Source organism: Pseudophryne corroboree, chromosome 6, assembly GCF_028390025.1.
Source record: "Pseudophryne corroboree isolate aPseCor3 chromosome 6, aPseCor3.hap2, whole genome shotgun sequence".
NCBI classification, from domain to species: Eukaryota; Metazoa; Chordata; class Amphibia; order Anura; family Myobatrachidae; genus Pseudophryne; species Pseudophryne corroboree.
Window position 1 is genome coordinate 202,244,563 of NC_086449.1, and position 144,179 is coordinate 202,388,741.

General features: G+C 46.5%; 1 protein-coding gene across 3 annotated transcripts; it reads right to left on the reverse strand.

Annotated features, from left to right (window-relative positions):
* Positions 1 to 3,663: 3,663 nt before the first annotated feature.
* Positions 3,664 to 90,019, reverse strand: ANKDD1A (ankyrin repeat and death domain containing 1A). 3 transcript variants are annotated; one of them, XM_063925647.1, is made up of 15 exons: positions 89,711 to 90,019; positions 54,134 to 54,241; positions 52,907 to 53,001; positions 50,198 to 50,296; positions 47,737 to 47,841; positions 39,709 to 39,807; positions 37,246 to 37,344; positions 34,514 to 34,612; positions 25,024 to 25,122; positions 17,215 to 17,313; positions 10,036 to 10,134; positions 9,552 to 9,647; positions 9,201 to 9,402; positions 8,069 to 8,200; positions 3,664 to 6,920 (listed from the first exon to the last, which is right to left on the reverse strand). In XM_063925647.1, the coding sequence occupies exons 1-15, from the start codon at positions 89,742 to 89,744 to the stop codon at positions 6,859 to 6,861; spliced, it is 1,527 nt and encodes a 508-aa protein (XP_063781717.1). In that variant the 5' UTR covers positions 89,745 to 90,019; the 3' UTR covers positions 3,664 to 6,858. The 3 variants fall into 3 exon arrangements, with proteins under 3 accessions (XP_063781717.1, XP_063781718.1, XP_063781719.1); XM_063925648.1 differs by lacking the exon at positions 89,711 to 90,019 and having other exon boundaries at positions 54,138 to 54,226; XM_063925649.1 differs by lacking the exon at positions 89,711 to 90,019 and having other exon boundaries at positions 52,907 to 53,005; positions 54,134 to 54,216.
* Between the last annotated feature and the right edge of the window lie 54,160 nt (positions 90,020 to 144,179).

The window sequence follows — 144,179 nt, forward strand, 5'->3', positions numbered from 1 at the left end:
CGCAAGAAGATTGACAGCGGAGAGGCGTTCCAGGGCAGTTACCGTTGGATGCCGTTTTCGAGGAGTGTTCGTCCAAACGCAGGCGTGCCCAGGCAAACGGAGGGCGGATGTCTGACGTCAAAGCCGGGAGGAACGTCGCTGGATCCGTCGCACAGGGTAAGTAGATCCAGCCTTACTCTTTAACAGCACAAAACTTTTTTAGCTAAGCAGGGCTGCACAAGCGAATGCAGCCCTGCTAAGCTAAAATACACTCCCCCATAGGCGTGGATTAGTTGATCGCACTAGCAGCAAAAAGTTGCTGGCTGCGATCAACTCTGAATGACCACCAATGTTGTAATGATCACAAAACTAATGTTGCTATCTTACTATTATTGGCTATTTAAGGTTGATGGAGTTCTTACCCCGTTAGCTGCCCAAATATGGGCACTCTAATAAACACCATGTTATCCTGTAGTGGTTTATTATATTTAATGGCTCTCTTCTATATTACTCAGCTGTTTATTCTGACAATTTTATTTTTTAAATGATTACCTATATTCAGGGCCGGTGCTAGGGTGTTCGGCGCCCCTCTGCAAACTATAAATTTGCGCCCTCCCATACTTTACAAAGGGACAGCGCACATAATGCCCCCTGTAGCAGTGACACATATACACATAATGCTCCCTGTAGTAGTGCCGCTTACACACGTAACGCCCCCTGTACCAGTGACGCATACACACGTAACGCCCCCTGTACCAGTGACGCATACACACGTAACGCCCCTGTACCAGTGATGCTTACACACGTAACGCTCCCCTGTACCAGTGACGCTTACAACGTAACTCCCGCTGTACCAATGACGTAATGCCCCCTGTGCCAGTGAGTTACACACATAACGCCACCCTGTACCAGTGATGCTTACACACATAACGCCCCCCTGTACCAGGGATGCTACACACGTAACGCCCCCTATAGTAGTGATGCTCACACACGTAACGTCCCATTACCAGTAACGCTTACACACGCAACGCCCCCTGTAGTAGTGATGCTTACATATGCAACACCCCCTGTATTACTGACGCATACATACGTAACGCAGCGTACACACGTACCGCCCCCTGTAGTGGTGACGCTTACACACGCAACGCCCCCTTTACCAGTGACACTTACACACACATCACCCCCCTGTAGCAGTGACGCTTACACACGTAACGTCCCCTGTACCAGTGACGCTTACACACGTAATTCCCCCTGTAGCAGTGATGCTTACACAAGTAACGCCCCCTGTAGCAGTGACGCTTACACACAACGCCCCCTTTACCAGTGACGCTTACACACGCAACAACCCCTGTACCAGTGACGCTTACACACATCATTCCGCACAGTCACACATACATACTGTACATACAGTACATTACACACATACACAGTCACACATATATTACTCATACACACACATATATACACACATACTTTCACTCTCTTTCCATCCTCTTACCTAAGGAAGTCTGGCAGGCTGGAGCAGATCATCCTGCTGTTTTTTATTTATTTATTACCAGTTATTTATATAGCGCACACATATTCTGCAGCGCTTTACAGAGAATATTTGGCCATTCACATGAGCCCCTGCCCCAGTGGAGTTTACAATCTATATTCCCTAGCACATTTATACGCACACACAGTCACACTAGGGTTAATTTTGTCAGAAGCCAATTAACCTACCAGTATATTTTTGGCTTGTGGGAGGAAACCGGAGTACCCAGAGGAAACCCACGCAAATACGGGGAGAATATACAAACTCCACACAGTTAGGGCCATGGTGGGAATTGAACCCATGACCTTAGTGCTGTGAGGCAGTAATGCTAACCATTACACCATCCGTACTGTTCAGCCTGCCCGTGTAGCTCCGCCCCCAGTTCCGTGTAGCTCCGCCCCTTTTATGTCCGCACACTGCACTGACAGGGGAGGGGAGGCTTCATGCTGCCGGCACCGCTGCCTGTCATAGAGTGTGACAGGCGCAGCAGCAGCAGGGGGGCATCAGTTCAGTACAGGGATGCAGCGCAGGGAGAGCGACTCTCCATCCTGGCTCCTCCCTGCACTGCATCACTTTGCTGAGCGGCTTGCGCCGGCTCTGCCTATATTAGATGTAGTGTATTTGGCAGGATGATGGGATAGTTCAGCTTTTAAAATGTAAGATAGTTACTCAGTTCTTACTGCCGCTGGGGTCTCTTTATGTCCATGCCCCTATACTCATCCTTTTCCCCTTAGGATCTTATCTCGTGTGCAGATGTTGATTTTAGGTTTATAGGGTGATTCAGAGATGGATGCTAACCTCATACCCCTTTCACACCGCACAAATAACCCAGTATCGACCCGGTATACGCCAGATCGACACGGGTCGTTGTGCAGTGTGAAAGGATCATGTCAGAAATCCCGGGTTGCCTGACCCGGTAATTCAACCCGGGTTATAAGAAGGGTTAATCCTGGGTTTTTACCGGGTCTTGTGCAGTGTGAATGGGTTGACCGGGTCGAACGGGTTACCCGGTACCCGTTCACTGCATAGGGAGAGGCAGCGCGGAGATGATGTCATCTCGCAGCGCTGCATCTGCACCCGCCCCCGATGCCGGCTCCGTCCCCACCCCCGGATGGCAACTCGACCATATTGCCAGTGTGTAGGGTCCAATGCCGGGTCCCACCCGGGAAGGACCCATTTCCAATTCCCGGCCTTACGATCTGAAAGTGGTATAAGCTACATCTTTGGACCCAGCATCGATTCTGACATATTGCAGGAGGCAACTGAGGGCTAGACGCCTACTTCTGGCATCAGAAATCTGAATGCTACGTCTGAAGGTGCAGCATCGGATCACCATCGCAACCTAAGACTACTCAGATTGGCCTCCCTATCTGCCCTGCCAAGGCAAGTAAATTGCAGGCGCTGGCCGCGGCACACCCATACAGAAAAAGAGAAACATGCCTGTTTTCAGAAACACAGCCCACCGCCCCTCACCCTCAAACAGCCACAGCCTGCCAATCAGACTGCAGCTTAGGGGGCAGTGTGTGCGACGACACAGAACAGGCCCTGCACATGCGCAGTCACTCATCATCGGATTCTACGCAAACCATTAGCTTATAGATTCTCAACAGTCATGTCCATTGAGTTTAGAGATTAGTCTTGCACCCAATGGCGATGGTATTTCCCTGTGATTGTGGGGACCTGATGGTTCTATTTCAAGTTTCCTTTTCTTTGCCCGAAATACCAGAAATTCTAGGAACCTGTAAATGGGTTAATACGGCCCTGACCATGCCCACACATACGCTACCTGAAATCTGTGCCACTATGACATAGCAGCTTTCCCTCCTGTGGCTACACCCCACTTAGTACTAGGGTTGCCCAATGTCTCAGTAGCCTTGCCTACCTAGACCCCATTTGGTTTATCCTCTCATTTTGACATGACTAATTTGTGTGTCACCCACTTCAAGGTGAACTCTCCCAAAAGGTTTGCTGTTATTTCAACTATTCCACATAGTGATTGAGAAACTTGTTACTGTCATGTGCTTTAATAACTCAGTTCAATAAAATTTACACTAAAATAATTTCATAAAACAGGCTGTATTTTTCAGATGTACATATTCACTATAGTTATCTGCTCACTATTAAGAGAGGAAAGAGCAACACAAAACAGCTGTTTTATAGGGCACAATTTATTTAACAGAATAGCACATGACACAGACAATCCCTTCCCTCTCTACTCCTTAGCAGCATGGTCTGACCACGTCCAGTCTATCTTATCAAATGAGCCAGTTCTCGCAATGCCAAGCATTTTATTTTTGTCTCACCGTGTCCATTGCCCATAGTGTAAAGTCACTAGATGCAACATTAACATAATGTAATTGTTCAATAAACTTTACCTGGGTCGTTGGTGCCAGATGTGCAGGATTCCCACTGCTTGTGCTGCTTCTGTGCAGATATGAGGAGCAGCCAGTTCCAGTCAAGATGAGCAATGGGGGTGATTCAGACCTGATCGCTGGGCTGCTAACTTTGCTGTCCCGCGTTCAGATAGTTGCCGTGCAAGTGTGCGATCGCATGTGTACGCTGAGCTGCAAAAACCCAGTGTCTGCAGTCTGTGTGCAGCCCAGGACTTACTCCTACAGTGCGATGAGAATGGACTGTTCGAGGCCTAAGCTGACGTCAGACACCCTCCCTGAAAACGCTTGGGAACGCCTGCGTTTTTCTGGACACTCCCAGTAAATGGTCAGTTACCACCCACAAACAGCCTCTTCCTGTCAACATCCTTGCGAATGCCCGTGCAAATGAAATTTTCACACCATCCTGTCGCTGACCGGCAATGCCGTTGTTGTTGGCCGACGCGCGTGCGCATTGCGGTGCATACGCAGTCTATTGCTAAAACGCACAGCAGTGATCAGGTCTGAATCACCCCCAATATTTGTCTACTATTGTGCTGTTTTCTCCTTTTAACAAACAGTCCAGACAGTATTACAATTTTACAGTATTTAAGAAAATGTTAACTATTGATGAGTTGCAGGTACAAGCATAGATCTGTCGCCTCGTCACAGAGGAAGGAGCTATTTTATAAGTTGTTCAGTTTACCACTATAAAATAGCTGCCTTATCCGGGTGTAGGCGACAGATGGACTTTATGGTCTGTTCTCCTCTCTCTCTGCACGTACTACTGTGTATACAGCAACACTCATAATCTAAACAGAAATTTAATAGAATAATTTTACCCCAAGTTTGCATCTAGAATTTAAAAAATCTTTTGTTGAGCTGTTAACAAGTTTATAAATAAAAGTGCCCAATATTCTGGAGCTAAAAATCTGCCATAGATTCCACGTGGCTCTGCTGAAGAAGTATTTGCATAGTATCAGCACAGAGTCAGGAGGCTCTGTTAAAGCACCATGTGATATAGTAACATCTGGCACCTAAGGCTGAATGTTGGTCGAGGCAGTTATAACCCCTGCTCTTCTGCAGTAACAAAAGATAACATTACACTATGTGTGGCTTATTTTACAAAATAATGGCGTTTTTGGCATCCGTAGCACAACTAGGAACAGGCAGTCAAAGCTTCATAAGCTGCTGTTAGAGGTACATGGCTTGTTGAGGAACATGTTGTACTTTCTAATGGTTTTCAATTAAATTGCTTTCTAAGCTCTAAAATCAGACAATAAAAAAGATTCTGGTGCACGATTGTATAGTTCGTTAAAATGTAGCTACCTATAACTGAGCAAATATTTGGAAAAGACAGTAAACCTAAAACTTGAAAATTGCTGCCGTTTTGTGGAAACTAAATAAATAGTATAGTCATAAGTGACCAATCTGCTTGTGATTAATCTACTGTATTTGAATCCGCACTCTCATAATCTTCTCCCTTCCTTCACAACAACAAGTACTATAGTTAGGTTATATCTATTGAGAGGTTTTTCTTGGGTGCATTGGAATGTGAGAAACTATAGAAAATTACACAAGCACTATTTTTCTTGATGCTTCCATTATTATTACTATTACAGCGCGGCTGATTGAGTAGCTTTGGGCACTCACCCCGGTGCTATTCAACATCATCGTGCTGAACTGAATGGCTCCCAAAGAGTGCAACATCGTTAACCCAAAGAATGTAATGTAATCCTCTCTTTGGTGGACATGTACTAAGCAGTGATAAAAGTGGAGAAGTGAGCCAGTGGAGAAGTTGCCCATGGTAACCAATCAGCATTGACGTAACATTCAGAATTTGCATACTATAAATGTATATAGAGCAGCTGATTGGCTGGTATGGGAAACGTATCCACTGGCTAACTTCTCCACTTTTATCACTGCTTAGTACATGTCTCCATAAGAGTTCTTTCAACTCCCCAGATTATACTTTATTTTTGTTCTGGAATAGAACTTTTTAGTTCAGGCTTAGGGGGAGATGTATCAAGCATTGGAGAATGATAAAGTGGAGAGAGACAAAGTACCAGCCAATCAGCTCCTAACTGCCATGTTACAGGCTGTGTTTGAAAAATGACAGTCAGAAGCTGATTTGTTGGTAGTTTCTCTCTTTACTTTATCACTCTCCAAGCATTGATGCATATGCTACCAAGTCTTGGAACATCTCCCCCTTTGTCTAGGAACAAGTAGCATGCAAAATCTGGTGATGACTGCTTGCCACAATTTGAAATAAAATTAAACATTACAACGTATAGCATATTACTTAAGCTAAGTACCTTCAACATAGACAGCCTTGCCTATTTTCTGGTGGCTTTGGATAAGATAGTGTGAAATGCTTCAAATATACAAAACATTTTTCTTTCTCTAGTTTAACAAAAGGGTAAAAAGAGAGATTCTTACAAAAAAATCCCTAAAATGCTTTATAAACGTACACAAATACTGGCGGCACGCATTTTCTCCAATGCTTTATGCTCTCTAGATTCAAGCACCTGGAAATATTCTGCATGAGGAATCACAATCATCTTTTGGTCTCTTTCACAAAAGTGTAAAAACGTCTACCCCTACCCCCACCCCCACCCCTTTGCATACAAAATGTCTTTAGAAAATGTAGCTTGTTAAAGCCCTGCTCTTTTTAACCCCCAAAATACATCATTAGCGTGCGTTAGAATCCACAGACGATGTACATTTCCAGTAATAAATTACCTGTTCTTACTGTAATATTTTGACAAATCAGACATCTAAATTGTGCCTTAAACAAGTGTGTCAGATCTCCAAAGTACTTTGAGGTTTGTATGCAAATGGCACAACAGGAATGGTATTTGGATTTAGTAGCAGCCCTTGCTGTAATAGTGCTGTTGACTGAACATCAGTCTCTGAGGCGTGTAGCCCAGGTAGTGGTGTCATCTCCACATAGGGAAGATCTCGCCATGGCAGCCATTACATGGCTGCACACTTCTTCGGGGAGGAATCATCCGCATTTGCCTTTTTTCTGATGCTTTCTGTGGGAGAAGTTATGCAATGAAAGTATATTTAATAATTAGGCATTTGTGTATCCATACACTGAGCTATAATAAAGGTTTCTATAATGGTGGAGGGAATTTGGTGGAGATGTATCAAGTCTCCTAAAGAGTGGAGAAGTTGCCCATAGAAACCAACCCGCTTCTACCTAGCATTTAGAACAGTACACTCTATAAAATGACTGGTACAAGCTGATAGGTTCTTATTGGCATCCACTCTTTAGAAGGTTTGATACATCTTCCCCTTTGTTTTTTCAGTACTGTATGTTATTTTGCATTACTACAATATTATAGTCTCTCTCACTCGCTATGTGCCTCCACCTACTGTCTATAGCACACTGTCTCATGTTTGTCCCCTTTTACTATTCATCCTGTCTCAAGCTGACCAACCTGTCTCCTCCCTCATGTCCTGTTTATGCTCTGTCTACTATGTACCCCATATTATGTTTGTAGCCCTCATCACCTGTTAAACACTGCATGTAAGTTCTCAGCTCATGTCTACCCCCTCGTCTGTCGCACCCATCACACCAGACAGTTCTGTTACCCCCTTGTCAGTACACCCTTCTCTCCTTGCCCCTCTGTCTGTCCTAACTCTCATTTTTATGTTGTGTTTGCACAGCTACTTTTCTATTACAGCACCAAAGTGGAGTGCCCAGAGCAATCAGCGGCATTGCAGAGTGTGAGTGAGCTGTGCTGCTGGAACCAATAGCAGTTTGTTCTTTATCTGCTAAGGTAGCCGATTGTGTGGTGTCCTGTGCGGTCACAGGGCCTGATTCAGAGTTGCGACAGCAGCAAATTTGTTAGCAGTTGGGCAAAACCATGTGCACTGCAGGAGGCAGATGTAACATGTGCAGAGAGAGTTAGATTTGGGTGGGAATGAAATCTAAATTGCAGTGTAAAAATAAAGCAGACAGTATTTACCCTGCACAGAAACAATATAAACAAGCCAAATCTAACTCTCTCTACAAATGTTATATCTGCCCCAACTGCAGTGCACATGTTTTTTGCCCAACTGCTAACAAATTTGCTGCTGCGATCATCTCTGAATGACCCCCACAGATGCTTAGGCCTGAGTGTACCTGTCACCCAGCATCACCCAATACAGCAAAGTATTCATCAGCAGCACTCACCTGCCAGATCTCTCCTCCCGATGCCAACCAGCCCCTCATATAATCCTTTTACTGGGTTATCTCCAGCCATCACCACCCCATGCAGCCAGATCAGCAGCATCCTGTGCCCGTGGTCTCGGTAGCTTTTGTTTCCTAGTGTAAAAAAATCAAAGAGAAAAACACCATATGATACAGTAAGTCGCTGCTGTGAAGGGGAAAAGATTTCAGTGTCATATTAATGTCTTGAGACTGTGTGTGTGGCTCTGAATACCATTAGAAAACACAGGGCCTGATTCAGAGTTGTACGCTAATGCACACAGTGGATGTGCGACAACATGCTAATGCTGTAGCTGCCTGGAAATGGACGCCCAAGTGCTTGGAGTAAATACAGTATGCAGTGCAGAAGAGGCTTACATCCACATCCTTAATGATTAATAGGAAACCAGAGAATCTAATCTTATCTATAAATAAGGTATATTTTCCACTCCGTGGTTTCAACTGAACATTTCTGCATATACAGTATACAGGTTGAGTATCCCATATCCAAATATTCCGAAATACGGAATATTCCAAAATACGGACTTTTTTGAGTGAGACTGAGATAGTGAAACCTTTGTTTTTTGATGACTCAATGTACACAAAGTTATTAAAAATATTTTATTAAATGACCTTCAGGCTGTGTGTATAAGGTGTATATGTAACATAAATGCATTCTGTGCTTAGACTTAGGTCCCATCACCATGATATCTCATTATGGTATGCAATTATTCCAAAATACAGAAAAAATCCCATATCCAAAATACCTCTGGTCCCAAGCATTTTGGATAAGGGAGACTCAACCTGTATGTGTGTGCAGTCCTATATCTATACACATTGTCAGATGCTGGGCCTGATAGTGCCAACTATGCCAGGTGCTCTCTGTATTGCCTACCACAGTGGTTCTCAAACTCGGTCCCCAGGACCCCACACAGTGCATGTTTTGCAGGTAACCCAGCGGGTGCACAGGTGTATTAATTACTCACAGACACATTTTAAAAGGTCCACAGGTGGAGATAATTATTTCACTTGTGATTCTGTGAGGAGACCTGCAAAACATGCGCTGTGTGGGGTCCTGAGGACCGAGTTTGAGAACCTGTGGCCTACCACAATGTACCTGTCCATTGCTGCTCTATTGCACGAATGTGGGCATCAGTGAACTTCCAGTATTGTGCCAGCTTTTTCCACTCATTGGGTTTCAGGTACTTAGTCGCGAGTCTCCAGATGACGGAGCGGATGTGCTGTGTTTCCAGGCGGTGATCCTGTCTGAAGGTCAAATGTCTGGCCAGCCAGGAGTCCGAATCACTGTTCAGATTGTCCTGTGACAACACAGAAACATCCTGAATGGTCAGGTAATCAACAAGTCTGCTCTGAAACGCACTATAATCTGTTTCAGTAGTTTCAACTTCTTCCCATGATCGGGTATAAGACTTATATACAAAATGTACTGGTAAAAGCCAAACCGTACCTTCTCCCACTTGTAGAACCGATCTGCTTTGATAATCATGTCGGCCAAGTTGATGTGATTCCCACGAGCAGCCACGTCAAGCGAAGTCTTTCCTTGCTGGAATGTGAAGCACAGTGGTTAGAGGGCCACAGCTGTTTATACCAGACCTCTTCATCTGCTAGGTACTTCTCATGGAATACACTATTTACCGGCAGCCGGGCTGCCAGCTGTCAAGATACCAAAAGTGGCATCCCGGGCCGCCAGTATGTTGGCAACGGGGCGAGCGCTAAAAAGCCCCTTGCGGGTTCACCACGCAGCATGTGGCTAGTTGCGCTTGCCACAGGTTATATTCTTCCTCTATGGGTGTTGTGGTATTCCGGCGGCAGCATTTCACCGCCAGTCTGGATTCCGGCGTCAGCATTGTGACCACCAGGACCACGACAGGCGGTCTCATGATTGCCTCCCCTTCTCATAGGTGCATAATGTAATAGAACTCAGTTTGTACCTTATCTTGTAGCTTCAGGTTTACTCCTGCAATGAGGATCATTTCAGCCATGTCTTGCCGCCCATTTTCTGCTGCAATATGGAGAGGGGTCTGCAGTCTCTGCAAAGATACAGATGTCTATTAAGCATTTACTATATTTTTGTATGTCAACCTGTAGCTCTTTAATCATGTAACTTCAGCCCTCAGAACCAGTAAGTCTTTCTGTATGATATATATAATAAGAATTTACTTACCGATAATTCTATTTCTCGGAGTCCGTAGTGGATGCTGGGGTTCCTGAAAGGACCATGGGGAATAGCGGCTCCGCAGGAGACAGGGCACAAAAGTAAAGCTTTCCGATCAGGTGGTGTGCACTGGCTCCTCCCCCTATGACCCTCCTCCAAGCCAGTTAGGTACTGTGCCCGGACGAGCGTACACAATAAGGGAGGAATTTTGAATCCCGGGTAAGACTCATACCAGCCACACCAATCACACCGTACAACTTGTGATCTAAACCCAGTTAACAGTATGATAACAGCGGAGCCTCTGAAAAGATGGCTCACAACAATAATAACCCGATTTTTGTAACTATGTACAAGTATTGCAGATAATCCGCACTTGGGATGGGCGCCCAGCATCCACTACGGACTCCGAGAAATAGAATTATCGGTAAGTAAATTCTTATTTTCTCTATCGTCCTAGTGGATGCTGGGGTTCCTGAAAGGACCATGGGGATTATACCAAAGCTCCCAAACGGGCGGGAGAGTGCGGATGACTCTGCAGCACCGAATGAGAGAACTCCAGGTCCTCCTTAGCCAGGGTATCAAATTTGTAGAATTTAGCAAACGTGTTTGCCCCTGACCAAGTAGCTGCTCGGCAAAGTTGTAAAGCCGAGACCCCTCGGGCAGCCGCCCAAGATGAGCCCACCTTCCTTGTGGAATGGGCATTTACATATTTTGGCTGTGGCAGGCCTGCCACAGAATGTGCAAGCTGAATTGTATTACACATCCAACTAGCAATAGTCTGCTTAGAAGCAAGAGCACCCAGTTTGTTGGGTGCATACAGGATAACAGCAAGTCAGTTTTCCTGACTCCAGCCGTCCTGGAACATATTTTCAGGGCCCTGACAACATCTAGCAACTTGGAGTCCTCCAAGTCCCTAGTAGGTGCAAGGCACCACAATAAGCTGGTTCAGGTGAAACACTGACACCACCTTAGGGAGAGAACTGGGGACGAGTCCGCAGCACTGCCCTGTCCGAATGGACAAACAGATATGGGCTTTTTTGAGAAAAAAACACCAATTTGACACTCGCCTGGTCCAGGCCAGGGCCAAGAGCATGGTCACTTTTCATGTGAGATGCTTCAAATCCACAGATTTGACTGGTTTTAAACCAATGTGATTTGAGGAATCCCAGAACTACGTTGAGATCCCACAGTGCCACTGGAGGCACAAAAGGGGGTTGTATATGCAATACTCCCTTGACAAACTTCTGGACTTCAGGAACTGAAGCCAATTCTTTCTGGAAGAAAATCGACAGGGCCGAAATTTGAACCTTAATGGACCCCAATTTGAGGCCCATAGACACTCCTGTTTGCAGGAAATGCAGGAAACGACCGAGTTGAAATTTTTTTGTGGGGCCTTCCTGGCCTCACACCACGCAACATATTTTCGCCACATGTGGTGATAATGTTGTGCGGTCACCTCCTTTCTGGCTTTGACCAGGGTAGGAATGACCTCTTCCGGAATGCCTTTTTCCCTTAGGATCCGGCTTTCCACCGCCATGCCGACAAACGCAGCTGCGGTAAGTCTTGGAACAGACATGGTACTTGCTGAAGCAAGTCCCTTCTTAGCGGCAGAGGCCATAAGACCTCTGTAAGCATCTCTTGAAGTTCCGGGTACCAAGTCCTTCTTGGCCAATCCGGAGCCATGAGTATAGTTCTTACTCCTCTTATAATTCTCAGCACCTTAGGTATGAGAAGCAGAGGAGGGAACACATACACCGACTGGTACACCCACGGTGTTACCAGAACGTCCACAGCTATTGCCTGAGGGTCTCTTGACCTGGCGCAATACCTGTCCCGTTTTTTGTTCAGACGGGACGCCATCATGTCCACCTTTGGTATTTCCCAACGGTTTACAATCATGTGGAAAAAACTTCCACTCTCCCGGGTGGAGGTCGTGCCTGCTGAGGAAGTCTGCTTCCCAGTTTCCATTCCCGGGATGAAACACTGCTGACAGTGCTATCACATGATTTTCCGCCCAGCGAAAAGTCCTTGCAGTTTTTGCCATTGCCCTCCTGCTTCTTGTGTCGCCCTGTCTGTTTACGTGGGCGACTGCCGTGATGTTTTTCCCACTGGATCAATACCGGCTGACCTTGAAGCAGAGGTCTTGCTAAGCTTAGAGCATTATAAATTTACCCTTAGCTCCAGTATATTTATGTGGAGAAAAGTCTCCAGACTTGATCACACTCCCTGGAAATTTTTTCCTTGTGTGACTGCTCCCCAGCCTCTCGGGCTGGGCTCCGTGGTCACCAGCATCCAATCCTGAATGCCGAATCTGCGGCCCTCTAGAAGATGAGCACTCTATAACCACCACAGGAGAGACACCCTTGTCCTTGGATATAGGGTTATCCGCTGATGCATCTGAAGATGCGATCCGGACCATTTGTCCAGCAGATCCCACTGAAAAGTTCTTGCGTGAAATCTGCCGAATGGAATTGCTTCGTAGGAAGCCACCATTTTTACCAGGACCCTTGTGCAATGATGCACTGTTTTTAGGAGGTTCCTGACTAGCTCGGATAACTCCCTGGCTTTCTCTTCCGGGAGAAACACCTTTTTCTGGACTGTGTCCAGAATCATCCCTAGGCACAGCAGACGTGTCGTCGGGATCAGCTGCGATTTTGGAATATTTAGAATCCACCCGTGCTGTTGTAGCAGTATCCGAGATAGTGCTACTCCGACCTCCAACTGTTCCCTGGACTATGCCCTTATCAGGAGATCGTCCAAGTAAGGGATAATTAAGACGCCTTTTCTTCGAAGAAGAATCATCATTTCGGCCATTACCTTGGTAAAGACCCGGGGTGCCGTGGACAATCCAAACGGCAGCGTCTGAAACTGATAGTGACAGTTCTGCACCACGAACCTGAGGTACCCTTAGTGAGAAGGGCAAATTTGGGACATAGAGGTAAGCATCCCTGATGTCCCGGGACACTATATAGTCCCCTTCTTCCTGGTTCGTTATCACTGCTCTGAGTGACTCCATCTTGATTTGAACCTTTGTAAGTGTTCAAAAATTTTTTTAGAATAAGTCTCACCTAGCCTTCTGGCTTCAGTACCACAATATAGTGTGGAATAATACCCCTTTTCTTGTAGTAGGAGGGGTAATTTAATTATCACCTGCTGGAATACAGCTTGTGAATTTTTTCCCATACTGCCTCCTTGTCGGAGGGAGACCTTGGTAAAGCAGACTTCAGGAGCCTGCAAAGGGGAAACGTCTCGACATTCCAATCTGTACCCCTGGGATACTACTTGTAGGATCCAGGGGTCCTGTACGGTCTCAGCGCCATGCTGAGAACTTGTCAGAAGCGGTGGAACGCTTCTGACAAGGGAATGGGCTGCCTGCTGCAGTCTTCTTCCCTTTCCTCTATCCCTGGGCAGATATGATCTTATAGGGACGAAAGGACTGAGGCTGAAAAGACGGTGTCTTTTTCTGCAGAGATGTGACTTAGGGTAAAAACGGCGGATTTTCCAGCAGTTGCCGTGGCCACCAGGTCCGATGGACCGACCCCAAATAACTCCTCTTCCTTTATACGGCAATACACCTTTGTGCCGTTTGGAATCTGCATCACCTGACCACTGTCGTGTCCATAACATCTTCTGGCAGATATGGACATCGCATTTACTCTTGATGCCAGAGTGCAAATATCCCTCTGTGCATCTCGCATATATAGAAATGCATCCTTTAAATGCTCTATAGTCAATAAAATACTGTCCCTGTCAAGGGTATCAATATTTTTAGTCAGGGAATCCGACCAAGCCACCCCAGCTCTGCACATCCAGGCTGAGGCGATCGCTGGTCGCAGTATAACACCAGTATGTGTGTATATACTTTTTATGATATTTTCCAGCCTCCTGTCAGCTGGTCCTTGAGGACGGCCCTATCTATAGACGGTACCGCCACTTGTTTTGATAAGCGTGTGAGCGCCTTATCCACCCTAAGGGGTGTTTCCCAACGCGCCCTAACTTCTGGCGGGAAAGGGTATACCGCCCATAATTTTCTATCGGGGGGATTCAGGAAAAACTACGGTAGTTTTTTCACATCCCACATAATACCCTCTTTTGTGGTACTTGTAGTATCAGAAATATGTAACACCTCCTTCATTGCCTTTAACGTGTGGCCCTAATAAGGAATACGTTTGTTTATTCACCGTCGACACTGGATTCAGTGTCCCTGTCTGTGTCTGTGTCGACCGACTAAAGTAAACGGGCGTTTTAAAAACCCCTGACGGTGTTTTTGAGACGTCTGGACCGGTACTAATTGTTTGTCGGCCGTCTCATGTCGTCAACCGACCTTGCAGCGTGTTGACATTATCACGTAATTTCCTAAATAAGCCATCCATTCCGGTGTCGACTCCCTAGAGAGTGACATCACCATTACAGGCAATTGCTCCGCCTCCACACCAATATCGTCCTCATACATGTCGACACACACGTACCGACACACAGCAGACACACAGGGAATGCTCTTAACGAAGACAGGACCCCACTAGCCCTTTGGGGAGACAGAGGGAGAGTTTGCCAGCACACACCAAAAGCGCTATATATGACAGGGATAGCCTTATAATAAGTGCTCCCTGTATAGCTGCTTTTATAATATAATTTTTGCCACTATTTTGCCCCCCCTCTCTTGTTTTACCCTGTTTCTGTAGTGCAGTGCAGGGGAGAGATCTGGGAGCCGTCCTGACCAGCGGAGCTGTGTAAGGAAAATGGCGCTGTGTGCTGAGGAGATAGGCCCCGCCCCTTTTCCGGCGGGCTCGTCTCCCGCTCTTTAGTGTATTCAGGCAGGGGTTAAATATCTCCATATAGCCCCGGAGGCTATATGTGAGGTATTTTTTAGCCAAATAGGTTTTCATTTGCCTCCCAGGGCGCTCCCCTCCCAGCGCCCTGCACCCTCAGTGACTGCCGTGTGAAGTGTGCTGAGAGGAAAATGGCGCACAGCTGCAGTGCTGTGCGCTACCTTTAGAAGACTGAGGAGTCTTCTGCCGCCGATTCTGGACCTCTTCATGTTTCAGCATCTGCAAGGGGGCCGGCGGCGAGGCTCCGGTGACCATCCAGGCTGTACCTGTGATCGTCCCTCTGGAGCTGATGTCCAGTAGCCAAGAAGCCAATCCATCCTGCACGCAGGTGAGTTCACTTCTTCTCCCCTAAGTCCCTCGTTGCAGTGATCCTGTTGCCAGCAGGACTCACTGTAAAATAAAAAACCTAAGCTAAACTTTCTCTAAGCAGCTCTTTAGGAGAGCCACCTAGATTGCACCCTTCTCGGCCGGGCACAAAAATCTAACTGGCTTGGAGGAGGGTCATAGGGGGAGGAGCCAGTGCACACCACCTGATCGGAAAGCTTTACTTTTGTGCCCTGTCTCCTGCGGAGCCGCTATTCCCCATGGTCCTTTCAGGAACCCCAGCATCCACTAGGACGATAGAGAAATATATATATATATATATATATATATATATATATATATATATATATACGTATATATATATATATATATATATATATATATATTTATACACACACACACACACGTGTGCATGTAATTAAAGAGTATATCAATATATGCATAGTCAGGGCCACTATATTATATACAACTCTCTAGTACTGGACAGGACCCCCTTCCTTGCCCCCAAAAACAGCCTAAATTCTTTGTGACATGGAATCCATGAGGTGCTGGAAATATTCCTTTAAGGGTGATGCACGTGGTCAGCAACAAAGCATACATTGCCCAGCTCGTATTAAAGGGCCTATTGCACCGCCAGACCACTGCAGAGCTGACAACGGCAGGATGGATTCATGTTGCTCACATATATGGGGCAGATGTATTAAGCCTGGAGAAGTGATAAAGAAGTGATAAGTGGAAGGTAATAATGCACCAGCCAATAAGCTCCTGTCATTTTTCAAACCGTAATGATTGGCTGGTGTGTTATCGGGTATGGGTCGTTGGGTCGAACCAAACTTAATGACCTAATGACCATGTCGACCTATTGTCCCTGTCGACCTAATGCATGTCAACCTTTAGTGGTCGACCTAATGACTGTTGACCTAAGTTGTGTTGACCTAACGACCGTATCACGCGTTATCACCTTCTACTTATCACTTCTCCAGGCTTAATACATCTGCCCCCTAATTCTGTCTTTACCTTCCGCAAGTCACAACAGAAATCCTATCCATCCTTCTTCAACCTCTATGATTTATAAACAGGTTTCACCCACAGAGTGGATGCGTTTTGCGCACCATCCTGTGTAAAGTTTACAGACTGTTGTGTCTGAAAATCCCAGATCAGCAGTTCCAGAGATACTGAAACCGCTGGCGATGTAATCATTCCAAGACCAAAGTCACTTAGATCACATTCAGTAGGCACAGTGGGACGGGATGAAGGTATTCTAGGGATTGTAAAAGGAGTGGGGAGGGTGCAAATGCGGTACAACTAATGCCCCTCTACAAGGACTTCAATATTGCATTACCTCAGATCTGGGGGAAATTGGGTCTCAACCTGTACAATTAATGTACTTTAAAGGAAAACCACCTTTCAGGCTCTACAAAATCTATAAAAAAAAAAAAAATAAAGAATCCAAGTCCTGATGTCCCCTCGCTTTAATTATTAAATGAAGCCATAAGGGAGGCTAGACCAAGCATTATTTTAGGATAAACAAACTTTTAATTAATGTTCAATGGAAGGAGGTTGGACATTGTTATGACAGTTATACATTTGCACAGTATGTCTCTAGATTTTTACGCCCATAACCATACTACGGCATGCTAGAAGCACATACAGAGTAATCACAAGCCTTAACGTAAACTTGGCAGATGGTTTAGGTGCACCGGTGTTAAACCACAGTGTTTTCCAGTGCACTTTGTATATGAGAACCATTGTTTCTGCAACTCCATAAAAATTAGGAGACAAGGTATGTGTCCAGTTCTTACATAATCCGTAATGTCCAGGTTGCACTCGCAGTCAATGAAAAGCTTCACCATGGATGGGAAGTTCTGCAGGACAGAGATGTGCAGAGCAGACGACTTTTGCTGGAAGAGGATAAATGTTTTCATGTGACTCATACATTTATTACTGATACAAGCTCAACCAATGTAAATATTCTGATAGGCCCATAACAGGAGCACATATTTACACAATGTATACATTCTGATAGGTCCAGAACAGGAGTACAGGCTCACACACTGTATACATTCTGATACTGTAGGTCCAGAACAGGAGCACAGGCTCACACATTGTATACATTCTGATACGTCCAGTACAGGAGCACAGGCTTACACATTGTATACATTCTGATACTGTAGGTCCAGAACAGGAGCACAGGCTCACACATTGTAAACATTCTGATACGTCCAGTACAGGAGCACAGGCTCACACATTGTATACATTCTGATACGTCCAGTACAGGAGCACAGGCTCACACATTGTATACATTCTGATAGGTCCAGTACAGGAGCACAGGCTCACACATTGTAAACATTCTGATACGTCCAGTACAGGAGCACAGGCTCACACATTGTATACATTCTGATAGGTCCAGTACAGGAGCACAGGCTCACACATTGTATACATTCTGATAGGTCCAGTACAGGAGCACAGGCTCACACAATGGGGGAGATTCAAATGTTTGAAAAGTCGGTTGGGTGTCTGTTTTTTCCTCTCTATTAGATAGGAAAAAACAGACTCCCAACTGACTTTTCAAACATTTGAATCTCCCCCAATGTATACATTCTTATAAGTCCAGTACAGGAGCACAGGCTCACACACTACATACACTCTGATAGGTCCAGTATAGGAGCACAGGCCCACAAAATGTATACATTCTAATGGGTCCAGAACAGGAGCACAGGCTCACACAATGTATGCATTCTGGTAGGACCAGAACAGGAGCACAGGCTCACACAAATGTATACATTCTGATATGTCCAGTACAGGAGCACAGGCTCACACATTGTATACATTCTGATAGGTCCAGTACAGGAGCACAGGCTCACACATTGTATACATTCTGATAGGTCCAGTACAGGAGCACAGGCTCACACAATGGGGGAGATTCAAATGTTTGAAAAGTCGGTTGGGTGTCTGTTTTTTCCTCTCTATTAGATAGGAAAAAACAGACTCCCAACTGACTTTTCAAACATTTGAATCTCCCCCAATGTATACATTCTTATAAGTCCAGTACAGGAGCACAGGCTCACACACTACATACACTCTGATAGGTCCAGTATAGGAGCACAGGCCCACAAAATGTATACATTCTAATGGGTCCAGAACAGGAGCACAGGCTCACACAATGTATGCATTCTGGTAGGACCAGAACAGGAGCACAGGCTCACACAAATGTATACATTCTGATATGTCCAGTACAGGAGCACAGGCTCACACATTATATACATTCTGATACGTCCAGTACAGTAGCACATGCTCACACAATGTACACATTCTGATACGTCCAGTACAGGAGCACAGGCTCACACATTATATACATTCTGATACGTCCAGTACAGTAGCACATGCTCACACAATGTATACATTCTGATATGTCCAGTACAGGAGCACAGGCTCACAATGTATACATTCTAATAGGTCCAGAACAGGAGCCCAGGTTCACACACACTGGGGTAAATTTACTAAGATTCGTGTTTTCCCGTTTGAGGTCAAAGTTCAATCACGAATGACATCGAAAGTGTAAATATGCAACTTTTTGAATTGATTACGACTAATTTACTAAGCTGTCGTATTCTGCATTTTCATTTGTTCCGATGTCGATGTCATTCGTGTTTTTTTCCCGTTTTTTTACGGCAGTGATTAGCAAAACACTGCTGACTTTATCACAATGAATCGCGGCCGGATCTGTGTGATCCGTGCTGGGGTTAATTTTTTTTTTTTTTTAAATAAACACTGTAAAATCACACAAAAAAAATGCGTGGGGTCCCCCCTCCTAAGCATAACCAGCCTCGCGATCCTGGTTGCAGAAATATGGGGAAAAAATTGACAGGGGTTCCCCCATATTTAAGCAACCAGCATCGGGCTCTGCGCCTGGTCCTGGTTCCAAAAATACGGGGGACAAAAAGAGTAGGGGTCCCCCGTATTTTTAAAACCAGCACCGGGCTCCACTAGCTGGACAGATAATGCCACAGCCGGGGGTCACTTTTATATAGTGCCCTGCGGCCGTGGCATCAAATATCCAACTAGTCACCCCTGGCCGGGGCACCCTGGGGGAGTGGGGACCCCTTCAATCAAGGGGTCCCCCCCCCCAGCCACCCAAGGGCCAGGGGTGAAGCCCGAGGCTGTCCCCCCATCCAATGGGCTGCGGATGGGGGGCTGATAGCCTTTGTTGAAAATGTAAAGATATTGTTTTTAGTAGCAGTACTACAAGTCCCAGCAAGCCTCCCCCGCATGCTGGTACTTGGAGAACCACAAGTACCAGCATGCGGCGGAAAAACGGGCCCGCTGGTACCTGTAGTACTAATACTAAAAAAATACCTAAAAAAAGACAAGACACACACACCTTGAAAGTAAAGATTTATTACATACATCCACACAAACATACATACATACTTACCTATGTCCCCACGCAGGTCGGTCCTCTTCTCCAGTAGAATCCATGGGGTACCTGTTGAAGAAATTATACTCACCAGCTCCAGGGTCCCAGGCTCCTCGGCGAATCCATTTGTAATCCACGTACTTGATTAAAATAAAAAAAACGGACACCCGAGCCACGCACTGAAAGGGGACCCATGTTTTCACATGGGTCCCCTTTCCCCGAATGCCAGAAACCCACTCTGACTTCTGTCTAAGTGGGTTTCTTCAGCCAATCAGGGAGCGCCACGTTGTGGCACCCTCCTGATCGGCTGTGTGCTCCTGTCCTGACTGACAGGCAGCACGCGGCAGTGTTACAATGTAGCGCCTATGCGCTCCATTGTAATCAATGGTGGGAACTTTCTGCTCAGCGGTGAGGTCACTTTCGGTCAACCGCTGAGCAGAAAGTTCCCACCATTGGTTACAATGGAGCGCATAGGCGCTACATTGTAACACTGCCGCGTGCTGCCTGTCAGTCAGGACAGGAGCACACAGCCGATCAGGAGGGTGCCACAACGTGGCGCTCCCTGATTGGCTGAAGAAACCCACTTAGACAGAAGTCAGAGTGGGTTTCTGGCATTCGGGGAAAGGGGACCCATGTGAAAACATGGGTCCCCTTTCAGTGCGTGGCTCGGGTGTCCGTTTTTTTATTTTAATCAAGTACGTGGATTACAAATGGATTCGCCGAGGAGCCTGGGACCCTGGAGCTGGTGAGTATAATTTCTTCAACAGGTACCCCATGGATTCTACTGGAGAAGAGGACCGACCTGCGTGGGGACATAGGTAAGTATGTATGTATGTTTGTGTGGATGTATGTAATAAATCTTTACTTTCAAGGTGTGTGTGTCTTGTCTTTTTTTAGGTATTTTTTTAGTATTAGTACTACAGGTACCAGCGGGCCCGTTTTTCCGCCGCATGCTGGTACTTGTGGTTCTCCAAGTACCAGCATGCGGGGGAGGCTTGCTGGGACTTGTAGTACTGCTACTAAAAACAATATATTTACATTTTCAACAAAGGCTATCAGCCCCCCATCCGCAGCCCATTGGATGGGGGGGACAGCCTCGGGCTTCACCCCTGGCCCTTGGGTGGCTGGGGGGGGGGGGGGACCCCTTGATTGAAGGGGTCCCCACTCCCCCAGGGTACCCCGGCCAGGGGTGACTAGTTGGATATTTGATGCCACGGCCACAGGGCACTATATAAAAGTGACCCCCGGCTGTGGCATTATCTGTCCAGCTAGTGGAGCCCGGTGCTGGTTTTAAAAATACGGGGGACCCCTACTCTTTTTGTGCCCCGTATTTTTGGAACCAGGACCAGAGCCCGATGCTGGTTGCTTAAATATGGGGGAACCCCTGTCAATTTTTTCCCCATATTTCTGCAACCAGGATTGGCTCAAAGAGCCCGAGGCTGGTTATGCTTAGGAGGGGGGACCCCACGCAATTTTTTTTTAGAAAATAACCACTTTCCCACCCCTTCCCACTGATATACATGCACGGATCTCATGGATCCGTGCATGCCTGTCCAATCACGGCTCAAAAAAGCAGGTCTGGTTTTTTTTAGCACTTTTTTACGAGTTGTCATTTTTCACGGCAGTGTTTTATTTTTTTTTTGCTTTGCACTTCTTAGTAAATGACCGAGATTCATACTTAAACAGCCGCGTTTTGACCGATGGTGTATTCATTCGTAATTTTTTTCTTGGACTTCCAAAAAAATACGAATGCCCTCATCACTGCCGTGATTTGAGTTTAGTAAATTACCGAGATGACACTTTGAAGAAAAAACGGCATCTCGGTCAAAATCGGGACCTTAGTAAATATACCCCACTGTATGTATCCTGGTATGTCCAGAACAGGAGCACAGGCTCACACAATGTATACATTCTGATACGTCCAGTACAGGAGCACAGGCTCACATTGTATACATTCTGATAGGTCCAGTAAAGGAGTACAGGCTCACACAATGTATACATTCTGGGGTGGTATTCAGTATGCCGACTGACGGGATCCCGGCGCACAGTATACCGGCGCCGGGATCCCGACAGCCGGCATACCGACACTTATTCTCCCTCGTGGGGGTCCACGACCCCCCTGGAGGGAGAATGCGCCACCGTGCCCGTAGAGTGGCGAGCGCAGCGAGCCCGCAAGGGGCTCATTTGCGCTCGCCACACTGTCGGTAAGCCGGCGGTCGGGCTCCCGGCGCCGGTATGCTGGTCGCCGGGAGCCCGACCGCCGGCTGATCGTAGTGAACCCTACATTCTGATAGGTCCAGTACAGGAGCACAGGCACACACAATGTATACATTCTAATAGGTCCAGAACAGGAGCACAGGCTCAAACAATGTATGCATTCTGATAGGTCCAGTACAGGAGCACAGGCTCACAATGTATACATTCTAATAGGTCCTGAACAAGAGCACAGGCTCACACATTGTATGCATTCTGGTAGGTTCAGAACAGGAGCACAGACTCACACATTGTATACATTCTGATACGTCCAGTACAGGAGCACAGGCTCACACACTGCATACATTCTGATAGGTCCAGTACACAGGGCCATCTTAACAGCAGTGTGGGACCCTGGGCACAGCAATGCACTGGGGCCCCTACCCATCCTCCAGCAGTAGGGGTGGTGGGTGCTATCAGCTTTAATGTCCTGCGGGCGGTAGTGGGTATTCTATCTTCCACTCAGCATCTAGGACCTGGAGCAGTAATTTCTGCTAATTACTCCTTTACTGCACAAATGGCGCGGGAGAGAGAACACTAAACTGTAGAAGGGGGCATTGGGGTGAATGAAGGGGCCCCGGTACATGACTTCCAGGGTGGTATGGGGTGTGTAATTCGTAGGGGAGCAGTTAACAGTGGAGTGGGCTTAATATTCATCATTTTCTGGTGAGAGGGCAGCTTTTTTGACTGCAGATATATCAAGTTCCTGGAAAAAGATTTCTTTGCTTTGAGTTGGATAAATAATTAGAGAGTCTTTCCTTCCAGGAGGGACTTGGGGATCAGAGTTTAGGAGCCAGAGCAATCCACCAACGAATATATAAAACTGCATATTAGGCGTGTGGAGCTGGAGCAGGGACCAGCTGCTTGAAGGCTGATATCTCTGGTTCTGGGCATAGTAGAGACAAGATGGCAGTGTCCACCGAAAGTGGAGAGAGACAGCTTTTGGAGTATACCCTGAGAAAAAAACTCTCAAGTCAGACAGAGCCCGAGAGATCTGGCTGGGAAGAGCAATTAACAGGCTCGGATGGGGACCACTGCTTTGTAGTTGGATATCTTTGGTTCCCTAAAGCCGATTTTCAAAAATCTGGTACCCCTGGAAAGAGGGGACCCTCAGCTATCCGCTTAGGGGCCTTATACTCCTGGGGCCCTTGTGCAAGTGCCCACTGAGCCCATACGAAAAGACGGCCCTGCCAGTACAGGAGCACAGGCTCGCACAATGTATACATTTTAATAGGTCCAGAACAGGAGCACAGGCTCACACAATGTATGCATTCTGATAGGTCCAGTACAGGAGCACAGGCTCACAATGTATATATTCTAATAGGTCAAGAACAGGAGCACAGGCTCACACACTGTATACATTTTGATAGGTCCAGAATAGGAGCACAGGCTCACACTGTCACGCTCGGCGTTAGTTGGGGTTCCGACAACCGAGTTTCGGCTGAAGGGACGGCTGCCTGTGAGGTGAATAAACGAGGTGGCTGAATGTAATTCCTCCTCATGGGGTGGAGGCCCAATTAAGTGGTAGCGTTGGCAGGAAGGCGTAAGGAACTAGGAGGAACTGTAGTTTTAATGAATAACAGGTTGTACACAAATACTTGGGGAATTGATAGAAACTGAATTAAAGAACTTTAGTCTATGGTTATATGACTTGAAGAATGAAGCTGAAACACTCCGGTAATGAAGAACTGAAGGACTGTGGTTTATGATAGAAAGACAAGGCTGAAGAACTTTGACTTTGAAAAAGTGGATGTTGTGGCTGGTGATTGAAAAGACGAGGCTGAAGAACTCTGACTTTGAAGAAGTGGATACTGTGGCTGGTGATAGATAGACGAGGCTGAAGAGCTTTGACTTTGAAGAATTGGATACTGTAGCTTGAGGTGAGGAGACGTCTGCGGGAACCACCGTTAGCACCCGAAGCACCTCTACGACCTGGGGACCCGTGAGTGCTTCCACAAGTGGCGACGGGCTTAGACAACAGGACTGCAGCAGCGTTAGAGTACAGACGGATGAGAGCAACCAGGACCAGGACACCAGAAGCAACCTGGGAGCACAGAGCTAGAGAACCTTTCACAGGAAAGTAACTTGAAGCACTGGCACTCTCCCTCTGGGCCAGCCCCCTTTTGTAAGAGGAAATCACACAGGATTGGTTGGACACCGAGTGGGAACTTAATTGGCAATTCTCTGGTCTCCAACATGGCTGCCCCCAGCACAGGAGACATACTCAGCAGTAGTACACAGCTTTAGCCCAGCTCTGACCCACTGAGCCTGTGTCACACTAGAGGACCCTGCTGCAGCAACTCCTGCTACAGCGCCCGGCTCTCCAGACCCCCGGCCCTCGGAAGTCGCACATCCGTTCAGGAGGAATCGCCGCCAGCAGTTCCCTGTCGCCACAGCCGCACCAACCACCGGCATGGCAAACCCCCGGGAGCCCCCACCGGAGGTAAGGCTCCGGATACTGACACACACATTGTATGCATTCTGATACGTCCAGTACAGGAGCACAGGCTCACATATTGTATACAATGACAGCACTGGAGAACACTCACACACTGTATACAATCTTATAGGTCCAGTACAGGAGAAGCACAGAATCTAAGCATTCTGATATATTCAGTACAAATCACTGTCACTTAATCTTCACATTCTTTACATTCCTGTACAAATGTGAATATTACAACCTATACGTTCATTTTGGACAATCTAGCACTTAGTGTTCCTCTACAGCAGGCCTGGCAAACCTGTGGATTTCTAGCTGTTGTAAAACTACAAGTTCCATCATGCTTTACCAGTTGATTGGTGAGTGTATACTGGGACTTGTAGTTTTACAACAGCTAGAGAGCCACAGGTTGTAAGGCCTGCTCTACAATTCATGTTTGCATCTCTGCATAGTGATCACTTGCTACATGTAATGGACAAAGATAAGATCAGCCGGACTCACATTGGTCACCGCGTTGATGTTAATTCCTGCGTCAATAAGAATCCTGGCTATGTCTTCATAACCATGGAAAGCAGCATAATGGAGGCAATTCATCCCCTTCTGTGGAATAAAGACAACTCTTAGGTGTTGCTGTCTAAATATATATATATATATATATATATATATATATATATATATATATATATATATATATATATAAAATAGCATTTTGCATGATTGTATTAATTTCTGAATTAGATGACCTTCATCATGGGGGAATGGAAAAATAAATGTTGTAACCAAGCGCGTGTGCTCCAGAAAAGGGGTGTGGACACGCACGCGCCCCATTCACTAGAATGAGAGCGTCTGTGTGCACTCCCGGCAGGGCTAATCGGCGACCAATCAGACAGAGAGTGTCCCATAGAGGTACTGTGTGCGCGCGCCAAAAAAATGGGTGTGGCCAATTAAAATGGGACGTGATACACAGACATATGCCCCCAATAGTGCAGTGCCAGATCCACAATTGCCCCCACAGCGCCAGGTATACAAAAATGCCCCCACATTGCCAGATCCACAAATGCCCCCACAGTGTCAGGTAATACCTGACACTGTGGGGGCAATTGTGGATCTGGCACTGTGGGGGCAATTGTATACCTGATAGGTATACAAATGCCCCCACAGTGCCAGGTAAACAATTGCCCCCACAGTGCCAGGTATACAAATGCCCCCACAGTGCCAGGTAAACAATTGCCCCCACAGTGCCAGCCAATTGCCCCCACAGTGCCAGGTATACAAATGCCCCCACAGTGCCAGCCAATTGCCCCCACAGCAGTGCTGCAGCTGCTTACCGCTGCTGCTGCTCCTCCGGCTGTGATGTGAGGGTGTCAGGAGCTCAGAGCGTGCCAGCGCGGCTATGTCTGGCGGCGTGTAGCGGACTTCAAACCAGCCGCCGGTTCGTGAGCCAATCAGAGCTTGCGGACCGGCAGCGGCGGCTCCTGATTGGCTGCCGGTCCGCGAGCTCTGATTGCTCACGAACCGGCGGCTGGTTTGAAGTCCGCTACACGCCGCCAGACATAGCCACGCTGGCGCGCTCTGAGCTCCTGACAACTGAGAAACGCTGCCGCCGGACTGAGCGGAAGCGTGTCTCAGTGACACAAGAGGGGGTCGGCTGGACCGGCCCACGTGGCCATCGGCCCTTCTGGCATTTGCCAGTAGTGCCAGATGGCCAGTCCGGCCCTGCCCAGGTGCCAAAAATCCTAGTTTCGGCCCTGATATAATATACTGTCCGGCGCCTAATAAATAAATGACTCTTTGACCTATAGCAATATTGTCAACCGATTAATAATAATACAGGTACTACTAATTTAATTAATTGCGCAGTGCCTTAAAAACGTTATCCCTTTGAGAATTCTAATACTATTTATGCACATTAGACGGTTACAACACCAATTAGACTAAAGTGAGTGTCTGTATATGTCAGGAGTAGGGTTAGAATTTGTGATATTATTGAGTAAGTGGCACTAACCTTCAGCAAATGCAGCTGAAATATAAATTATTTTATCCAGTCTTTGGTTAAACAAAGGTCTCTACCTTAAATAAACAAAGAGTATACAAATCAGTGACACTGGGTGGGACAGTAAAGGGCCCCATACACTACAACGATATGTCTGAGGCTGAAGTCGGATGCAGTTTCCCTTGAACTCCCCTGGGACCTTCCCGGGAGTGATTCCATACGATTTTGTACTTTTGTGCTATTTTTGCATAAGATACATCACATGCAATATATCGTACGGCATACAATTGTACCATGAGATATATCTGATGGGCTGGATAGAGGGCTACGGGGGCTGGGAGTGTCCTGAGAATGCCAGTCAAACTTCCCTGTGATACATTGCATGCGATATATCACATGCACAAAAAACACACTTTTTCCATCCAATTCCGATATATCATTAGTGCAGCACCAACGACCTAGGGGAAACTATCTGACAGCCACGGGGACGCGCATCAGATTGAATACAATCTAAAACACATACGATTGTACACAATTTCATACAATATATCAGACGGATATATCGGAATTGTATGAAATCGTGTAAAATCGTACTAGTGTATGGGGCCCTTTAGTCCTTATCGGTCTTTATCCGTCCACAGTCCTTATTTGTAGACTGTATAATGGTACATATACAGTAGCTACTAGTCATTACCCATCTTCAGAAACTGAAAAAGCAGAGACATTGTGGATATGTCATGACATCCCCTAATAGATCTATGATAGGAAACAGCAGCAACAAGCTCAGTAACAACCAAAATATATCACAATTTGCTGACTGAAGTCTGCAACTTGTGAAGTTCACATCAGTCCCCTGAAAAATAATCCTCTTTCTGACCACAAGGTGGCAGTCACAAGGCTTTTATATCTGCTCTTCAGGTTAAATGGAGAGGAGGAAGGTCGCACAAGTCGTCTATTCTTTTGAATTGACCCCCTTAAATGTTTTTTATTTTGTTCGTATAAATAATCTTTACTGTGGGGTGCTACCACAGGCAAGGTAGGATAATATGTATACAAAGAGAGAGAAAGATTGCCTTATAGTGGTGCACATTACTATTAATAATAAAATGTAACTTTTAATTCATATTTATTAAAAAGAACATTGCGAAATATAAAATAAAATGTAGAAGTGAAAAGATAGAAAAAGTGTTTAAAATATATGACTTCCCGCACACAGGATGTCCGCAAACTGTAAACTCTATATGCCTTTATAATGTGTATACAGGTTGAGTATCCCTTATCCAAAATGCTTGGGACCAGACGTATTTTGGATATCGGATTTTTCCGTATTTTGGAATAATTGCATACCATAATAAGATATAACGGTGATGGGTCCTAAATCTAAGCACAGAATGCATTTATGTTTCATATACACCTTAAACACACAGCCTGAAGGTCATTTTAGCCAATATTTTTTTATAACTTTGTGCATTAAACAAAGTGTGTATACATTCACACAATTCATTTATGTTTCATATACACCTTATACACACAGCCTAAAGGTCATTTAATACAATATTTTTAATAACTTTGTGTATTAAACAAAGTTTGTGTACATTGAGTCATCAAAAAACAAAGGTTTCACTATCTCACTCTCATTCAAAAAAGTCCGTATTTCGGAATATTCCGTATTTCGGAATATTTGGATATGGGATACTCAACCTGTATATCCTTATATTTTCTTGTGCTTGTTAATAATAAGATTTTACTCACCGGTAAATCTATTTCTCGTAGTCCGTAGTGGATGCTGGGACTCCGTAAGGACCATGGGGATTAGCGGCTCCGCAGGAGACTGGGCACAACTAAAGAAAGCTTTAGGACTACCTGGTGTGCACTGGCTCCTCCCACTAAGACCCTCCTCCAGACCTCAGTTAGGATACTGTGCCCGGAAGAGCTGACACAATAAGGAAGGATTTTTGAATCCCGGGTAAGACTCATACCAGCCACACCAATCACACCGTATAACTCGTGGTACTATACCCAGTTAACAGTATGAAATATAACTGAGCCTCTCAACAGATGCTCAACAATAACCCTTTAGTTAAGCAATAACTATAAACAAGTATTGCAGACAATCCGCACTTGGGATGGGCGCCCAGCATCCACTACGGACTACGAGAAATAGATTTACCGGTGAGTAAAATCTTATTTTCTCTGACGTCCTAAGTGGATGCTGGGACTCCGTAAGGACCATGGGGATTATACCAAAGCTCCCAAACGGGCGGGAGAGTGCGGATGACTCTGCAGCACCGAATGAGCAACCTCTAGGTCCTCCTCAGCCAGGGTATCAAACTTGTAGACTCTTGCAAAAGTGTTTGAACCCGACCAAGTAACAGCTCGGCAAAAGTTGTAAAGCCGAGACCCCTCAAGCAGCCGCCCAAGAAGAGCCCCTTTCCTCGTGGAATGGGCTTTTACAGATTTAGGGTGCGGCAGTCCAGCCGCAGCATGTGCAAGTTGAATCGTGCTACAGATCCAGCGAGCAATAGTCTGCTTAGAAGCAGGAGCACCCAGCTTGTTGGGTGCATACAGGATAAATAGCGAGTCAGTTTTCCTGACTCCAGCCGTCCTGGAAACATATACTTTTCAGGGCCCTGACTATGTCCAGTAACTTGGAATCCTCCAAGTCCCAAGTAGCCGCAGGCACCACAACAGGTTGGTTCACATGAAAAACTGATACCACCTTAGGAAGGAATTGGGAACGAGTCCTCAATTCCGCCTTAGCCATATAAAATACAGATAAGGGCTTTTGTATGACAAAGCCGCCAATTCTGATACACGCCTGGCCGACGCCAAGGCCCACAGCATGACCACTTTCCACGTGAGGTATTGTAGCTCCACGGATTTAAGTGGCTCAACCCAATGCGACTTCAGGAAATCCAACACCACGTTGAGATCCCACGGTGCCACTCGAGGCACAAACGGGGGCTGACTATGCAGCACTCCCTTAACAAAGTCTGAACTTCAGGCAGTGAAGCCAGTTCTATTTTGGAAGAAAATCGATAGAGCCGAAATCTGGACCTTAATGGAACCCAATTATAGGCCCATAGTCACCTCTGACTGTAGGAAGTGCAGAAATCGACCTAGCTGAAATTTCTCCTTTGGGGCCTTCCTGGCCTCACAGCACGCAACATATTTCCGCCATATGCGGTGATAATGGTTTGCGTTCACTTCTGTCCTAGCTTTAAATAGCGTAGGGATAATTCCTCCGGAATGCCCTTTTCCTTCAGGATCCGGCGTTCAACCGCCAGGCCGTCAAACGCAGCCGCGGTACGTCTTGGAACAGACAGGCCCCCTGCTGCAGCAGGTCCTGTCTGAGCGGCAGAGGCCATGGGTCCTCTGAGATCATTTCTTGGAGTTCTGGGTACCAAGCTCTTTTTGGCCAACCCGGAACAATGAGTATAGTTCTTACTCCTCTCCTTCTTATTATTCTCATTACCCTGGGTAAGAGAGGCAGAGAAGGGAACACATACACCGACTGGTACACCCACGGTGTTACCAGAGCGTCCACAGCTATCGCCTGAGGGTTCCTTGACCTGGCGCAATATCTTTGTAGCTGTTTGTTGAGGCGGAACACCATTATGTCCACCTGTGGCCTTTCCCAACGGTGTACAATCATTTGGAAGACTTCTGGATGAAGTCCCCACTCTCCCGGGTGGAGGTCGTGTCTTCTGAGAAAGTCTGCTTCTCAGTTGTCCACTCCGGGAATGAACACTGCTGACAGTGCTAACACATGATTTTCCGCCCATCGGAGAATCCTTGTGGCTTCTGCCATCGCCATCCTGCTTCTTGTGCCGCCCTGTCGGTTTACATGAGCGACCGCCGTGATATTGTCTGACTGGATCAGCACCGGCCGGTGTTGAAGCAGGGGTCTAGCCTGACTTAGGGCATTGTAAATGGCCCTTAGTTCCAGAATATTTATGTGTAGGGAAGTCTCCTGACTTTTCCATAGCCTTGGAAGTTTCTTCCCTGTGTGACTGCCCCCCAGCCTCGAAGGCTGGCATCCGTGGTCACCAGGACCCAGTCCTGTATGCCGAATCTGCGGCCCCCTAAAAGATGAGCACTCTGCAGCCACCACAACAGCGACACCATGGCCCTTGGAGACAGGGTTATCCGCCGATGCATCTGAAGATGCGACCCGGACCACTTGTCCCACAGATCCCACTGGAAGATCCTTGCATGGAACCTGCCGAATGGAATTTCTTCGTAAGAAGCTACCATCTTTCCCAGGGCTCGCGTGCATTGATGCACCGACACCTGTATCTGTATTAGGAGGTCTCTGTCTAGAGACGACAACTCCTTGGACTTCTCCTCCAGGAGAAACCCTTTTTATCCTGTTCTGTGTCCAGAACCATACCCAGGAACAGTAGACGCATCGTAGGAAGCAGCTGCGACTTCGGAATATTCAGAAACCAGCCGTGCTGTTGTAGCACTTCCCGAGATAGTGCTACTCCGACGAACAACTGCTCCCTGGACCTCGCCTTTATAAGGAGATCGTCCAAGTACGGGATAATTATTTCGGCCATTACCTTGGTAAATACCCTCGGTGCCGGGGACAGACCAACGGCAACGTCTGGAATTGGTAATGACAATCCTGTACCACAATTTTGAGGTACTCCTGGTGAAGAGGGTAAATAGGGACATGCAGGTAAGCATCCTTGATGTCCAGTGATACCCTTAAATTCTCCAGGCTTGCAATAATCGCGCTGAGCGATTCCATTTTGAACTTGAACCTTCGTATATAAGTGTTCAAGGCTTTCAATTTTAGAATGGGTCTCACTGAACCGTCTGGTTTCGGTACCACAACATTTTGGAATAGTAACCCCCGCCTTGATGAAGGAGGGGTACCTTGATTTCACCTGCTGGAAGTACAGCTTGTGAATTGCCGCCAGTACTACCTTTCTCCGAGGCAGCAGGCAAGGCTGATGTGAGGTAACGGCGAGGGGGAGTCGCCTCGAACTCCAGCCTGTATCCCTGTGATACTATTTGCAGAACCTAGGGATCCACCACTGGTCCCTGAAGTTCCCGAGACGCGCCCCTACCGCACCTCTCCACCTGTGGAGCCCCAGCGTCATGCGGTGGACTCAGAGGAAGCGGGGGAAGATTTTTGATCCTGGGAACTGGCTGCTGGTGCAGCTTTTTCCTTCTTCCCTTGTCTCTGTGCAGAAAGGAAGCGCATTTGACCCGCTTGCTTTTCTGAAGCTGAAAGGACTGTACCTGAAAATACGGTGCTTTCTTAGGCTGTGAGGAAACCTGAGGTAAAAAAAATTTCTTCCCAGCTGTTGCTGTGGATACGAGGTCCCAGAGACCATCCCCAAACAATTCCTCACCCTTATAAGGCAGAATCTCCATGTGCCTTTTACAGGCAGCATCACCTGTCCACTGCCGGGTTTCTAATACCCTCCTGGCAGAATGGACATTACATTAATTCTGGATGCCAGCCGGCAAATATCCCTCTGTGCATCCTTTATATATAAGACGACGTCTTTTAATATGCTCTATGTTAGCAAATATTATCCCTGTCTTAGAGTATTAATATTATCTGACAGGGTATCAGACCACGCTGCAGCAGCACTATTTATGCTGAGGCAATTGCAGGTCTCAGTATATAATCTGAGTGTGTATATACAGACTTCAGGATAGCCTCCTGCGTTTCATCAGCAGGCTCCTTCAAGGTGGCCGTATCCTAAGACGGCAGTGCCACCTTTTTTGACAAACGTGTGAGCGCCTTATCCACCCTAAGGGATATCTCCCAACGTGACCTATCCTCTGGCGAGAAAAGGTACGCCATCAGTAACTTTTTAGAAATTACCAGTTTCTTATCGGGGGAACCCACGCTTCTTTACACACTTCATTCATTCATCTGATGGGGGAACAAAACACTGGCTGCTTTTCTCCCCAAAAATAAAACCCCTTTTATGTGGTATTTGGGTTCATGTCAGAAATGCGTAACACATTTTTTATTGCCGAGATCATGTAACGGATGTTCCTAGTGGATTGCGTATATGTCTCAACCTCGTCGACACTGGAGTCAGACTCCGTGTCGACATCTGTGTCTGCCATCTGAGGTAACGGGCATTTTTCTGAGCCCCTGATGGCCTTTGAGACGCCTGGCGCGGGCTGAGAAGCCGTCTGTCCCACAGCTGTTACGTCATCCAGCCTTTTATGTAAGGAGTTGACATTGTCGGTTAATACCTTCCACCTATCCATCCACTCAGGTGTCGGCCCCACAGGGGGCGACATCCCCTTTATCGGCCTCTGCTCCGCCTCCACGTAACCTTCCTCATCCAACATGTCGACACAGCCGTACCGACACACCACAGACACACAGGGAATGCTCTGACTGAGGACAGGACCCCACAAAGTCCTTTGGGGAGACAGAGAGAGAGTATGCCAGCACACACCAGAGCGCTATATAATGCAGGGATTAACACTATAACTGAGTGATTTTTCCCCCAATAGCTGCTTGTATACATATATTGCCCCTAAATTTAGTGCCCCCCCTCTCTTTTTAACCCTTTGAGCCTGAAAACTACAGGGGAAAGCCTGGGGAGCTTTCTTCCAGCTGCACTGTGAAGAGAAAATGGCGCCAGTGTGCTGAGGGAGATAGCTCCGCCCCTTTTTCACGGACTTTTCTCCCGCTTTTTCATGGAATCTGGCAGGGGTATTTATCACATATATAGCCTCTGGGGCTATATATTGTGATTATTTGCCAGCCAAGGTGTCGTATATTGCCCTCAGGGCGCCCCCCCCCCCCCCAGCGCCCTGCACCCATCAGTGACCGGAGTGTGAGGTGTACATGAGGAGCAATGGCGCACAGCTGCAGTGCTGTGCGCTACCTTGGTGAAGACCGAAGTCTTCTGCCGCCGATTTTCCGGACTCTTCATGCTTCTGGCTCTGTAAGGGGGACGGCGGCGCGGCTCCGGGAACGAACACCAAGGTCGGTTCCATGCGGTCGATCCCTCTGGAGCTAATGGTGTCCAGTAGCCTAAGAAGCCCAAACTACCACCTGTTAGGTAGGTTCGCTTCTTCTCCCCTTAGTCCTTCGCTGCAGTGAGTCTGTTGCCAGCAGATCTCACTGTAAAATAAAAAACCTAAATATACTTTCTTTCTAGGAGCTCAGGAGAGCCCCTAGTGTTCATCCAGCTCAGCCGGGCACAGAAATCTAACTGAGGTCTGGAGGAGGGTCTTAGTGGGAGGAGCCAGTGCACACCAGGTAGTCCTAAAGCTTTCTTTAGTTGTGCCCAGTCTCCTGCGGAGCCGCTAATCCCCATGGTCCTTACGGAGTCCCAGCATCCACTTATGACGTCAGAGAAAAATATTGTACAATTCTCAGCAATTACTTGTGTCTTGTTCTTTAATGTCTTATTAGTGTATATCCTATAGTTCCACAAAGATTTGTGTATTGATTCTTGTTTCTAATATGGCCACTGTAGGGTATATATTGCAAGGTGTATCTATATTTAATCCCTATATAGAAAAATCATCACAAGGGTCCCTGAGAGATCAATCTCATCATAAAACCCCTAAAGGATCAGTCTCAATAATTGTATAGCAGCAGATCTAGGTGACCACATTCACCTCGTGTTATATATAATGTGGTCACCTAGATCTGCTGCTATACAATTATTGAGACTGATCCTTTAGGGATTTTATGATGAGATTGATCTCTCAGGGACCCTTGTGATGATTTTTCTATCTTTTCACTCCTACATTTTATTTTATATTTCGCAGTGTTCTTTTTAATAAATATGAATTAAAAGTTACATTTTATTATTAATAGTAATGTGCACCACTATAAGGCAATCTTGCTCTCTCTTTGTATACATATCTGCTCTTCCCCAACCTATTTCTGGCAGTGTGCAACATGCCACTGATGTGTTAATTGTTATTGTGTATAGCTTATGTAGCATATGGAAAACGTGGCCTCATTTCATCACATCAGGTATAGAATTAGATTACCTCTGTTTGCAAGTTCACATCACAGCCAGCTCCTATAAGTATTCTGGCACAGTCAACGTGTCCTCCTTCGGTAGCAAGATGCAAAGCCGTCAGTCCTTCCTGTGGATGCACAAATTAAGGAATATTTATAAATCACAACCTCAATCAGGAACAGGTGTATAGCTGTTAAGTGCTGCTAACATTCCTGTGACATCCCCTGTTATATATAGGCCTCTTATCATTCTTCCTACCATTCCACTACAGCAAATCTTCCCCCCATACCAATATTAAAGTCATCCAGCCACCTACACACAGTCTAAGCAGACATTTTGGTTTACATTTACTAAGAATTGTTTTTGGCTGAGATGAAACATGCTGGTCATCGCTGGGATATGTGATAGTAAATTTGAATTTTTGATCTTGAAAACCTAAGTGATGGATAGAATTGCGTTTTTCCATGGTCTACTATGCAATCATGTTTAGTCGTGTGTAAGTTTAGTTGTATGGTGCCCGAATTTAATAGACCTGCCTGTTCTGCTGAACCCTGCAGAGATTAGTGTGATCTGTGCAGTGCTTCTGTGTGATACAGTGTAAATAAATAGAGTGGCGTCCTGGTCCTAGAAATACATGGGGGGAAAAATGAGTGCGGTCTTCCCCTCCCCACCCACCCAAAATAATAAAATAAAATAAAAAGTATAACCAGCACAAGGCCAAAGAGCCAGTCCTGGTCCTGGATATACATGGAAAAAATATGTGGGGGTCCCCCGTATTTAAAGAACCAGCACCAGGCTCAACTAGCAGGGGGATAATGCCATAGCATGGGGACAAGCTTCAATAGGTCTTCAAGGAAAAACATTATTTTTCCCCAAATAGTCAGCCCAGGCTGGGGATTTCTCGGGATTGGGGACCCCCAAATAAAGGGAACCCCCTCTCCAGTGTATCCCAGGCCTGTGCTTAATCCTGAGTCTATCCTATATATCCCTGGGTGGTGGGTGCAAGGTTGACAGCAGTCAAATTTAGAAGCAAATTATTGTCTGTTACAGTGGTACTACAGGTCCCAGTAAGCCTGCTTTGCATGTCGGCACTTGGAGAACCAACAGTTCATAGCTTGCCCGGGCAATAAGGGCCCACTGGCACCAATAGTCCCACTGTAAAGGAAACATATCTAAAAAAAAAAATCACACACCCCCCGAATGATTTATCCCTTTATTACACCTTCAAATGCCAACATGCGGGGCAGGCTTGCTGGGACAAGGGGTGTGGGGATAGACCCGGCCTTCAGCCCAGGCCTGGCGTATACTCGGGAAGGGGGCGGTAGATTTCCCCAGTTTCCGAGGAATCCCTGGCCTGTACTGACTAGTCCAAGAGAAAGCACACAATAAGCTTGCTATAAAACACAGTGGGATAAATTTACTAAGATGGGAGTTCTATTTAAGATGGGATGTTGCCCATAGCAACCTATCAGATGTTACTTCTCATTTATCTAGCACCTTCTAGAAGATAATACCTGGAATCTGATTGGTTGCTATGAAGCACTAATGGGCCCTACACACTCGGTGACTGGCCGCCGAGCTGCCTGATGGCATATACGGTTTCTTCACTCCCCTCGTCACCCGGCTAATATGGACGAGATTGTCCAGAGATTGTCCATATTGGTCTGCAGGTATGAACAAACCAGCACCAACGATGAACGAGCACGGGGCCGCGAATCGTTCATCATTGGTGCCTACACACTGAAAGATATGAACGATCTCGTTCATTAATGAACAAGATCGTTCATATCTTTCAGTGAAATCTGTAAGTGTGTAGGGCCCTTAACATTAATAAACTGATGGGTCATTATTGTTCCATATCAGAAAATTGCTGCACATCTTTCCTAGCGATAACACTAGTGACCACAGCATATGTAATGAAGGAAGGAGCAATAGAGCAATAAAGACTTTCATTAACTTGCTCAGTGTGTAGACAGGTAACGATATGTCGGCCCTCCGACCCAGCATATCGCCTGGGTACACATTGCGTCAGTGTGCACCCAGCTTTTTCATGTTACTTTTAGTGTCGATCCTGCTGCTCGGTAATTTCATCCCTTAATGGGCCCCGAGTCTTATTCTCAAAAGTGAAAGAAAAAAACAAAACATTTTTAATACTCCAAAACAAAAAGGACTTAACATTTTAATAATACTCTTCACTCTGTAAACCAGCATGTAAAATGGATCAGTACGAGATTACCTTAAATCCTTAAGAACTCTTTTTATGTCTTTAGAATCTCTTCCCCGTGTTATAAAGGGCAACAAAAAATAACATTAGTGTTGCAAGTGAAAGTGTATTTGGCCCATACATTAACGGCCCCGATTCCCAAATGCTGATTTGATGAATGGCGAATCAGGAAAAAAATGCATGTTAAAAATCCAAGACTCGCTGATCCCAATCATTTTTTTTCAGCGAATAGAGGATTTCCATAAATGTTCGATTTCCCCAATCCCCTGATCTAGCTGTTGAGAGAACGGGAATTGCCCCAATTCTCCCCTAACATATGGGCCCCAAAAGGCAGCAAAAGTTCCTTTTATTCCATAGATTGCTTGGAATGTCACCTTACATCAATGAGCTACAGTAATTCTGATTACTTTTTGACCTTATTTTTCACTCCAACTAACTTCATGTAATGGATAGGATTGGTGAATGAGGTGCTTCATTAGAGATGAATATATTTGCAATTTCCCAAGGTCCAGATTCCAGTAGTTGCTGCCACCTACCAGGTTTTTCTCATTCAGCTCCACTCCAATTTCCACTATTTTCTGTAAGACTTCGGTGTGCCCATTCTTAGCTGCCAGGTGCAGGGCTGTGTTGTTCTCCTGAAATACAAATGGTAGCGTTGGGACAATTCACTATGCATGAGAGCCAAACATTAAATAATCCATGAACAGATATGAATATAGGTAATGAAAATCTTTGACTTCAGAGTAGCAGGTTTAGTAGGAATAGGTTTTAATTCTGGTATCATTCACGGATTATGCAGTTTGGTGGGCTACGCTGACTGGAAGCAGAATTCGCTGATAGCATATATTCATTAAAAAAAACATAGCTTGCGAAATTTACGTGGCTTGTCATAAGAACAAGGAAACATGGGAGGTACAGTGCAAAGGCTGCTCCGTTCAACAGCTTTTTCCTGTGGTTAGTCTCATAGCCCCTGACGGAGAACCGTGTCTCTGTGACAATTTGGGGAGGAGTGTAAGTGGAGAAGAACCAATCAGAAGCTGCAATTAGAGACGGGGAGACCACTGATTGGTCCACACATTCCTGTTCTGCAGTTATATTATACATTATAATTTCATGAGCCATTTAAGATAAAAAGGAGGGTTAAATACAGATATGTCCTCACACTACTTTTCTGCAGTCCTGCCAAACAGCCCCACTTGGCACGCCAGGTCCCGTAAGACTCTGCTAGTGCCGAAAATGCGCAACACGATGCAACTAGGACACACCAGACTGCTTTGTGTGAATGAGTCTCTGAATCTGCATACAAAATTCTTTATATACAGACGCAGCCACACACAGATATAGAAGTATTGCATATCAAATTAATCAGCACAGTCTCCTATTCGATTGCGTTGTGACTAAGATTTGTTTTCGGCAAAAAAGACGCCCAATGCTAATGGAGTTGCATGGGACCGGTCAGCTCACTCCCGCCAGGAATCTCCCGCTGCATGTCGAACTGAGGCTAGATGTATGAGGACACATCTGTAAGTATTTGAGATCCAAATTTAATAAAGTTAATGCTAAACAGGACAACTATCTCTCCCAAAATCCAATTCAGATACATTATCCAGCACATTTTGGGCCGGATGTTGACACGGACTCCAAATGTAGCCGCATCTTGTGATTTTTAGCAAACTGTGCAAGGACTGCAACCTATACACACACAGTTGTAAGAATCTCAGCTGTTTTTCACAGATGGCAGAATAGAATGGGCATTACTGAGTTGGTAGCTGAGTGTTCGCACCTAAGAGAAGTGTTCTGTGGTCGTGGAGCCAGAGTTGCAGCCTATACTAAGCTTTTCAGTCTTCTCCACAAAACATGGGGTAGGTACAAGTGTCATTACAAGTGATGTCAGATCCTGTCTGGGGGTTGGGTGTGGTGCCATTTGCATAGATGTGTACAACAGAGTACGGGCGACTAGTCGCGTCGAATTTACTATTGCTGTAGGTGTCTGGAATTGCGACCACATTACGTATTACCCAGAATCCCATAATACGTATTACCCAGAATCCCATCCTTTATGTTTAGAAGCCATTACTAAAACAAAAGTATGTCTGGGCCTTTCACTATAGCCACAAAAATATTGCTTCAGCCAGCAGACAAGATGTAATAATGATTGCCTACTTACCAGGGGAACGGTCACCAGTATTCCTGATCATCTTCTTGCTGGGACAGTTTTGTGATACCCAGCAATACTATCACTTCCAGGTTTATGACCCAGGTGATGTAATGCGCTAGTGGTCACACTTTGTGGAATTGTGGCCTATAGGCTACAATGGCTAACTCCATCCAATGATGGCATTACCTATGGAGCACAAACTCACGAATGTTACGTGTTTGGGAGCTTGCTGCATGCAGGTACTTCATAGCCCTTATTGAATCCTCTGAGGACTGCAGTGCCACAGGACCACAGCAGATATTTCCTTACACATGCGGTTGTGTTTTAATGCTGTAATACAGTACCTCTGAAAACTGCAATTTTTCTAAATGTTTCACTGCAAAATGGTTTTGATACATCCAGCTCAGCGTGAAACAAACTTCCTTAAACTGGTGCCTATATAGAGTACATAGAGATATATTTCTGTATTTTGTTGTGGTGATGCTGCTTCTGTGTATAATATGTACAGAACACATTTGTCAATAAATTATGTGGTATAATGAATGGAAGTACTGAAGCTGCACAATACAAAGACCTTATAAAATACAGAAAGGGATCAGTCAATAATAGCAGACTTATTCTAGATTAACGGTGTCAAACTTGCAGCCCTCCAACTGTTTTGGAACTACAAAGACCAGCATGCCCTACCACAGTTGCAGCACTGTCAAATAGAAAATTTGTGGCAGGGCATGCTGGGATGTGTAGTTTCACAACAGCTATAGGGTTTGCGAGTTTGACACCCCCGTTCTAGATGGTATTCCTGACTCATTACTTGATGCGTGGGCTTGTGTGCTAAGGGTACCTTGTCCTTTATGCTGTGCTGACATCCAGAACCTATCAAGAATTCCACTACTTCCATCTTGCCATGTTCGGCTGCCAAATGGAACGCCGTCCGGCCGAGCTACAATAGGAAGAAAAAATAACCTAGTTTTCCACTGCTGCATTTTTCTCTGTCACAGTCACTACATGGTTTTTCTGCTTACTTGAAGCAGGGTTGCCCATCATTGCAGTGATGTAGGTCATTAGTGCTAATATAATAATTTTATAGTTCAATTTACACACATAGGAGGAGATGTATCAAATTTTGGAGAGAAATAAAGTGGAGAAAGATAAAGTTCCAAACAATCAGCTCCTGATGTCATTTTTCAAATACCGCTGATTGGTTGGTTCTTTATCTCTCCCCACTGTAACGCTTTCCAAGATTTGATACATATCACCCTCACAATCTGCTGGCTAAAACAACAATAGATACTCCAATATGTTTGAACAGCAAAAGGCTCAATACAAAGGATATATTGAAATTGTACCAGTGCAGTCTATAAATTCACATGTAACTAGTGTCGGGATGCGGTCAATTTACCTACAATCAAACTCCCGACGGTCAAAACACCGACAACCATTGACGGATGGTCAAAATACAGACAAGGTCAAAATACTGACATTTAAAATACAGACATGGTCAAAATACCGACATTTAAAATACCGACATGGTCAAAATACCGACATTTAAATTGTCGACGGGTCAAAAAGTCAACATGATTTTTTCATTGAAACCGACTTGTTCATGCTTTACCATCCCAGTGGACCTGGAGGTGGAATATAATAGTGTGCAGAGCGCAGCGAGGAACCGTGCCCGAAGCATGGCGAGCGCAGCGAGCCATGTGATGGGATGCAGTACACTTATATGGTATCCATGTCTACACACAAAAAAAAAATAATGAAAAACTTGTGTTGAATTTTTGACCTTTCGATATTTTGACCATGTCGACATTTTAAATGTCTGTAATTTGACCTTGTCGGTATTTTGACCATCGGTCAATTGTTGTCGGTATTTTGACCGTCAGGATTTTGATTGTAGGAATTTCATACTGATCCCTATTGAGGCACATTGGATGCAGACATTGCGTGGACTTAGCCAATATTCATGACAATGTTGCTCTTAAATATTGTTGGTGCAAGTAATAATAATAATAATTGTATTTATATAGCGCTCTTTCTCCTTATAGGATTCAAGGCGCTTAACAGATACATAGCATAATATAGTACAGAAAATAATAAAGTACAGAACAGCTTTTCATAAAATACAGAAGCATGTAGATACAAGTGACAGCAATGAATTATAGGTATTAGGTGCTTGCATGCTGTCACTATGTCCTAGTGATTTGATAGACTGTGTCCTTATCAATATTGTTTCTTCACTGTCTCCAGTGTAGGGGCATGTACACATAAACCCATTACTAAAAACAAACATAATATATGACCTTTATTACTGAAAGCCAAACTGTACTTCAAATGAATCGATTGCTATACTTTCCATGATAGAAAGAAAAAGGAAATAACATGTAAATCTAAAAGTGATATGAGTGATTGCCTTGCAGTCTCCTAGGTAATCATTGTATTAGAAATGCTACGTGCAGATTGGTGGATTAAGATTGAGCGACCAGCAGGTTTAAAAAAAGGTCATTCTCAACATGCTTTAGCTTGGGATCCGGTCAGGATCCCGGTGTTCGGAATCCCGGCAGTTGGAATACTGTTGCTGGAATCCTGACATGATTTTTTTGTCACATTCTAGAAATTGGCTGCAAGTTGTTGGTTGTGTCTTGCAGTTCATAACAGAGGAAGGAGAAAGCTGCGTTGGAAAGTTAATGACTCTGCAAGGAATCATTATTCATTTATGAACATGCCAACTTTTTTATTTGTTTATCCTTTGAATTAAAGCAAGGGTTTTCATTTCCAGTCCTCACTGCCCCTGCTCATACTTTCATGATTTCCTTAATTATGCACAGTTCTAAACCTAGCAAAATAAATCTATTTTGCTGGGTCGGTAATGATCCCACCTTTTTCCAGCATGCCCTTTTGGGGCTACTTGGGGACTGGAGTAGTATATCCCTGAATTATGGGGCTTTAAATCTCTGAGAATTCCCTCTCTGCATGTCCTGCAGTCCCTTCCCTTTCATTTAATTTTCTCCAGCATGTGACCCCGTTAATTGCCTATAATGACCCCATTCAGAATAGGATCTCTTTTACTAACAACCATTCCTCTGTACAGCAAAATATGACAAACAGAAAATAAACATCCGTTTATTGTTTTCTATTTTCCATAAAATAATAATGTACCACCCTCAATGTTTTCCGTTTCCATGGTGTATACTGGACATTAGACTAACAATGCAGAAACACTGTAATAACAAAATGCAGAATAAACACTTTAGGACTTATCCGGCAAAATAACTTAAGTCAGTTGACACAGAAAGGTCACTGCCACCAAAACGGTTTATATTGTATATTTACATATACATATAAGAACAGCTTTACATGAGGAAGAGCTGTTTGCCATTCCTGCATATCTACTAGTTTAAACATTTGTTTTACAATCTTATTTTCAAAAACAAATGATAGTTGTCATAGAAAGCCAAAGGCACATGCGTCTTCACCATAGGTGACAAAGTTGATCTGCTATATAAAATCTCCTATTTGTCTACTCCATATTTAGCAAGCAATCGCTTCTATTGACAAATGTAAAACTCTGCGTTTTAGTAAATCTGTACCAGCTTGTTTTTACACTTTATATATGAGACCTGCAGTGCACAGTATCTGCACAAAGTTAGTCCAAATCAATGAAAATCAACTGAAAAATGTTGTATTGGTAACACTGATTAAATAACACAAAGCTACATTCAAATACAAAACAAAAAACAACATAAAATGGGCAAGGCTTTTTTTCTGATAATGAAAAGAAAAAAACCACCAGTCTATAAATTTCTCTTGGGAACTACTGTATGCTGGCCTCTTATGTTTGGCGGGAGAGCAAAACATGCTGTTGTTTAGGTCTGAAATTCCAGTTTTTATGTACAAACCTGTGGTATAAACACTGTGTGCTTCCATGCTCACCACTAACTAAACATTGTTTACTAGACACATGTATGCGATTTGTACTTTAAATAGTCACTCCCTGCCTACTCTAAGGCACTCTATGGGTGTTTAACTTATGTTTGACCTACAAATATGTTGCTGTGATATTGGTTTTTGTAGGCAGCAACAGTATAAAGACACAAGAGCCCTTTCCTTATGGCTAATACTATAGCAATGGCCAGACAGCTGTGAGCTGTGAGTAATCACTCAGAACGGCTCCTGCATTCCCTCTAGTTTTGGCTGTTGCCACAGTCCCGTAGCCTGCTTATTTAATAAGAGAGGAAAAGCACCCATGGTCCAATCAGGTTTGTAGCAATGATTAACTGACAAATGTGAGGAGCTTCCCCTCTTACTTCCTGTAGTAAATCACCACTACAGCTTGCAGCATTCTGCTCTAAGGGGGACATTTGCATTGACACTTTCCGTACCTGACTGTATACTTCATAAGACAGACATTTACTCTCCACTAAGACAGCTAGGTCAGAGAGGATCATATTGGTTATTTAAGTTGCAAAACAACATCCCCTCAGGGTCTAAACAAAGCTGTGGACCTGTCAGTCTATCAAAGTTTTTTTTTTTCTATTTCCCATCTATTTATTGCCCCATCTTTCTTGCATTACGTTTGATTCTAATATTATACCTGTCACATTTTATACAGTGGTGTATGGTTTTTGTTATTTCTGTTTTGTGCATGTGTGAGAAGGGAGGAGTGCAGTAAGATGAGGTGGGGCATGTGCAGGGGGTTCTAATAGGAACACGTTATTTCAGTCATGTGAGATATAATGTAAACTTACAGTACAACGCAGGGTACTTAAAGGCAGGTTAAGATCCACAGGTGGATCCTTTCCCTTCTTTTACCAGTAGGGTAACCCAAGTCAGAACAAGATTAGATTAATTGATGATAATATCTGAAGCATTTTTAGAGTACACCATGTGGACCAGGAATGTCACAAACTGCACTTACAGCTCAATGGTTTTTGATGATAAAACGGCTTTTAGCATATTGATGATTGGCTATTCTGACGTGCGTTCAATCTAGCATCCTGTAATAATGAAACATTGCTCTGCATACAGACATTTCTTAACAGACATTTCGTGTTCATTCTTCCTGACACACATTCCATGGTGAATGGATAACCTTCTATTTGTCTGTTAGTGACAGAGAACATGCACCTGCAGTCATTAGTTACCACTTACACTTTACCCAGTTCAAGTTCATAGAGTAAAATATTTACCTCACAAAAGTGTTTCTACGTAGTGAATTCCACCCTACATGCACAGAATGTAGCATGAAAGTATTCTAGAGGTCACACTGAAATATTGCTTCTTTCTTGTTTGTTGATCAGTGAAACAAGCCATTTATCATACGCCCGACAAAAATCATACTACGGTGCTCCAAGGAACGTAATAAACACTGCGCAGACTACACCTGCCATAAGACAAGCCAGGCACACTATAGACACCACAATGCAATTGTTCTAGATGTTGTGCTTTTATTTTGTTTAGCAGCTTCTGTGTACAAGAAGTTTCCCTCCTGCAATAATCTGGCCTCAGATGATATTAAAGAAACTCTAACATTATACTGTGTTCTTATTTAGAAGCAAAAACACATCCACTACTGAATAATACAGTATTTGCTCTTAGGGCCACATTCAGTGAAGGACGGAGTGGCAGGGGCAAACGCAAACAGCCCATGTATTTAGTCTGCGCATGCGTCCCCATGTTTACCATTCGGAGTCGCAGTACAAATTTGGATGCAGGTAGAGTGAATGTCAGTGGGAATCCTGGAAGGTAACAGGGGGGGAACTAGCCAAATGTGTCACAGGCGTGTTGCTGATAGACACTGTGCCTGCCATAGAGTTGGTGCAAGTTTCCACGGTACATCTAAAGACACAGAGACAGATTTTGTGCTACAGCCATTAGGCCGCACTGGCTGGAGAACATCAGCCATGGCATTAGTATAAAGATGCAGCTGCGTCTTAAGGTGCAGCCGTCACTCCGACTACGTCCAATTAGAATCAGCCCCATAGCGTGATGGTGCATTGGTTTTTATAGGGATTTTTACGCTTTTATTGTTTTATTGATTTTATTGTTTTCCCACTTACAATAGATCAAGAAATAGAAAAGGAACATTTATTTTTTCTTATTTGTTTCTTTTTTGCAATCAGACATTGCTTGGAAATTGTGTTTGTGTATTAAGTTTTGCTCCTATACAGTATACATATTGGCGACTGTGTGTTCCACCTGCATTCCACTCAGGACACTGACCCACAGTTCAAAACATCTGTGTCTGAATTATTAAGTGCTATTTGTTTTATACCATCATGGACTCCATACTGAAGGACTTGTAAGACACTATTTGCCAAGAATAAAGTGGTACGATGGCTCACATTACTGCATCACAGCATCAGGGTCATGGGTACAAAGCCCAGGGCAGTAACTAGGGTGGTGCCGACGGTGCTCAGCACACAGCGCGCATGCCCTGTGGGCGAAGAACCGTCTGCATTCACCCGTGTCTATGCTCCGCCGCCAGCTGCAGTGCTGTCTACTGTAATGTATGTAGCGCTACATACACTACAGCGGGCAGCACTGCAGCTGCCTGCCTGTGTGATCCGCCACCTCCCGGCTCCCGCACTCCACTGTGTCTCTTGTCCATTTCCATCCAGGGGGCTCCATCACCAAGAGCGCAAGATGCTCTCCATCACACAGCTGCCTGCCCAGGAGAGGTCCGGTGCAGGGGAGGAGACATCACCTTCTGTTGTCCCTCCTACCGGGCTGTGTCATCAGCAGGAAGGGGTGAGAAAAGGCTGTATATGGCACATGCTCATGTGTTTGGCACATGCTCCCCGTGTATGGAAGCGCACACTTCAGTAGGTGGATATGCTTAGAAGTGGTGATCTGCTTTTTCTAATGACTACAAATGCCTACAAAACAATCTGTGCTTTACACACGTTCATAGGTGGCAGGGAATAGACAATGGGCCTAATTCAGACTTGATCGTAGATGTGCTAAATTTAGCACATCTACGATCAGTCACACATAAATGCGGGGGGACGTCCAGCACAGGGTTAGTCTGCCCCACATGTCAGGCACGACCCCCCCCCCCCCGCACAAGTACAAAAGCATTGCACAGCGGCGATGCTTTTGTACTTTAGGAGTAGCACGCTGGCAGGAGCTACTCGTTACTGTGAGGGCCGCAGCGGCTGCGTGTGACGTCATGCTGCCGCCACTGCCCCCCCCCCCCAACGGTTCGGGCATGCCTGCGCTGCCCGGACCGCGCCCCCTAAATGGCGGCCAAACGCTGCCGGCCCGCCCCCACCCAGCGACCACCTCTGCCTGTCAATCAGGCAGAGGCGATCGCAGGGCTGAGACAGCTGTCGGCTGTCTGGCATGCGCTGGCGCATGCGCAGTTCAGACCTGATCGCTGCTGTGCGAAAACGCACAGCAGCGATCAGGTCTGAATTAGCCCCAATGTACACTAAGGACGTCTGCATCAGCCAGGTGCACTATATATAGTGAGGTCATTTTTTTGCACAGGCATACTTTAATAAAAATATTGAGGCATAATAATATAATAAAAACATTGAAATGTACAACAGTGACATATGTAATAAACACTTGAATAATAATAATAATAATAATAATAATAAAAACAACAACAATGTACCTTTTCATAATTTATCTAATACATGAATAAGCTTAAAAAAAGAAAAAACGTTCTGTAAGGTGTAATATGTATAAGGCTCTACAGTGTGGTGTAATGTGAATAATAAACACTACTGTGTGGTGTAATGTGAATTGGTACTATTATGTGGCCACGCCTCTTCTCCATAAAGCAACACCTCTTTATTTTTGTCTCTCTCTGTTTTAAATATGGGGGGAGGGGCACCAATTCTCTTTCTGGCACAAGGCACCAAAATGTCTAGTTAAGGCACTGATAAAACACATGAGTCAGGAACCTAGAATTCTTATGATCTCCCCATATTTGCATGGTCATATACTGTATAAAGAATAAAGACATACAAAATATAAAATATAATATTTTACATATGTATAAACCAGTATGCTGGTAATAACTGCTGTAGATGGAAGGATTCAGAAACTGTTATAGGCATCACAGACCACCACTACTGGTCTAATACATACTGCATGAAGTTACATAGAAACACAGAATTTGACGGCAGATAAGAACTAGTGACGTGCGATGAGATAAATGATTGAGGAGGCACTAGCTAGTACCAGAGCCAAATTTACACACAATACATGAGCCCAAGGGTGCATGTGGGCATCATACACAGGTGCAGCAGTATATACATGTGGGGATTATACACAGGTGCAGCAATATATACATGTGGGCATTGTACACAGTTTTGATCAGAGATGTACGGAAAAGGTAGGCAGGGGAGGCACTGCCTCACCTATCATAGGTTTTTACTATAAACATGATTAGAATAATACAAAGAAGATCTTTATAATATATTCTTTGTATTTTTCATATACTTTATATAGTAAAAACTCTGGCTTATACTGGAGTGTGACAGAAAAGGCTCTGCCTCACCCCACCACACGTCACTGATAAGAACCACTTGGCCCATCTAGTCTGCCCCTTTCAATTATCCTTTAGGTAACCTCAAGTTACTTATCCTGTGTTGTCATCTAGGAAGCTGGCTCTTCTTTTAAGACCACTACATACTCAGTCATAGATTTAAGAATTAGGCAGCTGGTTTTCTACTGGTTAGTGTTGAATTCCGGACTGTTAATTAGCCGCTAAGGTCAGTCTGGCAATTGCTTTGTAATAGCTGCTAGGATTTGCAAAGTCTTTACTTATACATTGGCTTCTAATCCATGTACAGCACAACATCCATACCTGGTCGTATATAACATCACATTTATGCACATGTAAGACTTTCTCATTTACCTTGTCCACCTTATCTACCTTGATGTTCTCCAGATCCTCCATAATAAACTCTAAGACCTTGATGTGACCTCGCTGTGCCGCACAGTGTAACAGGTTCAGCCCATTCTAAAAATACAATGCATGATATGAATCCTGGACAAGTCTGCTACAAAAACACATAAATGTGTAACCAGGGTTATAAATGTCAAGCACTATGTGAGGAATGCAGACACACAGTATGTGAAAGAGGACAATTGGTGCTACGTTGTACTGCCTATGTGCTATATAGTACATGGATGATGTACTATAGAATTTGAAACATAGAAACATAGAATTTGACGGCAGATAAGAACCACTTGTCCCATCTAGTCTGCCCCTTTTTTTTTATCCTTTAGGTAATCTCAACCTTTTTTGTAAGAATATTCATATGCCTATCCCAAGCATGTTTAAATTGCTCTACAGTCTTAGCCTCTACCACCTCTGATGGGAGGCTATTCCAGTTATCCACTACCCTTTCTGTGAAATAATTTTTCCTTAAATTTCCCCTGAACCTGCCTCCCTCCAGTTTCAGTGTATGTCCTCGAGTTCTAATACTTCTCTTCCTTTGAAGAATGTTTCCCTCCTTAACTTTGTTTAAATCCTTTGGTATATTTGAAAGTTTCTATCATGTCTCCCCTTTCCCTTCTCTCCTCCATACTATACATGTTAAGATCTTTTAGCCTTTCCGGGTAAGTTTTGAGATGTAGTCCATGCACCATTTTAGTTGCCCTTCTTTGTACACTCTCTAATGTATTTATATCCTTCTGGAGATATGATCTCCAGAACTGGACACAGTATTCCAGATGAGGCCGCACCAATTACCTATACAGTGGCATTATTACTTCTCTTTTCCTGCTACTGATTTCTCTCCCTATGCAACCAGGCATCTGACTTGCCTTCCTCATTGCTTTGTTGCATTGCTTTCCTGCCTTTAAGTCACTTGAAATAGTGACTGCTAAATCCCTTTCCTCCTCAGTAGTTTCCATTATAGTACCCTTGATACTATATTTAGCCTTTGGGTTTTTGACACCCAAGTGCATGATTTTGCATTTTTTAGCATTAAACTGTAGTTGCCATGTTCTTGACAATTTTTCAAGCCTAGCTAGGTCATCAATCATTTGTTTTACCCCTCCTGGTGTGTCTACCCTGTTGCATATCTTTGTATCATCTGCAAAAAGGCATACTTTCCCTTCAATACCATTTGCAATGTCACCAACAAAGATATTAAAGAGAACTGGTCCGAGTACAGATCCCTGGGGTACTCCACTGGTAACATTTCCCTCCATAGATTGCACTCCATTTACTACAACTGTCTGTTTTCCTATCCTGCAACCAGGTTCTTATCCATTTAACTATTTTATAATCCACCCCCACACTTTCAAGTTTATTTAGCAGTCTGCGATGTGGGACAGTGTCAAATGCCTTAGTAAAGTCTAGATATGCTACATCTACAGCTCTTCCTTGAGCTATTATTTTCATCACATAGTCAAAAAAGTCAATAAGATTTGTTTGCCATGATCTCCCACCAGTAAATCCATGCTGTTTTGGATCCTGTAAGTTGTTTGATTTAAGATATTCCACAACTCTTTCTTTTAGTAGTTTTTCCATTACTTTCCCTACTACTGATGTAAGTCTTACTGGTCTGTAGTTACTTGCTTCTTCCTTGCTTCCACTTTTGTACAGTGGAACTACATTTGCTCGTTTCCAGTCCTCTGGCATGGCACCTGTATTTAGTGACTGGATAAATAATTCTGTTAATGGTGCCACCAGCACATCTTTTAGTATCCTTGGGTGTATCCCATTGATTTATCCACTTTTAGTTTTGAGAGTTCAGTTAGGACCTTCTCCTCTGTAAATGTACTTTCATCTACCTTATTTTTATGAATGTCCTTGCAACTTAACTGTGGCCCCTTCCCTTCTCCATCTGTAGTAAATACTGAGCAAAAATAATTATTTAGGTGATCTCCTATTGCCTTGTCTCCCTACACCAAATTCTCACTCTCTGCCTTAAGTCTTATTATTCCTCCATTTGATTTTCACCTTTCATTTATATACTTAAAAAAAGTTTTGTCCCCTTTATCTACTGACTGGGTCATTTTCTCCTCAGCTTCTGCCTTTGCACGTCTGATCACTTTCTTAGCATCCTTCCGTCTGTCAAGATACACCTCTTTGTCATTATTATTTTGAGTATGTTTGTATTTCCTAAAAGCCATCTTTTTTGCTTTCACACTAGTTGATGCTTCTTTTATCTGCACCTAACCCTCATATTTGCTACTGTAAAAGCCACATTGACCTTTAATATGTCTACTCTCAATAGATGAAGACCCATTTTATAGCTTGAAAAACACATTTATATTTACTATAATGGAATATTCTCAAATACTCAAATACAATTCTGTTTTTTTCCTTTAGACATAGCAAAATGTTAACTCTAAAACCTCACCTTGTTCTCACAGCTGATTTTGGCTCCAGCATTGACAAGCATCTGCAGGACCCTAAGGTGGCCAAACCACGTTCCCAGCAATAGTGCATTCATTCCGAACTGGAAGAAAAACCACAAAGGGCAAATCAAGCATTGAATATTCTAGATCAGCGGTCAGAATTTCTATATAGCAGTGGGCACTGCAAATCATGTGGCTGGCACCAATCAGCAAAAGGGGAAAACATGGATCTCAAAGGGACCCTACGGTATGGAAATCATGCCACTGGAGACCTCAAACAATTGAGTAAGTGAAGATAGGGACGGGCCAGGTGAGTGAGAATATTTTCTGTGTTTGGAAGGCCACATTTTCTGCACAAAATGTACACATTACTGCATGAGTGTAGTATACCTATGTGAAATGTTTTTCACAACTGTCTTCATGGGCCGTAAAAGGTTGGAGGCAAGGACCATTTTTTCCCCCAGTTATTCAAAGTAAGAATCCTTTCAAAAATAGAAGCGTTAACAGTTTATGTTTATCAATGAACAAAATGCAAAGTGAAAGAAAATAAATCTAAATCAAATCAATATTTGATGTGATCACTCTCTGCCTTCAAAACGGCATCAGTTCTCCTAGGTACACTTGCACACAGTTTTTGAAGGAACTTGGCAGGGAGGTTGTTTCAAACATCTTGGAGAACTAACCACAGGTCTTCTGTGGATGTAGGCTTGCTGAAATCCTTCTGTCTCTTCATGTAATCCTGGACAGACTGTATGTTTGGGGTCGTTGTCCTGCTGCAGAATGAATTTGGTGTCTATCAGTCTATCAGAAGTACCTGCCTGTATTTCTCAGCATTGAGGACACCATTAGTCCTGGCTAAATCCCCAACTCCTTTTGCTGAAATGCAGCCACAAACTTGCAAGGAACCTCCACCATGCATCACTGTTGCCTGCAGACACTCATTATTGTACCCCTTTCTAGCACTTCGTAAACAAACTGCCTTTTGTTATAGCCAAATATTTAACATTTTGACTAATTAGTCCAGATCACTTGCTGCTACGTTTTCTGCACCCCAGTTCCTATGTTTTCATGCATAGTTGAGCTGCTTGGCCTTGTTTCCATGTCAAAGGTATAGCGTTTTGGCAGCAATTCTTCCATAAAGACCACTTCTGGCCACACTTCTCTGAACACTATATAGTTGTACCTGGGTCCCACTGGCTTCTGCCAGTTCTGAGATGATGGCACTGCTGGACATTTTCCGAGGGAAGTAAGCATGATGTTTCTTTCATTTAATGCACTAAGTTTCCTTGGCCAACCACTGTGTCTACGGTCCTCAACGCTACCTGTTTCCCTGTGCTTCTTCTAAAGAGTTTGAACAGCACATCTTGAAACCCCAGTCTGCTTTGAAATCTTTGCAAGGGAGAGACCTTGCTGATGCACTATAATGACCTTGTGTCTTGTTCTCTGCTCAGTCTTGCCATGGTGTATAACCTGTGACATGAAAATGAAATCCACAAGTTCACCTTTGTAGCAGAGTTTGGCTGTTTCTCACCCAGTTTTAAGCCTCCTACACAGCCGTTTCTGTTTCAGTTAATGACTATGTTTAAACCTACGTATGAAAATTATGATCATCACCTCCTGTTTGGTATGACTGGATAATCATACATCTGACTATAATCCTACAAAAGCACTGACTTTATGAAAGTGTACCTAGAAGAATTGATGCTATTTTGAAGGCAAAGGGTGGTCACACCAAATATTGATTTGATTTAGAGTTCTCTTCTGTTCATTCACTATGCATTTTGTTAATTGATAAAAATAAACTATTAACACTTCCATTTTTGAAAGGATTCTTACTTTGCAGCATTTTTCCCACACCTGCACAAAACTTTTGGACAGTACTGTACAGATAGACAGATGGATCACTATTTTTTGAAGATTTATGCTTTGCTGATAAGGATGCTTGGCTGTCTTGATAAAGGTCTTAAGTGACCGAAACATCAACATTTTTTGAAGATATGTATGCAATAAAAAAAATGTAATTGACTCAAGCTGCTCTGGTAAGTGCCCCTTTATAAATACATATATTTATCTGAATCCTTTGCTTGGATGTAGCTGGGAGCACCCCTTGTTCATTTGCTATTTATGCTTATTAAGATGTGAGTGCGGACTTCTCATGTAACACACACACACACACACACACACACACAATGAAAAATCAAAAGTGGAATCAGCAATCATGTGCCTGGTCATCGTGTCTCCAGGGCAACCTCAACAGAGATAAAGTGATCAGGAGCCATTTAATTAGGTCCCAGGCACATTGTTGGAGCTGAAAGTTTGGCAGGATGTCCCAGTATGTACTCTAATGAGCTGACTGTGGTTTTCTCAGACTTGTCTTAGGGCAGTCCACTGTCTCCAGTTCAGCTCTGAGATCTGTGAAAGAACACTTGCACTGCTCATTTTTACACAGTGAACACGTGCGTAAATTACAAGACCACTGTAAGAGCTGTCATAATTTAACATAGAAGCAGAACATTCTTACAACATGCATTGGAGCATTGCAATTAGGTGCAGTGATGCTAGCCAAAATCAATGAACCATTACATTTGTTAAATGTTATCATCTACTGCAAATTACAGAAGCGATATGCTGCACTGAACAGAGAATGTAACTGATCTATAGTATCTTCCTAATGAAGACAAAAAGGGTCCCCTGACGAAGCAGACACTTACATTGTCCTCTTCATCCACAGGCACATCATGTTCCAACAGCATCTTCACTGCTTGCTCTTGTCCGGCCCCTGCTGCCCAGTGTAGGGCTGTCCTGTCTACCTGAAACACAATTAAAGGGCACAGGGGTGACCATGGTCCAGTATCTTTATGTATCAACCTGGGGCAAGGAGGCAGCAACTATCAACAGCTGAGATCAGGAAACTGACATGATCCTGACACAGCTGCCTCTATCTGGCTGTATGTGATCTTCTGATGTGCACGTTGGTTCTACCTCACCCTTCCTGCATGCACACTGCTTTCAGGACTACTGAACAGTAAACAGATAAAATTCCATTTCACCTGCAGGGTATGGCATGGTACTTAATGGGGTGGAATAAATTCCAAGGCTGATCATCTTACAGTATGGTCCCCCAGGTGTATATTCCTACAGTATATCACCATTCCATACTATTACATATTCAAAGGAAAACTGGATTAGTGTGTGCGTGTATATGTATGGGTAACACTGTTCACATGTGAGGAATATACTGTTTTGTGATCAGCTCAGTGGCATTTGTGGGATTAGTGCAATCCAGGGCACTAAGAGGGGTATTCAGAGGTGGACGCCATTGCTGTGAATTCGCAAACAGACAAATTTTATCCGTCTGCACATGCGCAGCGATCGCATAGCACATGCGTGAGCTTACACTAAACCCCTAAGCGCAATGTTGTGTGAAGGTGTATTACTGTGGTGTGGTGTTTAGGCAGATGTGTAGGAGTGTTGGCGAAGAGAGTGTGTTTACTGTGTAATTCGTGTGTGTTTAGTGCTTAGTATATAGTTATTTCCTGGTAACCTTCCAGTCAGGGCTTTACAGCATATACGCCAGGCTGCACATACTCAAAAGGGCCCTTGGAATGTTCTTCTCAGTGCAAACCAGGGAACCAAGGAGGCTGGAGCTATAGCACCAGGTCCTTATATAACATTTTGCTATAAAGCTCACCGTGCACGGTTCCACTACTCTTAGCAAAGGACAGAGATATTATATGGGAAATGAAGGAATGCATGGGTCAGTGTGGAAAGTCAGGGTTAATTACACGTGCACACATTTTACCATATTAAAGTATTAACAAACGGCTTTATATAGTGCTCTTTATTTCCCAAAGTTGCATTTACAGAGAAGCCTAAAGCCCAAACCACAAGCACCGGCATGCACCATCCCTGGCAGCAGCGAGGAAGGGATACTGTACCTACACTGTTCTTGGCTCGGACATCCACCCCTCTCTTTATCAACTGAAGCATCTTCTCAGTGTTGTTCGTTTTTGCTGCGAAGTGAAACTCTTGCTCTGTGCGGAGCACTGAAACAGAGACCCAGGAGGTTACAAATCCCCCAAATAACAGGTAACAAGTAACAGCAGCATTGGAGCACTCTGGCCTACCACATAGATTCCAGCAAATTAACTATTGAACGATTTTAGATGGGGAAGTAACACCAAAATGCTCTTCTCTTAAGGTGAGATCGCAAGGAAAGCTAGTGCAGATGCAATAACAATGCGCAGTCCCGCGTGGTCGGTATCGCAAGCCTAGATAGACTGTGCAGGTAAGTAAATTTTGACTATTTAGTACAAAAGTATAGTGAAAATTGACAGATGGGCAAAATCGCACATAGGGGGTCATTCCGACGTGATCACACGCTGCAGTTTTTCGCAGCGGTGCGATCAGGTCTGAACTGCGCATGCGCCGCGACTGCAATGCGCCGGCCATTGCCAGGGAGCAACAGAACTAACGAAGAAAACCACCCGCGACCGCAAGAAGATAGACAGCAAGAGGCCGGCTGGAGGCGTCAAGTAACCATTTTCAGGGAGGGTCCATCTGAACGCAAGCGTGCCCAGCCATTTCGAGGGAGGGATCCTGACGTCAGCTCTGTCCTGGATGATCGCAGCGGGTGAGCAAGTCCTGAGCTGTGCAGAAACTGCAAACTTTTGTTTGTGCAGCTCTCTGCACAAGCGAGCGCAGCCCTGCACAGCGAATCCCCCTTCCCCTGTAGGCGGCGACTACCTGATCGCAGCAGCTCACTATAGTTCCCCAAACTCTGCATATACCAGAGAGAGATGTCCCTGGAGTTTGTATCACACAGGCAGCTCTGCCCAGAAAATGGGCCTAGCTGGCTGCAGCATATTTTTGCTATCCACTCATCTTTATGCCTTGTAAACCAGTGATATGCAGATATGTAAAACTGCATGTAGCATTTCTGGAACCCCCAGGTGACGGGGGTAAACCTCAAGAGTGTCCCACAGGAAACACGAGAGTTGGTATTGGGCAAAGAAACCCAGCTATAATAGAATATATATACGTAGAAGACTGGGAGGTGCAGAAAATAAGAATTTACTTACCGATAATTCTATTTCTCGTAGTCCGTAGTGGATGCTGGGAACTCCGTAAGGACCATGGGGAATAGCGGCTCCACAGGAGACTGGGCACATCTAAAGAAAGCTTTAGGATCACCTGGTGTGCACTGGCTCCTCCCCCTATGACCCTCCTCCAAGCCTCAGTTAGGATACTGTGCCCGGACGAGCGTACACAATAAGGAAGGATTTTGAATCCCGGGTAAGACTCATACCAGCCACACCAATCACACTGTACAACTTGTGATCTGAACCCAGTTAACAGCATGATAATAGAGGAGCCTCTAGAAAAGATGGCTCACTACAACAATAACCCGAATTTTTTGGTAACAATAATTATGTACCAGTATTGCAGACAATCCGCACTTGGGATGGGCGCCCAGCATCCACTACGGACTACGAGAAATAGAATTATCGGTAAGTAAATTCTTATTTTCTCTGACGTCCTAGTGGATGCTGGGAACTCCGTAAGGACCATGGGGATTATACCAAAGCTCCCAAACGGGCGGGAGAGTGCGGATGACTCTGCAGCACCGAATGAGAGAACTCCAGGTCCTCCTCAGCCAAGATATCAACTTTGTAGAATTTTACAAACGTATTTGCTCCTGACCAAGTAACTGCTCGGCAAAGTTGTAAAGCCGAGACCCCTCGGGCAGCTGCCCAAGATGAGCCCACCTTCCTTGTGGAGTGGGCATTTTAAGATTTTTGGCTGTGGCAGGCCTGCCACAGAATGTGCAAGCTGAATTGTACTACAAATCCAACGAGCAATCGTCTGCTTAGAAGCAGGAGCACCCAGTTTTTTGGGTGCATACAGGATAAACAGCGAGTCAGATTTTCTGACTCCAGCCGTCCTGGAAACATGTATTTTCAGGGTCCTGACCACGTCAAGCAACTTGGAATCCTCCAAGTCCTTAGTAGCCACAGGTACCACAATAGGTTGGTACATGTGAAATGCAGAAACCACCTTAGGTAGAAAATTTGAGGACGAGTCCTCAATTCTGCCCTTTCAGAATGAAATATTAAGTAAGGGCTTTTATATGATAAAGCCGCCAATTCTGACACCCGCCTGGCTGAAACCAGGGCTAACTCGTCACTTCCATGTGAGATATTTTAAGTCCACAGTGGTGAGTGGTTCAAACCAATGTGACTTTAGGAAACTCAACACAACATTGAGATCCCCAAGGTGCCACTGGAGGCACAAAAGGAGACTGTATATGCAGTACCCCTTTTACAAATGTCTGAACTTCAGGCACTGAATCCAGTTCTTTTTGGAAGAAAATCGACAGGGCCGAATTTGAACCTTAATGGACCCTAATTTTAGGCCCATAGACAGTCCTGTTTGCAGGAAATGGAGGAAACGACCCAGTTGAAATTCCTCTGTAGGGGCCTTCTTGGCCTCACCCCACGCAACATATTTTCGCCAAATGCGGTGATAATGTTTTGCGGTTACGTCTTTCCTGGCCTTGACCAGGGTAGGGATCTTCAGGATCCGGCGTTCAACCGCCATGCCGTCAAACGCAGCCGCGGTAAGTCTTGGAACAGACAAGGCCCTTGCTGGAGCAGGTCCTTTCTTAGAGGTAAAAGCCACGGTTCGTCCGTGAGCATCTCTTGAAGTTCCGGATACCAAGTCCTTCTTGGCCAATCCGGAACCACGAGTATAGTTCTTACTCCTCTCCTTCTTATGATTCTCAGTACTTTTGGTATGAGGGGCAGAGGAGGGAACACATACACTGACTGGTACACCCACGGTGTTACCAGAGCGTCCACCGCTATTGCCTGAGGGTCCCTTGACCTGGCGCAATATCTGTCTAGTTTTTTGTTTAGATGGGACGCCATTATTTTTCCCAACGGTTTACAATCAGGTGGAAGACTTCTGGGTGAAGTCCCCACTCTCCCGGGTGAAGGTCGTGTCTGCTGAGGAAGTCTGCTTCCCAGTTGTCCACTCCCGGAATGAACACTGCTGACAGTGCTATCACATGATTTTCCGCCCAGCGAAAATCCTTGCAGCTTCTGCCATTGCCCTCCTGCTTCTCGTGCCGCCCTGTCTGTTTACGTGGGCGACTGACGTGATGTTGTCCGATTGGATCAATACCGCCTGACCCTGAAGCAGGGGTTTCGCTTGACTTAGGGCATTGTAAATGGCCCTTAGTTCCAGAATGTTTATATGAAGAGATGTCTCCAGGCTTGACCATAAGCCCTGGAAATTCCTTCCCTGTGTGACTGCTCCCCAGCCTCGCAGGCTGGCATCCGTGGCCACCAGGACCCAGTCCCGAATGCCGAATCTGCGGCCCTCTAGAAGATGAGCACTCTGCAACCACCACAGGAGGGATACCCTTGTCCTTGGTGACAGGGTTATCCGCTGAAGCATCTGAAGATGCGACCCGGACCATTTGTCCAGAAGGTTCCACTGTGCGTGGAATCTGCCGAATGGGATTGCTTCGTAGGAAGCCACCATTTTTACCCAGAACCCTTGTGCATTGATGCACTGAGACTTGGTTCGGTTTTAGGAGGTTCCTGACTAGCTCGGATAACTCCCTGGCTTTCTCCTCCGGGAGAAGCACCTTCTTTCTGGACTATGTCCAGAATCATCCCTAGGAACAGAAGACAAGTCGTCGGAACCAGCTGTGATTTTGGAATATTGAAAATCCAATCGTGCTGCCGCAACACTACCTGATATAGTGCTACACCGATCTCCAACTGTTCCCTGGATCTTACCCTTATCAGGGAATCGTCCAAGTAAAGGATAACTAAAATTCCCTTCCTTCGAAGGAATATCATCATTTCGGTCATTACTTCAGTAAAGACCCGGGGTGCCGTGGACCATCCCTACGGCAGCGTCCGAACTGATACAGTTCTGTACCATAACCTGAAATACCCTTGCTGAGAAGGGTAAATTTTGACATGAAGGTAAGCCTCCTTGATGTCCCGAGACATCATGTAGTCCCCTTCTTCCAGGTTTGCAATCACTGCTCTGAGTGACTCAATTTTGAATTTGAACCTCTGTATGCAAGTGTTCAAAGATTTTAGATTTTAGATTTTAAAATCGGTCTCACCGAGCCGTCTGGCTTCGGTACCACAATAGTGTGGAATAATACCCCGTTCCCTGTTGCAGGAGGGGTACCTTGATTATCACCTGCTGGGAATACAGCTTGTGAATGGCTTCCAAAACTGCCTCCCTGTCAGCGGGAGACGTCGGTAAAACAGACTTTTGGAAACGGCGAGGGGAATACGTCTCGAATTCCAATTTGTACCCCTGAAATATTATCTGAAGGATCCAGGGGTCTACTTGCGAGTGAGCCCACTGCGCACTGAAATTCATTGAGAACGGGACCCCACCGTGCCTGAACTTGTAAAGCCCTAGCGTCATACTGAGGGCTTGGCAGCGGCGGAAAAGGGTTTCTGTTCCTTGGAACTGGCTGATCTCTGCAGCCATTTTCCTCTCCCTCTGTCACGAGCAGAAAAGAGGAACCCTTTTGTCCGCCTGCCAACCAGGACTGCGCCTGATAATACGGCGTCTTATTTTGAGAGGCGACCTGGGGTACATCCCCTCTTTTAAGGCAATACTTCCAAATGCCGTTTGGAATCCGCATCACCTGACCACTTTACTGGAATAATTGGACAACGCACTTATACTTGATGCCAGTCGGCAAATATTCCGCTGTGCATCCTGCATATATAGAAATGCATCTTTTAATTGCTCTATAGGCAATAATATACTGTCCTTATCTAGGATATCATATTTCCAGTCAGGGAATCCGACCACGCCAACCCAGCACTGCACATCCAGGCTGAGGCGATTGCTGGTCGCAGTATAACACCAGTATGTGTGTAAATACATTTTAGGATACGCTCCTGCTTTCTATCAGCAGGATCCTTAAGGGCGGCCATCTCAGGAGAGGGTAGAGCCCTTGTTTTTACAAGCGTGTGAGCGCTTTATCCACCCTAGGGGGTGTTTCCCAACGCACCCTAACCTCTGGCGGGAAAAGGTATACTGCCAATAACTTTTTAGAAAATATCAATTGTTATCGGGGGGAAACCCACGCATCATCACACACCTCATTTTATTTCTCAGATTCAGGAAAACTACAGGAAGTTTTTCCTCACCAAACATAATACCCCTTTTTTTTTGGTGGTATTCATATTATCAGAAAAGTGTAAACTTTTTCCATTGCCTCAATCATGCAATGTGTGGCCCTATTGGAAATCACGGTTGTCTCTTCACCGTCGACACAGGAGTCAGTACCCCTGTCGGCGTCTGTATCTGAGGTAACGGGCGCTTTAGGGCCCCTGTATAAGACGTCTGGACATGCACAAGCTGAGTAGCCGGCTGTCTCATGTCAACCACTGTCTTTTATACAAAGCTGACACTGTCACGCAATTTCAACAGTACATCCACTCAGGTGTCGACCCCCTAGGGGGTGACAACACTATTTCAGACACTCTACTCCGTCTCCTCATCATTTTTCTCCTCATACATGTCGACACCAACGTACCGACACACAGCACACACACAGGGAATGCTCTGATAGAGGACAGGACCCCACTAGCCCTTTGGGGAGACAGAGGGAGAGTTTGCCAGCACACACCAGAGCGCTATATATATACAGGGATAACCTTATATAAGTGTTTTTCCCTTTATAGCTGCTGTATTGTTATATACTGCGCCTAATTTGTGCCCCCCTCTCTTTTTTAACCCCTTTCTGTAGTGTAGTGACTGCAGGGGAGAGCCAGGGAGCTTCCCTCCAACTGAGCTGTGAGGGAAAATGGCGCCAGTGTGCTGAGGAGATAGGCTCCGCCCCTTTCTCGGCGTCCTTATCATCCGTTTTTCTATATGTTTTGGCAGGGGTTAAATGCATCCATATAGCCCAGGAGTTATATGTGATGCATTTATTTTAGCCATATAAGGTTTTATCGATTTATTGCGTCTCAGGGCGCTGCCCCCCCCAGCGCCCTGCACCCTCAGTGACCGGAGTGTGAAGTGTGCTGAGTGCAATGGCGCACAGCTGCGGTGCTGTGCGCTACCTTATCAGAAGACAGGATCGTCTTCTGCCGCCGATTTCACCGGACCTCTTCGCTCTTCTGGCTCTGTAAGGGGGCCGGCGGCGCGGCTCCGGGACCCATCCAGGCTGAACCTGTGATCGTCCCTCTGGAGCTAATGTCCAGTAGCCTAAGAAACCCGATCCACTCTGCACGCAGGTGAGTCCGTTTCTTCTCCCCTTAGTCCCACGATGCAGTGAGCCTGTTGCCAGCAGGTCTCACTGAAAATAATAAACCTAAACTAAAACTTTCACAAAGAGCTCAGGAGAGCCCCTAGTGTGCACCCTTCTCGTCGGGCACAGAAATCTAACTGAGGCTTGGAGGAGGGTCATAGGGGGAGGAGCCAGTGCACACCAGGTGATCCTAAAGCTTTCTTTAGATGTGCCCAGTCTCCTGCGGAGCCGCTATTCCCCATGGTCCTTACGGAGTTCCCAGCATCCACTAGGACGTCAGAGAAATATGGATGATCATTTTAAAATGGAAAACTTTACTCAAAAGCATCAAACCACTCACATAGAACGATGGGATATATCTTCCCTATTTGTGCACCTTCTTTTCTTCTATATACAAAGACCAGCACTTTGGGAAAGGGGTATCTGTCGAGAACAGCAACACAGAAAAAACGGGCTGACCTGGACTTTTAAAAACGATTGATAATGGTATCCTATATAATAAAAGACTTACTCCTCACCTCAGTCGGGGGGAATTCAAGTGTTTTACTCCTCACCTCAGTCGGGGGGAATTCAAGTGTTCTGCACACCAGCGGCCACTAAATGTTAAAGGCCCTACACACTGGCCGATGTGAACAATCTCATTCAGTAATGAACGAGAAATTGTTCATATCATTCAGTGTGTAGGCACCAACAATGCGCGGCTCCGCGCTCGTTCATCGTTAGTGCCGGCTCGTTTATACCTGCAAGCCAATATGGACAATATCATCCATTGTAGCATGCAGGGCTATGGAGCCGGGTGATGTCAGGGAATGAAGAAACTTCACTCCCCCCCCCCCCCCTTCCCCCCCACGCCGCCGGATCGTCTGTCGGGCACCTCGGCCAGTGTGTAGGGCCCATTACCCAATGGAGCAATTTGCCCTCCTCTGCCACACAGAAAATGTGCTTGCAGTAACACACAGCAACTAATCAGCCAAAATCAGTATATACTAAATAATTAATTTATTGTTACATTTAGCATCACTTAGATATGGAAATTGCTGGATAAATACGAGCTTGCTACCGACTGCTTTATAAATTGTACAATAACTCAGAGCCAGTTTATTTAGCATGCACACTCTGTATTATGCCGCTGTCATTGTGTATTAATTCAGCATATACTATTCTCAGTTACTGATGTTTTCCCAATTGTGGTTGCGGGCTTGCTGTGCTCTGGCTGTCTGTTCATACGTCTCGCACCAAGTTGCCTCCAAGCTCTCCCTTCAATCACTAGTACTACACAGAGCAGTTATACAAATTAGAGCAGACAGGCTGTCATCGTGCGTGAGGGCTCGAGGGGACACGCTACAAAAAATAAATGATCTCTAGCTATAATCAGTGCAGGCCTCACTCATCTCCTCGCTGCTCAGGGAGATCATGCTGTTTGTAAGGAGCAAGTATTGGTGAACTCCTTTGCAGTTGAGATAACCTGTGTCATGCTGACGAAGAGGACAGGTCTCAAGTTAAGCTGGCCACCACATCTGCAATGTAGATACTGTATTATTATCAGGCAACTAATCCAATATCTCTGCTGTGAGGCCCAATGTGAACCTCATTATTCTGTCCAAACTGAATTCAATCATTATTGGACATTTTGGTGAATGTGGTTGGAAGTTGACGGCTACGGACCAGCGTGAGTGGTTATCTAGTGGTCACACTTACAGGTCCAAGTGACGGCATAAAGAATTTGTCACTGAATGGTAGACTCTCATCCAGTTTGGTCAAGTGCATGCGGGGGATGCTGAAGCTGTCACTTTGCACTCAGTTCAGTGTCGGGGTTGGCCCATGTTTGAACGCATTACATAGAGTACTATCCCCAAAGGGGGATGCGGTCAAGATCCTGCCAGACGGGATCCCGGCGGACTGAATCCCGACACCGGGATCCCGACCGGCACAATCACGACATATTCTCCCTCTGCGGGTGTCCTCAACACCTATAGAGGGAGAATAAATTAGTGTGCCGAGCGTAGCTAGGCACCGTGCCCGCTAGGGGCTGCGTTGCGCTCGCCCCCCTGTCGGGATTGTGCCGGTCGGGGTCCCAGTGTCGCTATTCCAACCGCCGGGATCTCGTCCGACGGGATCTCATACTAATCCCCCCAAAGGCTGTACTGGGCCATCACAATTCCTATTACTGATGGAAAGTACACAAGTCTCTGCATTCTTTACGGCACACAAAAAAAAAAAAAAACTGACAATCTTCAATAAAGCGATTCAATGACCTTCATCATTGTTAGCTGTCAGTATATTTGCTGACAATAAAGTCAATTTCTGTCAGTTAGCAAACAAGACACAATGATTACTAAAATTAGAACAGACAAGCAGTACTAGTACAGAACAAACCACACACACACACACACACACACACACACACACACACACACACAATAACTGATTCTAGTAAAGTAGAAATACAGGCATTGCTACATACAAACCCCCCACGCACACACCAATCCATATTCTTTTATTTTTAAACATAATTGCATATAATTCTGCATCAGTCCCTATTTTGCTGTATGTATATGGGTCCTGACATGAAGGATGAAAACGATCAGCAGCACTTACCAGTCCAGACTGATTCTGCTAGCTAAAAGTACTACAGTCATTAGTTGCAGCAATCTATTCGCCCTCTCCACTCAACTGAGACTGCCCTGGTGAAAGTCACCAATGACCTGCTTTCAGCCAAATCCAGGGGCCACTTCTCTCTGCTCATCCTTCGGGACCTCTCTGCTGCCTTTGACACCGTAGATCATCCTCTCCTCCTCCGCACACTCCAAAACGCTGGCCTCTCTAGCACTGTCCTTGACTGGTTTTCTTCTTACCTCACTAACCGCTCCTTCTCTGTGTCTGCCTCCAGCACCACTTCACACCCTTCCATCCTTCCTGTTGGTGTCCCTCAGGGTTCTGTCCTTGGACCACTTCTGTTCTCCCTGTACACCTCTTCCCTGGGTGCGCTCATTAACTCATTTGGCCTTCAATACCACCTCTATGCTGATGACACACAACTCTACCTCTCATCTCCTGATCTGTCCCCCTCTGTCCTCTCTCAGGTTTCCAGCTGCCTCTCTGCAAACTCCTCCTGGATGTCTGAACACTCTCTAAAGCTCAACATGGACAAAACTGAACTCATCATCTTCCCCCCATCCAGAGCAACACCCCCGACCAATATCTGCATCATTGTTGACAACACCACCATCTCCCCCGTTCCCCAACTCCGCTGCTTGGGTGTCACTCTTGACTCCTCCCTCTCCTTTGCACCCCACATCCAAGCTCTGGCACAATCCTGTCGTTTCCAACTACGCAACATTGCTCGTATCAGGCCATATCTCTCCCAGAGTGCAACTAAACTCATCATCCACTCACTGGTCATCTCACGACTTGACTACTGCAATGTTCTCCTCACTGGCCTCGCTTGCTCCCATCTTGCTCCCCTCCAATCTGTCCTGAACTCCACAGCTAGGCTTATCTTCCTCTCCCGCCGCACCACATCTGCCACTCCCCTTCGACAAAATCTACACTGGCTCCCATTCCCCTACAGAATCCTCTTCAAACTCCTCACCCTCACATACAAGGCCATATCTAATTCCACTGCTCCCTACATCTCCAACCTCCTTTCCCTTCATACTCCCTCCTGCCCCCTACGGTCGACTAATGACCGTCGCCTCTCCACCGCCCTGGTCACTGCTTCCCATGCACGAGTTCAGGATTTTGCCCGTGCTGCACCCCTTCAGTGGAACGCACTCCCCCGCTCCATTAGACTCTCCCCGACCTTGCAAAGCTTCAAACGGGCACTAAAAACCCACCTATTCATCAAAGCATACCCTCCCGATGCATAACCCAGTGCTGAAGCCGCGCCTCCACCCCCCTGCCTCATGCCGTGAACATCTCAGCTTTGCTGGAATACTGCCATCAGGCTACCTCCCACTTGCCTGCACCTCTTGTCATCTGTCTGTCGCCCCTCCCCACTAGATTGTTAGCTCTTCAGAGCAGGGCCCTCTTTCCTCTTGTTATCTAAGCCCTCGTCTCAAAACATTTCACTCGCAGCTCTCCCCTACTCAACGACCATCTTTATCCTGCTAGTAAAAGGCTCATCTCCATCTATTGCCACCAGCCTCTAGTAGTACGATGATCACTCCATCAATACTTACATCTTAGCTGTATTATGTCTTGAGAATGTGTGGTGCTCTGTTACCTGTACTCTTTCTGTTATTTATTTACTGTAATGCTATGTTTTGTCTCCCTGTACTGTCCTCTGTACGGCGCTGCGAAACACATGTGGCGCCTTATAAATAAAATGTAATAATAATAATAATAATTAGATGTTTGGACATAATTTGCATTTAGTTAGATTTCATTATATAAATGTCAATTTCATATTTATTAATAAAACTGTCAAGGCCCTATTCTGTCTTGTATCTATGTTCAGGATGCATCAACGCTAAAAATGTGGCCAAACCTTCAAAAACTTTCGTAGGTTTGGCCGCTTACCGCACATGCATGTGATACATTCCAGAGCTTAGATGCAGTGAGTAAATAGGATTTTAATTACCTACCGCTAAATCCTTTTCTCGTAGTCCGTAGAGGATGCTGGGGTCCACATTAGTACCATGTGGTATAGACGGGTCCACCAGGAGCCATTGGCACTTTAAGAGTTTGAGAGTGTGGGCTGGCTCCTCCCTCTATGCCCCTCCTGCCAGACTCAGTCTAGAAACTGTGCCAGAGGAGACGGACATCTTCGAGAGAAGGATTTAACACAGATAGTGGTGAGATTCATACCAGCTCACACATACAAGGCACATCAAGCTAACTAGCTTGAAAAACTCATCAACCGCTGAAAATAAGAATTTACTTACCGATAATTCTATTTCTCGGAGTCCGTAGTGGATGCTGGGGTTCCTGAAAGGACCATGGGGAATAGCGGCTCCGCAGGAGACAGGGCACAAAAAAGTAAAGCTTTACTAGGTCAGGTGGTGTGCACTGGCTCCTCCCCCTATGACCCTCCTCCAGACTCCAGTTAGGTACTGTGCCCGGACGAGCATACACAATAAGGGAGGCATTTTGAATCCCGGGTAAGACTCATACCAGCCACACCAATCACACCGTACAACTTGTGATCTAAACCCAGTTAACAGTATGATAACAGAAAGGGCCTCTTAAAGATGGCTCCTTAACAATAACCCGAATTAGTTAACAATAACTATGTACAAGTATTGCAGATAATCCGCACTTGGGATGGGCGCCCAGCATCCACTACGGACTCCGAGAAATAGAATTATCGGTAAGTAAATTCTTATTTTCTCTATCGTCCTAAGTGGATGCTGGGGTTCCTGAAAGGACCATGGGGATTATACCAAAGCTCCCAAACGGGCGGGAGAGTGCGGATGACTCTGCAGCACCGAATGAGAGAACTCCAGGTCCTCCTTTGCCAGGGTATCAAATTTGTAAAATTTTACAAACGTGTTCTCCCCCGACCACGTAGCTGCTCGGCAGAGTTGTAATGCCGAGACCCCTCGGGCAGCCGCCCAAGATGAGCCCACCTTCCTTGTGGAGTGGGCTTTTACAGTTTTAGGCTGTGGCAGGCCTGCCACAGAATGTGCAAGTTGAATTGTGTTACAAATCCAACGAGCAATCGACTGCTTAGAAGCAGGTGCGCCCAACTTGTTGGGTGCATACAATATAAACAGCGAGTCAGATTTTCTGACTCCAGCCGTCCTTGAAATGTATATTTTTAAGGCTCTGACAACGTCCAACAACTTGGAGTCCTCCAAGTCGCTAGTGGCCGCAGGCACCACAATAGGTTGGTTCAGATGAAATGCTGATACCACTTTAGGGAGAAAATGCGGACGAGTCCGCAGTTCTGCCCTATCCGAATGGAAGATTAGATAAGGACTTTTATAAGATAAAGCCGCCAATTCAGATACTCTCCTGGCAGAGGCCAGGGCTAGTAACATAGTCACTTTCAATGTGAGATATTTCAAATCCACCTTTTTCAATGGTTCAAACCAATGGGATTTGAGGAAATCTAAAACTACATTTAGATCCCACGGTGCCACCGGAGGCACCACAGGAGGCTGTATATGCAGTACTCCCTTGACAAAAGTCTGGACCTCAGGGACAGAGGCCAATTCTTTTTGGAAGAATATTGACAGGGCCGAAATTTGAACCTTAATGGATCCCAATTTGAGACCCATAGATAATCCTGATTGCAGGAAATGTAGGAAACGACCCAGTTGGAATTCCTCCGTCGGAACACTCCGATCCTCGCACCACGCTACATATTTTCGCCAAATGCGGTGATAATGTTTCACGGTGACTTCCTTCCGTGCCTTAATCAAGGTAGGAATGACTTCTTCTGGAATGCCTTTCCCTTTTAGGATCTGGCGTTCAACCGCCATGCCGTCAAACGCAGCCGCGGTAAGTCTTGAAAAAGACAGGGACCCTGCTGTAGCAGGTCCCTTCTCAGAGGTAGAGGCCACGGTTCGTCCGTGAGCATCTCTTGAAGTTCCGGATACCAAGTCCTTCTCGGCCAATCCGGAACCACTAGTATTGTTCTTACTCTTCTTTGCCGTATGATCTTCAATACCTTTGGTATGAGCGGCAGAGGAGGAAACACATACACTGACTGGTACACCCAAAGAGTTACCAGTGCGTCCACAGCTATTGCCTGTGGATCTCTTGACCTGGCGCAATATTTGTCCAGTTTCTTGTTGAGGCGAGACGCCATCATGTCTACAATTGGTCTTTCCCAACGGTCTATTAACATGTTGAAGACTTCTGGATGTAGACCCCACTCTCCCGGATGAAGATCGTGTCTGCTGAGGAAGTCTGCTTCCCAGTTGTCCACGCCCGGGATGAACACTGCTGACAGTGCTATCACGTGATTCTCCGCCCAGCGAAGAATCTTGGCAGCTTCTGCCATTGCACTCCTGCTTCTTGTGCCGCCCTGCCTGTTTACATGGGCGACCGCCGTGATGTTGTCCGACTGAATCAACACCGGCTTTCCTTTCAGGAGAAGTTCCGCCTGGCTTAGAGCATTGTAGATTGCTCTTAGTTCCAGAATGTTTATGTGAAGAGACTTTTCCAGACTCGTCCATACTCCCTGGAAGTTTCTTCCTTGTGTGACTGCTCCCCAGCCTCTCAGGCTGGCGTCCGTGGTCACCAGGATCCAATCCTGAATGCCGAATCTGCGGCCTTCTAATAGGTGAGCCTTCTGCAACCACCACAGAAGTGACACCCTTGTCTTTGGTGACAGGGTTATTCGCAGGTGCATCTGCAGATGCGACCCTGACCATTTGTCCAACAGATCCCTTTGGAATATTCTTGCATGGAATCTGCCGAATGGAATTGCTTCGTAAGAAGCCACCATTTTTCCCAGGACTCTTGTGCATTGATGTACTGACACCTTTCCTGGTTTTAGGAGGTTCCTGACCAGATCGGATAACTCCTTGGCTTTTTCCTCTGGAAGGAAAACCTTTTTCTGAACCGTGTCCAGAATCATTCCTAGGAACAGCAGACGAGTTGTCGGGATTAAATGGGATTTTGGAATATTCAGAATCCACCCGTGTTGTCTTAGCACCTCTTGAGATAGTGCTAAAGCTGTCTCCAGCTGTTCTCTGGAGCTTGCCCTTATTAGGAGATCGTCCAAGTATGGGATAACTAATACGCCTTTTCTTCGAAGAAGAATCATCATCTCGGCCATTACCTTGGTAAAGACCCGAGGCGCCGTGGACAATCCGAACGGCAGCGTCTGAAACTGATAGTGACAGTTTTGAACAATGAACCTGAGGTACCCCTGGTGTGCGGGGTAAATCGGAACGTGTAGATACGCATCCTTGATGTCCAAGGATACCATAAAGTCCCCTTCTTCCAGGTTCGCTATCACTGCTCTGAGTGACTCCATCTTGAACTTGAACTTTTTTATGTAGAGGTTCAAGGACTTCAGATTTAGAATAGGCCTTACCGAGCCATCCGGCTTCGGTACCACAAATAGAGTGGAATAATACCCCTTTCCTTGTTGTAATAGGGGTACTTTGACTATCACCTGCTGAGCGTACAGCTTGTGAATGGCTTCCAACACCCTCTCCCTTTCGGAAGAGACGGTTGGTAAAGCAGACTTCAGGAAACGATGAGGAGGATCCGTCTCTAATTCCAACCTGTACCCCTGAGATATTATCTGCAGGATCCAGGGGTCTACCTGCGAGTGAGCCCACTGCGCGCTGTAATTTTTGAGACGGCCGCCCACTGTCCCCGAGTCCGCTTGAGAGGCCCCAGCGTCATGCTGAGGTTTTTGCAGGAGCCGGGGAGGGCTTCTGTTCCTGGGAAGGAGCTGCCTGTTGGTGTCTCTTCCCTCTTCCTCTGCCTCGTGGCAGGTACGACAAACCCTTTGCTCTCTTATTTTTGTAGGAGCGAAAAGGCTGCGGTTGAAAGGTCGGTGCCTTTCTCTGTTGGGGAGTGACTTGAGGTAAAAAAGTGGATTTCCCGGCAGTAGCCGTGGCCACCAAGTCTGATAGACCAACTCCAAATAACTCCTCCCCTTTATACGGCAAAACCTCCATGTGACGTTTTGAATCCGCATCGCCTGTCCACTGTCGTGTCCATAAGGCTCTTCTGGCTGAAATGGACATAGCACTCACCCGAGATGCCAGTGTGCAAATATCCCTCTGTGCATCACGCATATAGATAAATGCATCCTTTATTTGTTCTAACGACAGTAAAACATTGTCCCTATCTAGGGTATCAATATTTTCAATCAGGGATTCTGACCAAACTACTCCAGCACTGCACATCCAGGCAGTTGCTATAGCTGGTCGTAGTATAACACCTGCATGTGTGTATATATTCTTTTGAATAACTTCCATCTTTCTATCTGATGGATCCTTAAGTGCGGCCGTCTCAGGAGAGGGTAACGCCACTTGTTTAGATAAGCGTGTGAGCGCCTTGTCCACCTTAGGGGGTGTTTCCCAGCGCGCCCTAACCTCTGGCGGGAAAGGGTATAATGCCAATAACTTTTTTGAAATTATCAACTTTTTATCAGGAGCAACCCACGCTTCATCACACACGTCATTTAATTCTTCTGATTCAGGAAAAACTGTTTGTAGTTTTTTCACACCATACATAATACCCTGTTTTACGGTATCTGTAGTATCAGCTAAATGTAACGTCTCCTTCATTGCCAAAATCATATAACGTGTGGCCCTACTGGAAAATACGTTTGAATTTCTACCGTCGTCACTGGAATCAGTGCCTGTGTCTGGGTCTGTGTCGACCGACTGAGGCAAAGGGCGTTTTACAGCCCCTGACGGTGTTTGAGGCGCCTGGACAGGCATTAATTGATTGTCCGGCCGCCTCATGTCCTCAACTGACTGTTTAAGGGAAGATAAACCATCACGTAATTCCACAAATAAAGGCATCCATTCTGGTGTCGACCCCCTGGGGGGTGACATCTGCATATTTGGCAATTGCTCCGCCTCCACACCAATATCGTCCTCATACATGTCGACACCCCGTACCGACACACACCGCAAACTCACAGGGAATGCTCTAATGAAGACAGGACCCACTAGCCCTTTTGGGGAGACAGAGGGAGAGTCTGCCAGCACACACCACAAAGCGCTATATATACAAGGGATATCCTTATATTAAGTGCTCCCTTATAGCTGCTTTAATATATAATATATATATATATAGCCATTAATGTGCCCCCCCTCTCTGTTTTACCCTGTTTCTGTAGTGCAGTGCAGGGGAGAGACCTGGGAGCCGTCCTGACCAGCGGAGCTGTGACAGAAAATGGCGCCGTGTGCTGAGGAGATAGGCCCCGCCCCTTTTTCGGCGGGTTCTTCTCCCGCTATTTTTCCAGTCAGGCAGGGGTTAAATATCTCCATATAGCCCCTATGGGCTATATGTGAGGTATTTTTAGCCTTGTATAAGGTTTATATTTGCCTCTCAGAGCGCCCCCCCCCAGCGCTCTGCACCCTCAGTGACTGCCCAGTGAAGTGTGCTGAGAGGAAAATGGCGCACAGCTGCAGTGCTGTGCGCTACCTTATGAAGACTGAGGAGTCTTCAGCCGCCGGTTTCCGGACCTCTTCACGCTTCAGCATCTGCAAGGGGGTCGGCGGCGCGGCTCCGGGACCGGACTCCACGGCTGGGCCTGTGTTCGATCCCTCTGGAGCTAATGGTGTCCAGTAGCCAAGCAGCAAATCCACTCTGCATGCAGGTGAGTTTACTACTTTCCCCCTAAGTCCCACGTTGCAGTGATCCTGTTGCCAGCAGGACTCACTGTAAAGAAAAAAACCTAAACTAAACTTTCTCTAAGCAGCTCTTTAGGAGAGCCACCTAGATTGCACCCTTCTCGTTCGGGCACAAAATCTAACTGGAGTCTGGAGGAGGGTCATAGGGGGAGGAGCCAGTGCACACCACCTGACCTAGTAAAGCTTTACTTTTTTGTGCCCTGTCTCCTGCGGAGCCGCTATTCCCCATGGTCCTTTCAGGAACCCCAGCATCCACTTAGGACGATAGAGAAACATTATTTACCAAGTAATAACACAGTACGTAACTAACAACAAAGTTGTACTGAACTAGATAACAACTGCAGGAAAACGAAGCGCTCTACGGACTACGAGAAAAGGATTTACTGGTAGGTAATTAAAATCCTATTTTCTCTTACGTCCTAGAGGATGCTGGGGTCATCATTAGTACCATGGGGATGTACCAAATCTCCCAGAACGGGAGGGAGGGAGGGAGAGCGCGCAGGCTCCTGCAGAACTGCTTGACCAAACTTGAGGTCATCAGAGGCCAAAGTATCGAACTTGTAGAACGTAGCAAACGTGTTCGACCCTGACCAAGTAGCTGCTCTGCAAAGCTGTAAGGCCGAGACACCCCGGGCAGCCGCCCAGGAAGAACCCACCTTACGAGTAGAGTATGCCTTAACAGATTTTGGACACGGCAATCCAGCCGTAGAATAAGCATGCTGGATAGTGAACCTGATCCAGCGGGTGATCGTCTGCTTAGAAGCAGGACACTCAATTTTCTTGGGATCATACAGGACAAACAGAGCGTCCGATTTTCTGTGACGAGCAGTCCTCTTCACATAGATCTTCAGAGCCCTTACATCATCCAAGGACTTTGAAGAAATTGAGGAGTCAGTAGCAACTGGCACCACGATAGGTTGGTTGATATGAAATGTCGACACAACCTTTGGAAGAAACTGCTGACGTGTCCGAAGCTCAGCTCTATCTTCATGGAAGAGCAAGTATGGGCTTTTACATGACAAAGCCCATAACTCCGACACACGTCTAGCAGAAGCTAATGCCAACAAAGTGTCAGCCTTCCACGTAAGAAACTTGACCTCTACCTCTTGTAGAGGCTCAAACCAGTCTGATTGGAGAAACTGCAACACCAGGTTAAGATCCCATGGTGCCATAGGCGGTACAAAGGGAGGTTGGATGTGCAGGACTCCTCTCAAAAAGGTATGAACCTCAGGTAGGGCAGCCAATTGTTTCTGGAAGAAAATGGATAGGGCCGAAATCTGGACCTTTACGGATGCCAACCTCAGGCCCATATCCACACCTGCTTGCAGGAACAGAAGAAATCGTCTCACTTGAAACTCCACCGTAGGAAACTTCTTGGACTCGCAACAAGACACATATTTTTTCCAATATGATGGTAATGTTTAGACGTTACTCCTTTCCTAGCCTGTATCAGGGTAGGGACAACCTTGTTCGGATTGCCCTTCCGAGTTAGTATCAGACGTTCAACCTCCATGCCATCAAATGTAGCCGTGGTAAGTCTTGATAGGCGATCGGCCCCTGCTGCAACAGGTCCTCTCAAAGAGGAAGAGGTCTCCGCTCTTCTCGTAGTAGATCCAGAAGGTCCGTGTACAAAGCCCTTCTCGGCCAGTCTGTAGCAATGAGGCTCGCTTGAACCCTTTTTCTCCTTATGAGCTTTAGGATTCTAGGGAGGAGTGGGTGGAAACACGTACACTGACTGGAACACCCACGGAGACACCAGGGCGTCCACTGCCACTGTCTGTGGGTCCCTCGACCTGGAACAATAACGCTGAAGCTTCTTGTTGAGACTAGAGGCCATCATGTCTATTTGGGGTAATCCCCAAAGGTCTGTTATTTCCTTGAACACCTCCGGATGGAGACCCTAACTCCCCTGGATGGAGATCGTGTCTGCTGAGGAAGTCTGCTTCCCAGTTGTCCACTCCCGGAATGAAGATTGCTGACAGAGCCACTCTGCTCTTCGTTCCGCCCTTTCGGTTTATGTAAGCCACTGTTGTTACATTGTCTGACTGCACCTGAATGGCCCCTGCCCCGGAGGATTGCATCCGTGGTTAGAAGGATCCAGTCCTGAATCCCGAACCTGCGGCCCTCCAGAAGGTGAGTTATTTGGAGCCACCAGAGGAGTGAAATCCTGGCTTTTGGCGACAGACGAATTCTCAAGTGCATGCAGATGAGATCCTGACTACTTGTCCAGGAGATCCAGCAGGAAAAACCTAGCATGAAACCTTCCTCGTAAGAGGCCACCATCTTCCCCAGAAGGCAATTGCAATGACGAACCGACACCAGGGCAGTCTTCAGGACATCCTGGACCGATGTTTGCATCCCCAACGCTGTTTCTCGTGGAAGAAACACCCTCAACACTTCCGTGTCGAGGATCAATCCCAGAAAGGAAAACCTCCTGGATGGTTCCAAAGTGATTTTGGAATGTTCAGAATCCAAACGTGGACTCTGAGTAGATGGGTCGTGACAGCCATGGACCGCAACAGCTTTTCCTTGGACGATGCCTTTATCAGCAGAACGTCCAGATATGGAATCATGTTCGCCCCTTGTGTGCGTTCATCTTTGCCATCACCTTGGTGAATACCCTCGGTGCTGTGGAGAGGCCGAATGGCAGGTCCTGGAACTGGAAATGACAGTTCAACAGAGCGAATCGGAGAATTGCTTGACGCGGCGGCCAAAACGGAATGTGGGGTTATGCATCCTCGATATCCAGGGATACCAGGAAAACCCCTTCTCCTGATATTACCACCCTTAGAGACTCCATTTTGAACTTGCACTCCCTCAGAAAAGGTTTTTTTATGTTTAGAATGTGTCTGACCGAACCATCCGGTTTTGGTATATGAAAAGATTTGAATAGAAACCTTTGTTTTGCATATGAGGTGGTACTGGCACAAGAACCTGTGCCTCCACCAACGTCTGGACGGCGTCTTGCCGGACAGTCTTGTCTGCCAGCAGAGCTGGCAGGCCTGAATTGGAAATCGGTGAGGAGAGAAATGAAATACCAGCCTGTATCCCTTGGACACAATATATTGCACCCAGGTAACCAGACCGGACGACACCCAGACATGAATGAAACGTCTGAGTTGCGCTCCCACCGGCCCCACCACCGGGGCGTGTAGTCCACCGTCATGCGGAGGACTTTAGTGCACCTGAAGCAGGCTTCTGTTTCCGGGAACCTGCAGCAGCAGTTTTTTGGGGGGCCTACCTACCCGAAAGGAGGCGTTGGCTGGCTGGGCTTCTCTGGTTTGGCAGCCGCACAGGGCTGTGATGCAGTTGAAGAAAAGGGGTTTCTTCAGAGCAGGCGTAGCTGAGGGAAGAAAAGGTGACTTACCCGCTGTAGCCGTAGAGATCCACGCATCTAGCGCTTCCCCAAAGAGAGCCTGACCTGTGTAGGGTAGGGTCTCCACACCTCTCCTGGATTCTGCGTCGGCAGACCACGACGAGCTGAGACAGACATGGAAGAAATTCCTGCAGACATGGAACCCAAGTCCTTCATGGATTCAGCCAGAAAACCTGCCGAATCCTGAATGTTACGCAAAAACAATTTAACATCATTTTTGTCCATTTTATCCAAATCCTCAAGTAACGTGCCTGACCACTTTACTAAGGACTTGGCCATGCATGTACTGGCAATAGTGGAACTTGACATCGCCCCGGAAGCCGTGCACACTGATCTGAGCGTATTCTCAATCTTACGATCAGCCGGCTGCAATACTGGTAGGGTTTCCAACTCAGTCCTATCCTCCACAAGGAAAGGAAAAATCACCTGGATCCTCTTAGGGATCTGGAATTTTTCGCAGGATTAACCCATGCTGCTTCAAACATAGCATATAAAGCCTTTGACGCAGGGAAGGTTAGCTAGGTTCCTTAATCAGTGAAGGAAGCCTCCTCAACCTGCTCAGGCGTTGTATCAGAAATACTCAACATATCTCTAATGGCCTCTATCATTAACTGCACTTGTGTAAGATATGCAGTCCCCCCAAACATATCCTCATCACCGTCCGCAGTGTCAGAAACGGTACCTGTGTCAACCTGCCTAATCTGTGCAAGAACACGTGTTTGGGAACATACAGAGGAGGGCCCTGAGGCGACAGAACTGGGCCAGACTGCAATAGAGTCCTGTAAAGCCTGAGGTGCAAATTCAGATTGTGCAGCTCTATTAGAAGTCTGAGAAAGAGGAAAAACACTCAGGTTCCCTTGCTGGTATCTGTGCTAAACCAGTGCTATCCTGATTACATGGAATGGGATCATCCTGAGAGGACATATCCTCTGCAGCATATGACACAGAGACCCTGGACATTGCTCAATGGAGACCACAGACACTCCACACACACACACACACGGGAGGGCAGACAGAGTCCCCCCCCCCCAAGAATGGCAAGAGAGACATAGAGGAGATTGGAGCCAACCCACACACAGTGCTTTTAACACAAAGGGAGACCCCTTGTCAGCTCTGACTGTGCACCTTAATAGGTTACACAGTCGTTTTGCAGCCTTCCCCCTTTTTCAACCCCCTGGTACCGTGAGAGATAGCTGTGGAGGGACTTGCTTCTTCCTGGACAGCGAGGTGCAGGCAGGAAGATGGCGCTGAACGCTGCTGGTTCCGCTCTGAGGAGAAGCTCCGCCCCCATAATGACGCTATCTTCCCGCTCTTCATAAGATTATACTGGCCTGAGGTTTGATGCTGGCTGAGATCCTGGGACCCCGACAGGCTGTGTGACCAGAGTAGGGTGTAGGCGCTGGCTCAGGGCGCCCCTCACAGCGCCGCACAGTGTACTGCTGAGCCTCTTGGAGCGCAGTTAATACTGCGCTCCTACCCTGATGCCGCCATCTTTACACCGGCCCCCCGATTGCTAGGGGGGGATGGGCGGGTCGGTGTCTCACTCGCCACAATCTTCAGCTCTGCAAGGGGTTGGCGGTATGCTGCTGGGGAGAGCGATCCCCTGTGGCGGGGAACGATCTATCCCCTCTGGAGCTCAGTGTCCAGTCAGCGGAGACAGTGGCTCAGACCCCACAGGGCGGACACTGCTCCCCCCCTAACTCCCTTGCTGCATGGAGGCTGTTGCCAGCAGCCTCCCTGTAAAACAATAAACTCTAAAAAATAACTTTTACTAAGGAAACTCTGGAGAGCTTCCCTAGCTGTGACCGGCTCCTCCGAGCACATTTTCTAAACCGAGTCTGGTAGGAGCGGCATAGAGGGAGGAGCTAGCCCACACTCTCAAACTCTTAAAGTGCCAATGGCTCCTGGTGGACCTGTCTATACCCCATGGTACTAATGTGGACCCCAGCATCCTCTAGGACGTAAGAGAAATGGTGTTACCCTATAGAAGCCTATGGGCTTCTACAACATTGTCCCCTGGGAGGGTCCCAATTGGAGGGATCTAATCAGATCTCACCCTGCACCACCACCCCCCTTCCTCCCCCTAGGGGCGTGTTTGTTATACGACGCATGCACAGACAGACTCCCAGGTCCTAAACCCAGAAGTCTCCACACTGCAAAAGACAGCTCTTATTGGAATTAGTCCTTTGCTGAAATATTCATGCATACGGCGTTCGTATGCATATCAGTGTTTACTATAAGTGGCGGGATGCAGCGCATGCAAAATGCGATGCTTGATGCATCTCACGTTATGACACTTCATTGTTATTATATTGTATATATATAGGGTAATGGGACTGTCATTTACTACTATCATCTCTACACTATCTCTATCACTATCATGGTGAGTAGTAGATACTTGCTACTCCTGATATAAACCCAAGATGTGCTGATAAATGTGCTTCCAATTGTACGCGAGTGGCTTAGTAAGCAGGGGCATGGAGAATGCATCACACACCTTTCCGCACCCCTTTACCACTCATCGGGCTGCCCACTTTTCACGCCGTCTCCAGGAAGGAAATGTATTTAAATCAAAATATGATCTTACATCTACAACAAGAAGGAAAAATTAACAGACCTTCTACCACCTTCAAACGTTTATGCTTCTATGTAATTATTGTTCAATTATGCGAATATTCACAATCTTTAGAATCACATCAACTACCAGGAAATAAGTGTCTGCATTCTGCTATAGTGAGGATAATAACAACATTACCACGTTTATGATAGGAACTATCAACAAATACTCTGCATCAGCTACAGACAGTAAAAAAATCCAGCTACTGTTATGGGGCATACACACGGTGTGAATTTAACTACCGATATGGAATGTATAGTCCATATCAGTAGTAAACATAGTGCATATTGCACCTCCCACCTAACCCCATGCCCGTCAGCTTTCAGGTAGGAGGGCTAACACTGCTATCAGAGATATTTGGTGATATACAGTCTTGACCTACCTTACCCCATTAACCCAGCCAGAATGGCATTAATTGTGCCGTTCAAGAGATCAGGTGAGCGGGAACCAAAAGCTGGCATTAGCAACACATTCTCAACTCATTAATGGCAACACTCACGAAAAAATAACAATGTAGAACAGTACTGGGTAACCAGAAAGTGATTCACATGCACGTTCATCATCAATTTATTACTGAACTGATTACTTCCTCCCATTCCTGCCTCCAAGATTTTGCCCATGGTGCCCCCTACCTCTGGAATTCTCTACCTCTCCTTATCAGACTCTCCACCTCTCTACAAAACTTCAAACAGGCTCTTAAGACGCACTTCTTCATCAAACCCTGCCATCTCTCATCCTGACCCTCTGTTCCACGCTGTCTACCCCATCCGTGTCACCCTTGCAAGGCATAGTTTTGTCATGTGTTTGTCCCTTTAAAAAAAAAAAATCTTTAGATTATAGAGAACATAGGGTTCTTTCATGTTCTCCTACGCTGCAGGCAGTCTCAGAGCACACTCCAACAATTCCTTTGGGCACATTATACATGGACAGATGAAATTCACTTATCTCCTGCTGTAGTTCACTCATTGAAGTTCAATTCCCCTCCCAGTTCCTAGAACTTTCATAGATTCCATACCTCTGATTACAGTTACTTTAGATACTTCTCATCAAGGTTGGGGTGCCAACTCATAAGACAGGTCAGTAGGGAATGGGGTCAGGAGAAGAGACTGTTCTCCATCTAAATATATTAAAACTCAGAGCAGTGAAGCAGGCTCTTCAGAAAACTAGTTTCCCCCACTTTTCGGAAGTCTCCAATACTTGGACAACCTGACTACAAAATCGCATGGGAGGAACACATTCAATTTCCTTATGCAGCAAAGCAATAGAAAATTGGCACTGGAAAACACAGAAGGAAATAATCCTCAAAGTAGTTTACCTACAAAAACATTGAGAACCCACACAGGTATAATGTACATTTTCAGCTGCAATCTTTAGGTACATTAATATAAAATCAGAAACTTAACATAAAAAGGGAGAAAATAGGGAGTGGAATCAGAGCCATAACTAGTCTTTTTGGTGTACTGTGCCAGAAAGAGAATTGGCGCCCCCCTATTTTGACAAACGGGACATAAGGTACATGCCTCGCGAGGAAGGGGAATGACATATACATACACATTTATAGAACTATGCAAGAAAATTTATTTGGACACAAATCCTCTTTATACCACATTCATGCAATAAATCTGAGAGCTTGCCGCCATCCAGCCACAATAACCCTCATTAAATAACACATTTCAATATACTGCCATACCCAGGACTCACACCCACAACCTGCTGCATCCCAGCCAAACACCCCACCCACCAAACCACTTGATACGCATAAAAACTATGAGATTTATAACTGTATGAAGCTACCTGTACCCCGTAAAAAATTAACCAGCATCATAATCGAGCAGATCCATGCAGTGTGCAGCCAATATCCAATCCCTTGCAGCCACACACTACATAGATCTGCACAGCTGCAATGCTGATCACACCTTCACAAAGTTGAGCTTCATGAATGCTGTATAGGTATTTGCGACAAAAGGGGTGGGGGTAGGAGACAGGGGCGGTCAGGAGATGCTGGGTTTCAAAAAAGGGGGAAGCTGCAAGTTAAAGTAATTAGAAAAAAATTCATAATTTACAAGTGCTGCCAAGAGCGCCCCCTACCCTGCAGAGCTATGTTCGGAGCACTCTTCGCACACGCCTAGTTACGGCCCTGAGTGGAATAGCTGCAGACTGGTCAGAGTGCTGAGTGCAGAGTGCTCCACCGCTAAAAGCAGGCACGTGAACGTCAGAACTGGACCATGGAGCAATGGAAGTAGGTGGCCTAGTCTGATGAAATATGTTTTCTTTTACAACATGTAGACGGCCGGGGATCAGTACTAAATGCCGCCGGCCGGAATCCCGGTGGTCGAAATACCGACGCCGGAATCCCGACCACACAATCCCGACAGGGGTGGCGAGCGGAACGCAGCCCCTTGCGGGCTCGCTTCGCTCGCCACGCTGTGGGCACGGTGCCTCGCTATGCTCGGCACACTATTATATTTTCCCTCTTTGGGTGACGTGGACACCCACGGAGGGAGAATATGTCGGGATTGTGGCGGTCGGGATTCCGGCGTCCGTATTTCGACCGACGGGATTCCGGCCGGCGGCATCTTGACCGCATCCCGAAGGCCGGGTATGGGTGCATTGCCTGGGGAATAAATGGCACCAGGATGCACTATGGGAAGAAGGCTAGCTGGCAAAGAAAGTGTCATGCTCTGCGCAGTGTTCTACTAGGAAACTTGGTACCTGGCATTCACCTACCTAAACATTATTGTACACCCCGTTATGGCAACAGTATAACGTGATGGCAGTGGCCTCTTTCAGCAGGGTAATGCATCCTGCCACATTGCAAAAATTACAGACACCTTTCAAAGTCTTGTAGAGTCCATGCCTTGATGGGTCAGAGCTGTTTAAGCAGAACAAGGAAAACTTACATTTGGTTTTAATATGGGTGGCTGATGGGTGTATATACCTGCACTATTATAGCATATTTTAGGGACATTCCAGAGTGCAAGGTCACATTGTACTAATTACTCAACTAGTAGATATCTTTAAGCAAATTACCAACAACAAAACATATAACCCAACCTGAAGAATGCATGTGAGCTAAAGTATGAACACCCAATGATTCATTAGTGTGTAGAACAACTTTTAATAGCAATAACTTTAAGTAATCATAATCTATATGAATTTATCAGACTCTTACATTGTATTTTACAAACTGCTTGAGTTTATTGAGGATTGAAGGTATTTGTTCATGTACAGCTATGGTACTAATACAGCATCTCAATGGGGTTGAGGACTTGGTCATTACAAAACCTTAAGTTGATAATGTGCTTAAGATCATTGTTCTTTTGCGTGATCCAAGCCTCACCTGTTAGATAGATGGTCTCGCATTTCCCTCCAGAATAACCCCATGAAAAGATTAATTCAGACATTACAGTGCACCCTGGTCCTGTGGCTGAAAAATAGCTACAATTCAGCCCTCTCCGCCACCTACCTGATGGCAGCTATATGCTGATGCGTACACAGTGCTTAGTTTTTGCCAAACATGGGCCCTAATTCAGACCTGATCATAGATGTGCTAAATTTAGCACATCTACGATCAGTCTTCAGACAGGGACAGGGCTTGTCCGCATGTCAGGCCCTATCATGCTTTTGTACTGGAAGAGTAGCTCCCAACCAGTGCAGCTCCTGCGCGCTGGCAGGGAGCTACTTGTTGCTGCCCGGGTCAAAGCGGCTGCGTGAGACATCACGCAGCCGCCGCAGCCCGCATCCCCAACAGTCTGGGCACGCCTACATTACCTGGACGCCGCCCCTAAACACCGGCAAAACGCCGCCGGCCCGCCCCCTCCTGACCAGCGACCACCTCTGCCTGTCAATCAGGCAGAGGCGAATGCAGGGATCAGACAGCCGTCGGCTGTCTGGCATGCGCCGGTGCACTGCGGTGCTGGTGCATGCACAGTTCAAACCTGATCGCTGCTGTGCATTGCGATCAGGTCTGAATTAGCCCCATGAAGCTGTACTTTAAGACGAAACAACTCCACTTTGGTCTTAAAGTACCAAACAAAGTGGAGTTGCAATACCATCAGGGAGGCGTCTGATTGGCTCCAAATGTATTCTGCAGCAGGACAATGATCCCAAACATATAGCCAATATCATTAAGAACTATCTTCAGCCTAAAGAAGAACAAGGAGTCCTGGAAGTGATGATATGGCCCCGACAGGGGAGGCAATCACGAGACCGCCTGTAGGGATCGCGACGGTCACAATGCCGATGCCAGAATCCCGACACGCAGTGAAATGCCGCCACTGCAATACTGGCGCCACAGGCTTTTCTCCCTCTGTGGGTGTCCACACACCCATAGAGGGAGAATATAACTTTGCCAGCATACTGGCAGCTGGGATGCCGCTGTCGGTATACTGACGGCCGGCATCCCAGCCACCGGTAAACAGTATGTATTCCCCCCACAGAGCCCTGATCTTAACATTGAGTCTGTCTGGGATTACATTAAGAGACAGAAGGATTTGAGCAAGCCTATATCCACAGAAGATCTGTGGTTAGTTCTCCAAGATGTTTGGAACAACCTCCCTGCTGAGTTCCTTCAAAAACTGTGTGCAAGTGTACCTAGATGAATTGATGGTGTTTTGATGGCAGAAGAGGGTCGCGCCAAATACTGATTTGATTTAGATTTCTCTTCTGTTCATTCACTTTGCATTTTGTTAATTGATAAAAAAATAAGAATTTACTCACCGGTAATTCTATTTCTCGTAGTCCGTAGTGGATGCTGGGGACTCCGTAAGGACCATGGGGAATAGACGGGCTCCGCAGGAGACTGGGCACACTATAAGAAAGATTTGGTACTACCTGGTGTGCACTGGCTCCTCCCTCTATGCCCCTCCTCCAGACCTCAGTTAGGATACTGTGCCCGGAAGAGCTGACACAATAAGGAAGGATTTTGAATCCCGGGTAAGACTCATACCAGCCACACCAATCACACCGTATAACTCGTGATATTAAACCCAGTTAACAGTATGAAATATAACTGAGCCTCTCAACAGATGGCTCAACAATAACCCTTTAGCTAGGCAATAACTATATACAAGTATTGCAGACAATCCGCACTTGGGATGGGCGCCCAGCATCCACTACGGACTACGAGAAATAGAATTACCGGTGAGTAAATTCTTATTTCCTCTGACGTCCTAGTGGATGCTGGGGACTCCGTAAGGACCATGGGGATTATACCAAAGCTCCCAAACGGGCGGGAGAGTGCGGATGACTCTGCAGCACCGAATGAGAGAACTCAAGGTCCTCCTCAGCCAGGGTATCAAATTTGTAGAATTTAGCAAACGTGTTTGCCCCTGACCAAGTTGCAGCTCGGCAAAGTTGTAAAGCCGAGACCCCTCGGGCAGCCGCCCAAGATGAGCCCACCTTCCTCGTGGAATGGGCTTTCACTGATTTAGGATGCGGCAAACCAGCCGCAGAATGCGCCAGCTGAATTGTGCTACAAATCCAGCGAGCAATAGTCTGCTTAGAAGCAGGAGCACCTATTTTGTTGGGTCCATACAGGATAAAAAGCGAGTCAGTTATCCTGACTCCAGCCGTCCTGGAAACATAAATTTTCAAGGCCCTGACTACGTCCAGTAACTTGGAATCCTCCAAGTCCCTAGTAGCCGCAGGTACCACAATAGGTTGGTTCAAGTGAAAAGCTGAAACCACCTTAGGGAGAAACTGGGGACGAGTCCTCAATTCTGCCCTATCCATATGGAAAATCAGATAAGGGCTTTTACATGACAAAGCCGCCAATTCTGACACACGCCTGGCCGAAGCCAAGGCCAATAACATGACCACTTTCCACGTGAGATATTTCAGATCCACGGTTTTAAGTGGTTAAAACCAATGTGATTTTAGGAAACTCAACACCTCATTGAGATCCCAAGGTGCCACAGGAGGCACAAAAGGGGGCTGAATATGAAGCACTCCCTTTACAAAAGTCTGAACTTCAGGCAGTGAAGCCAGTTCTTTCTGGAAGAAAATCGACAGAGCCGAAATCTGGACCTTAATGGAACCCAATTTTAGGCCCATAGTCACTGCTGACTGTAGGAAGTGCAGAAAACGACCCAGCTGAAATTCCTCTTTAGGGGCCTTCCTGGCCTCACACCACGCAACATATTTTCGCCAAATGCGGTGATAATGGTTTGCGGTTACTTCTTTCCTGGCTTTTATCAGCGTAGGAATGACTTCCTCCGGAATGCCCTTTTCCTTTAGGATCCGGAATTCAACCGCCATGCCGTCAAACGCAGCCGCGGTAAGTCTTGGAACAGACATGGCCCCTGCTGTAGCAGATCCTGTCTGAGCGGTAGAGGCCATGGGTCCTCTGATAACATTTCTTGAAGTTCCGGGTAACAAGCTCTTCTTGGCCAATCCGGAACCACGAGTATCGTTCTTACTCCTCGCCTTCTTATTATTCTCAGTACCTTTGGTATGAGAGGCAGAGTCTGGTACACCCACGGTGTCACTAGAGCGTCCACAGCTATCGCCTGAGGGTCCCTTGACCTGGCGCAATATCTCTTTAGCTTTTTGTTGAGGCGGGACGCCATCATGTCCACCTGTGGCCTTTCCCAACGGTTTACCAACAGTAGGAAGACTTCTGGATGAAGTCCCCACTCTCCCGGGTGTAGGTCGTGTCTGCTGAGGAAGTCTGCTTCCCAGTTGTCCACTCCCGGAATGAACACTGCTGACAGTGCTAGTACGTGATTTTCCGCCCATCGGAGAATCCTTGTGGCTTCTGCCATCGCCACCCTGCTTCTTGTGCCGCCCTGTCGGTTTACATGGGCGACTGCCGTGATGTTGTCTGATTGGATCAGAACCGGCTGGTTTTGAAGCAGGGGCCTTGCCTGACTTAGGGCATTGTAAATGGCCCTTAGTTCCAGAATGTTTATGTGCAGGGACGACTCCTGACTTGACCAAAGTCCCTGGAAATTTCTTCCCTGTGTGACTGCGCCCCAGCCCCGAAGGCTGGCATCTGTGGTCACCAGGACCCAGTCCTGTATGCCGAATCTGCGGCCCTCTAGAAGATGAGCACTCTGCAGCCACCACAGTAGAGACACCCTGGTCCTTGGAGACAGGGTTATCAGTTGATGCATCTGAAGATGCGATCCTGACCACTTGTCCAAGAGGTCCCACTGGAACGTCCTTGCATGGAACCTGCCGAATGGAATTGCTTCGTATGAAGCCACCATTTTTCCCAGGACTCGTGTGCAGTGATGCACCGATACCCGTTTTGGTTTTAGGAGGTCTCTGACTAGAGATGACAGCTCCTTGGCTTTCTCCTGCGGGAGAAACACTTTTTTCTGTTCTGTGTCCAGAATCATACCCAGGAACAGTAAGCGAGTGGAAGGAACCAGTTGTGACTTTGGAATGTTTAGAATCCAGCCATGCTGTTGTAGCACTTCCCGAGATAGTGCTACTCCGACCAGTAACTGCTCCCTGGACCTCGCCTTTATTAGGAGATCGTCCAAGTATGGGATAATTAAAACTCCCTTTTTTCGAAGGAGTATCATCATTTCTGCCATTACCTTGGTAAACACCCTCGGTGCCGTGGACAGTCCAAACGGTAGTGTCTGGAATTGGTAATGGCAATCCTGTACCACAAATCTGAGGTACTCCTGGTGAGGAAGGTAAATTGGGACATGCAGGTAAGCATCCTTGATGTCCAGGGATAACATGTAATCCCCCTCGTCCAGGCTTGCAATAACCGCCCTGAGCGATTCCATCTTGAACTTGAATCTTTATGTATGTGTTCAAGGATTTCAAATTTAAAATGGGTCTCACCGAACCGTCCGGTTTCGGTACCACAAACAGTGTGGAATAGTAACCCCGTCCTTGTTGAAGTAGGGGTACTTTGACTATCACCTGCTGGGAATACAGCTTGTGAATTGCCTCTAGTACAGCCTCCCTGCCCGAGGGAGTTGTCGGTAAGGCCGATTTGAGGAAACGGCGGGGGGGAGGCGCCTCGAATTCCAGCTTGTACCCCTGAGATACTACTTGAAGGATCCAGGGATCCACCCGTGAGCGAACCCACTGATCGCTGAAATTTTTGAGGCGCGCCCCCACCGTACCTGGCTCCGCCTGTGGAGCCCCACCGTCATGCGGCGGATTTGGAAGAAGCGGGGGAGGACTTTTGTTCCTGGGAACCTGCTGCGTAGTGCAGCTTTTTTCCCCTTCCTCTGGCTCTAGACAGAAAGGACCCGCCTTTTCCCCGCCTGTTTTTCTGGGGTCAAAAGGACTGTACCTGATAATACGGCGCTTTCTTAGGCTGTGAGGGGACATGGGGCAAAAATGCTGACTTCCCAGCTGTTGCTGTGGAAACAAGGTCTGAGAGACCATCCCCGAATAACTCCTCACCCTTATAAGGCAAAACTTCCATGTGCCTTTTAGAATCTGCATCCCCTGTCCACTGCCGAGTCCATAAGCCTCTCCTAGTAGAAATGGACAATGCACTTATTCTAGATGCCAGCCGGCAGATCTCCCTCTGTGCATCTCTCATGTACAAGACTGAGTACTTTATATGCTCTACGGTTAGCAATACAGTGTCCCTGTCCAGGGTGTCAATATTTTCCGACAGGGAATCTGACCAAGCAGCAGCAGCACTGCACATCCACGCTGAAGCAATAGCTGGTCTCAGTATAACACCAGTGTGTGTGTATATATAGACTTTAGGATAGCCTCCTGCTTTCTATCAGCAGGTTCATTTAGGGCGGCCGTATCCGGAGACTGTAGTGCCACCTTTTTAGACAAACGTGTGAGCGCTTTATCCACCCTAGGGGGAGTTTCCCAACGTGACCTATCCTCTGGCGAGAAAGGGAACGCCATTAGTAATTTTTTTGAAATCACCAATTTTTTATCAGGGAAAGCCCACGCTTCTTCACACACTTCATTTAATTCTTCAGATGGGGGAAAAACTATTGGTAGCTTTTTCTCCCCAAACACAATACCCTTTTTTGAGGTACCTGGGTTTATATCAGAAATGTGTAAAACCTCTTTCATTGCCTCAATCATGCAACGAATGGCCCTAGTGGACATTAAATTTGACTCATCGTCGTCGACACTGGTATCAGTATCCGTGTCGACATCTGTGTCTGCCATCTGAGGTAGTGGGCGTTTTAGAGCCCCTGATGGCCTTTGAATTGCCTGGGCAGGCACGAGCTGAGAAGCCGGCTGTCCCGCATTTGGCATGTCGTCAAATTTTTTATGTAAGGAGTCGACACTTGCACGTAATTCCTTCCATAAGTCCATCCACTCAGGTGTCTGCCCCGCAGGGGGTGACATCACATTTATAGGCATCTGCTCCGCCTCCACATAAGTCTCCTCATCAAACATGTCGACACAGCCGTACCGACACACCGCGCACACACACACAGGGAATGCTCTTAAAGGAGACAGGACCCCACAAAAGCCCTTTGGGGAGACAGAGAGAGAGTATGCCAGCACACACCAGAGCGCTATATAATGCAGGGACTAACTGAATTATGTCCCCTATAGCTGCTATAATATTTACTGCGCCTCAAATTTGTGCCCCCCCTCTCTTTTTTACCCTTTTCTGTAGTGTAGACTGCAGGGGAGAGTCAGGGAGCTTCCTTCCAGCGGAACTGTGAGGGAGAAATGGCGCCAGTGTGCTGAGGGAGATGGCTCAGCCCCTTTTTCGGCGGACTTTTCTCCCGCTTTTTTCTGTATTCTGGCAGGGGTAATTACCACATATATAGCCTCTGGGGCTATATATTGTGGTTATTTTGCCAGCCAAGATGATTTTATTGCTGCTCAGGGCGCCCCCCCCCCAGCGCCCTGCACCCTCAGTGACCGGAGTGTGAAGTGTGTATGAGGAGCAATGGCGTACAGCTGCAGTGCTGTGCGCTACCTTGGTGAAGACTGAAGTCTTCTGCCGCCGATTTTCCGGACCATCTACTTGCTTCTGGCTCTGTAAGGGGGACGGCGGCGCGGCTCCGGGAACGAACACCAAGGACGGGTCCTGCGGTCGATCCCTCTGGAGCTAATGGTGTCCAGTAGCCTAAGAAGCCCAAGCTAGCTGCAAGCAGGTAGGTTCGCTTCTTCTCCCCTTAGTCTCTCGTTGCAGTGAGCCTGTTGCCAGCAGGTCTCACTGTAAAATAAAAAACCTAATATATACTTTCTTTCTAGGAGCTCAGGAGAGCCCCTAGTGTGCATCCAGCTCGGCCGGGCACAGAAATCTAACTGAGGTCTGGAGGAGGGGCATAGAGGGAGGAGCCAGTGCACACCAGGTAGTACCAAATCTTTCTTATAGTGTGCCCAGTCTCCTGCAGAGCCCGTCTATTCCCCATGGTCCTTACGGAGTCCCCAGCATCCACTAGGACGTCAGAGAAATAAACTATTAACACTTCCATTTTTGAAAGCATTCTTACTTTGGAGCATTTTTTCCACCCATGCCTAAAACTTTTGGATAGATAGATAGATAGATAGATAGATAGATAGATAGATAGATAGATAGATAGATAGATAGATAGATAGATAGATATTGTGCAGGGATGGGGCTCTCTATCTACCTTTCAATGAAAGCCACGCATCTGTAGTGTCAGGCTCCAATGTTTTCCATTTAGAAATTATTTTCTCCCTGCAGAAGTGCTTTAAATTGTTTGTAAATAGACATACAGCCTTATCAATCTGATGAACAGCAACATTTGCCGAGACTGAGGCAGATGTCTTTTCTCCTTAGTACTGGTGGTAAAATACTAAACGTTCCAGACTGAACTGCTAAAATGTCTACATCAAAATAATAAAATGCACTTGGGGGGATAATTCAGACCTGATCGCTCCTCTGCAAATTTGCAGAGGTTTGCAATTAGATATTTGCTGCCCAGAGTGAAAACCCGCCCTGTGTCTGCGTACGCTTTGCGAAAATCTCTGCAAATGCCGGTCAGCTGCAAATCCGTTTGCAACTCACTCACCATCGAGTGATTTTTCCAATCTGTGCAGTCTGTGACAAACTCCTACAGTGCGATAGAATCAGGCTAATCATGGCCGGAGCTGACGTCACACACCCGCCCTGAAAACGCTTGGGAACGCCTGCGTTTTTCCTGACACTTCCAGAAAACGGCCAGTTACCACCCCCCAAACACCGGCTTCCTGTCAATCTTACGTATGCCTAGCAATCAAAAAAAGACGCTGGATTTTTTCAGAGTTTAGCCTCGCGTGTGCGCACTACGATACGTATGCATGCGCAGTCGATCATTAATCGGTTGCCTTGCGAATTCGCATCTGAGCGATCAGGTCTGAATCGGGCCCTTGGTTAGCAGTCCATGGTTTATATCACCTTCATATATAAAGGTGTACTTATTCACACATGGCTTCATCATGTTAGCTTTTTTGCTGTACAAATACAAAAGTAAAATCTGTTATGGATCAATTGTCAAAAGAAATTTTGGGGCTTGGTGTGGACTACATGATTATTAAGATTGTCCTGGAAAAAAATCTAGATATAGTTTTCACCTGCATGTACACAGTATGAGGAAAGGAAAAGGTGGAATCCACCTACAATTGTTGTCTAGTCTATGGAAACAATGACATGTAACTAATAACAGTGCCCCTATTACACCACACAATCAGCCTCACCCTCCTAACGTGCAACACCATCCATTGTTCCAGTAGGGGATGTTTAAGTACAAAACCAGTTTCTCAGTGACAGCAAACCAGCCAGTATTATTACGGTAATGTCTCCGTAGGGATAGGAAACATGACACATGTACATTTCCAGCACTGCTCTGTCTACAAGACCAACAATCAGCAGTGCAACAAAAGAAAAATATATATGTGCAACAAGACGCTGCTGATCCAGTTCTCTGTTGCTAGAAATACACAGTCATTACTATTTGGGTGTTGCTGAGGTAAATGCTGAGAGTTGTAGTCCTGCAAACGTCACTGGACCACCTGAGGTTGTTTTGATTGTGGTATGAAGTAAATCATAAATAAGTGATGAAACTAATGATCACAGGTATATCAGTGTTATTACATATTCTTAGATTCTGAATAAGTGGTCAGCTAAATAGAAAACTTCTATACATACAGGGAAAATGGCAACATATCAGGTCTTGGCAAGAAAAAATAATAATACTGCAGACTGTAACATTCATACATCAGCCAAGACGGGTTCAGATTCACGGTCGCCAGCATTTAGCTGTAATGTTCTGAGACACTTAGCTAGTGGGTGGGTGCCATCTAATCTCTGCAAACACTGGGCACCACACCCTCTCCTCAAATACCGCTGGTTCTAATCATAATACCACTGATGGAATTGTAAATGTTTCTAGAATAACAATAATAATAATAATAATAATAATAATAGGATAGTGAAAGTTACTGAGACGTCCATGTAGCACACACAATAAGTAGAAGGGGCACTGTGTGCCACCTGAAATCAGGGACAAAGGACAAGAGAACTGAGCAGTGTTCTAGAAGCAGTGCTGTAGCCTCAGAACGTGTAGAATAAATATTGGGGGGTTCATGCGGACACATTCCATAATGACACTCCTTCCCCAGTGTGTGCTTGCTATACATTCTCCTGGCAAGGGTTGCTGCTGTCATTAGTGGGTCCCAGCCCTGTCTTCCTGTCATTGTTCCCCTCTGGATAGTACTATGCCATCCGGATCTGCAAGGCTTCCCATGTCAGGGATCGGGCAATGCCTTGAGCATGGATATATTGTATATGTGTGACAGTGATAGACCAGGGGTCAGGAACACTGATGTTAGGGAACGAAGTGACAGAGGCGCTAACTCCCTGCACAGGTGTGCAGCGTTCCCTGTGCTGCGTGCAGCGTTCCCTGTGCTGCGTGCAGCGTTCCCTATGGCCAACTCGTTGCCGTACAAGAGAGGACGGGGCAAATACCCAGCATTGGCCGCCCTGGCAAAAAAGCGCAAGAGTCGGAGCGCAGCGCTACTTACAGATCTCATCATCGCACAGCAGCGCACTCTCCATCCCGGAGCCGACCTCAGCTCAGCCTCATCCCGCCGCCTGCCCTCACCCAGCGTGCTGCCTGCCCCTTACCAACACTACGACCGCCGCTACCACCGGGGCAGCAGCAGTCAGTGCGCAGGAGCTTGCCGGCCAGCGACGTCACGGGGGGGCAGATGCCGGGAGGAGGAGGAAGGGATGAGGGGAGTCAGGCAGGGACAGAGGGATATGAGGAGGGAGGGACGGGAGGAGGAGGAGGCGAGAAGGATCCTTCCTGAGCACAGCCACAGGCGGCTACATCCAGCTACATGCAGTCACTGTCCTTTATATATGAATTAGAATATCGGATTTGGTTGTAGAATGTAGGTGTTCGGCACATATAGCCTGGTGTCTGCATGGCACATCAGGCACTGCCCATAGAGGGGCAGCAGTAACAGACCCTCCAACATGACTCGCCCCACTAGGTACAAAATGCTCTGTTCCTGGACTTCCCTCTTAATTTATGATTTCCATCACCTGTGTTGAACTAGTTAAATGATAAGAAAGCTGTTTCTTCACAGGTGATGGCAATAATAAATTAAGAGGGAAATCCAGAAACAGAGCATTTTGTACCTAGTGGGGCGGGTCATGTTGGAGGGTATGTAGTAATGTACCAGGGTGTCCGGCTCCTGCACCCTACAGATCCCTTTCATCAATGTGCTCGTTCTTCACAGCTCTTTCTGCTGTATATCGCCTATCGGTGGTATGGAAGGAAATCTCTAGGTGATCAATGTCACATATCATGTAACTATATATTGCATGCTAGGTGAGTTGTGTCAGATTGCCTTTGGGATTACTTGTTTAGGGAGCAACAGGTTTGTTGTTCATAGTTAGGGTCTGATACGAATGGCCGGCTGCCGGGATTCCGACAGCCGGAATGCCGGCAGTGGGGTGAGCGCAAAAAAGCCCCTTGCAGGCATGGCCACGCTATTTATTCTCCCTCCCGGGGTGTCGTGGACACCTCAAGAGGGAGAATAGTTGTCGTTATACTGGCGGTTGAGTGCCACCCAGTTGTTATACAGTATACAATTTGTAGCATATAAGTTTAGATGGGGTTGGGTTTGCGTGACCGGCGTCTGGGATCCTGGCGGTCAGCATACAGACGCCGGGATCCCAGGCCGCCAGAATGCCGGCAGGGAGGCAAGTGCAACAAAAACCTTTGCGGGCTCGGTGGCATGCTGCTCTCGCCACAGGTTCTATTCCCACTCTATGGGTGTCGTGGACACCCACAAGTGGGAATAGTCCTGGGCCCCCTGCCAGCATTCTGCCGACCAGGATCCCGGCGTCGGTATGCTGACCGCTGGGATGGTGACTACATCCCGTGTAGATCTTAGGGTCCTATTTATTAATATCGTCAGGTTGGCCCACAAAAAAGTATTTCCCTAGCAACATATATCGTGGCAAATTGAAACCTTCTGATAATGTTGATTATCTTTACAAGAATAAAAGCTATACCTTAAACACACCGTCATTACACTTTAAACCTTTAGCCGCTGCGGCCGCTATACTTAGTTCACACTCTACGCACCTTTTACGCTATTTGCGGACAGAGTCCCGTACAGTGTACGGACTTTGCGTACACACGCCGTGCTGACAGTACAAAGTACTCTCAGCGCGTACACACCCAGAGATACACTTAAAACCTTCTACAGCAATGCAATGCAATAATAACAATAATAATACACTTTAAACCTTAGCAGGGCAATGAGCACACGACACCAATTGTGATTAACCGCTGGGTTCCGACACCACAGTGGATTATTTCTGAAAGGGGGTTTACAATACAAATTATACACTACAATACAGACAATATATAATATATATAACAGAATAATGGCTACAGTCAATGTACATACGTGAGAATATTCGCGTGCGCTTCCTGGTCCAGTCCTCCGTAATCAAATAGATAACGTTGTGAGTCTTGTGCCTGGCCGCTCTGCAGCAGGCTTTATTTATACAAGTCTTCCAAAAGCAATACAATGGATACTGTAATCCCTTTGTCCATTGGACACAGGGATGCACCTTTACAGTACAGGAGAGGTCATAGGTTGATTTGAAAAGGTAGGTGATATCTTTCTCAACTGCTCTTGTGGGTGGTCTCCTCTGGATTCCCGCCGCATACATAATATACAGTAAATACAGTTTATATCTATATTCTGCTTCTGCACATAACTATCTGCAGGAACATGCGATCTTCCGCAGACCAACACCGGAATGTTTCCCTTAAAATACCCTACAGCTGGATACCAAATACCACCTTATAACCTTAGTCTGTCCCCTCTTATCCTGTAAAGGTGAATCCCTTTGTTCTGCAACCATTTAAACAGCTATAACTTTCTGATGTGGTGCAAGGAGACTATGTGTACATTGTGCACTATTTGGATTAAATATGTAATGTGTTCTGATGGCCCTCCATGCGTACACAAACTCTGCCGTAAATACCCATACCACGCGCCGATGCGCAGGACCGCGGGAGCGACCATACGCAAAGTGCGTACATGTGCACGCACTGCAGAACAAGTGCACGCGCAGTGGGCATGTGTGTGCAGTTTATACGTGCTGTGTGTTCTTCAATATTTTTCGACTTTAACAGTCCACCCTTTGGCAGTCACCAATAACTGCCACTATCTAATCACTAAACAGAAAAATATCAATAGAATATCTACAGACGATTGGATGGTTGGAGGAGAGTTGTAGGTGGGAAATGTATGACCTAGTGGGATAGTAAAAAAAAGCATGTATGTATGAATCCATGTCTGAGGGGCATGTATCATCGTGCCGTATATGTTTTAGATAAGCTTCAAGGTATTGCGAAGTATACATTAAATCCTTCTTATCCCGTATTAAGGGTCTGTAAGTGGGCCGACGAACACTACCGAGCTCTTTTCGGCTTCTTGTTCCAACAAATGGGGTGCACATTTAGTTGATGATACATGGAGGGGGAACATATGTGAGTGCTAGTATATGTGGATATCACCTGTCGACTATGTGTGTCATTAACTGGAGGTTTTAGAGATGAAGATAAGACACATATCTAAAATACATTCACATAACATTTTCATAAACATTCTTGGGTAGGGCTGATGTCTTTTCCGGATGGGTGTATCTGGGCAGAGGGGGAGACAAAGGAAAAACGGGTGAAAGAAACAGGCCATGGAATTCATTTGCAATCCTTATCATAACACTGTCTCTATGGATGGGTCGTAAATTAAATCTGCTGCTATAACAATGCCCTCGCTCCTTAAACTCATCAAATTTGTGCCGTGCTTGCGCCGCGTCAGAATTCGAACACACCTAAATATCAAACCAATAATTATGACGACTCCCAGGATACAAAGGAGAAACTTTCCTACACTCATAATAACATTTTGAGCCCACTCTCCTAATCCTGAGAACCAATTTCGTGGGTTCAACCATGAGACCCAGCCGGTCAGCTCATTACCCACAGCGGTCAGGGTAAGGTTGTGTCTCCTCCGGAACTCCCACTTCAACTGCAATATATCATCCATCTTTTGATCCACCCGTCATGGCTGTGATATAATTAAGGACCATCCTGCGCTGGATCAGTTCCGTCTTGTAAGCTTGTAACTCCCTTCCCGTATACCTGAAGGTGTCGTCATATATCTCAGTGATATTATCTATCAAGTTCGCTAGCGCATGGATATACCTATAATTTATAATTCCTCTGGCAGTACGGGTGATGTCTAATGCGAGAAGGAATTGAATCCCGGTGGATTCGTGGATCAAATCAGAGGCTACGTGCTCTGTCTTCTCTATGAGGTGTCTCTTGACGATGTGTTCATAGTGAGTATGAGTATAAGGAGAACTGCGGTGAACATCTTTCATCTTATCATGGGTTATGGTCATGACCTCTGGCAACACTCTTCCAACATAACACAATCCCTCTGAGTTCGGGGCAAGCCACTTATACGCCTTCCTCTCACATATGAAATAGGCATCATCGGGGAGAACATAGGGGACAGAATATGACATTACCATATTACAAACTTTCCAAGTGAAAAACCCCATCCCTAGTTCTCCCATCTGCTCAGTACAAGTATCAGGCTGGATGATATGAGCACAGTACCCTGGTGATACTTCTCCAACCCACATGGTCTTACTTCCTCGAGTATACCTATACCGAAAATACCTTCCACTGTTGGCTATTTGGCGTACAAGTTCAGAGTCTATGGGTATCCTATCAGCTCTGTGCGAAAAGGCCATTGTCTGGTTATTCCATGTCACCTCCCAATTTTCCGGTTTTCGGTAATTGGAAATATTGAAACATAATAAGGATCTATCTACATGATACTGGTGGAGCTTCAAGCTAGGGGGCCTAGAAATATTGAATTTCTTGTCCACCGATCTCCCACCCGGTAATTCGAGTACCTCATCTATTGCTAAAGGGTACGGTACTAATCCTGACTTGCTCTGACCTTGAGGTACTTGTGAGCACACCCAGCATTCTGTCTGGTTTAAGACCTTACCCACTAGTGAGTGGTAATCACTCAATGGATGACGGTCCATGTTGATATTAAGGCTGGACTGACATCTCTGGATGCACCCATCCTCGACTATGTTCTCACAATTCTTACAAATGCAATTTTCCTCAGCCAATAACCCTTCACAGTGCCTCCGAGCTCCCTGACTACCAGATCGCTTTCTGATACTCGCCTTTGCTCGAGTGATGTGTTGCTCTTGAGATTCTACAAATCCATCCCCACAATCAGAACCCATTCCAGATCCTTTCTCAACCTCTCTGGGACCCTCACCAAAACAGACTGTCCTGGTCAACAACAGGATTAACAGGAAAACCCGGAACGCAGTCTCTTGGGGTAAGTCCATCTTGTTAAGGGAAGAGAAAGGAAACAAGAAGGGGGGGAGAAAAAGAAGAAGAGAAGGAGGGTAGTGGGGAATGGAAAAAAAAAAAAAACTGGTGCGACAACCGCCTCTGGTCTTGTTGTTCTCCGCGCTCAGGTGCCGTCTCAACAGTACTGCCTCTCAACCTTCCCGGAACAGACACTCCAGTGATACGATGTTCTCTACACTCTGCTCTTTGTCACGGGTTCTCTCTGGGTCAGCGACCTTCTTACAGTGGGACGAGTGGACCCAAGTCTCTCTTTCGGCAACCTTTAATGCTGTCGTGCTGGTTAGCAAGACTTGGTACGGTCCTTCCCACCTGTCAATGAGGCAACCTGAGCGTAGAAAATTTTGAATCATTACATAATCCCCAGGTTCAATGTCATGACAATTACTGTTCGGTAGGTCAGGAATCACCAGCTTTAGATTTCTATTTTGATTCCTCAGCTGCTGGCTCATCCTAACCAAATATTTTACAGTCACTTCGTTATTGCATTTTAAATCATCCTGGGGGTCTATCATTACATGGGGTTGTCGGCCAAAAAGAATCTCAAAGGGTGATAGGTTAAGGGGGGACCTGGGAGTGGTTCTGATGCTGTACAATACTAGTGGCAAAGCTTCTGGCCTCAACAATCCAGTCTCAGCCATCACTTTGCTCAGCTTGTTCTTAATAGTGCTGTTCATTCTCTCCACCTTCGCACTTGCCTGTGGTCGGTACGGAGTATGCAGCTTGCTATTAATTCCCATCAGTTTGCACATTACCTGAAAGACTTCTCCTGTAAAATGGGTACCCCTATCGCTTTCAATTATTCTAGGGATACCATATCTACACACAAGTTCCTGCACAATTTTCTTTGCAGTGAACGTAGCAGTATTTGTGGCAGCAGGAAACGCTTCTACCCAATTGGAAAATACATCAATACAGACTAACACATATTTTAAATTCCTACAGGGTGGTAACTGTATGAAGTCAATTTGTATTACCTGAAAAGGGCCGTCTGTCGGAGGGATATGGGATGGCTCTGTTGGTATTGACTTTCCAATATTCTTCCTCAAGCAAGTAAGACATGTCATTGCTCTCTTACCTGCATGAGAAGAGAATCCTGGCGCACAACAGTAGGCTCTCACCAGCTTACACATACCCTCTTTACCCAGATGAGTCAGACCGTGTGCCGCCTCAGCTAAGCTTGGAAGATATGCTCTGGGGGCCACTGGCTTACCGTGTCCACCTGTCCAGAGTCCTGAGGACTCCTAGTCATACCCCTTTGACCTCCAGACTGCCTTTTCCTGTGGAGAACACAAATTTTGCATTTCAATTAATTTTTGTGTGTTGATTGTGTTGAATGTCATCAGTGATGTGATGTTCTTTTGTATGGGGGTGCTGGCTGCTGATTTAGCAGCTTCGTCTGCCCGGCTGTTACCAAGTGAGATTGGGTCTTGGCTGTAAGTGTGTGCTTTGCACTTGATAACAGCCACTCTGTCTGGTTCTTGTATCGCTGTTAGGAGCCTTTTTATGTGGGATGCATGCGATACAGGTGTGCCAGCTGCCGTCATGAAATTTCTGAGGCGCCATAGGGCCCCGAAATCATGCACTACTCCAAAGGCATACCTAGAATCTGTGTATATATTGGCTGACTTACCCTTGGCCAATTCACACGCTCTGGTTAGGGCGACCAGCTCAGCAACTTGTGCTGAGTGCGGTGGGCCCAGGGGTTCAGCTTCTATGATACCTCTGTCATCTACGACTGCGTATCCAGTACACAGGTCTCCCGATTCCGTCTGTCTGTGGCAACTACCGTCAGTGTAAAAAGTAAAATCTACGCCTTCCAGTGGGTTGTCACTAATGTCAGGTCTTGCAGTGAAAGTCTGATTCAGGTATTCCATACAATCATGCGTATCAGTATCTGTACTAAATCCTCCTTCACCATCATTCTCATCCTCCACCCTTTGTGCCTGTCCAGGCATACTTGGCAGATAAGTTGCAGGATTTAGTGCGCTGCGTCTCTTTATGGTGATGTTTACAGGGGCCATTAGTGTCAATTCCCACTTTGTAAACCGTGCTGATGAGACATGTCTGGTTTGGGCGGAGTTCAGTAAGGCTGATACTGCATGAGGTGTATGGATGGTCAGGTTGTGTCCTAACATTACGTCTTTGCTTTTACTTACTAGCAAAGCTATCACTGCAACACTTCGCAAGCATGTGGGGAGAGACCGTGCTACGGTGTCCAACTGTGCACTGTAGTAAGCTACCGGCCTGCTGGCATTACCATGTCTCTTGGTTAAAACTCCTGCTGCGCACCCAGCACTTTCTGTACCGTATAATTCAAAAGGCTTCCCATAATCTGGCATACCTAATGCAGGTGCCTGTGATAGGCACTGTTTGAGTCTCTTAAAGGCCAATTCGGACTCATCTGTGTGCGAGATCCGATCTGTTTTGTTTGAGGAGACCATTTCTTGCAAGGGTAAAGCCAGTATGGAGAATCCTGGGATCCAGTTTCGGCAGTACCCACACATTCCAAGGAAAGTGCGGATCTGTTGCTGGGTTTGTGGCAGGGTCATGTCGCGAATCGCCTGTATTCTATCAGCGGTGAGATGTCTAAGTCCTTGAGTCAAGCAATGTCCCAAATATTTTACCCTGGTCTGGCACAGCTGCAACTTATCCTTTGAAACCTTGTGTCCCGTATTAGAAAGGTGAAGCAGAAGCTGTTTCGTGTCTTTCAAGGATGATTCGAGTGAATCAGAACACAGCAATAAGTCATCGACATACTGTATTAATACTGACCCGCTCTCAGGTTGAAAGGATTGTAAACAGTCATGCAAAGCCTAGGAGAAAATACTTGGGCTGTCAATGAAACCTTGGGGGAGACGAGTCCAGGTGTACTGTACTCCCCTGTATGTAAATGCAAAGAGGTATTGGCTGTCAGGGTGCAGAGGGACAGAAAAGAAGGCAGAACAGAGGTCAATGACAGTTAAAAAATTTGCAGTAGGGGGAATTTGCATGAGGATGACAGCTGGATTGGGCACTACGGGAAATTGGCTCTCAACTATCTTGTTTATCCCCCTTAGTTCCTGCACTAGCCTGTAACCCCTCCCCCCACTCTTTTTCACAGGGAAGATGGGACTATTGGCAGTGCTGGACGTCCTGACTAGTATGCCCTGTTGTAGCAATCGCTCTATGACGGGGTACACTCCTAATTCTACCTCTGGCTTCAGAGGGTACTGAGGGATTTTTGGAGCTATCCTACCGTCTTTTACTTGCACTACTACCGGAGCTACATTCGCCATCAATCCAGTGTCTTGTCCATCTTTGGTCCAAAGGGAACCCGGTATTTGTGAGATCATTTCCTCTACCATTGATGGACACTTGTCTATAACAGCAGAATGCGACATTAGCCTTTCAGGGGTGTCTAATATATCTTGCACTTCCTGAACGTGATTCTCAGGTATATCCAAGAAGACACCCTCAGGAGTACAGTATATGACACACCGCATTTTACACAATAAATCTCTTCCAAGCAGGTTAGTCGGAGCCGCTGCAGCCAGCAAAAAGGAATGCTTGGTTTGCAAGGGCCCTATCGTAATCTCTGCAGGTCTACTCAAAGGGTAGTGTTACACTATTCCTGTTACTCCCATTGCCGAAATTGTTTTACCCGTGGTTTTCATACCTACAGTTGAATTTAACACTGACCTGGCCGCCCCTGTATCTACAAGAAAAGGTAATGGTACACCAGCTACATCAACCGTGACCTCAGGTTCACTACCAAGGCTAGCAATCAACTTCACTGTCTGCAGACTACAGGTGTGGCCCAACTCCTATGGTGTGATGATACCCTCCCGCAGCGCGTTGGCAGCTACAATATGTGGCGGAGGTAGCTGAGAATTTCCGGAGGTCTGCCCATCTCTCCTTGGGGGGTACCTCCTTGTTTCCCCTGCATGTGGCTCGTAACTTCTCCTATGTGGTCCCTGATGCCAATTATGTGAGTAGTAGTGTGGTTCGTATTCTCTGTCTAGGGTTCTCTCTTGGCTATGCGCTCTACTACTCCTACAGTCTTTGGCAAAATGCCCTTCCTTCCTACAAATGTAGCATATTCTAGGTCTGTCCCAAACAGCAGGGGTCCGGGTTTTTGGCTGATGGTGTTTTGCCGTAAGGGCCTGTATACTTACCGTCATCAGTTTTTCCCCCTGTGACTCCCTGTGTTTAATAATGTTCCTATCATGCTCGACAGCGGACTCTCTCAATGCAGCCACTGAGATACCTCTCCAGTTTGGTAGAGAGGTATGTACCCTTGTTCTGAGTGCCTCCTTCAACCCGTCCATTAATACTGAAACAGCAACCTCCCTATGATGTGCATTGTCCTTAATATCCTCAACCCCAGTGTATCTAGTCATTTCCTGCAGTGCTCAATGGAAATAATCGGATGCCGTTTCACCTTCCTTTTGTCTTATGGAAAAGAATGTATTCCATTTGACAACAATGCTACAAAAAAAGTGAAAAACCTCTTGGGCGCTCCTTATCTATCGTTGGCTGCCTTCTAAATCCAAAATTGGACCTATCCCAAAAAAGATCCAAGAATTTGAACAGAAAAAGGTGATTTTATGGACTAGATGCTTGCACGTTAGCGCCATCTAGTCCATAAAATCAGCTTTTTCTGTCCATTTGACAACAGTAGGGAAATATATTCCTAATTGCAGATTGATTTGTCGTACCTTCTTCTGAGTGTACTCATCAGTGATAGGTACTTCTTCGTCTAAATTGCAATCAGTTATGAACTTCGCGGGGTCAATATTGGAAAACATACCCGTAGCACTGTTCACCAATCTTTGTTTGTGGGTTCGGTGGCGTTACCTAACTCTTTAATGAACCTCTAGCATGCGACTAGATCCTTTCTGGGATCGGGAAACTCTGACATAATTGACCTCAATTCTGTCCGGGACCAGGGACAGTGCATGGAAATGTTCCTGATGGGAGTGACTCCCTGAGCGTCAGTCCTCCCATTGGGGACTGCAATCGCCCTGACAGGATTTAATTCAATTACATCCTTCTGGTTTGATTCTACAATGTGGGGTGCTATGGTTTCTGCATAATGTACGGTACCGTACTTACCTGTGGACACGACCTCACTTATCCCTCCGCTAGGGGGCCTGACTACTGCTCTTGTTGGTTGGGCCGTGCCCACCTGAGTGTCTTGTATGGTGGCTGCTAGAGAGAGTGCCGATATCGTGCTGGGCTCATCTTCTTGTTCGCAATCCTGGGGAAAATTTAAAACGGGATACAACTGGCAAGGGTTAGGGTTAGTACATTTTGCAATTACACTCTTATCCTGTACCAATGTATCATTGCCTGTAGCCATTTTCTCCCCAACCATATATGGTGGTGGTGCCGTCGCCATTGTTTTCCCGCTAGGTTTGGAACCTGCTGCGCGAGCTAATTCCTTTTGCATATCCCCCTCCTGTTGCCATAAATTTAAACAGTCTGTATGTTTAATCCTTTGTTTCTTGGATTTTATCAGACATATCTGTTAGGGTCTCCTGCCCTGTGCTGCCACGTCGTCATGGCAACCGGTAGACAAATGCTAGCGGAGTAACCTGAGCGCAGCTGATACTCCGGTTCGGGTCTTTTGCTGTGCAGTGGTTATAGGCTCTGTGCACGGCAGGGGATCCGGTGTTGGTTTTTGTGCTCACAGTCTGTGAGGTCTGAGTGGGGCGTGGACAGCACCTGCTTTATAAGGCCTCTTCTCAGGGTAAGCAGATGCTGCTGAATCTTTGTTGGTTAGTCAGTTCCTGAAAGTTAACCAGTACTGTGTAGCTTTGTATTTGTTTGTTGCTTACTGCAAATAGGCCTGGGGATTTGGTATTACACTCTGCCAATCCAGACCTAGCAGTAAGACTGGAGTCAGTCGTTTAGCTTGCTGGGGTTCTGTTATTACTCTGTGAACTTAGCAAGTTTGCGGCTGTATTCTAAGACTTGCCTGTCTAATCCTGTCTCACTGTGCTAGGTGTCAGGGGTCAGTTTAGTGGCAGTAAGCTGAACCTGTGCACTGCAAGTGAGAATTAGGATTGTGGAGACTCTCCTTGTGTCTATCATTCCATCTCTGACCAAGGAGTTTACTGCCACACCCGTTGGTAACCCTTTAGGGTTTTGCTGTTGCCCTTAGCAACAGCATTTCGGGTTCTCTACGTATTAAAACACAACATCTTGCTTTTCCCATCTGAGCATTTCTAATACAAGGGAGATACCCAGTTCCTTAGCCTCTGGGCTTCTCTGTTCACTTTGTGTGTATTTTGTTACCCTATCACCTTCTGTGTACGTTATGTCATATTCCCCAGTCTGTCTGTGAGTCCATTTGTTTTGCATAACAGTTCAAACACCAGTACATTCCTGCAGGCACTGGAGTGCATAACAGTTCTGACACCAGTACTTTCCTGCAGGCACTGGTGTGCATAACATATTCAGCAGCCTAATACTCCTGTTGAAATTTTGTGGGAATATGGAGCATACCCCTCAAAATACGTTGCAACAGGTGGTCGATCAGGTGCAGGTCCTGACTCGACAATTTAATGATTTGTCCATTAAAATGCACACCTCCCAGGCTGCTGGCGGAGCTCCCGCAGCAGCACCTGCAGGGGTTAAGGAGCCGAAAGTAAATCTCCCGGATCGTTTTTCTGGAGATCGCTCGCAGTTCTTTTGTTTCAAGGAGAGCTGCAAACTATACTTCCGGCTTAGGCCTCAGTCTTCTGGGTCGGAGATTCAGCGGGTGGACATAGTGATTTCCTTGCTACAAGGAGACCCACAGGTCTGGGCATATGGGTTGCAGTCTGACTGTCCGTCGCTTAAAAGTGTTGATGCTTTTTTTACGGCACTGGGCATGTTGTATGATGACCCTGACAAGACGGCCTCAGCCGAGGCTCAGATTTCGATCCTTAAGCAAGGGCGAAGGCCAGTTGAGGTTTACTGTACGGAGTTTCGGAGGTTGGCCCATGATACCCAGTGGAATGACCCAGCCCTGAGACACCAGTACCGAAGAGGTCTTTCTAACCAGATAAAGGACCAACTGGTGCAATATCCCTTGCCTGATAGCTTGGATCAGCTCATGCAGTTATCCATCCGGGTGGATAGACGGCTGAGAGAGCGTAGGCTTGAAAGGGAGACTGAGATTTCCTTCCTTCCCAAGGGAACCTCAGACTCTGAGGAATTTTCCGAGGAGCCTATGCAGATTGGGGCTACCCGCCTCTCCTCGCGTGAGAAGACGCGGAGGAGACAGCAGGGGTTGTGTTTGTACTGTGGGAATAAAGGTCATGTGGTAGTATCATGCCCAGAAAAGCCGGAAAACTTCAGGGCCTGAGGGTGATGGGAAATATCCTGTCAGGCCAGAAGTCAGAATTTCCCAAGAAGACTTTTATCATTCCGGTGACCTTGAAGATCCTCGGTCAAACTGTCAAGACTGAGGCCTTTGTGGACAGTGGGGCCGACGGGGTTTTTATGGACCGCCAATTCGCCCTGAAACATTCTGTTCCCTTAGTACCCTTGGCATCGGAAATTGAGATTTGTGGGTTAAACGGGGAACCATTATCCCAAGGTAAAATTACCTCTTGCACTAGCCAGATTTCTTTGTTTATTGGAGCCACACACTCTGAAAAATTGTCCTTTTATGTGACTGTCTGTACTTTTGCCCCATTGGTGTTGGGGTTACCCTGGTTAAGGGCCCACAATCCTCAATTTGACTGGGTCTCTGGGGAGATTCTTAGTTGGGGTACTGATTGTTTCAGGAGTTGCTTGAGCCTTCCAGTCAGGCTCTCGCAGCTAAGTTTGCCAGGATTGCCAGGGTGTTATGCAGATTTTGCGGACGTGTTCTCCAAAAAAGTTGCAGAGGTACTACCTCCCCATCGCCCCTATGACTGTGCCATTGATTTGTTGCCAAATGCTAAGCTTCCCAAGAGCAGGTTGTACTCCCTGTCACGTCCTGAGACTCAGGCTATGGCAGAGTACATTCAGGAGAACTTGGCTAAGGGATTTATCAGACCTTCACAGTCTCCAGTTGGGTCGGGGTTCTTCTTCGTGGGTAAAAAGGACGGTTCGTTGCGACCCTGCATCGACTTCAGGGAATTGAACCGTATCACGATTAAAAACTCATACCCACTGCCTCTCATTTCGGTCTTGTTTGACCAGCTTCGTACTGCCACCATTTTTTCTAAGATTGACCTACGCGGTGCGTACAATCTAATCCGAATAAGAGAGGGGGATGAATGGAAGACTGCCTTTAATACCCACTCAGGGCATTATGAATATTTGGTGATGCCTTTTGGGCTCTGTAATGCCCCGGCAGTCTTCCAGGATTTCATGAATGATGTGCTCAGGGAATATTTGGATAGATTCTTAGTTGTATACTTACATGACATCCTAATCTTCTCCCATTCCCTGGAGGAACATCGGAAACATGTACGCTTAGTCCTCCAGAAACTCAGAGACCACCGGCTTGGGGCGAAGCTGGAGAAGTGCGAATTTGAAGTTCAGCAAATCGCATTTCTAGGATATATTATCTCCCCAGAAGGTTTCCAAATGGAGTGTTCCAAGGTACAGGCAGTCCTGGATTGGGTGCAGCCCACTAGTTTGAAGGCGCTTCAGCGTTTCCTGGGCTTTGCGAATTGGTGGCACTCACTAAGAAAGGGGCGGATGTTGCTCACTGGTCTTGTGAGGCTAAAGCGGCTTTTGCCCGTCTCAAAAGGGCATTTGTTTCGGCCAAGGTGCTGCGACACCCAGATCCAGAGCGTCCTTTTGTGGTGGAGGTGGATGCCTCTGAGATGGGTATTGGGGCAGTGCTTTCTCAGATGGGAGTGTCTGATAATCGCCTTCATCCCTGTGCTTACTTTTCCCGTAAATTTTCGCCTGCCGAGATGAATTATGACGTGGGTAACCGGGAATTGTTGGCTATTAAGGATGCACTCGAGGAGTGGAGACACTGGCTTGAGGGGGCTAAGTTTGTGGTCTCAATTCTCACTGACCATAAGAATCTGGCATATTTAGAGTCAGCGAAGCGTCTCAATGCCAGGCAGGCACGATGGGCTTTGTTTTTTGCTCGCTTTAATTTTTTGATAACATATCGCCCTGGGTCAAAAAACATCAAGGCTGATGCGCTCTCGCAGAGTTTTGCTCCAATCCAGGAGACCACCGAGGAGCCGTTGCCCATTGTTTCCCCATCATGTATTAAAGTGGGCATTACCCAGGACCTCTTATCATTAGTCCTTAGAGCACAGGAGCAGGCTCCTCCAGACCTTCCGGTAGGTCTTTTGTTTGTGCCTCCTAGGTTAAGACAGCGAGTGTTCCTGGAATTCCATGCCAAGAAGTCGGCAGGTCACCCGGGTATTGCCAGAACTCGGGAGTTGCTATCTAGGGCGGTGTGGTGGCCCTCGGTGGCTAAGGATGTGGATCAGTGGGTTCGGGCATGTGACATCTGTGCCCGAAATAAGACTCCGAGAGGGGTTCCTGTTGGCCCATTACATCCACTCTCTATCCCATCTAAGCCATGGACCCACATTTCAATGGATTTTGTGGTGGACTTGCCCAAATCCTCAGGGATGACAGCCATCTTGGTTGTCGTTGACAGGTTTTCGAAGATGGCGCACTTCGTTCCACTGGTTGGGCTGCCATCGGCCAGACGCCTGTCTGAATTATTTATGCTGCATGTTGTGCGTCTCCACGGGTTGCCACTTGATGTGGTCTCTGACCGCGGATCCCAGTTTGTGGCCAAATTCTGGAGGGCATTTTGTTCCGATCTCCAGATTTCTGTCAGCTTGTCGTCAGGCTACCATCCGCAGTCTAATGGGCAGACTGAAAGGGTGAACCAGTCCTTGGAGCAGTTCCTCAGGTGTTATGTCTCCAAGTGTCAGACTGACTGGGTTGCTCATCTGTCCATGGCGGAGTTTGCCTATAACAACGCGGCTCACTCTGCTACAGGGATCTCTCCCTTCCTTTGTGTGTATGGGCATCATCCTAAGGCCAATTCTTTTGACCCCCTGGACTCCACGCCTGGTGGTTCCTCTGTGGTTTCGGTCCTTAGAGGTATTTGGCGGAAAGTGAAGAAAGCCCTTGTGTCTGTGTCATTAGTGACCAAAAGGGTTTTTGATAAGCGGAAAAGACCCTGCAGCTTCAAATTAGGAGACTTCGTCTGGTTGTCTACCAAGAATTTGAAGTTGAGACAGCCATCTCATAAGTTAGGCCCCCGGTTCATCGGCCCTTATAAGATCACCAGGGTTATCAATCCGGTGGCATTTCAGTTAGATCTGCCCCGTTCTTTGGGTATCAATAAAACTTTTCATTGTTCCCTTTTAAAACGGGCGATTAGTAATCCTTCTTCCAGTGGAAGACCTTCCCCTCTTCTGATACGTGGCCAGAGGGAGTTTGTTGTTGAAAGGATTCTTGACTCCAAGGTGGTTCGGGGTCGGCTGTCATTTTTGGTGCACTGGAAGGGGTATGGCCCGGAGGAGCGGTCGTGGGTGCGCAGTTGTGATCTTCATGCCCCCAGACTGATACGCTCTTTCTTCTCGCAGTTCCCCGATAAACCCGGTGGTAGGGGTTCTTTGACCCCTCGTCAGAGGGGGGGGTACTGTTAGGGTCTCCTGCCCTGTGCTGCCACGTCGTCATGGCAACCGGGAGACAAATGCTAGCGGAGTAACCTGAGCGCAGCTGATACTCCGGTTCGGGTCTTTTGCTGTGCAGTGGTTATAGGCTCTGTGCACGGCAGGGGATCCGGTGCTGGTTTTTGTGCTCACAGTCTGTGAGGTCTGAGTGGGGCGTGGACAGCACCTGCTTTATAAGGCCTCTTCTCAGGGTAAGCAGATGCTGCTGAATCTTTGTTGGTTAGTCAGTTCCTGAAAGTTAACCAGTACTGTGTAGCTTTGTATTTGTTTGTTGCTTACTGCAAATAGGCCTGGGGATTTGGTATTACACTCTGCCAATCCAGACCTAGCAGTAAGACTGGAGTCAGTCGTTTAGCTTGCTGGGGTTCTGTTATTACTCTGTGAACTTAGCAAGTTTGCGGCTGTATTCTAAGACTTGCCTGTCTAATCCTGTCTCACTGTGCTAGGTGTCAGGGGTCAGTTTAGTGGCAGTAAGCTGAACCTGTGCACTGCAAGTGAGAATTAGGATTGTGGAGACTCTCCTTGTGTCTATCATTCCATCTCTGACCAAGGAGTTTACTGCCACACCCGTTGGTAACCCTTTAGGGTTTTGCTGTTGCCCTTAGCAACAGCATTTCGGGTTCTCTACGTATTAAAACACAACATCTTGCTTTTCCCATCTGAGCATTTCTAATACAAGGGAGATACCCAGTTCCTTAGCCTCTGGGCTTCTCTGTTCACTTTGTGTGTATTTTGTTACCCTATCACCTTCTGTGTACGTTATGTCATATTCCCCAGTCTGTCTGTGAGTCCATTTGTTTTGCATAACAGTTCAAACACCAGTACATTCCTGCAGGCACTGGAGTGCATAACAGTTCTGACACCAGTACTTTCCTGCAGGCACTGGTGTGCATAACAATATCCTTAACCTTAAGTTCTGTAATACCTCTGGTTCAAAGCTGCCCACTCTAGGGAATGGTACCCTATCATTGTTGGTCATACATATCCACTCATTGCATAAACCTTCTGTGTGTGAACCATATTTTTCACACATGATAAACCTTGCGGAGCTTTTTGGCCACGATTCTGCCTGAACCCTGTCTAAACATCTCTTACTTGAGCAACTGGCTCCCATATTTGTGGGTCTCTTCTAATACCTTTTAAAAAAATCCCACAAACACCAAAATACTCAATATAAGTAGACGGTGGAAGTATACCTGAGCGCCTTCCACTCGCTCGCGCCCACGCTGGCCAGTACTACCATACACTGTTGATAGCGAAGGCAATGTACCCAGCTTAGGGCTCCTATCAGACCATACACCGTAATTTCTTTCGGTGGAAGTTCTGTTTGGAATATTTTCCTGAGAGAGGCAGTGAAAATTTCCTTTTCGGTTTCTATCACTGGAATTGTTTGTAGGGTGAAAAACAGAGAAATTAGATAACTATTTTTCACTCTTTCCAGTGAAGCCCACCAGGGAGATTTCCCGAAGTTATCAAAGAAAAACCCCTTGGTCTATACAATCACGTCTGCGTATGCTCTTCCACAGATGGTACAATAATATCACGTTGCTCTGTGCAGAACAAACGGACGTGTGATGCAATAGCACAGCCTATATACTAGTTATCTATATGCCCTACGATTGTTGTAGACCACCTAGTACCACCTTAGTAGACCACCTCAGAGTTGTATGGGATACCACTCAGTCCACTAAGACCACTTTAGTCCACTCTTAATAACGTAGGGTTGCGAACCCTATGCCACCGGATCTCTACTAACCCAGTGTGCACACTTAGACCACTTATTAGTCCAGCTTGTTCACTTAGTTCTTGGGTTCAGTATCCACTCACTCCTGCACTCGGTCACTCAAATGCACTTTATTTTTCTGTACAGAAAATTATCATTCAGACAAGCAGCTTTACTCCCAGAGGCAATACAGTAAATAAGGGTTTTATACTAAACTTTGGAAGCTGGGCAATCTTGTGTTATTGTAGCGTGGCTACTATCCCACCTTTAAACTAAACGAACTATCGTGTGGTTTTATTATGCGCACACAACGATACGCAAGCTTGCGTAATTACGCAACCGTGCGTACCTTTATGCCGCGTGTGCGGCCTTGCGCTACGTGCACGTTTTGTGTACGCCGTCCTCACGTTTCCGTACCACATGTACCAATGTGCGGACGCAATAAAACAACTCACACTATTTCTATAAATGTGAGCAATATTAACTATAATCACTCACTTAACACGCCACACAGTTTTTTTCCTGTATAAACCCTTATAACTAGGCCAGACTGCGTTTGTGTTTTACACTTACTTCCTTAATATTTATATTATGAATCTAGTAATGTGAATGTTATGGCAACAATGTGGGAGAGTATGCACAGGGTATGGGTGTACCCTTTTGTTGTGTACGCATTTGGCGCCAAAAATAAATTCACAGATTTTAAATAACTTTTTACCTGCTTACCTTACGAGTTCTTACCAGCATCTCTACAAACCATACAGAGCAGACACCATCTAATCAGCAATTAAGTAGGGTTTTCAGTATATCCACTGACCAAGAAAAGGATACGTAGGATCCCCCGTCCACCCTTATGCTGATAGATTATGGGGTATATGCAATTCACGGCGAATCGCGGCAATTTTTCGCCGTTTTTTAATTCGACTTAATTCGACAGGTGAATTCCGGAAGGTGGCTGCCGGAATTCACCATATTCAATGAAAAACGGATTCGCCAGAACCGCGGGCGAAAATCGGCCGATTTTGCCGCGATTTTAAAAAACGGGGAAAAACGGGAAAAACCCGGAAAAAAAAATGGCGTGGGGTCCCCCCTCCAAAGCATAACCAGCCTCGGGCTCATCGAGCTGGTCCTGGTTCTAAAAATCCGGGGAAAAATTGGCCAGGGATCCCCCGTATTTTTAAAACCAGCACCGGGCTCTGCGCCTGGTGCTGGTGCCAAAAATACGGGGGACAAAAAGAGTAGGGGTCCCCCGTATTTTTAACACCAGCATCGGGCTCCACTAGCTGGATAGATAATGCCACAGCCGGGGGTCACTTTTATGCCGTGCCCTGCGGCCGTGGCATTAAATATCCAACTAGTCACCCCTGGCCGGGGTACCCTGGGGGAGTGGGGACCCCTTCAATCAAGGGGTCCCCCCCCCCAGCCACCCAAGGGCCAGGGGTGAAGCCCGAGGCTGTCCCCCCCCATCCAATGGGCTGCGGATGGGGGGGCTGATAGCCTTTTGTGATAATGAAAAGAATATTGTTTTTTTCAGCAGTATTACAAGTCCCAGCAAGCCTCCCCCGCAAGCTGGTACTTGGAGAACCACAAGTACCAGCATGCGGGAGAAAAACGGGCCCGCTGGTACCTGTAGTACTACTGGAAAAAAAATACCCAAATAAAAACAGGACACAGACACCTTGATAGTAAAACTTTATTACACACTACCGACACACACATACTTACCTATGTTGACACGCCGACTGCCACGGTCTCCGACGATCCGAGGGTACCTGTGAAAATTTTTTACTCACCTTCCAGCGTCCAGAGGTAAATCCAGGTCCAGAGATAATCCACGTACTTGGCAAAAAAACAAACCGCAAATACCCGCTCCATACCGGACTGAAAGGGGTCCCATGCTTTCACATCAGACCCCTTTCTCCCGAATGCCGGGACATCACGTGACTCCTGTCACTGAAGTCCCTTCAGCCAATCAGGAAGCGCTACTTCCGTGGCGCTCACCTGATTGGCTGTGCACTGTCTGAGCTGTCAGACAGCGCATCGCAAAGCCGCTCCATTACTTTCAATGGTGGGAACTTTGCGGGTAGCGGTGGGGTTAACCCGCGGTCAGCCGCAGACCGGCGGGTGACCTCACCGCTAGCCGCTAAGTTCCCACCATAATGGACGGGGCTGTGCGATGCGCTGTCTGCTCAGACGCGCAGAGCCAATCAGATGAGCGCAACGAAGTTGCGCTTCCTGATTGGCTTTAGAGACCTTTCTGTGACAGCTGTCACTGACAGGTCTCATTCGTGGAAAGGGGTCTCATGTGTCAGCATGGGACCCCTTTCAGTCCGTTTGGTCGGGTATTTGCGGTTTGTTTTTTTCTACAAGTACGTGGATTTATCTCTGGACCATGGCTGAGGTGAGTATATTGATCTTTTATTTTCAGGTACCCCTGGATTCTACATGGAGAAGAGGACCGATGTCGGCGTGTGAACATAGGTAAGTATGTGTGTGTCGGTAGTGTGTAATAAAGTTTTACTGTCACGGTGTCTGTGTCCTGTTTTTATTTGGGTATTTTTTTTCCAGTAGTACTACAGGTACCAGCGGGCCCGTTTTTCTCCCGCATGCTGGTACTTGTGGTTCTCCAAGTACCAGCTTGCGGGGGAGGCTTGCTGGGACTTGTAGTACTGCTGGAAAAAACAATATTCTTTTCATTATCACAAAAGGCTATCAGCCCCCCCCATCCGCAGCCCATTGGATGGGGGGGGACAGCCTCGGGCTTCACCCCTGGCCCTTGGGTGGCTGGGGGGGGGACCCCTTGATTGAAGGGGTCCCCACTCCCCCAGGGTACCCCGGCCAGGGGTGACTAGTTGGATATTTAATGCCACGGCCGCAGGGCACGGCATAAAAGTGACCCCCGGCTGTGGCATTATCTGTCCAGCTAGTGGAGCCCGATGCTGGTGTTAAAAATACGGGGGACCCCTGCTCGTTTTGTCCCCCGTATTTTTGGCACCAGCACCAGGCGCAGAGCCCGGTGCTGGTTTTAAAAATACGGGGGATCCCCTGTCAATTTTTCCCCCGCATTTTTAGAACCAGGACCAGCTCGAAGAGCCCGAGGCTGGTTATGCTTTGGAGGGGGGACCCCACGCCATTTTTTTTTAGGATTTTATCGTTCCAGCAATAAAAAAAAAAATTAAAAAAAATAATATTTTAAAAAATATATAAATAATATTTGTGCCTCCAAAAAAAAAAAAAAAAGTACCTAATCCCTTCTAATATAAAAAGATATGCTATTCCTAAAAAAAAAAAACACCAAAAAAAACATGTTTAAATTTTTTTTTATTGTTTTCACCCTCCAAAGTGTGTGGGATTGAAAATGACGAATTTGCTGTCTAAAAGCACTGCTGTCGAATTTTCAAACTTGAATTGAATATGCTTTGGTCGAATTGCAGCACTTGTATCATTGCAGAAAAGTCGAATTTGCAAAAATTCGAATTTCAAAAAGTCGAATTTTGAAAGTCCGTTTTTTGGTCGGAAAGCACTGAATTGCATAGGCAAATTTTTTTTTTGGGCGAAAATGACCCGAAATTCGACAATTTCGGGAATTCGACCGCAATTGCATATACCCCTATGTCTGCTTGTGACCTGTTAAGCAGTAAAAATGTGGAAAATCGGACGATGCCCCCAATTGATAATGTCGATTATCTTTACAGGAATAAAAGCTATACCTTAAACACACCGTCAATACACTTTAAACCTTTAGCCGCTGCGGCCGCTATACTTAGTTCACACTCTACGCACCTTTTACGCTATTTGCGGACAGAGTCCCTTACAGTGTACGGACTTTGCGAACACACGCCGCGCTGACGGTACAAAGTACTCTCAGCGCATACACACCCAGAGATACACTTAAAACCTTCTACAGCAATGCAATGCAATAATAACAATAATAATACACTTTAAACCTTAGCAGGGCAATGAGCACACGACACCAATTGTGATTAACCGCTGGGTTCCGACACCACAGTGGATTATTTCTGAAAGGGAGTTTACAATACAAATTATACACTACAATACAGACAATATATATAACAGAATAATGGCTACAGTCAATGTACATACGTGAGAATATTCGCGTGCGCTTCCTGGTCCAGTCCTCCGTAATCAAATAGATAACGTTGTGAGTCTTGTGCCTGGCCGCTCTGCAGCAGGCTTTATTTATACAAGTCTTCCAAAAGCAATACAATGGATACTGTAATCCCTTTGTCCATTGGACACAGGGATGCACCTTTACAGTACAGGAGAGGTCATAGGTTGATTTGAAAAGGTAGGCGATGTCTTTCTCAACTGCTCATGTGGGTGGTCTCCTCTGGATTCCCGCCGCATACATAATATACAGTAAATACAGTTTATATCTATATTCTGCTTCTGCACATAACTATCCGCAGGAACATGCGATCTTCCGCAGACCAACACCGGAATGTTTCCCTTAAAATACCCTACAGCTGGATACCAAATACCACCTTATAACCTTAGTCTGTCCCCTCTTATCCTGTAAATGTGAATCCCTTTGTTCTGCAACCATTTAAACAGCTATAACTTTCTGATGTGGTGCAAGGAGACTATGTGTACATTGTGCACTATTTGGATTAAATATGTAATGTGTTCTGATGGCCCTCCATGCGTACACAAACTCTGCCGTAAATACCCATACCACGCTCCGATGCGCAGGACCACGGGAGCGACCATACGCAAAGTGCGTAAATGTGCACGCACTGCAGAACAAGTGTACGCGCAATGGGCATGTGTGTGCAGTTTATACGTGCTGTGTGTTCTTCAATATTTTTCGACTTTGACACTTCGTAGTGCGCCCAACATGGCTGCCTCATCTGGTAAACTTGTTGATGGGATGAAAAATATATGGACCTGATAGTTTTGTTGGGACCCTACTCTAAGCATTAGGATGCTGCAACCACCCCCATTTTGTTTCATCTCTTCTAGGGGTAGACTATTCCTCCCAGGGTAATTCTACGCAGTGCGCCCAAGATGGCTACCAAACTTGGTACCTTGGGGTAAATGTATTATAGCAGCACGCAGCGCGTCAGCTCAGTGCTAACGTGCTGTGTCTCTCTGCCCGGCCGACTCCTCTGCGCATGCGCAAGATCTCACTACTCATGCATGATCCCCTGCGCACTCAGGAGCCAGCACCCGCCACAGCCAGAGACAGCTCTGTCCCTGCTGTGGTCTATGGGCATCGCCACCTGCAGCTGTCGAAATTGACAGCTGCAGGTGTCGGAACGGACAGCTCATACATTGCCTAACCATATCGTCCTGCTATCTGTTAGATACCAGCGCCGATATGGACAGTGTCAGTGTGCACACTCTGCCAATGTCTTACATGGGGGAGAAGCGGTATCAGCACACATAACGTGCGCTGATACTGCTCCCCCATATCGGAGGGTAATACATTTATCTCCTTGTGAGGGTGGAATACACAACCCATAGAAGTTATTACCCAATGTGCCTACACCAATCCTGCATTATGCTTATTCTATGCATTCTAGGTTTTCATTTTTATGTCGGTGTGGCCTGTGTTTTGCTGTATTAGGGCCCTACAAACTACTAGATTTTAATTAATGATATGAACGTTCTAGTTCATTAATGAACGAGAATTCGTTCATATCGTTCAGTGTGCAGTAACCAACGATGCGCGGCCCCGTGCTTGTTCATCGTTGGTGCCCAGTCGCTTATGCATGCAGGCCAATATGGACGAGACTGTCGATATTAGCATGCACTGCTATGGAGCCGGGTGACGGGAGGAGTGAAGAAACTTCACTCCCCCCGTCACTACCCCCCCCCCCCCCCCCACCGCCAGGTCGGCCGTATCTGCCATCGGGCAGCTCGGCGGATCGCCAACTTTGTAGGGGCCATTACTTTTCTGTTTTATGTGCATTTTTTTTTATGTCTGTAAAGCGCCTTGAGTCCTGTTTGGAGAAAGAGCTCTATATAAATAAAATAATAATAATTATTATTATTATTATTATATTATTATTTATTTGGGGCTATTTATAAAGGAGCAGATGCACAGATTAGAGCATTTTCTGGTGAAGAGGAATAAAGTGATAGTGTAAGCTCCTTGGAGCAGGGTCCTCTTCCCTACTGTTCTCACGGGGGTAATTTAGACCTGATCGCTCGCTAGCATTTTTTTGCAGTGCTGCGATCAGGTCAAAACTGCGCATGCGTATGCACCGCAATGCGCAGGCGCGTCGCACAGGTACTAAGTGGATCGCCGCTCAGCGATGGATTTGTGCGAAGAATATTCGCACGGGCGATCGCAAGGAGATTGACAGGAAGAAGGTGTTTGTGGGTGGTAACTGACCGTTTTCAGGGAGTGGTTGGAAAAACGCAGGCGTGTCCATGCATTTGCAGGGAGGGTTCCTGACGTCAATTCCAGTCCCGGACAGGCTGAAGTGATCGCAGCGGCTGAGTAAGTCCTGGGCTGTGTAGAGACTGCACAAGATTTGTTTGTACAGCTCTGCTACACATGCGTTCGCACACTTGCACAGCTAAAATACACTCCCCTATGGGCAGCGACTATCTGTTCGCAGCGCTGCAAAAAAACCTAGCGAACGATCAGGTCTGCATTACCCCCACAGCCCTCTTTTCTCGTACCTCAATTACAGGTCTCTCCTACTCAGCGACCGCCTATACTCACATCTCCTCTCGCTCGTAACCATTCATCTCTTCCAAAGGCTTCCCGCCCCTAGTAGTACACCGATTACTCTTCATTACATCTCAGCTGTATTGTGTACTGAGAATTGTGGTGCTAATTGTTACCTGTGCTCTTTTAGTTTTTCAGTTACTGTGATGTTAAGTTCTGTGTACCCTGTATTGTCCTAATGTGTGCTGTAGGTACGGCGCTGTGAACCACTTGTGGTGCCTTATAAATAAAATGTTATAATAATAACATTATCACTTTACTTCCAGGTTTAGACCTGGATTGCTTAATGCATTTACTCAGCTCCATCCAGGACCCTCCCCATATAAATCTGTCTTGTAGCCCAGACTACAATAGCATTAAGTAACAGTATCAGAAAATTGCCTGTTTTGCAATCCTCATAGATATGTGATATCCCTGCAGATAGGATGCCGGCTGTCACTATACCAACAGCGGCACCTTATCTGACGAAATTCCGGCAGCGAATCCACTCGCATGCTCACTGCGCTCGCCACGCATAGGATAGCTCGCCACAAGTTCTCTTCCCACTCGGCTGGTGGCATGGACCCACCAGCCGAGTGAGAATACTGAGCGTGTGCCGGGATTCTGTCTGTCAGTAAAATGCCAGCTGTCATGATTCCAGCGTAGGTCTCCTGAACGCCAGGATCCTGACAGCTGGTATATTGACTGCATCCCCTCATAGAAACCACTCAGAGCTGCTTTTCCTGCAGTACCCCTTATTATTTATTTATTTATTTATTTATTAACCATTGCTCTTTACAATTAGAACAACAGTAATAGAACAAAACTGGGCAAAAACAGACAGACATAGAGGTAGGAAGGCCCTGCTCGCAAGCTTACAATCTATAGGGAAATAGGCACTGATACACAAGGACAGATGCTACCTGTTGCATAATGGTCCACCAGATTGCTAGGTTCTTAGTGGTCTGTATGATATGATCACCCAGCAATGTTGGAAGATAAAATGTAAAGTTATGTGGACTGTACAGAGAGGATGTGATTAGATAAGATTAGATAGGGAAGCACTGAAGGCTATGTGGGTGGGTCTGGAATTTGGTAGGCTTGTTTGAAGAGGTGAGTTTTTAGGGAACGTTTAAAGGTTTGGAGAAATAGGAGAAAAAGGTTTGCTGAAATATTTGTGGAAAACAGCAAAAATAGTTTACTAAAAAGGGCCCTACTCTTGTCACGCATTAGGCTGGCTATGTCTAATCTATCATTATAACTGGTTGACAAAGGTTTGACTACCAATATAATTTTTAGAATTGACAGTTGTCTCTAGTAAACTATCACGATTTCCCATTAGTAAGAAAACAGTAGGGATTCAGGCTTATCCAACCAAATATCGGGCCTTCTTTCAACTATTGGAACTATTAGATGCAAACTTTATATAACATTCATGATACTGTGACATTTTTGTGAACAAATTAAAATAGCTTCACATCGAACTCCTAAAGTACTTCTCAAAATAATTGGTAATTGGTATTACACTGACTCCAGAAATCTACAGCACATCCTCCTGTACACCTGAGTGTGTTCTGCTTAACTGCACATTAAAACATGACCAAGCCAATGCATGTCAAGTACCTAGATAACATGGTTGTATCTACCTTGTTGGGATTTTCAGTTTGTCTTTTATGCAGACAAGCATAAAAGACACTAAAAAATACTGTGCCCAAATGATGTTTTAAGTTCATTGATTTAACTTCTAAACAATCCCTAACCCCCGTTCCCCAGGTTTAATGTACCATTTTAGAACTAAGCTAAGTACACACTATACCAGTGGTTCCCAAACTTTTTTGAATCACAGCGTCCTGGAGTATCAGAATTTATTTCACAGCACCCCTAGGGCAAAAGTTTCTTATTGAGAAATTTAGAAATAAATATTACATTCATTAAATAGTGTTTATATGTCATCCTAAGGTTATCTGTGTGGTGAGGGACAAGATTTGCTCTGTTTGTCACATATTTTATGCTTGCCATCCACCAGCACTGGTTTTGCCTATTACATTGACCATAAATAATTTGAATTGGTCCTAGACCACCAACCCAATGCACCCCTGCAGGTGCCACGGCACACAGTTTGAGAACCACTGCACTATACAATTATTGGTCCGATTTTCCAATAATTGGGATATCGGCTTGATTTATCGTATAGTGTGTGTGTATGAACGATTGTTTCGGTGATAAATCAGGAAAATCTTGCCCATGTACACAAACGATTTTCCAGTCTGTCGTTCCAAAGCCAAAATTTCCATCATAATCTCTCGATATCGAGCAGTGTGTGTACATTCTCAATAATCTGCCCATATTTCCTATGTTGTTCTGACACTATGTCATCCGCCTTGTGGGTGAAAATATGCAAATTGCAGTGTGGTGTGGCAGAAAATCAGTAACTTAAAAAAAAATATATTGGTGCCTACAAATTCCCTAAAAAATCGTCCAAAGAAATCTAAAGGTGGGTACACACTGGACGATATATCAGGCGTTCTCTTGAACGGCTGATATATCGCGGGTCCGTCGGCCAGTGTGTACAGGCAATATGTCTGTGAACTCTGTCGTTCACAGACATATCGCGTCGCCCCGCAGCACAGCCGACGGCCAATATATCTACCGATATATTGGCGCGTCGCTGTGTGTGTACACACGTACACATGCTGCGGCAGCCGGCGGCGATTGACAGCTGAACTGGGCGGGCGTGTGTGCATGCCCACCCAGTTCATGACGTCAGTCCCCGACGGATCGGGCAGTGTGTATGCTCAACACACTGCCCGATCCGTCCATATATATATCTGCCGATCAATTGATCGGTAGATATATCTATCAGTGTGTACCGACCTTGACAGTGTATACATACGGTGCCTATGCTTTAGAAACACTTGCAAAAGATGCAAGTCTTTAAGATTTCCCCTGAAATCTCCTGCAGCTCCCCAGCAGTCCTGGACAAATGATTTTGTGCATACACATAAAGATAGATCTTGAGATAGATCTTAAGATATGAGAGGTGGCTACATCCAGGAGCATGCTGCCTTTAATGATAGCTACAGATCTTCCCTGCAGCAGGGAAGATTTAAAGATACATCAAACGACCCACGCGACCGCGCATTGGATCATTATCGTTAGTAAAATACAAATGATTTGCACTTTCACTAACAATATAGCTGTCCAATATATCGATATCGTGCGCATCGGCCTTACAATCGTTCTAGTGTGTGTGTGGGGGGGCTTTAGATTTAGTGCTAGATACCTGCCAGAGATGAGAGTTTTTTTCTTAAATACACTAAGGGCTATATTTCTATGCAAGTGAGTGATTATCAGGAGACTGCGCACGTGCTCTTTTCGCACTGTGCATGCGTCGAAGTTGCTGCTGTGACCCCTCTTGCACTGAGGATTTCATGGGAAAGTGATTGACAGAAAGTGACCGTATGGAGGTGTTAATGGGAGTTGTTGCAAAAATGCAGGTGTGTCGTTGCCGTTTGTCTGGAAGTGGTGGATGGGCCCAAAATTGTGCTAAGAACTAGAGATGAGCGGGTTCGGTTTCTCTGAATCCGAACCCGCCAGAACTTCATGTTTTTTTTCACGGGTCCGAGCGACTCGGATCTTCCCGCCTTGCTCGGTTAACCCGAGCGCGCCCGAACGTCATCATGACGCTGTCGGATTCTCGCGAGGCTCGGATTCTATCGCGAGACTCGGATTCTATATAAGGAGCCGCGCGTCGCCGCCATTTTTCACACGTGCATTGAGATTGATAGGGAGAGGACGTGGCTGGCGTCCTCTCCGTTTAGAATAGATTAGAGAGACACTTGATTTACTAATTTTGGGGAGCATTAGGAGTACTCAGTACAGTGCAGAGTTTTGCTGATAGTGACCACCAGTTTTATTTATAATCCGTTCTCTGCCTGAAAAAAGCGATACACAGCACACAGTGACTCAGTCACATACCATATCTGTGTGCACTGCTCAGGCTCAGGCCAGTGTGCTGCATCATCTATTATCATAATATCTATATATAATATTATATATATCTGTCTGACTGCTCAGCTCACACAGCTTATAATTGTGGGGGAGACTGGGGAGCACTACTGCAGTGCCAGTTATAGGTTATAGCAGGAGCCAGGAGTACATAATATATTATATAGTGAGTGACCACCAGACACACAGTGCAGTTTATTTAATATATCCGTTCTCTGCCTGAAAAAAGCGATACACACAGTGACTCAGTCAGTCACATACCATATCTGTGTGCACTGCTCAGGCTCAGGCCAGTGTGCTGCATCATCTATATATATATATATTATATATCTGTCTGACTGCTCAGCTCACACAGCTTATAATTGTGGGGGAGACTGGGGAGCACTACTGCAGTGCCAGTTATAGGTTATAGCAGGAGCCAGGAGTACATAATATTATATTAAAACAGTGCACACTTTTGCTGCAGGAGTGCCACTGCCAGTGTGACTAGTGACCAGTGACCTGACCACCAGTATATATAATATTAGTAGTATACTATCTCTTTATCAACCAGTCTATATTAGCAGCAGACACAGTACAGTGCGGTAGTTCACGGCTGTGGCTACCTCTGTGTCGGCACTCGGCAGCCCGTCCATAATTGTATATACCACCTAACCGTGGTTTTTTTTTCTTTCTTTAAACATACATACTAGTTACGAGTATACTATCTCTTTATCAACCAGTCTATATATTAGCAGCAGACACAGTACAGTGCGGTAGTTCACGGCTGTGGCTACCTCTGTGTCGGCACTCGGCAGCCCGTCCATAATTGTATATACCACCTAACCGTGGTTTTTTTTTCTTTCTTTATACATACATACTAGTTACGAGTATACTATCTCTTTATCAACCAGTCTATATATTAGCAGCAGACACAGTACAGTGCGGTAGTTCACGGCTGTGGCTACCTCTGTGTCGGCACTCGGCAGCCCGTCCATAATTGTATATACCACCTAACCGTGGTTTTTTTTTCTTTCTTTATACATACATACTAGTTACGAGTATACTATCTCTTTATCAACCAGTCTATATATTAGCAGCAGACACAGTACAGTGCGGTAGTTCACGGCTGTGGCTACCTCTGTGTCGGCACTCGGCAGCCCGTCCATAATTGTATATACCACCTAACCGTGGTTTTTTTTTCTTTCTTTATACATACATACTAGTTACGAGTATACTATCTCTTTATCAACCAGTCTATATATTAGCAGCAGACACAGTACAGTGCGGTAGTTCACGGCTGTGGCTACCTCTGTGTCGGCACTCGGCAGCCCGTCCATAATTGTATATACCACCTAACCGTGGTTTTTTTTTCTTTCTTTATACATACATACTAGTTACGAGTATACTATCTCTTTATCAACCAGTCTATATATTAGCAGCAGACACAGTACAGTGCGGTAGTTCACGGCTGTGGCTACCTCTGTGTCGGCACTCGGCAGCCCGTCCATAATTGTATATACCACCTAACCGTGGTTTTTTTTTCTTTCTTTATACATACATACTAGTTACGAGTATACTATCTCTTTATCAACCAGTCTATATATTAGCAGCAGACACAGTACAGTGCGGTAGTTCACGGCTGTGGCTACCTCTGTGTCGGCACTCGGCAGCCCGTCCATAATTGTATATACCACCTAACCGTGGTTTTTTTTTCTTTCTTTATACATACATACTAGTTACGAGTATACTATCTCTTTATCAACCAGTCTATATTAGCAGCAGACACAGTACAGTGCGGTAGTTCACGGCTGTGGCTACCTCTGTGTCGGCACTCGGCAGCCCGTCCATAATTGTATATACCACCTAACCGTGGTTTTTTTTTCTTTCTTTATACATACATACTAGTTACGAGTATACTATCTCTTTATCAACCAGTCTATATATTAGCAGCAGACACAGTACAGTGCGGTAGTTCACGGCTGTGGCTACCTCTGTGTCGGCACTCGGCAGCCCGTCCATAATTGTATATACCACCTAACCGTGGTTTTTTTTTCTTTCTTTATACATACATACTAGTTACGAGTATACTATCTCTTTATCAACCAGTCTATATATTAGCAGCAGACACAGTACAGTGCGGTAGTTCACGGCTGTGGCTACCTCTGTGTCGGCACTCGGCAGCCCGTCCATAATTGTATATACCACCTAACCGTGGTTTTTTTTTCTTTCTTTATACATACATACTAGTTACGAGTATACTATCTCTTTATCAACCAGTCTATATATTAGCAGCAGACACAGTACAGTGCGGTAGTTCACGGCTGTGGCTACCTCTGTGTCGGCACTCGGCAGCCCGTCCATAATTGTATATACCACCTAACCGTGGTTTTTTTTTCTTTCTTTATACATACATACTAGTTACGAGTATACTATCTCTTTATCAACCAGTCTATATTAGCAGCAGACACAGTACAGTGCGGTAGTTCACGGCTGTGGCTACCTCTGTGTCGGCACTCGGCAGCCCGTCCATAATTGTATATACCACCTAACCGTGGTTTTTTTTTCTTTCTTTATACATACATACTAGTTACGAGTATACTATCTCTTTATCAACCAGTCTATATATTAGCAGCAGACACAGTACAGTGCGGTAGTTCACGGCTGTGGCTACCTCTGTGTCGGCACTCGGCAGCCCGTCCATAATTGTATATACCACCTAACCGTGTTTTTTTTTTCTTTCTTTATACATACATACTAGTTACGAGTATACTATCTCTTTATCAACCAGTCTATATATTAGCAGCAGACACAGTACAGTGCGGTAGTTCACGGCTGTGGCTACCTCTGTGTCGGCACTCGGCAGCCCGTCCATAATTGTATACTAGTATCCAATCCATCCATCTCCATTGTTTACCTGAGGTGCCTTTTAGTTGTGCCTATTAAAATATGGAGAACAAAAATGTTGAGGTTCCAAAATTTGGGAAAGATCAAGATCCACTTCCACCTCGTGCTGAAGCTGCTGCCACTAGTCATGGCCGAGACGATGAAATGCCAGCAACGTCGTCTGCCAAGGCCGATGCCCAATGTCATAGTACAGAGCATGTCAAATCCAAAACACCAAATATCAGTAAAAAAAGGACTCCAAAACCTAAAATAAAATTGTCGGAGGAGAAGCGTAAACTTGCCAATATGCCATTTACCACACGGAGTGGCAAGGAACGGCTGAGGCCCTGGCCTATGTTCATGGCTAGTGGTTCAGCTTCACATGAGGATGGAAGCACTCAGCCTCTCGCTAGAAAAATGAAAAGACTCAAGCTGGCAAAAGCAGCACAGCAAAGAACTGTGCATTCTTCGAAATCCCAAATCCACAAGGAGAGTCCAATTGTGTCGGTTGCGATGCCTGACCTTCCCAACACTGGACGTGAAGAGCATGCGCCTTCCACCATTTGCACGCCCCCTGCAAGTGCTGGAAGGAGCACCCGCAGTCCAGTTCCTGATAGTCAGATTGAAGATGTCAGTGTTGAAGTACACCAGGATGAGGAGGATATGGGTGTTGCTGGCGCTGGGGAGGAAATTGACCAGGAGGATTCTGATGGTGAGGTGGTTTGTTTAAGTCAGGCACCCGGGGAGACACCTGTTGTCCGTGGGAGGAATATGGCCGTTGACATGCCAGGTGAAAATACCAAAAAAATCAGCTCTTCGGTGTGGAGGTATTTCACCAGAAATGCGGACAACAGGTGTCAAGCCGTGTGTTCCCTTTGTCAAGCTGTAATAAGTAGGGGTAAGGACGTTAACCACCTCGGAACATCCTCCCTTATACGTCACCTGCAGCGCATTCATAATAAGTCAGTGACAAGTTCAAAAACTTTGGGTGACAGCGGAAGCAGTCCACTGACCAGTAAATCCCTTCCTCTTGTAACCAAGCTCACGCAAACCACCCCACCAACTCCCTCAGTGTCAATTTCCTCCTTCCCCAGGAATGCCAATAGTCCTGCAGGCCATGTCACTGGCAATTCTGACGAGTCCTCTCCTGCCTGGGATTCCTCCGATGCATCCTTGCGTGTAACGCCTACTGCTGCTGGCGCTGCTGTTGTTGCCGCTGGGAGTCGATGGTCATCCCAGAGGGGAAGTCGTAAGCCCACTTGTACTACTTCCAGTAAGCAATTGACTGTTCAACAGTCCTTTGCGAGGAAGATGAAATATCACAGCAGTCATCCTACTGCAAAGCGGATAACTGAGTCCTTGACAACTATGTTGGTGTTAGACGTGCGTCCGGTATCCGCCGTTAGTTCACAGGGAACTAGACAATTTATTGAGGCAGTGTGCCCCCGTTACCAAATACCATCTAGGTTCCACTTCTCTAGGCAGGCGATACCGAGAATGTACACGGACGTCAGAAAAAGACTCACCAGTGTCCTAAAAAATGCAGTTGTACCCAATGTCCACTTAACCACGGACATGTGGACAAGTGGAGCAGGGCAGGGTCAGGACTATATGACTGTGACAGCCCACTGGGTAGATGTATGGACTCCCGCCGCAAGAACAGCAGCGGCGGCACCAGTAGCAGCATCTCGCAAACGCCAACTCTTTCCTAGGCAGGCTACGCTTTGTATCACCGCTTTCCAGAATACGCACACAGCTGAAAACCTCTTACGGCAACTGAGGAAGATCATCGCGGAATGGCTTACCCCAATTGGACTCTCCTGTGGATTTGTGGCATCGGACAACGCCAGCAATATTGTGTGTGCATTAAATATGGGCAAATTCCAGCACGTCCCATGTTTTGCACATACCTTGAATTTGGTGGTGCAGAATTTTTTAAAAAACGACAGGGGCGTGCAAGAGATGCTGTCGGTGGCCAGAAAAATTGCGGGACACTTTCGGCGTACAGGCACCACGTACAGAAGACTGGAGCACCACCAAAAACTACTGAACCTGCCCTGCCATCATCTGAAGCAAGAAGTGGTAACGAGGTGGAATTCAACCCTCTATATGCTTCAGAGGTTGGAGGAGCAGCAAAAGGCCATTCAAGCCTATACAATTGAGCACGATATAGTAGGTGGAATGCACCTGTCTCAAGTGCAGTGGAGAATGATTTCAACGTTGTGCAAGGTTCTGATGCCCTTTGAACTTGCCACACGTGAAGTCAGTTCAGACACTGCCAGCCTGAGTCAGGTCATTCCCCTCATCAGGCTTTTGCAGAAGAAGCTGGAGGCATTGAAGAAGGAGCTAAAAGGGAGCGATTCCGCTAGGCATGTGGGACTTGTGGATGCAGCCCTTAATTCGCTTAACAAGGATTCACGGGTGGTCAATCTGTTGAAATCAGAGCACTACATTTTGGCCACCGTGCTCGATCCTAGATTTAAAGCCTACCTTGGATCTCTCTTTCCGGCAGACACAGGTCTGCTGGGGTTGAAAGACCTGCTGGTGACAAAATTGTCAAGTCAAGCGGAACGCGACCTGTCAACATCTCCTCCTTCACATTCTCCCGCAACTGGGGGTGCGAGGAAAAGGCTCAGAATTCCGAGCCCACCCGCTGGCGGTGATGCAGGGCAGTCTGGAGCGACTGCTGATGCTGACATCTGGTCCGGACTGAAGGACCTGACAACGATTACGGACATGTCGTCTACTGTCACTGCATATGATTCTCTCAACATTGATAGAATGGTGGAGGATTATATGAGTGACCGCATCCAAGTAGGCACGTCACACAGTCCGTACTTATACTGGCAGGAAAAAGAGGCAATTTGGAGGCCCTTGCACAAACTGGCTTTATTCTACCTAAGTTGCCCTCCCACAAGTGTGTACTCCGAAAGAGTGTTTAGTGCCGCCGCTCACCTTGTCAGCAATCGGCGTACGAGGTTACATCCAGAAAATGTGGAGAAGATGATGTTCATTAAAATGAATTATAATCAATTCCTCCGCGGAGACATTGACCAGCAGCAATTGCCTCCACAAAGTACACAGGGAGCTGAGATGGTGGATTCCAGTGGGGACGAATTGATAATCTGTGAGGAGGGGGATGTACACGGTGATATATCGGAGGGTGAAGATGAGGTGGACATCTTGCCTCTGTAGAGCCAGTTTGTGCAAGGAGAGATTAATTGCTTCTTTTTTGGGGGGGGTCCAAACCAACCCGTCATATCAGTCACAGTCGTGTGGCAGACCCTGTCACTGAAATGATGGGTTGGTTAAAGTGTGCATGTCCTGTTTTGTTTATACAACATAAGGGTGGGTGGGAGGGCCCAAGGACAATTCCATCTTGCACCTCTTTTTTCTTTTCTTTTTCTTTGCATCATGTGCTGATTGGGGAGGGTTTTTTGGAAGGGACATCCTGCGTGACACTGCAGTGCCACTCCTAGATGGGCCCGGTGTTTGTGTCGGCCACTAGGGTCGCTAATCTTACTCACACAGTCAGCTACCTCATTGCGCCTCTTTTTTTCTTTGCGTCATGTGCTGTTTGGGGAGGGTTTTTTGGAAGGGACATCCTGCGTGACACTGCAGTGCCACTCCTAGATGGGCCCGGTGTTTGTGTCGGCCACTAGGGTCGCTAATCTTACTCACACAGCTACCTCATTGCGCCTCTTTTTTTCTTTGCGTCATGTGCTGTTTGGGGAGGGTTTTTTGGAAGGGACATCCTGCGTGACACTGCAGTGCCACTCCTAGATGGGCCCGGTGTTTGTATCGGCCACTAGGGTCGCTAATCTTACTCACACAGCTACCTCATTGCGCCTCTTTTTTTCTTTGCGTCATGTGCTGTTTGGGGAGGGTTTTTTGGAAGGGCCATCCTGCGTGACACTGCAGTGCCACTCCTAGATGGGCCCGGTGTTTGTGTCGGCCACTAGGGTCGCTAATCTTACTCACACAGCTACCTCATTGCGCCTCTTTTTTTCTTTGCGTCATGTGCTGTTTGGGGAGGGTTTTTTGGAAGGGACATCCTGCGTGACACTGCAGTGCCACTCCTAGATGGGCCCGGTGTTTGTGTCGGCCACTACGGTCGCTTATCTTACTCACACAGCGACCTCGGTGCAAATTTTAGGACTAAAAATAATATTGTGAGGTGTGAGGTATTCAGAATAGACTGAAAATGAGTGTAAATTATGGTTTTTGAGGTTAATAATACTTTGGGATCAAAATGACCCCCAAATTCTATGATTTAAGCTGTTTTTTAGTGTTTTTTGAAAAAAACACCCGAATCCAAAACACACCCGAATCCGACAAAAAAAATTCGGTGAGGTTTTGCCAAAACGCGTTCGAACCCAAATCACGGCCGCGGAACCGAACCCAAAACCAAAACACAAAACCCGAAAAATTTCAGGCGCTCATCTCTACTAAGAACGTCACTTATACCCCTTTTCCATCGAAAGATGCGGGTCGCAGCCGGGAGCCTGACACGGGTGCTACCCGGCTGCGACCCGCATCGGCCCCTTTCCCATCAGCAGTCACCATCCCGGCATATTGCCGGGTTGGTGACGCTGCTGGTGACGCGGCAGGGGCGGCGCTGGGAGATCACATGATCTCCCAGCGCCGCCCTTACATACAGTGTAAACGGGAGCCGTGTCGCATCGACACGGCTTCCGTTTACACTACACCTTACCCGGATCATTCCCGTGTCCTACCCAGGTAGCAACCCGGGTAGGATTTCCGGGTCACTTGATCCGGGTTTTTCCTGAGGGAGCCATTTCCACTAGCAAAAAACACGGGTAAATGCGCGCCCCCGTGCATTTACCCGTGTTTTTTGAGCTAGTGGAAAAGGGGTATTACTCTCCATGTTAATTGTAAGAATTTATAAAAAAAAAAAAAAATGTTGACTCTCAGTATTCTTAGTGCTTAGAGTGTGCACCTGCATTTTTATTTTTCACATTCGGGATTAAGCATGCTTCTTAAAAATGTAATATTAAGCATTAAACAAGTTATTTAATTTTATTTACAAAATATACTCCTGGTGGGTGTTTAGCACCACCCTATAGGCATGTCTAGAAGACATCAGTAACTTTAGCCACTTCCTCTGTCGAATTTTCCAATATTTATTGACGAGCTTCTTGTAGCAATTGACTCCCACTATGACATCCTCCTACCTGTATTGGTGTTACCACCACATCCCTGTTGCATATTCCCATCACCCCTGTAGCATTTAATTTTCTCCTCCCCCCACCCAAGTGATCACAAATCCCTATGTGACATTTTCCCACCAGTGGTCATAGAACCCCTTATTTGCTTCCCCTTTCTCCGCCTCTACTATATGCAGAGCCGCAGCACTGTGGAACATATGACATGCAGCTCAGATTGATAATCAGTCCCTTCTTTGCAGGAAATAGCACGTCAGTGAGAGACCGCCAATGCCACAGTCCGGCCCATTAACAGAAGAGGACAAGATTTCCTCTTACACTCTCGATGAAGATGGACGAATATGCCGGAAGAGGAGGAAAGCCTGATGTTCTGGATGGAGATGAACAAATATGCAGAGAGAGGAGGAAAGCCTGATGTTCTGGATGAAGACGGACGAATATGCCGGGAGACGAGGAAAGCCTGTTGTTCTGGATGAAGATGGACGAATATGCCAGGAGAGGAGGAAAGCCTGATGTTCTGGATGGAGATGAACGAATATGCCGAGAGAGGAGGAAAGCCTGATGTTCTGGATGGAGATGGACGAATATGCCAGGAGAGGAGGAAAGCCTGATGTTCTGGATGGAGATGAACAAATATGCAGAGAGAGGAGGAAAGCCTGATGTTCTGGATGAAGATGGACGAATATGCAGAGAGAGGAGGAAAGCCTGATGTTCTGGATGAAGATGGACGAATATGCCGGGAGAGGAGGAAAGCCTGTTGTTCTGGATGGAGATGAACGAATATGCCGGGAGAGGAGGAAAGCCTGATGTTCTGGATGGAGATGGATGAATATGGCGGGAGACGAGGAAAGCCTGATGTTCTGGATGGAGATGAACAAATATGCAGAGAGAGGAGGAAAGCCTGATGTTCTGGACGAAGATGGACGAATATGCAGAGAGAGGAGGAAAGCCTGATGTTCTGGATGAAGATGGACGAATATGCCGGGAGAGGAGGAAAGCCTGTTGTTCTGGATGGAGATGAACGAATATGCCGGGAGAGGAGGAAAGCCTGATGTTCTGGATGGAGATAAACGAATATGCCGGGAGAGGAGGAAAGCCTGATGTTCTGGATGGAGATGAACAAATATGCAGAGAGAGGAGGAAAGCCTGATGTTCTGGATGAAGATGGACGAATATGCAGAGAGAGGAGGAAAGCCTGATGTTCTGGATGAAGATGGACGAATATGCCGGGAGAGGAGGAAAGCCTGTTGTTCTGGATGGAGATGAACGAATATGCCGGGAGAGGAGGAAAGCCTGATGTTCTGGATGGAGATAAACGAATATGCCGGGAGAGGAAGAAAGCCTGATGTTCTGGATGGAGATAAACGAATATGCTGGGAGAGGAGGAAAGCCTGATGTTCTGGATGAAGATGAACGAATATGCCAGGAGAGGAGGAAAGCCTGATGTTCTGGATGAAGATGAACGAATATGCCAGGAGAGGAGGAACGCCTGATGTTCTGGATGAAGATGAACGAATATGCCAGGAGAGGAGGAAAGCCTGATGTTCTGGATGAAGATGAACGAATATGCCAGGAGAGGAGGAAAGCCTGATGTTGCGTAGGATGTTACCATGTCAGGGAAAGCTGATGTAGTTGTGGCCACATCACAAGAGACCACGCCAGGCCAGTGGTTAACTATTAGAATCATTGCTCATAGTTATGTGACATATTGGGGGGAATGTAAAAGGGTGTGAGAATCAGAAGTGAGAGAGTTTGGGAGAGTTCTCCTGTTTTTTTAAAGTGGCAATCATTTCCATGGCAAAAGTAACCTGGTTTTTCCATGTAACTGATTGCCACTTTAAAAAAAACATGAGAACTCTCCCAAAATCTCTCACTTTCTGATTCTCACACCCTATTACATTTCCATCCATATCTTGTCATGTCACAACTAAACCAGGGTCTCATCGCAAGACACATTTCAATCATAAATGGTTTTCAACCATTTATACTTTATAAATGAAAACAAAATCACACAACACACACTTCCACACAACACACACTTCTAGCTGATTTTCATATTTATGTGCATTTTTCCTTCACTAGATAGATAGAGAAAACTTAAGGCAACATAACCAAGCATTGGGAGACTGCACTCATGATTTCATTCCAATAGGCATTAATGAATATGGAGCAGCCCCAGACTCAGGACTGGCTGAGGGATAAGGTCACTGAAATAATTAGCTAAGGCCCCAGGGTGTAGAAGGCCTCCTCTGATCTAAATAAAAAAATGTATTTAAAAAAAATTCTGTCTATTGCATTTGCAACACAGTGATTGCTGTTTTGTATGTGTCACATTACAGATGATTGCGGAATACAGTATCTCACCTGTCTTCATCCTAACCTACCAGCGGCATACTGAGTATTTCTGTATGACTCAGGACATTATTATCAAGTCTGCACATGGCTTCCTGGCTCAGATAATAAAGCGGATTCACCCACTGAGCAGTACAGTGATGACAATTGTCACTGTTCTTTAGCCATATTAAAGTGGTAATTGTTGCTACCACTATTATTTTTATTATTAAAATATTCTTTATTTATATGGCGCATCAACTGGTCCACAGTGCCGTGCAAAGGCAAACAGTAAGACAGAACAGGGAAAAACAGAACATTACAGTATCCAAAACATAAACAGTACACAAGTAACAAATAACACCACAGATCTCTGTACAGAATACAGCTGGTAAACAGGTGAGCGGCTAAGGTAGGAATATGTCATCGATAGCAATGGCAAGACTAGTAATTTAAGAGACGGCGGAGGGGATGAGCGGCTACAAGCGTACAGAATTCTGGAAGATGGACAGTGTGTGGGTGATTGCTGTATTTGAAGTGCAAGAGAAGAGGGCTGGACCATGCTCCTAGGAGCTTGCAATCTATGCGACCTACTGTAGGTGGTTGGCGAATGTGTTGTGTTTTATTGGGCACTTAATCCACTGAATGAGTTACTCAGTCAGAGCCTTTAATGTCACCAAGGCACGTGGGCCACTAACATGAAAGTGCAGTTGTTGTCAGCTCCATACCTTTGAAACTGCCGACTGCTCCCCTAAAATGTTGGTAATGCATTGACAGTGCAGCACCAGGATATGATGTCACAGCCTGATGCCTCATTCCCAAGAGGAGAACATGCCACTCCACACAAGGTAAGAAGTGTGGGGAGCCGCATGATGGGACAGGGGTTGAGGTTGTGACCAGTGGGAAGGGAGGAAGTGAGGGGGGCACCAAGATGGAGGTGGAGAGAGTACTAATTAATGGGACTTGGGCTTGTCTGAGTGGCCCTGCAGAGGCCTGAGCTAGTCATGGTGGCAGAGCAACACCCCCCTGCGGCATGTGTAATCACTTTGCCATGTTCAATGTGTTGTAGCCATGCCCCAATTCTCTCATACCGGGGAAGCAAAATTTCTCAGCGGTAGTGGGCATCACATTAGATGTCAGTGACTGCGTATACACTGACACTGGTGTGCATGGTAAACCAGACTAGACCAATGGCGGGCAACTCAGAAGGATGGAAATACCCCACAGCAATGGCATTATTATAAAGATGCTATATCGGCTGTAACAAAACATGCAGCTGCTACTGCAACTGCTTCCAACTTAGAATCACCCCCAATATATTTTGATAGTGCTATTAATTCATGGGAAATAGGCATTTGCAATTCTAACTATTTACCAAATAAAATATAAGTAAATACAAGATGAAGCTAAGGAAATGCAAATATTTGTTTTTTTCTCCTTTAAAAATCAATTGAACATGTATTTCCTGACGCATTCCAAATGGAAAGATCTATTAAGTCATGCAAATAGACAGCTGCCATTTAATATAACATAGCAGCCACACTAATGAAGGGAGGGATAAAGATGAACCTAGCCAGTCAGAAGCAGCCGCCTGTATACAACCCCACAATTTTTGATGGCAGATTTCCACTCATTGCATTAGCCCCCCAGCACCTGCAAGACACAGCGCTTGGCACTGTTTCCTCTCTCCTTAATGCCAGGAACCCGTAGTGCCACTAATGTGCTGCTTTAACACGCATCTTAGCTCTGTCCTCCATAGGGGATGGATGTGCCCCTGAGAGTCATCACTTCACATACAGGAGAGACCCTGCATATTGCACATACCCCACTGCCACCAATATCTGTGCATGTACAGGTATGTGCTTCCCTTTATCCGCACACCACCTACGTTACCTCATCTGTTCCTTGCTTGACCTGATGCTTTTATATACCTGCATTGTGTACCTGTTGTACAGGGTGGTCTTCAGTTTGCCGACGGCTGGGCTCCCGACGACCAGCATACCGACGCCAGAATCCCGACCGCCGGCATATCGACAGCTTTTCTCCCTCTTGGGGGTCCACGACCCCCCTGGAGGGAGAATAGATAGCGTGGCGCGCTTAGCGCGCCACCGTACCCGCAGCATGGCGAGGGCAGCGAGCCCACAAGGGGCTCATTTGCACTCACCCAGCTGTCGGTATGCTGGCGGTCAGGATTCCGGCGCCGGTATGCTGGCCGCCGGGAGCCCGACCGCCGGCATAACATACTACACCCATTGTACATACCAATATTAACCCTGTGTTATCCTTCAACCAGGGATGGAACAAGGGAGGTGAGGGCCTCTGTGCAGTACAATTTAGAGCTCTAAGGCAGCCTGCACCCCGGCTGATCTGTACTATACCATATGTAACCAGCCAGGAGAGATCTAGCTGAGCAGCAGGGGCTAACAGAAAATGGCTGCTCCTATAGCAGCATACTTGACTATTATCCAGGAACCTCCGGGAGACACACAATGGGGGTAATTCAGACCTGATCACTAGGCAAGTGATTTTTGCTGTCCTGCGTTCAGAAGTTGCCGCCTACAGGGGGAGTGTATGTTAGCTGTGCAAGTGTGCGATCGCATGTGTAGCAGAGCTGTACAAACTGATTTTGTGCAGTTTCTGCGCAGCCCAGAACTTACTCAGCCGCTGCGATCACATCAGCCTGTCCAGGACCGGAAATTTACGTCAGACACCCTCCCTTCTAACGCTTGGACACGCCTGCGCTTTTCCAGACACTCCCTGAAAACAGTCAGTTGACAGCCACAAATGCCCTCTTCCTCTAAATCTCCTGGGCGAATGGATCCTTTGCACAAACCCGATGCTGACCGGCAATCCGCTTTGCAGCCATCTGTCGCGCCTGCGCATTGCGGTGTATACGCATGCGTAGTTTGGATCTGATCACCCGCTGTGCGAAAATGCATAGCAGCGATCAGATCTAAATTACCCCCAATGTTTTGGGTACTCCATCGCACCCCTCCCAAGTGGGCACTCCTCCTCAGGCCTAGTGATGCAATTCTATGGTAATCACCTCATTTAGCTCTGCCCCTATTCAAATACGTGTGAATTGCAGAATGTTAATGCAATGCGTGATGCTTAATGGTGCAATTAGTCTGGCCCCACCCCCATCTTCACCCAACAGGGCTTCTCCCAGAGAGGAAACTTCAAATATAGGCAAGTATGCATAGTAGGCTACTAAAAGATGACCGCGATCGACTAATACAGAGTTAGGTTTCCTTTCCCAGGAACCTAAGGGGCTGGAGAGTGGAAAGAGGTGGGGCTTATTGGGTTAGTCTGTCAGGACTCCTGCTGCTGGGGTAATTTTCCAAGCTCAGTAATTTATTGTGTTTCTGCCTTTGTGCACTGTGAGTAATTTTCATTCTAACAACCAGCAGCAGAAAATGTGGATAGAATGATCATTTTGTATAAGGTAGGTGCAGTCAGCCAAGCTTTTGTGAGAGTATGGATAATGGGCCTGATTCAGGTCCCGATGTAGCTCATGTTGCATTGGGGGTCATTCTGACCTGATCGCACGCTGCAGTTTATCGCAGCAGTGCGATCGGGTCAGTACTGCGCATGCGCCGGTGCCGCAGTGCGCCGGCACATGCCAGACAGCCGAGGGCCGTTGTTGCCTAGCGATCGCCTCTGCCTGATTGACAGGCAGAGGCGGTCACTGGGCGGGAGGGGGCTGGACCGCGGCGTCAAGCTGCCGTTTGGAGGGCGCGGTTCTGCCACATTGGGGGGTGGGCTGCGATGGCTGCATGACGTCACACACAGCTGCTGCGACCCGGGCAGCAAAGAGGTTCTCCCGGACAGCCGCAGGAGCTGTGCTGGCCGGGAGCTACTCCTGAAATGTAAAATCATTGCCCCTGTGCGAGGAGTTTGCACTTCTGCGGGGGGGGGGGCACACTGACATGCGGGCATTCCCCCGCATGTCTGAGTGTCGGATCGTAGCTGTGCTAAATTGCCCCCCAATATACTGATGCCAGACAGAGCTCGGCAGTAGACTATTAGTGGCTGACAGTCTGCTGCTATTTGAGGGTGGGGAGTGGGTGGTGTGTTGCCGTCATTTTGGGGGAGTGATGAGGCCAGGATCTGAAGATGAAGATTTCCTGGCCTTTTTTTTATAACAATAATATTTATTGAATTTTTGGTGTAATGGTGTGTACACACTGTGAGATTTTTTCTTTCGATTTTGACTATATAGTAAAAATCGCAAGAAAAGTTAGTGCAAATCGCAAGGTGTTATGCCACTTGCGATCCCGATTCGATCCCAATGCGCGGTCCCGCCAGGTCGGTATCGCAAGAAAAGATAGACTGTACAGGCAAGTCAATCCTTGCTAGATCGGTGTACTATCTAGTTCATCTCACATGTCAATTAAATCTCACATAAGCCAAAATCTCATATAAGCCAAAATCGTAAGCACACATAGTCCATATCTCAAGAAAAGTTAGTCAAAATCGGTGGTGCTGGGCTCCGGGGAGTTCAAGGGAAATCGCAAAGTGAAAATCAGGCATAGCAAGGATATCACCGTGTGTACACACCCTTACACAGAATAGAAAATACAAGCAAACAACAAGCTTTGAATAAGTAAAAATAAATAGAGAAAGAAATATTAGGTGACATAGGAGAGAGAGAATTAAGAGGGGAGGGGGGATTGCAAGACCAATCTAGCATCAAACAAACAGAACCTACTTTATATGCACACAGGAGGAGTAAAGAAAATAACACAAATCTATGCAATAACAAAAGCACTGTCCCAGGGATCCGAGGTAGGGGAATTCAGGACATTAAAATCTATTGGCGCGCTGTAAATAGTGGAATGCCCCATTTGTTCCCTGAACTCTCTCCACTTAAGCCATCTCATATGACAAGAGGAGGCAGAAGATGAAAAATAACTCACCGCCATTTCAAATAAGTAATGCCTATGGACTTTACCCACAGGGGCTGGCTGGGCAGGGGGGCAGGGTGCCCTCTGCCCCACGGGTCAGTGCAATTTTAGTGTTCCAGGGCCATTTTTGCATTGCATTCCCTGTGAAAAGCTGGGCCACTTGCTTGAGTCTGCCACCAGGCTGAAAGTTGCCAGCCAGCCCCCGTTTACCCATAATAACAGCGATAGTAGGTGTCACTGGCCTAGACTGAGGGTGTTGTGAACTCGGGGATTCTTCCGATGGTTGGGAAGAGGAACCAAAACTGAGCCGGAAAAGGGGAGGCCTAATATAGGATTTCCTCATACAGGACGCTGACAGTGGAGTTTGATGAAATATTGAAGAGTTTTATTGCAGGGAAAACAACTTAAAGTCAAATGACAAAAGGAATAAATGTGGGAAATGTCCAGACCCACTGAGGGGTTTTATGAGCAGGATTAGAGATGCTGGTAACTGAGGAAACTGTGGGTGATGTTTAAAAGTCACTAATAATTTATAAATAATGATAAAGGCACAGATGGAAAAGAACTTGTGAGCGGTGACAGAGACGCTGATAATGTGAAGAACTGAAGTGCAGGGGTTTTAGACGCTGTTATTTTGTAGAACTTGAGAACGATGACTGAGACGCTGATGATATGAAGAACTGAAGTGCAGGGGTTTTAGACGCTGTTAATTTGGAGAACTTGTGAACGGTGACTGAGACGCTGATGATATGAGGAACTGAGGTGCAGGGGTTTTAGACGCTGTTAATTTGGAGAACTTGTGAACGGTGACTGAGACGCTGATGATATGAGGAACTGAGGTGCAGGGGTTTTAGACGCTGTTAATGTGGAGAACTTGAGAACGGTGACTGAGATGCTGATGTTATGAAGAACTGAAGTGCAAGGGTTATAGACGCTGTTAATGTGGAGAACTTGAGAACGGTGACTGAGACGCTGATGATATGAAGAACTGAAGTGCAGGGGTTTTAGACGCTGTTAATGTGGAGAACTTGAGAACGGTGACCAGAGCCGGCCCTAGCCAATATGATGCCCTAGGCAAGATTTTGGCTGGTGCCCCCTAGCACTACCGCTGGTTCCACCTCTGACCTTGCACCTCTTTCCCAGCACCATCACCCCTCATCCATAGCAGTCCTTATTTTGGGGTTTGTACCCCCTATATTTTAAATAGGAACAGTTTACACATTTGGCGCACAGCCCAAACAGGGGTGTGTTTTTGCTGGCAAGGGGCATGGCCAAACAATAGTAACCCCAATTCCAATTACGCCACACAGTACTGCAACTTTATTCACATTTGATCATGCGATAGTGTCCATAATTCATATTACATTCCACAGTAGTATCACTTTACCTTATAAACGTTACTCCTCACAGTAGAGCCCCTTATTAACATTACATCACACTGAATTGCTCCTTATTCACATCACACCACACCCTATTGCTCTTTATTTACAGACGACACAGTAGTGCCCTCTCTATACACAAAGCCACATAGTAGAGCACCTTGTACACATAATGCCACACAGTAATGCCCCTTACACATGAGACACATTATTAATGTCCTTATAAACATAATGCACCTTACACATTATGACAACCTTTATTAATGCCCTTTTACACATAATGTCCCTTACACATATGCTGCACATTATTAATGCCCTTATACACATAAAGACACATAGTGCCCCCTACACATTTGCTGCACATTTTTAGTGCCCCTATACACATAATGACACACATACAGTAGTACTGTTACACATATGCCACACATTATTAATGCCCTTATACACATGACACACATCATGCCCCCTACACATTTGCTGCACATTATTAGTTCCCCTATACACATAATGACACACATACAGTAGTACCATGTTACACATATGCCGCACATTATTAATGCCCTTATACACATAATGACACACATAGGGCCCCTTACACATATGTTGCACATTATTAATGCATTTTTACATGACACACATAATGCTTCTTACATATATTCCGAACACTACTGCACAACCAACCTACTCACATTCACACAACACTCACACTGCCACTAACACTGTGACCTCTGCCTCTGCTTGAATACAGATGTGTCCTCATAAATCTTGCCTCAATGCTAACGTCGGGCACATTTTTTTTTATGAAAATGCATCTTATTTGCATTGCTATGTGGCTAGGATGCACAAGCAGCTGCTGCTGATTAAAAGGATATGCAGCATGCCTATATTCTGTGTGAGACTGTGGCTGTATCTGCATATGAAATGCTACACACAGAATATAGGCATGCTGCATATAATTTTAATCAGCAGAAGCTGCTGATGCCCCAAGGCATATCAAATGCCCTAGGCAATTGCCTAGTTTGCCTATGCCTATGGCCGGCTCTGACGGTGACTGAGGCCCGCAGCCACGCTGATTCCTAGGAGCACTGGTGACTGGACCGCAGAGAGATATACCGGCCGCTGAGTACACTGGAACCGGTGCAGCGAACTGGCAGACTGGAAATGCCGGAGACACTGGAGTACAACTGCAGAGATCCTTGCTGGGAACAAGAGCGCTGGCATCTACGTCAGGAAAAGACGATACTCAGGCACTGAAGCTCCGTCCGGCGTCAGACTTTGAATTCCCCGCCGCCGCTGGATTGGCAGAGCAGTCAGATGACGTCACCCGCCCCCCGTCCACGTGAAGCCGGGTTTCATGGCGGCACCCATGCCCCGGAGAACCGCCAGGAGCCGCGCCAGCCAGACGCCGGAGCCCGTGGCCCACCGAAGGCAGAGGCCGCAACACCGACCAGCAGACACGCAGGGGTAAGCGCGGTGAACGCCGCCTCTGGTGTGTGACAGTAGGGATAAGAGGGGATTTCCACAATTGGGCAATGGAAGCCTTGACCGCTATCAAAATATGTCCCATAAGGTACCTGTCTCACTGGGACATAGGCCCCGTAAAAAAATGAAACAAAGCTGTTAATGGGTCTGCAGGGACAGCAAATCCTAACACTTCACCAATCATAGTAAATACTTCCCTCCAGAGCGGTTGTACAACCGGGCCCAGAAAACGTGGAAAATATCTCTAATCGAAGCACAGTTCCTCCAACAAAACTGGGAGACTGAAGGCCATATTTTATGTTGCCATATGGAGCAGTTTATAGTACATCTCCGAGTGGTGAACACATTTGGATATCCTAAAACAAGTCTGAAAGATGACATCCTAAAACCCTTATCGGTTAAAACTCGAAAGAAAACTTTTGCCCATTTAACTTGAGAGGGCAATTTCCCAGATGTCCTTTCTAAAAGCAAGAACTGATACCACCAGGAAATATTACCTCTCTGTGCTGAGGATTTAAGTTTAGACAGTAGTAAGCTGGAGAAAATCAAGTTGTTTTTCCTGGCCTTTTTGATGGATCTGCGGCAGACAGCTTGCACGACCCCATGAGTTATACAGCCTGCCAAAGGTGTCACAGTTGATCTGATGCTACATCCTAGGAAGCAGCTAGGATCACTAATGCAAGCAGCAGGCATGATGCCTCCTGCTGCATTATCATCAGGGCCGGTGCAAGGTCTCTCGGCACCCTAGGCAAAACTTCTGCCTACTGCCCCTTCCCCCTACCTGCCCTTCAGGAGACAGGCATACTGTTGCTCTCCCCCACCCCGTCTGTTGTATGGCTGCTCCCTTCTCCCCATCTCACCAGCCTGTGTGGGCTCCAGCTGGCCCCCCCCCCACCACTTTTTTAAATGTCTTCTGCTCTATCCCCTCCACCATCTGTGTGCATGCCAGCTACTCCTCTCCGCGCCCCCCCCCCCCCCCCAGACTGCTGCTCTCCCCCTCATTTCTTATTAAATGCAGAGAGTGCACTGTGCAGCCACCTTACCTGCAGGCTGCGATGCAGAGTTGGGACTGAGTAGTCTGTGAAAGAGTCTGGACTGAAGAGCAGCACCGCATGTCACCCCCAGCCAGGACTCCAGGAGTTGTCAAAGTTACTGCCTGTGCCAGGTGGAGCTGGATGCTGCAATACAGGAGCTTAGCAGTCACGGCTATTGTAGATACGAGTGCCAGGGGGAGTGCGGCTGCTATGAGATGTAGGACCACACTACCTTTTTCATGCAGCTGTAACAGGCCGCCCCTTCAGGTCCCGGCGCCCCTAGGCAGCTGCCTAAAGCTGCCTAGTGGAAGCTCCGGCCCTGATTATCATATTAATGCTATCACAGCTGCTTCCATGCAAGCAGTAGTGATTGCCAGGGCGGATTAAGGCAACAAATGTGTGGGGGCCCCCACCAATAAAACTGACTCTGCACCCCGCCGCTGTCACTACTTTGCCCCTTAGCAGAGTGGGAGAGTAAGTGAAGAGAGTGAGAGACAAAGAGGGTGTCAGGGAGAGAGAAAGAGAGAGAGGGGGAGAGAGAGAGACAGAAGGGGAGAACGAGTGGGGGGGTCAGGGAGATAGGTGTCGGAGCGAGAGAGAGAGAGAGAGAGAGAGAGAGGGTGTCAAGGAAAGAGGGAATGAGAGGGAGAGCGGGGGAGAGATAGAGAAGGTGTCATGGAGAGAGACAGAGAGAGAGAAACGAGAGAGAGACAGGGAGAGCGAAAGAGGGTGTTAGTGCAGAAGCGAAAGACAGATAGATGGTGTCAGTGAGGGAGCGCAAAGTGGGTGTCAGTGAGGGAACGAAAGACAGAGGGGAGTGCAAGAGAGAGAGGGACAGAGACAGTCAAGGAGAGAGAGAGGAGAAAGGGAGGGTGTCAGGTAAAGAGAGAGACAGAGAGAGAGAAAAAGGGTGTCAGGGAGAGAGACAGAGAGAAGGGGTGAGAAAGAGGGAGAGAGAGAGAGAAGGATCGTGAGGAGGGATAGACAGAGAGATAGGAGAAAGAGAGTGTGTCATGGAGAAAGAGAGAGACAGAGAAAGAGCGTGTCAGGGAGGTAGAGAAATAGGGAGAAAGACAGAGATGGTGTCAGGGAGAGAGAGAGAGAGCAAGGGGAAGTAAGCAGGGGAGAGGGGGTGTCAGGGAGGGAGAGAGACAGAGTGAGAGAGGGGAGCAAGGGAGAGAGAGTGTCAGGGAGAGAGAGAGACAGAGTGAGAGAGGGAACACAAAAGAGGGAGAGAGAGAAAGTGTCAGGAAGTGACAGAAATAGAGGGGAGCAAGAGAGAGAGCGATAGAAAGAAAGTGCCAAGGAGAGAGAGGAGAGCAAGGGAGAGAGCGAATCAGGGAGGGAGAGCAAGAGACAAAGAGTGAGAGAGGAGAGCAAGGGAGAGAGGGTGTCAGGGAGAGAGAGGGAGACAGAGCAAGAGGGGGAACAAGGGAGAAAGTGTGGAAGTGACAGAGAGGGAGAGAAAGAGGGTGTCAAGGAGAGAGAGACAGAGACCAAGAGAGAGAAAGAAAGAGAGAGGGAAGAATAGAGCAAGAGAAATACTACCTGTTAGGCTGCAGCATCAAGTCACTGATGGGGGAGGGCACTTTACGGGATTAGGCTCTGCCCCTTTTCCTATACACCCACGAATCAGGGCATTATGTAGAGACGGATCCAAGCTGTTCCCGTATCAAAGATAAAATCATACTTGTGTGGGGGCCCCCAATGTGTGGGGGCCCCTGGACAACCGCCCTGTTCGCCCCACCTATAATCCGGTTCTGGCACCCACAACCACATATGAATCAGGCCTAATATGTGATGGGCGACATACTTGCATACTCTTGCCCAACTGATCACGATCGTTTGGGCAGTCCCCCACACCTACGGAAGAGTGCCCAGATCTTCCGCATCCCACCAGCTTCCTAGTGAAGCAGGCAGGGTTGCCATCAGGGGAGACTGCTGGGACTCCAGTCCCAGGGCCCTGACAATGAGGGGGCACGCGTGGCAGCGGTGTGGATTGGAGTGCACTGCAGGCTGCCATAGAGGGGCAAACCCGGCGGCATTTTGAATTTGCAGTGGCAGGTCCTGATTGGCTGCCAGTCCGTGAGCTGATTAGCTTTTGTCACAACTGAGGGCCTGAGCTGACGGGAGGCAGCCTCAGTTGTAGGGGCTGAGATGTACCGGAACCTGGGAGGTTGTATCAGACCCCTGGACATGTAAGTAACATGAATAATAACTGCCCGAAGGCGTGACCACGACAACTTGGATAAAAGTCAATGATGTTTATTATGACAACTCCGCAACACAGCAGCAGTAAAAGAAAACGTAAAAGTCAGCAAAGAATAAATACAGTTCCTGGGTACTACAGGATGGCAGGAGCCACAGGGCACTGGTAGTGTGAGATAGTTCTTATGATCTTCTAGATGGAAAGTCCTTACCAGGCCCGACTGTAGCAATGGAGATAACCCAGGATTGTGCCAGCTGGTGTTCCAGGAAAAGCTGGGTTGCTGAAGATAACTGAAGAAAACAGCTGCTGTGGATACTGGCTGGAACCAGACTGTTGTTAGCACGGAGTGGATACTGGCTGGAACCAGTTAAATAATAAATGAACTTGGGAGCGATGAAATATGAACTGAAATGTAGAACTTGAGAGCGGAGAAATAATAATACCGGTGGAGAGTGGTAAAGTGTAGAAAGGACACCGGCCCTTTAAGGGAAGCTGTACTCTGCTGGAAGCTGAGCTGGAAGCAGGTAATGTTGTAGCTGGAAACAGATGAATCCACAATGGATTGGAGAGTCAGGCTACACCGCAGGTGGAATGCTGGTGCGGGTCTCTATGGTGGAAGTCTTGAGACAGGAGCTGGAACCTGGAAGACAATCACAGGAGAGAGACAAACAGGAACTAGGTTTGACAACCAAAGCACTGACGCCTTCCTTGCTCAGGCACAGTGTATTTATACCTGCAGCAAGGAAGGGATTGGCTAGGCAATTATGCAGATTATCAATACTGAGAACAGATTGGTGGAAATGATCAGCTGACAGAATCCAAGATGGCTGCGCCCATGCAGACACTTGGAGGGAAGTTTGGTTTGTAATCCATGTGGTAATGAAAACAGTAATGGCGGCGCCGGCCACCGGAGACAGGAGGCGCCAGGCTGACAGATGCACATCCAACCACGCGGACACAGCGGAGGCCGCGGCTGACGTAATCGCCACTCAGACACTCTGCATGCAGAAGTTCAGGGACGGCGGCGGAGGCCGCGGGAGACGCCATGCCAGGTGTAATATGGCGTTTACTGTGACAGCGTCCCAGAGTGACAGGAGAGGATACAGGAATGTACACATCAGGATAACAGATGGGATCCGGTCCTGGAGCGCTGAGCCAGCCTTAGGAGGCATCTGATGGGTAAGAAATGGCGTCCAGATACCCGGATCGTGACAGCTTTGGCTTGCTCCAAATTTTAAATACTACCAATGCTGTCCTTCTGTGGATGCCTGCCCCAGACTCCTTCCCTGTGCCTAGGGGTGCCACCTGATGTTCTGCGACCTTGTCCCGGGAGCGGCAACCAGCGCCCAGAACAGTGATACCCCTTTCACAACCCGGGTGTAGCGCTGGTGTGAAAGGGTCCCGGGACAAAATCCTGGGAACCATGCCCTGGCATTTCAACCCTGCTATGTACCAGGGTTGTTCCCAGGATCTTCCCGGGATCCTGGACAGTGTGAATGGTGCAGGGACATGTCCCTCCTTCCCAGGTTACCTCTGTTGCTGCTGATTGGCTATGCAGGGCAGCTTCCTGGTGTTGTGATTTTTCAGCAGGCACCAGCAGACGTTTGTATGTTATGCGCTGTCTGTAGCAGCCCTCCCTGGCATGTGTGTGGCTGTGATTGGCTGGCAGGTTGGTGGTGGGTGTTGGTGGGATGGATCAGCAGGGGGCGTAGCAGAAATGCAATCTCTATCACAAATGTAGTGCGTCAGTATTGTTGCGCTGCCAGGCAGACACATGCTCCCGGCTGCATTCCTCTTGCCTTTGCAGGAGAAGTGTGATGTGACTGGGATAACATTACTGATCGGTCAGAGAAGAGGAGGGGGCACAGTACGTGCACAATTACCTGCCCTCCCTTCCTCTCTCCCTCCCTCCCTCTAATGACCTCATCTTTGTGGGCCTAAAAAAGGCCATTTCTAATGACATTCTCATAAAAAGCAGGGCCATCCCGGGTTCAGTATGAAAGGTGCCGACCCGGGACGTCCCGGCTCCAAATGCTGGTGTAAACGGGGCCCAACCCGGGAATGTCCCTGCATGATCCCAGGACTGAATTCCCGGGTAAGTCCCTGCATTTTTGGTATAAAAGGGGTATGAGTTGTGGGGAAGGAATGGGAGCAGAGCCTGCCTATTTTGACAGTCCCAGGCCCTACTATTTCTGATGGCAGCCCTGGAAGCAGGCAGGATGAGATCATCCAGGGAATTGTGGTGCCATGTAGGGAAGAGGGGGCAGGGCTAAATTACACAAATTTGAGGCATTTAGTTCCTCCCCACGGACCCGTTCTAAGGGTGGGGTTTAGGGATATGTTGTCCGGCCCTGCAATGACAAGCTGCGTCTCCTCTCCGGGCTTCTCCCGAAGAGGAGATTTTAAATGTAGGCAAGTATGTGGGGCAGTATGTGGTATTGTGAGGTGCACATTGAAGAATCTGGGGAAGGTACTGTGCGGTGTTTATTGTATATTGCTTCCTATGTTGTATATTAGTCGCTAGAATAGTCTCTGTTCATCAGACAGGACTGCTAGGTTATGTTTTTGATTATAGTTCTTAGACATAATAATTTTTCATATATTTCATTACACATTTAAATCACATTTTTTGTCATTTGTATTTCGCCATTGGCGTGCGCTGATAGAAAAGCCGGGGCAACTTCATTGCATTTGCTCCACCAAGGCTACAAGTTGCCAGCCAGCCTTTGTACATCTCCTTCATAGTATTATAAATTACAAATCAGTAAAATATCATTAATGTGTAAAGTACTTGCAATATAGCTAAAAGTTGAATAAGGGAAGTCCCTTGCCTGCGCAGTCTGGCTGCGAAGACAGGCCCTCATTCCGAGTCGATCGCTCGCTAGCTGCTTTTAGCAGCAGTGAAAACGCTAAGCCGCCGCCCTCTCGGAGTGTATTTTAGCTTAGCAGAAGTGCAAATGAAAGATTAGCAGAATTGCTCGAAAATCTTTTCCTGCAGTTTCTGAGTAGCTCCAGACCTACTCCTGGATTGTGATCACTGCAGACTGTTTAGTTCCTGCTTTGACGTCACAAACACGCCCTGCGTTCGGCCAGCCACTCCCCCGTTTCTCCAGCAGGAGTGCATTTTAGCCTGACATGCCTACGTTTTTTAGCACACTCCCGGAAAACGGTCAGTTTCCGCCCAGAAACACCCACTTCCTGTCAATCACTCACCGATCAGCAGAGCGACTAAAAAGCGTTGCTCGCCCCTGTGTAAAATTGCACAGTTTTGTGTGAAGTTACTTGGCGCGTGCGCCCTGCGGCCCATACGCATGCGCAGCACTGCTGATTTTTAGCCTGATCGCTATGCTGCGAAAAACGGCAGCGAGCGATCAACTCAGAATGACTCCCATAGTCGGGCCGCCATTTTCCTTGTTGCAGCGGCCACGTGTGATGTCACGCGGCTGCCAATAACCCGCTCCGTTTCCGACACCATGCCCCTGCAACGCTGTGTCGCTGTCCCTGCAATGCTGCATTGCCGCCTGCAAACTCCTCTGCCTGTCAATCAGGCAGAGGTGTTCGCATCACTGGAATACGAACGCATCTCCTGTGTCGCACATGCGCAGAATGAGTGCTGCGCAGATGAATTGGCCCGAAAATCGCCAGTTTGCAATCGCAAAATAGGACACAATATTATCTACACAAACAGAAACCTTGTTAATGGTGCAGCCTAGCAACTACACTTGTTCCATATTTAGCTGAATGCATTTTTCTAGTCCCTTCTGTTGTTCTATGTTCTCTGTGATAATTTATGCTCAGTGTGACTTATCTTGTTCTGCATACTGTTGCTTAGTATCACTTCCACTGTTCTATACGACACTGGGTTTAGTTCTCAGAATCACTTCTCCACGGAACTAAAGAATTTTACTCTCCTTTACTAGCCTGTACTGCAGAAATCTTTCATATGTACTAAAATGAATTAGTAATATATTCATTGTATGAATAGTGTAATATCTCTATAAAAGGGTTCGTACCTGAAACTCTGTCGGTCTCGTAATCGGCCGTATCCACTCTTCAACGATGTCTTGGCCAGCGTCTATTCTTCTCCTCACCTGTAAGGCTGGGGCAGAAGGACCAGGAGAACCCCGGAAGGGCAACCCAAACCCAATGTGCTCAAGGACCACGACACATGGAGACGGTGACAACCATTTATTGCCCTGACGATATCAGTCACCGCTGTAACTCAATTTTCATTAAACACAGTTGCATAGGTTGAACATTATTACAATATCCTGAGTCTTTCCCTGTCTTATAACAGCATTCACAGTTTTAACACCTCAAAGGTATAACTTTGACCAAATCAAACAATCAAATACTTCACCCGTATTACCAATCATTTGGAGAATAATGTCCTATTAGGGTAAAGTATGTCCTGGCAGTAACGCGGGAGCCCTCCCTAAACTGTCCACGAGGGGGGCGTTTGCAGCCAATGTCTCTCTAATAGACTGCTTTTACTGAAACAGAGGACTTCTAAGGAGGCGTCAGTGGACGCAAGGTAAACAGTTGTAAACAGGCATGCAAAACCACTTTCTCCATAATACAGAACAGCAGTAATGTCTCACGGTACCAACCGCATTTGTATCCACAGAAAGGTAAGTCAGTTATCATCCAGTGATATAAACTAGTAAACAGACCAGTTCTGGCTTGCACAGTAAGAACAGGGGTTTGCACAGTCCTGTTACCTTTTGTTGAACTGTGTTGTAACAACCGGGTGCAGTATAAGTGTGAAGGTCATAACATGGACCCGTTAGGAGGCGCTATTACATAGGGCGAGTCTTTGACGGAGCTGTTTAGGGTTAGGGACGTCCCCCTTTCTGACAGGCGGCAGTTAATGATAACCCTCTACTTTACGTGGAAACATCTATGAAGACCCAGGTACAGTGCTTCTGTACTTGGGGTTCCTGTAACCCGGATAGCTGGCATATTGGGGATAAGTGAGAGTACCTGCGGTATATTCGTTGCTCCTGCTGTCTGCAGCCGTGCTCCCAATCACTGCAGCCTCTCCCGTATGACTGTTGTTAGGGGAATCCTCTTCCCACGCGATCTCCCCCCTTCCGGATCTCGAGCCCTTGTGCCGCGG

What these genes read in the sequence shown, in the direction of transcription:
- ANKDD1A (XM_063925647.1), bottom strand. Translation starts at nt 89,744, where the DNA reads ATGGAGAGTGCGCTGCTGTGCGATGATGAGATCT. An exon ending in GCTGTGCGATGATGAGATCT is followed by an intron (nt 54,242 to 89,710) that starts GTAAGTAGCGCT and finishes TCTCTGTTTCAG; the next exon opens with TGCTCCGCACAGAGCAAGAG. An exon ending in AATAGAGCAGCAATGGACAG is followed by an intron (nt 8,201 to 9,200) that starts GTACATTGTGGT and finishes TTTTTACACTAG; the next exon opens with GAAACAAAAGCTACCGAGAC.